This window comes from Chelmon rostratus, chromosome 10 (genome assembly GCF_017976325.1).
Source record: "Chelmon rostratus isolate fCheRos1 chromosome 10, fCheRos1.pri, whole genome shotgun sequence".
In the NCBI taxonomy this organism is placed as follows: Eukaryota; Metazoa; Chordata; class Actinopteri; order Chaetodontiformes; family Chaetodontidae; genus Chelmon; species Chelmon rostratus.
In genome coordinates, this window is record NC_055667.1 from 25,394,507 (window position 1) to 25,510,000 (window position 115,494).

Sequence of the window (115,494 nt, forward strand, 5' to 3'; positions counted from 1 at the left end):
GATAAAGCAGGGCATGCTTTAGGGCGTGGCTACCTTGTGATTGACAAGACACATTGACCGCTTTTCCTCAGTTCTCAGTTACATCCAGTCAGGACGAAGACGTACTGACGCGTATCCTCCCCTGCTCCACCCTCTTGTCTAGTTACGGTCACTTCTGGCTCCAACTTGGTCTGCGGACACACCCACCACATCATACACCCTCCAAAGGTTTAGGCACCAAAACTACCTGGTTCAGGCTTGGAGAAGACCTCAGGGGGTTGTGTTGCGTGGTCTGCAAGACTGTAGATGGGGTTAGGGGTCAGGGTCAGGCTTGGGGTTAAAAATGAAGATGGCGTTGATGGTGTTTCCATTGATTTTTATTAGAGGGTGAGCGCCACCAGCTGGTTGAAGTTGTCGCTAATCCTGTGAAATATATCATCTACCTGATGGACTGGCACCAAATTTCCTCCAAACATTCATGATCCCACATCTGACTCAACTTTCCTGTAGCGCCATCATGAGGTTGATATGTGTAGTTTATTGGATGGATTAACATTATTTTTTTTTTGTTCAGGTAAGTTTGCGTTGTAAGATACAGAGTTGGCTTGTTTTGTTCTTTTTTGTTTTTGGTTGTTTTCCTGTTTTGTTTGCTTCTTGAAGGAAATGTTAGAAGAGGCTGTTAAATCTAGTCTGTGGTCTAGGCCTCTACCTTCAGCATCCTCTAAACTTTCTACCCCTACCCGAACAAGGGTCTGTATCCAATCCCGACATTCATCTTTGACTCTACCTCTTTACTTTCTACCCCCCTACCCGAACCAGGATTTGTATTCCCACCCCGCTTTTATTGGTGCAGTTGGTGAGAGGCAGGGGGAGATGATGGTAGTGCGGCAATTGGCAGTTACATGTGGCATCTAGGCCTGTGGTAGCATTGTAGCAGCTGACATTAGCTAAAGCGGTGGTAGTATGACAGTATCTTAGCAGTTAGCATTGGCATCTAGCAGTTAACATTAACAGTATAAGTGAATCTAGCTGTATTGTCTTCTTCTTTTCCTCTTAGCAGGTAGCATTTAGCATTAGCATTAGCATTAGCATTAGCTAGATGGTAGCATTGGAACGGTATTGTCTTCTTCTGTTCTTCTTAGCGGTTAGCATTAACATTAGCATTAGCTAAATGGTAGCATCGGTACTGGCCACTACCTGGACCATCTTCTAACCAGGCCTGGGTCAATTGAACGTGGCAGTGCTGTTTGGATTGTGTAGGAGCAGTGTGAACTGGCACTGGCGGGGTGACTCTGGGAGTTCACCGCCTAGCCTCCTGGAGGTGTAGTGGGACTAAGTAGGCGAAAACACCGTTGAAGGGAGGTTTCCACCTGATGACCCCCAGAGACGTGTTAGGAATCACTGCTCTTTGGCAGGTATAGAGGCAGATTAGGGCTCCAAGGTTCTTCACTGAGAATGAATCCTCTGTTTGAGCACAAGTATCTTGTGTTTAAATTAACTTTTACACACCACCAAAGCGAGTGACCTGCTCTCGTTAGACCACCTCCTATAAATAAAGTTTGAGTGAATGAATTCATTACTGTAGCATTGTTCGAGGGAGGTTTGTGTGTTGCAAGAGCTTGTGTGGCATTACTGTAATCACATGTGTGACTGCAATGTTCTTAATGTTTCTGTTATATTATCACTGCAAATCATAACGTGTCAGTGGTGATCAGTTGTAAATTCCTAGTGACCTTTTTGTAAGCAATTGATTTTTCCTATTACATCACATTCCGACTGTATTTTCCATGGATTTACATTTCTATAACCTTTCTTTATGATATCTGCATCACTTCCTCCTATAAGTCATCAAAGGAATCTAAAACCTATTCTGTCCAAACGATAAGAGCTTAATTGACTAATGGTTTGGTCCATAAAATGTCACAAAATAGTGATCTTATATTTTAATCTTATATATTTTGTCTGACCAATGGTAAAAAAAATCCCAAAATATTCAGTTTACAAAGAAATGAAACAGAGAAAAGCAGCTGCAAAAGATTCAATTATCAAAACAGTTTCCAATTAATCTGTTCTGTGAGTCGACTAATTGCTGTAGCTCTACTCTGATCAAATTACTCCTATTAGGATCGTCTTGCCACTGATTTTATTTTACCTGAGGGGGACTTTCAGTCAGTTTAAACAAGTTCATTTAAGAAAGAACTATTGGAAATAAAGGATGAGCTGTTATGTTCTCCTAAAAACACAATCACCTCACTGCATTTAGACCAGAAAAGACTCGAAAAGACTCGACGAGGCCCCGCCTGCCTCCAGCTCCAGGTGAGGGAAAGAAGAGACCGAGTGAGACCGAGTAGTAAGAGATCATCTGATCCCCATTTTTAATCCAATAGTTTACTTATTATCAAATCTGAATCAGCACACAGCAGCAACAATCTGTATTTGAGCTGAAATAGCTGTAACACACTGCCATTTGTCACAATGACAAAAAGTTGGTGCAATGAAATCAGATGTTTTTAAAGTGTTTATTTTGGCAAGCACCATTCGAAATAGAGCAAATTTGTCATGTGCTTATGTCATGTGATGAAGAATAAAATTATATACCCATGCAAAATTCCCTGTGAAATGTACATACGTATCTTTATTGCAGAAAGGTTAAGTGTCACTGAAATCTTATTGTTTTCTTTTTTCTTTCTTTCTTTCTTTCTTTCTTTTTTTTTTTTACTTGTAATGACTTATTGTTCAGTTGCCACCCCCGTGTTCCCCTCGTGTTGGTTTGCTTCAGTTTTCGGTCTAGTTACCAGCATCAGGTTAGCTTGTAGAAATTTTTAAGATAATTATACATAGCTGTCTGGAAATGCTTGGCATGTATGGAGTTACATGATTTTCCTCTAAAATCATACATCCGTACAAAATCAAAGTGAGTAAAAAAAAAAAGAAAAAGAAAAAAGAAGAATCCCAAAAAAAGAAGAGATATCAAATCAAACCGAGAGGATCAAATCAAAGAAAAATGTCTCTGTGCATCCTGATATTGAACTGGAAAAAACGTCTCATCATCTTGGATTAGGTTATAAAGCCTGTTTACACTTTTTTCCCCCTCTGGCGTTTCACGTTTGTTGTCTTTTAACGCTTTTTCGTCCTTTTTTTTTCATCAGTTCTTTAATTATTGAAAAGGAGCATCTGGCTTCCTTTTGTTGTAGGAAACAAGAGGAGAAATCCTCCGGTGTGCGCTGTCTGTCGGGCATCTCTCGGCTCTGCTCGCCTGCATGAGTCTTATTCAATACTAGGTCCACAAGTCCGTCCTCTCATTTACATCCGGACACAAAGACGAGGTCTATCCCATGGCGCGAGCCTAGGCCGACTCATACGGTGGTGACCCTCATCACCACCTCCCGGTTGGCGGCGGCGCTGATCCGAGGGTCGTTGGGCCGCAGTTGGCTCAGGATGTGCAAGATGGTGTATCCGCAGTGGTGGTTCAGAATAGTTCTTAACCTCCTGCTCTGTCGCCCGCCGCTGCTGCTGGCCAGACCGTGAGGGTTACCACGGGAGCCGCGGGCCCCCGTCTTGCTGCTCGAACTCACCGGGTCGCCCAAGTCCTTTGATTTCTCATAGTTCAGTACTTTCCACTGCTGATTGACAGCCTGCCATCGTTTGAAGATCCGGTACACTGATGATCCCTCATGGATGATGAGGCCTGGGCAGAGAGAGGAGGAAGAGGCAGGGTGAAGGACGGTGCATGAAAGCCAATGAATTCCCACTGCTTTACATCAAACATAATGCTAAAAGGCATCATAGGTAGGAACTCTCCATCCCGCCTGTGGATGAGAATAGACAGTTGGCAGTAACCAGGGAGCAGATATGTGACGCCATCTGTTCTCAGCGCTGTCTTACACAGCAAACTCACAATCACACAAGAACAGTCGACCAGGTTGCTCCTCGAAAACAGAGTCTCTTATTCTCTGCGACACCATCAACATTTGCTTTGCCTTTAGTGTGTTTGTCATCTCCTACCTATGCACCATCTGCTTCTTTAGTTCCTGTTTAATTTTGTATGACCTTAACAACCACCAGAATGTGAACTGAATACATGTTTTTTACTTTGTCCTTGCATAATACAACCTATGTTTATTAATATATCTCCATGTTGTTGCAGAGCACATCCTGCTTTTCTTGTTGCATAATGCTTTTCTTTGCTCTCTGCCACCTAAACCTTATATCACATGTTCTCATGTGATACTCTCATGCAATTCATGTAAAACCGCTGCTGCTTGCACATGAGTCCACCTTTACCTATGCAGACGATGTCCATGAAGCCGTACATGCCGTAGCAGATTTGGAAGAGCAGGTCCTGACGTTGCCACTTGGCCGAGGGGCTGAGGGAGGACCAGATGAGCCAGGAGATGCTGGCAATGAGGAAAAGGGAACCCAGAATAATGGCGGCTATCTGCACCTTCTCTATCACTGTCAGAGAGATGGCCTGCCACTGGAAGGCAGAAAAACATGTAAATACTCACATCCTTTACTTAAGTACTAATACAACAACGCAAACATACTCGGTCCAAGTCAAAGTCCTGCATTCAAACCCAGGTCACACTTCTGTGCATTTTTTTTTTTTATCTTTATCACATTTTAAACAGTCCTCAATCCACATGCAGGGTTTCCTTTTTTAGCTTTTAACTCAATTATAAATCTGATTTATCATTCTGTTCATTTACCAAACTATAAAACTGTCAGTAATGCAAAATACAAAGAAAAATGACACCGCTGCCTTTAAAAATGCACAAATGTTCGGTGTTAATCAATATGAAATATTATTATACAACAGTTCAAGGTTGCAAAGGATATTCTTTCACTATTAATGCTCACAAATAGAGCAGAAACATCTCAGAAATAAAAGCAAAATACAGTCTGTTTGCATGTAAAGTGATTTTGTTTTTGTGCCTTTTCATTGAAAGTCTTTTGTAGCTTATAAGTCATTAAAAATGACTGAAAATATAAATGATCAGAGGTAGTTTGGTGGAGCTAGTCGAGCTTTATAACAGCTAAACTACTCCAAAGTAAAGTAGCATAAAATGGAAACACTTAACTGGAAGTACCTCAAAATTGTACACAAGCAGAGTACTCGAACAAGTGTACTTAGTTACTTTCCACCACATACCCCGCCACAGAGAAATCTACTCATGAGTACATGACGAACACACACATGAACGGCTATGGCAGACAAACACACACTTCTACGTGGCATCCTCTCTGCAGGATGTGAGCCATCGGTCGCCTCTGAAACGCCGGGCAGAAGGACAGTGACGCAGAGGGAAAATGTGTCAGCACAATATGGCAAACGGTCCTCACACCACAGTGAGGGCCCGAGATCTGTTCTCGCAGAGAGCCGGACTGATGCATGTTGGATATGTCGTTATGAAACGTGTCTGTCAGCGTGCAATAAGATCCCCCAGCCTGATTCACTCATGAATTTTAAAAGCTTACACCTCACAGAGCATGACAGCGTTTGTGTTCACCTGCACGTCAAGAAGGGGTTTAAAGATCCACATGCTGTCTACATCTTGTTTACGTAATTCATCCAAAGCCCTGAATCTCCCGTCAAAAACAGTGTTTGTAAGGAAACTGATCGGGAGGCTGAGCCAGACCGAGCTGAACTGAGCCATGCTGTGCTGGCTGAATGTGCAGCTTGAGTCAGACTCATGTGAACGGGCACAGAATCAGTGTTGCTTTCAGTTCAAATCCAGAGCCAGAGGGGATGTGAGGCCTGGTTGTGTTGAAAACCTGTGACTCCTGCTGAGACCAGTTGGTGTGTTTGTGCTGCAGAGTCCCTCCAGGTTACCTGCAGAGGGTTCTTGGTGCTGATGGCCAGGACCTGGTACTTGAAGTAGCAGAGCTCGCAGCTCCAGGAGCCTCTCTCGCTGATCCAGCGGATGAGGCAGGGCTGATGGGTGCAGCGCACGGAGCCGTCACAGCGGCAGGGGCTCAACAGCTCCCCCTGCAGGACAGACGAGGACAACACAGCAAGATGAGCAAAATGTTTTCTGATCTCATTTCCGTGAGTGAAATACATGGATGCTGTTTGCTTAACAACCTGCAGGTAAGAAAAGAGTGTACGCAGATAGATGAGAAGATGATTAGTGAGTTTCAGAGCTGCCTCTCTGCAGATTTAGTAGCTGCTGGACAGAGCCAGACTAGCTGTTTCCAGTTCTTCTGCTAAGCTAAAGTGATAGATGTGACAGCTGTGTCAATCCTCTCATCCAACTCTCCACCAGGACGCAAAAAACTGTGTTTCCCAAAATGATGAACTATTCCTTTAACCATTAATAATAGAGGCAAAGCATAAATAATTTAAAATGATCCACCCTGATTTCAAATCTTAATAGAACATTATTTTTCACCATCTGCATCACAAACACACAATTCAAGTGAAATTTAAGGCAAACGAGTTGAGTTGACGAGATGAGTCACGTTTGCCAAATATTCCAGCCAGTCTCTATGTTTTAACAAAGAGATGCTAATCACAGCGCTAAATTTACACACATGTGAGTTTGGTTTTACATGCAAGCTGATAGATAAACAAAGCTTTAAGTGTCTGGTTACAGTTAGGTTCACAGTGGAAGAACGGAAGCGCAGTGGCTTTAAATCGCCTGAAAATGAAGGAAGGTTTGGTCCTGAACCTGCATTATGGTCTAACCTTATATAACACATTTAATTTTACTGCAGTTCTGCAAGAGGTCACATCACTCACAAGTAAAATCGACATTATTGCGTTTCTCAAAATGACCATATCGCTCCGGTTAGCTACTGGTTTTGTTTTGTTATGTGAAAATAAAGCTGATACAGAAACCTGGTTGTTGTTTTCTGCTTATAGCAAAATGCTCCTTTATGACCGCTGCTGCATGAAAGCCAAACATTTTGATCTCACAAGGAATAGCTGAAATAGGCTCCCCTGCTACAGTCACAGCACTCTCCTTTCAGCTGAAATAAAAACTCCCTCCTCCTTTCCTGACCGCTCCATCCCATCCTGATCGTTTTCACAGTCTTTTGGATCAAATCCACTGTCTCTGCAGCATCACGCCACCATCTGAAGCCTGATGCATGTTCACCACATCTGGGATGACCACAGTTGGGCTGTCGTCAACATCTAACATCCATTTGGTATGAAGTCTTAAAATTTGATGCCATGTTTTGTATCAGATTTCTGCAAAGTTCTGTTTTCACTTAAAGAGAATCAAAGAAACCCTTCGTGTTGGATAGGAGTCGGTGTGAATCTCTGGTGAATGGATGACTGTTGGTGAAGGAGCATGTTAACCATCTGCGGCAGCAGCAGGGAGCGGTGGGGCTTCAAGGGCAGGCAGGTGAAGGAGAGACGAGCTGACGGCGATTCACACAGCGAACTCGCCAACCTCTTAACAAACTCTCTGAAAACCCGACGACGACATCAGACGGGTCGCTGTCGGGTTGGCGTGAGAGTTCACTTCAGCGGTGTTTAATTCAAAAGCTGTGATCTTAAAATCACCACTCAATATAAAGCTGGAGCCAGGAGACAGTTAGCTTAGCTTAGCATAATGACTGAAAGCGGAGGGAAACAGTTAGCCTGGCTCTGTCCAAAGGTAACAAAACACATCTAAAAGCCCCTCTAAAGCTCACAAATGAACATCCTGTTTCTCTGATAAAACTCCAGGAGGCAGCCGCAGCCGACCAAGAAATAGTCCGACACATAACACCGTGTAAAACCACATATTGTTGTTTTTGCTGTCACTTTTTGTATGAACCAATCAAACAAGATATCATGTGTGAATTAGTGAGATTTAGAGGTGCCGGTATCTGTGGACAGAGCCAGGCTAGCTGTTACCCTCTGGTTAGCCTTTACGCTAAACCAAGCTAAGCTAACAATCTCCTGCCTGTAGCTAATAACTATAGAGAGCAGGACCAGGCTCAACTAATTTATTATTAAGTTCATATTTCTTTGCAGTGACTTCCAAAATCAGTTTAATGGGAAAAAAACAGATTCAAATCAGACTAATTTTCTCAGTTTTTGTGTCCAAATTTCTAAATTATTTAACATACGAGCTCATCGAAGCCTCTCATTTACAAACGGTGACTCAGAAATGAATCAGAATCAGTTTATAGTAACTTGTCAGAGAACTACTTGTTCAATCAATACAGGTTTTATGCACCAGAGAGCTGCGCTGACACAAACCATGCTTCATATTTTTTCCTGTCCGTCTGCGCTCTGTCGCTCCCCCATCTGGCTCGCTTGACCTTCCCACTTACAATAAAAGGCTTCGAGTGTCCCACCGCATAAAAGATTGGGTTTGGCAGATGAGCCACATGCCACTCATAAACTTTAAAATAACTTGCCGGCTGACATTATAAAGATAACACAGAGAAGGTCAGAAGTATATGAGAAACTAAATAAAAACCAAATGAACGCAAACATTTCTAAAATGTCACGCTGTCGTGGTATAGTGTGTGTGTGTGTGTGTGTGTGTGTGTGTGTGTGTGTGTGTGTGTGTGTGTGTGTGTTATGAGGAAACATTTCCAGGCTTTTGTGTGAATGTTAAAGTCATGATCAACCAGAACAAGATGAAAAAAATACCTTTAAAAAGCTGTGATAATGATTTTAAACCATCTCCTCGAAAAGCAGCTGTTTAAGCCGAGAACGTGATGCGTTTGATGGCCGATAATTTAGTCTCAGTTTGTGTCTCATCTGAATCTAAAAATTAAGAGGAGCTTTTTCTGGAGACCATATGCTAGAATCACACGGCAGCCAAAGGGATTTTCAAGGCATTTGCGTCCAATCATCACTACTAAGTAACAATTTTGATTCCTGAATTAATCTTAACATAAAGTTTGAGGTTCAAACTTTTGTTGGACTTTTGTTTGATGTACGCAGATATTGGTCATCCTTCTCAAGATCACCGGACGAACATGCACGAGTTTATTTGTGGGAAACCAAACTGAAGGTATGAAAGATGTTCACGATTAAGATGAAAACGTTCTATCTTCAAAACAGCGATCAGGACATCGGCCCTGTTTTGAGCTCGATGCAGTAATAAAATGTTCTGCCAAAATGAGGTCAACGTTCTCAATGCAGAGAGAACCACAGAGTTAGAACGCGAGTTGATCATTGATTAAATTTTTTTTTTTTTTAAAGACGCTTAAATTTTACAGTAATACGGCCCTGATTCCAAAACAGTTCAGACGCTGCTTTAACATAAAGAAAAACTGAATGAGATAATTTGCTAGTCCTTTTTGACATAAACTCAGTTGACTTCAACCAAGTTGGGACAGGAGCAACTAAAGACTGGGAAAGATGTGGAACGCTCCAAAAACACCTGTTTGGATCATTCCACAGGTAAACAGGTTGATTGGTGACAGGTGATAGTATCATGATTGGGTATGAATCATCGTGGAAACTACATGGGCGCTCAGTTGCAGATGATGTTTTACACGATGTCCCAACTTGTGAGGTTGTACTTTTACATTGAAGATCTTGAGGGGAAAAAATAAAAAGCTGAAATGTATCTAACTGAGTCAATTCTAAGTGAATCCAACTGCAATTAACTGAATAAAGATGGAAGAGAAAAACATTTTTTTTTATGCGTGTGCAGTGCAGCTTTCCCATCTGGAGGTTCTCCCATTAGATTGTCAACCCCTGCACCTGAAGGCAACACAATACAAAACGGAATGAGACATAAAAGGTCACATCTGGACAAGCAGGATGTGCTGAAATAAAACTAGAACATGTGGAGTTATACTGTTGACAGTAAAGCATCATCACACTGTAAATTAACCTAAATTTTAAAAGATACTGCCAGAGGCGTTCTATACTGTTATTATTGTCAACAAATCCTATGAAAAGACAGCATGGCTCCTACTGATGACATCTTTAAAAACGGCTCCAAGTGTATCGTTTCATTTTATAAAAAAGGCTAAATAATTTCCTAACACAGCTGGTCACTGTATTTGTCAGCAAACGTTACTCAAACAGGAGTAAACTGCATTTACTGGGGACTATTTTCAGCTGTGGATTAATACACATTAGGTGCGTGGTGAGTATTTCCAGCAGCAGGATGGAGTATATTGGAGTGAATCAATAGAAACTACAGTGTCCAAGTTTGCTGCATTAAAGGAAGATGTCAGCCAGAGCGACGGGGTGGCCCTTTAAAATGTTTTGGAGAAAAACAACAAACCGAGATATGACAAGATGTGTTGAAGCGACAAAGCCCCCTAGTGGCCGCAGTAGTTATGACGGGAAGCAGGAAGTCAGGCGGCGTTTGTAGAAAGCAACAAAGCCCACAGAAGGAGTAGCCCCAACTCGTTTCCTGTTTCCTGCTGTTGGTCTCTTTTAACCGTGACAACAAAGGACGCTAACGCTAACCAAGTCATCTCTGTGCCTGAGCCTCACCAAACCTCCACCGCCCTGTTGTTACATCATAAAACTGATTCATTTGTCAGCAGTGAGTCATGACTGTTTTTGAAGGCGCAGACAAATGGCTGAAAGTGGCATCTGATCATAAAACGCTCTCATGCGTCGTTTTGGAGGGCACGAACGAATATTTTCTCGTTTAATGTGGCCGACTCGTGCTTTTGCTTGTTTTTGAGCAGCTCCTTGGCGACCAGACCAGATACTCACAGCGCTCGTCAGTCGGGTCAGTTCATGGTTGGTTTTGGTCTTTTCAGGAGATTTGTTGACAGTAAGAAAAGCACACTTATCCTTTAACAAGGCACCTTTCCAACAAACAGACAGGCTGCTCACACACACAGCGTTCCTGCTTGGGTGATCTGGCGTGGGTTTGTCCCCCACGGCCACTTCACGGAGCACCGAGGTGCTAATTCGGTGTGTCACTTCTATGACTAAGAAAACGGTGTTCCTCCTCAGCTGTAACCTTTAGACAAAAAACTCCGGTGTGGAAGAGCCCCCTGAGCTCCAGACTGTGTGTCACTGTGGAAACACGCTGCTGGGCACCACAAGTGAAAAGGGCAGGCAGGGGTGATCACCACCACCTCCTCCACCACCACCAACACCACCAACACCCCTCCTCCACCACCACCAACACCACCAACACCCCTCCTCACTCCAACATGCATGCATTTCCATGCAAAGCTAGCACGGCCGGCCCCTCCAGCAGGCTCTGGCCCGACTTCTGTGAATCCAGACAGTGCTAAGTGGAATCAGTGGCCCAGCTACTGTACCGTGGCACACACTGACGCCTTTGACAGACAGTTAATAAGGATTCAACTCAATGCAGCCCGCGGAGCAAGGTGATTATGTCTGTAGGTAATTTGCCCGTTGACAGCGACATGATCCCGGCCCCTGTTGTGACCTGCTTGAATAATGAAATAACAATAAAATGGCAAACGTGTGCTTCCCCCAACCCTGCACCCAAGGAGGCGTAATGCACGCTACCTTTGCACAGGCTAGCAAATTGAGTGCTGCGGAGGCAAAAAGAAGCTAATGCCGGCGTGTGGGGCTGATGGAGTAGTGTGGTCTCTGGGTTTTCCCTCAGTGCTTTGTTTGCTTGCTCTTTGTCTGTAGCTAAAAGAGGCAGCTCAGAGCCATGTTGCACGATGAGTCACCTTGCCGGAGAGCCCCAAAGCTCCTCAAAACGTCGACCTTTCATTAACGGGAGACGTTTGAGTGGGCAATACGGCAACAAGGGGTCGATCCCGGCCTGTGACTTCAAATGACTCTGCATCCCAAACAAGCCCGAGCTCATTTATACTCAGTCCTGTGGCTCTCCAGTTTACTATGTCTCACAATAGAAACTCCAAGGCAGATGTCATAAATTAGCACATGGGCTGTAATGACACTATACGCCTATCTTAGGGAAGTGACTAAATGGTAATATCCATCTGTGCTCCTGCAGGATTTACAGTGTTTCTAATTATCTCAGACTTCAGGACTACCTGCTGAGCCAGGCGGCACAGGTTTCTGCACATCTGGTGAGATCAACATTTGGCCACAGACCAAAGAGAAGAGGCACTACTTATTGTTTCGTTTGGGCTCCGCAGAAATTAAGCCACGGACGGGGGAGAATAAAAATAGAGGTTAAAAACGGATGACAAATTCATTAAACTTGTCATTTCTCGTCACAGTCGACACCATTGTCTGTGCCGGGAACGGTGACCGTCACCGGATCAATAGCTGATCATCCTGTTCCGGGGGACAGTTGATTTACATTTACAAAATGATTGTGACTCATGCATATTCAGTCCCTCTCACTCCATTTGTCATCCTGCAGACCTAATTGGCTAACTTTCTTTGTTGCTATGCTGGCCGGATTTCAGATGTGTGGGAACTGCTGCCTCCCCACCACTGATTAGCTTAGCCATGAAAACAGTGTGATTAGAAAACCAGATCACTGAGCAATCATCCTTTTTAGAAAACAAAGGGACAATATTTGCCTCTAAATGGAGGCTGTGGAACTGAAGGTGTCCCATCCTGTGAAACTTGCGATTTTGGTTACACAAATAAATAAAAACAAAACTGATTTGACTATTTTGGCCCGATTACACGCCGGCCTTCGTTGTAGATAGTTGTTTTTTTTTTGTTGTTGTTGAAAGAAGGCAGCTGAGGGGAAGGTGGGTGGAGAGAGAGAGAGAGAGAGATGTAGGACAGGATGGTTGTAGTGCTCCACTGAATCAGGGACCCTTTGTGATTTGCTGGAGCCTACTATCAAAATGAAAATGTGTGATTGCTTAAAAAACATGACCGCTTCCTAAAAATCCAGCTGACCTGGAACAATTCATGCATGTTGAAAAGGCTCCATGCAGCACATTTAAAACACAGAAACCTGAAACAAACAGCCTGTCTGTCTGCCTGTCTGTCTGCCTGTCTGTCTGCCATCCACACAGGACGTGGCATCAGCAGCTGCATGTCTACCTGCTCCGGGCCTTGGAAACAGATCCGGCACTGGGGGGTCCGCAGGCTGCTGGCGGTACTGGCCAGAGACACGGCGTCCAGGCCCACTTGCAGCTTGGGCTCCTTGTCCTCAAACGCCAGGCTGCGGGGCCGCGGGTCGCTGCCGTAGTACTCCTCCTCGTCATCCCGGGCATGGCAGTCGACGAAGGGCGGCCAGCCGCAGCCGCCCATCCCCAGACCCCGCATGGTGGTGGACCGTCTATCTGTGTCTGAGCCGGACTGTCTCGAATCGGATCGCATAAACACCAGGACCTTCAGTTCATTAAAAAACATGCGGATCCGATACTTGAACATGTTTGGCTACATACAGAATCCGCCAGACTGGAATAAATAAATGAAGTGTTTTTGTCTTTTCTCCCCTCCTCCTCCTATTATTATTATTATTATTATTATTATTATTATTATTATTATTATTATTATTATTATTACTCATACATCCGATATGTTCATTTTTCTTGTGGTATGCTCGAGCAGCCTATTAATTGGGCATCCAGAGAGATGAAGGCTCTCGCCCCACTGATGGCATGTGTGTCTAAGCCAATGCGGATGAAAGATTTTCCCTTTCAGCTGGCCGACACACTCCTTCAATATTCATCACTCAAACAACTCAGCAAGCGCCGTCTCGATGCATCTTCCACCGCACCCCGAGATAAACATCACAGCGGAGCTCCACGGTCCGTTTTCCTCAAAGACTCCTCTTTTATTTTTCTTTTCTTTTCAGATGCACTGGGCTTGCAGCAAAAAATAAAAAATGAAAAAAAAATAATAGCCTACATGTTTTGCTACCCGAAGCAGAAGACTGCGAGAGAGAGGAGGAGAGGAAGAGCGAGCAGCACGGAGCAGAGGAAGAGGAGCTGGGCTGTAAAACGCAACGACATGCCATCCACACAGACACAGTCACATCTGGGACACCCGTCAAGAATCATAATCCAGAAAAGAAAAACGGGTTCTGGAGGTGAAATGGAAGTTTGATTCGGATGAGATTAGATTATGTCTTTTTTTATTATTATTGTCCCTCACTGTAGCATCCCAAGCGTCAGATCATGGTCCATTTTTTTCTCCTCCCTTCCCTCTGTTCCTATTTCATCTCCTTTTCGCGAAGCCTCCGCTCGATCCGCGATGAACCCGAGCCCCTCGCCCCGACAATCCGCGTCGAGATCTCCAGCACGGTCCCCGCCGTTTGCATTCTCAGGAGCCGAGCTGGAAGCGCGGCCGACGGCCCCGCGTCTCCCGCCTGCGCTCGGTGTCCATCAGCATTTCGTTGCGAGCCAAAACACGGTGCGCTGAAATGTGAAAGGGAGGCGGACTAAGAGGGGCGCCCTGCGGTGTCTCCGAGCAGGGGAAGACGCACGTAGGTGTCTTCGCTTCCGAGAGCAATCGCGCGGCGGTTATGGCATTGATTATTGGATCAGATAGATGGTGGTGATGATACTGCTGGCGCTGATTTTCCTCCTCGAAATGGTCGGCTTGGAGATTGAACCAACGCAGCAGCTACTTCCGGAATAGAGAAGAAGAAGAAGAAGAAGAAAAAACCCTGACTGTCATCTTGTGAAAAAGGGTCTGTTTTTCTCTGGTCGTCCCTCCGTCCGGTGGTGGACGGCTGATGAGGCTCTCCCCGGGCTGCCAGCGGCTGGGCAGGGACGGAGCTCCGGCTGCTTTGTTATTGACCAGCCGCCGCTGTCCAGGGTGCTGATCCCCCCGCTGCTGACGTGTGCGCGGCGGCCACGTGCAGCGGGAGCCCGCGAAGTACGAACTGTACCTCTGTGTGTGTGTGTGTGTGTGTGTGTGTTTGTATGTGTGCGCGTGTGTTACTCAGATTGTGGGGACAAAAATCTGTTGACACAGTCACATTGTGGGGACTCGCCTTCCTTAAGGGAGGGGACAACATGAAAATGCAGACCCCCATAATGTAAACCATTAAATCCCAGGGTGAAGACTTGGGTTAGGGTTAGATTTAGAGTTAGGGTCAGGATTAGGGTTAAGGACTAAAAAGTGTACAAAATCCCCTGGGGGGGGGGTACAGTCAGCACTGGCACAGGCGAATTATTTACAACTGATATGCTGGAGTTAAACAATGATTTCAAGCCGAAAAAGGCACAAATGAGAAGGGTGTTATCCTCCAAGCACAGAAAAGGGGGGAAGGGAAAGGGGATAAATGGGGGGGGCGTTAGGTAAATAAATTCATTAAAAATGAATCTAACAAATCTACATCCAAAAGAAACAAAAGAAGTCAACATACTTCCCCGTCCTCCAAAAAACTATATCCAAAAAGAACCAGTCAGCTCAGGGAGGGGTCAGAAAAGGCAGCGAGGAACATCCAAATACAATTTTCATTAGGGTTAGGGTTAGGGAAATGTCGTAGACGTCTGAAATGCGACAAGAGACCCAAACTAGTCAGTGTTTTTTAGTCACAAGCCAGAAAGGTTGGAAGCTGGTTGAATCTGTAGCATATGATAGAGTGCAAAAAAAGTAAAACATGTCCCTTTAAACTGGAGAAGAGCTGGAAAGGAACAATAAAATGGAAATCCTCAAGTAAAGTACAAGGACTTCAAAAAGGTACTAAAGTGGATGTACTTAGTTACTTTCCACACTGGCTCCACGAGGGCACATTTTCCTGCCCCACCTGGGATATCTGGGATGCTTTTTACCACCTTTTCAACCTCTGATAACATCACTGCATTTGCAGAACCTACGTCAGGTTATGGGTTCAAGTCCCTCCAGAGCTACACCACAATTTATTCATTCCTGGTATTTATTCATTTAACGGTCTGTTTCTATTTTTTGTAAATGTCATTTTCCAGAATGAAGGTCTACATGCTCCTCGGCCTCCAGGTTCACGCCGCTGGTGGAGGGAGAGCCTTTGATGCAGGACCTTTAATTTTTAAAACTTACACTGTAGTGTAGTAATAATATATTGGTACTGGTATCAGCAGAGACCCTGAGGTGAGGTATCTCTGGGGGGTGGATCGGGGAACCCCTCGTCTTCCAGCCGTTACTCAAGCCGCCATGCTGAGACCAGTGAGGTTTTTTCCTGCAGCAGTGCAGCCGAGGTCTGTCTGCACGACGCACAGCACTAACACAGAAACTTCAGCACACGCTCCACAAGCATCGCCGGCGGGTTTCGAAGCAGCAAATGAAGCCGTAAACTGCAGAGGAGGAAGCCGGCTCGATGCCGTTTATCAGGGTGCCGAGACAAGATAATTAGGGAACCATCAGAGGCAGAGGTCCAGAGGTCACTTTAATCTGCAGTTTACAGAGAAGAAGCTGCCGTGTTACCTCTCTCTCTCTCTCTCTCTCTCTCTTTCTCACACTCTGCATTCTCCTCCATAGCAACACTTCCCACAAAATCCCCTGTCACATTGATCTTGATTGATTTTTCACACTCTGCTTGTTACAGATATGGATTTATTTTAAGCATAACACTTGATTTGAGATGCAGTGCCACACATTGGCTATCATGCATCATTCCCTTATAGATATATATATATACATATATGTGTATGCTATACTGCACTGTGTCTGGGCAGTGCTCAGTTGTCTGTAATGATCAAACGGGGGGGCCGTGAGCAGAGCCTGATTGCTTGTGTACAGACTTCTGGCCATCGTAGCAGCGGGGCAATAAGCTCATCCTGCTCACATTGTTCTAGTGCAAAGTGGTGACAAGACTCACACACATGATTTGACCAACATGCATTAGCATAAACTAATAATCCGCTCTGCTAGTGTAGGTAATGTATGATTACACGACGGTACGTTGTGTGGGAGGGTTATTTTATGATGAATGTGTGTGGGGGGCAGGGTTGGTGGTAAATGCTAATGAGGTGATCATTTTAAAAAGTCTGAAATGTGACAAAAGACTGAACATCCTGCTTTTTCCAGGATTTATAAGACTAAAGTGTCACGTCCGCTCACCAGGAAGTCACATTCATGTTTAATGTTGTGTAAACCTGAATTCCTCTCCTCGTCCTCATCCTCCGCCTTCCTCTTCTCTTTTCTTCCTCCATTTATTCTCCATTTTCCTCATCGTCCTCCACGGCACTGGTCGATGACGGAGGTGATGATGCTTATCTTCACCTCTACCTCACATGTTCTGAATGTGTTCTTTTAAACGGGGTGTCATTAAATCATAGAAAAAATACTGATAAAATACTTCTGTCACACATTAGAATTGAATTGTTTAAGTTGTGTCAGAGTGACAGAATCTGGACATTTCATACAGTTATCCTTTACATTTAACTATTTCAATGGTTCATCCATAACTTCATGGTTAAAGCTAAACTTTTAGCTGCTATGAACACTATTTTAGCATTTAGCCATCACTTTAAACAACTTTTAACTCTATTTTCACAGTGTAGTCATTGCTTTTAGGGAGCTATCTCAAACTGCTGACACATTGAATCCACTTTATATTATCCATCTCTTTTAACTAACTGTTTCTACATGACTTACCTCCACTCAGACTGCTTTTCTTCTCGTTCCTGCGGTTGAATGTTGGAGCTTCGCTGTGCAGACTGACGTATGTGCAGCCACTGAGCAGGATTTGTGACATCACCAATCGTTTGGAAGCCGATCCTGGTTCAATATTGAACCGACAGTGAGGTGTGACGTGGAGACCACAAACACTGTGAAAGGACTTTTCAGTAAAGCAGGAGGCGTCCCCATGAGTAGAAGTTAAACTCTTTCAATGGCACATAGCTGCACAATCACAGATGAGGCAGAAGTAGATGCAATTCTAATGATTTTAACAAGATAGAAGTTTTTTTTGTGTGTGGAAAAACCACCTCAGTACCATATTATTAGTTAAAATAAACTTTTTAAGCTTGTCTGGAAAGTGTTTCTGTTACCTTTAGACAATAATATCAAGTGTTTCTCCGTCACTTTAAGATAATTACTTAAACTCACTTTTAACTGTAACCATGTACTCATTGCTTTTAGTTAACAAGTTTACTTGCTAACAAATATTAGCTTAAATAGACTCTCAATGACAGCTTGTGGCGTTACAACCCAGCTGCCTGAGTTTGATGGAGGGGGGGGGCAGCACATACTGTGCTCTCAGCTGATCGTAGCTGGTATCTTATTCTAAATAAAGATCAACATCAGCCTAATTTCTCTGCCGTTTGTGTATTTATTTTCTTCTTTAAATTAAATCCCACATAAACAGCCTACGGCGTAAATGGGGTTTTTCATTATAAAGTAGTAGGAATATTTATAGAGAGAGCAAAACTTCATTTAAATTCCCTGAGTAATTATTACTCCATCTGACGTGATAGGAGCACAAGGCTTTATCTTCCTCTTCCTCACCACGGTAACAGAGCCTGACGATACAGCTCCTCATCCTCGGCCGCATGTCGCAGGTGACAGGAGAGGCGATCAAAAACAGTTTCAATGTACAGATGAGGAACAAAACAAGTGAAATCATGCTCGGATGGACTCCCCACATCACCTGCACTGCCCTCTCATCTGAGGACCAACATGCCTCCCTGCTCTGTTTCATTATTGATAGGCCGTATTGACCTGTTTGTCTCCCCCCACTGATGAGAATGATTTGCCTTCCTGTTTGTCCTCACAGAGCTGTGAGAAGAATCCAGATCCAGATCCAGACCCATTAAAACCTCCTCAGCGACCCTGTTCAGTCCTGTTCCCCGTGTCGGAGGAGGCTCCCACCGTCGGTGCAGGAAGCAGCTGGATGGACCCACGTTTCCTGTTTCCATATGAGAACTACTGGCCAGCACAAATGGAAGAAACAAAAGCACATTTAGGCAGAGCATTTAGCAAATATTCAAGTATAGCTACTTTTACTACATTTACATCTCAAAACTTGACCCTCTCAGTAAAGCAACAGTTCACCTCAAAATCAACCTCTTACCCGTACTGCTATTAATCCATCTCGATTGTTTTTGTTCGTTTTTGTTTTTGTCATCTCGTTATCGGCTGCAGAAATATCTGTTTTCTCTGAGCTCCCCCTTTAATAATCTCAGCACCCCACAGATTTGTCTTGGGGCCCTTTTTAGGGGTCCAGAATAAACTTGAAAGATTATGGAAAAATGCAATAATTATCTACATTCACTGACATCAATATTCTTAAATATACTCTTGAAGTTAATTTTGTGGAATTTGATTTTTCACATTTAGATTTTTAGGCCGAAGGATGAATTTTAGACATTTGGAACCAAATTACATTTTCACAAATGCAGCTTTAAGATGCACAAAATAATTCAGTTCCACTACATAAAATAACAGGAGGTCAACCCTTTAATGAAAGACATTCCTCTGAATCTCACTGACTGTACCTCCCAGTATCAATTTATGCTTTGTTTTGTTTATTTTCACCTTCATTTTGACTTTTTTTGTCTACCTGGGTTACTTTAGGTGTTTTTCTTTTTCTTTTCCATGTTCCGTTCTTAAAATACAGGACAATTTGTGTCAATATATCTGTAATGTATGTAACATATAACTGATGGAGTATTTTTACAGCATAGTATAGGCACTTCTACTTGAGTGAATTTCTTTGCTCACTGGAAATGGGACTATTATGAGAAACAATTTCTTGGTCCCTACTGATCTGGATGCGGCATTATCCTGCCCCATGCTGAAAAGCTATATATAATTAGTTCTGCCTATAGGACGAGCCCTTGTAAAGTCCATTCATCACAGCGCTGTGATATAATGGACCAAATGTTTTAAGATCCTGCCTTCGTGCACTTGCAGAGTCCATGCTATATCTGTAAGAGGACAGATGGCCATCGCTGTTGGTGCGATTCTCCACAGCTTCTCCAAGCTAATACACCCGACATATGGACGTGCATCAGGGTGGGGACTGGCATTGGGCCCTCAGGAGAGCACGCTGACAGGATAGGGGATGCGATATGTGGTGCAGCTTTCAAAAGTGCTGGTCGCCAGCCACCGGAAACACTCAAGACCCAAAACCCTTACCAGGCACATTTCACTTACATAAATGTTCCCGCGTCTCAGGAAAGTGAACCTGCAGGTGCTCCCTGGCAGGGTGCACCAACACCAGAGATTAGGTCACGCCTTCCATGAAGCGGGGGTGCTGGTGCTGGCGACAGGCTGCCATGGGCCATTAGGACGAGGGCAGAGGAGCAGTTTATCCTCATTTAGGACAACCTTGGTTGAAAGGTATCAGGATAATTTCCTCGTGTGCTGTCTCTATATCCCCTATCAAAGTGTACTTGAGCTCTCCTTCTGCTCTCCTCTCGCTGCCCACCCCAACACACCCCCACCCCTACATTACTGGACCCTTCCCAGCTGAAGGGATTAGTGGCCTTCTGAAGGAATATCACAGGGAATCAAAACCTACTGCTCGAGGAAATTAATTTTACAGCTGCCATGTTGATGCCATCCACCTTCAACTTGCAGTCAATCTGTTTGATAATAGTCGCTGCAAAAAGCCACCGCTGTTCGTAAATTCCTTGCTTGTCTTGAGGTATTTATCCATATCAGAGCAGGCTGAAAGAACAGTCAATGGTGGAAAAGGGAATGGCAGCTGCACAGACTCTCTACTGCCATCATGTGGTAGAAGGTGTCACATCTTTTGCGTCCTCACACCTCAACTCCGGCCTCCTCCAGGAGATGATTTCACAAGGCAGTTTACAGCCAAGCTTCAACTTGACCCATGAAGAAACTCAATGATAACATCACCGCACCAGTCAGGGTGCATTTTTAAAAACACACACAGACACATACACTGAAGCGAACACTAAAGGGCAACAGTTTCCAATTCGAGGTTTTATTATTTGGAAAATTAAGTCTCAAAATTCAAGATACATTTGAAGAACAAGTGCACACAGATTCAAAGTGATGTGTAATATATGGCATAATAATGCTTAAGATCTGTCAAAATGTTTGTTTACACCAGCGAGAACTCCAAATCAGCAGCAGGAAATCCGCATCAGCCACGTCGACAGGTTCAAGTAAGACATGTAATTACAGTTTGTGTTAGTCCTTTAAGTTAAAAAGCAATTCAAAAGAGAAAACACATCTGAAAGAGAGAATTAATGAGGAGTGTTCTACCAACAGGAAATCCAACATCGAGCTCGGCATTAAAACTACAACATAACAATCGCCTAATGTGCACCATCATACTTAACTTAAATAGATCCTGAAAATATTAAACAACTTTTTACAAAGCATTTAACACTGATGAACGCAGAGCAGATGGCAACACAGAACAACAAAATAATTACACAAAGGAATTATTCTTGCAAAATATTTTTTAAAAAGAAGAAAAAGATTTGCAACCAAGAGCACATTTTCACAACTAATACCATAAGAACAAAATTGGGTTTGCAATAAGCAGTTTTGGTCGAATTTACCCAATTATTTCAAATCAAACAGCTCTTCTTAATTTTTTACATTTGTGATTTCTTCCAGTTACAGAGGAGGTAATGATACGTACCAACAACATCACTGTGAGACACAAAGGAATATAGCAAATACAGGAAGGGTGGATTATTAAGGCCTTCACAGACCTCAAATATGCAGGCAAACCTCCCGATTTGAGGGGCAACTACATGGAAAACCCATCGAGAAAGATTTCTAAAAGATTATGTACAACATCAAGGCTGCAGTCCGTTGGCATCCTAACATCTCTGACTGTTTAAAGTTAATTGGCTCAGTTACAGTTCATAAATATTTGAACCCGATTGACTAGCAACTACGTTAATCTAAAATCTATCCTTTCTTACTAATCCTGTTCAATCCCGGCATTTGTGGCGTTCGCGCATCTGGAAAAAAAAAAACATTTACATACAATTCAAAAACTACTTTACAAAACGTGTCCAGATGTGCGTTCTTTTCTCCTCAGACGAGAACAAACTCATCACACTGGACACGTGCAGGTATACAGCTCTACACATCACCGATAGCACTGACCAGAGGAATATACTTGTTGTTAAGTGGTGGCACTACATTAGAGACAAGAGGAAAACTTCAAGGTGCATACAGGTTATTTGCTGAACACTGCACAGTCATTTTGTTGGTGTGAAGAATGAAATGAAAGAGGCTGTTTGTCTGTGCAGGCGGAGGACACATGCAGAGATGTCTCATCGCGTGTTACGTGGTTGGAGACTAGCAGGCCACAATCAGGAAATCTGGAACTCAAATCGAGGCTGGGTCGCGATACCAACACTTGTTGGTATTACAAGTTATCCTTTCATACATAAGTATCCAGGTCGTCCCGCTTGTGCTCTGGCAAACTTTCCGAACAGGTGACAGGTGGTTGTCGTTTCTCAGTCTCAGGTGAGGGTGTGTGTTTTGTTTCTCAGTGTTTGTCAGGTGCTACGTGTGCTCGTCCATTCTGTGCTGTTGTGGGTGGTGTGGCTCTGTATTATATGCCCGAGTGTCTGCCTCTAGATGTGCATGATTCTATGTGTACCAGTGTGTGTCTGAAACTGCGTCTACAGCGCTGCCCTGCGTAGGCGGGACAGACTATAGGAAAGCACTTGGGTTTGCTCGCGGATCCTTCTGGTTCCTGTAGCGCACAGCAAGCCACACTCCCAGGATCTGTTAAAGACATTAAAAAGAAGAGATGAAGCCTGGTCACACCTGAAAATGCTAAATTCAGCCGCATGTCATGACGAGATATGTGGCGCTGGAAGCTTAGCGACATAGTGACGACTCACAGGGCTAACTGCTAAACTACTGTAGCTGGTGAGCTAACTGCTAACACGCCACCCAGTCATGAACATGCTAACACTAGTCAGTCACAAGAGCTTCTTCCCATTTTCTCAGCACTGTGCTGTTTATGCCCCTGAGGCAATTTGCTCTCATTTTGTACATCATTTCATTCGGAGTCACTAAACTCTGTCGCTAACGGGACAATCAGTTCACAGTTTCAACCATCGACTCCCACCTCATAACTGTCATAAACATCCATTGTGTCTGTATTCTGACAGAATGCATTGTGCCACGCAGTTAATAAGCTACAATAGCTTCCTCCATTTTTGACTCTGTGTTCCCTCAGAGGTCAAAGCTGTCACGACAGTTTGCTATTGGTTAACGGTGCAAATGTGAATGTCAAAGTTCACCAAAGTTGAACTTGACCATAAAGTTTGCATGGATTTACTTCATCACCGAGAGCAAACCCGCTGACTGAAGCAATGCCGTTAGAATGAATTGATCTCGCCACGATTTTTGCCAATTTAAATGCTGGTGCGATCAGACCTGCAGGAGAAACAATCAAACTCACAACCTTGTGATTGCTGAATGATTTCATCTACAAAAATGGTTAAACGAGCAGATGGTTGGCAGGTGTAGGTTTGGACCTGGACACTCACCTCTGTGAAGCTGAAGAAGAGTCCGACGCCCCCGAGAATCTTCAGAGCCTCACTTGCATGATTCAGCATCATATCCCCGCAGGTGAAACAGGAACCGTTCTTTTTGCACAACTGGAGAGGAAGACGCATAAAAAGAAGAAAAGGCCTTTAGTCTTCAGCAGGATGAGTCAACGGTTTGTGAACTAATCCAGTATTAGCTACCAGAATCTATTCTGAGCACTAAAGGCCTACTTTTAACTTATTCTGTTTAAGGGAAACGCTTATACCACATTTTCTCAGAGGGAGATGTTGTGTAACAGGAAACACGCTGGGAAATATTTATCTATGGTGCAAGAGAAGATTTTATTGACAGCTATTTACAGACCATATATAATCTGAATGAAACAGAAACAAAACAGCTTCATTCTGCAGCAGCTCGAGTCTGCACCTCTGCTGCTGATCTGCCACTAAGAAACACAGCGTTTTTCCTGATGGGCGCAACGATGAATAATTTGATCTGTAAGACTTACGGCGTTGCAGTTTTGCAAGTCCAGCTCAAACTGTGGCCGACTGTCAGTGCCGTTGAGCAGCCCACAGCAGTTCAGCTGACTCTCCAGGTCTGTCTTGGTCTTGTTTTCCAACATCCCCCAAGCAGAGTTCAGAAAGGTCTCCTGGAAAAGCAAATAAGAGAAATAAAATTAAGCAAATGTTACACAAACAAACACAATTTATTCATGCAGAAAAAAATTGTTTTGGCGTTAAAGATAAGACAAACTTTATTAGTCCCCAGCTGGGGAAATCTGGGTGTTACAGACAGCAGCAATAGAAATAGCAATAGTAAAGGCAATAGAAATACATAATGCAAAATAAGAAGTTGACTATATATATGTACATTTTATACAAAAGACTACAAACAGATATATTGGCAATGGAAAATCTAGAAAAATAGTGAAATGAGCCCAGATGAAGTGTAAGAGACATATAAAAAGTGCCCACCTGCTGCATGCGGTTCATTGCCAAGCAGGAACAGGAAACTCCAAATTGGAAGAGGAAAACGATAAAAAGAATGACCATGTACTGGAAGCAAGAGGTCAAAGAAACAGCACTGCAAAACTGGAACACACAACAGCACCACAAGCACATTTTAAATTCCTTTAGCTACCGTATCACACTTCGCTGCAACTGATGCGATTATCATCTGTGAACTTGTGCATCAATGCCGACGAGGGGAAAGGATACAAAGAAAAGCATGACTTGGTGGTGGTGCATTGCTCCGATGAGACCCACGATGGCGATGAGCAGCAGGAAGACGCCCACCGCGATGACCCCTCCGATGATGTGGATGCTCGACACCAAGCCGAACCCCTTCCCCCATGCTGCTACTCCAATCAGCAGCAGCCCGACCAGCTGAGGGGAGCGGAGGGAAGGAAGTTAACCAGAGTCAGCTGAGGCAGCGTGCGTCTGATGGAAGTGAGCTATCACATGGTCGCAGCATTGAGTTCTGATTACCACAGACACCAGCTCTCCTATAAATGTCAGTTAGGTCTTTGGGAGCTGTGATGATTCAAATGAAAGTGTTTGTTAGTTCAATGCTAATAATTCTCTGTGGGTCATAACACCGATGGCCTCTAGACAACGTTTCCTGTTGTGATCATCTGAAATAAATTAAAAACACTGAGCTCATTGTTGTTTCTTCAGCTGATTACTTTTAACAGAATGTAAACATTACCTGCGAATATGAATTACAAAATTATTCATACTAATAATTTCAGAAACAGACTGAGCAGGTAACTACATCTGTGTTGCCAACATTAGTCTCACCTGTAACATCAATGGCTTGAAATAATTGGCTGTTTCTACAAAGCAAACACAGCATCACACTGATGACAGTTTCAGTGACTCAGCTGTCAACATGATTGGTGTTCATGTTCCAAAGGTTTCTGACTGGGTGGGACTGGGTCAGCCTTACTGTTCCACTGTGTCACAACAGCAGGCAAACTATGCAAATACAGGTTTACTCCCATGTATTTCACAATGTATATACCTTATAAAGAATGAAGACAGTAGATGAAAGTGAGCCAAAAAAGGACAAACACAATCAAGATGTTTAAGATTAAATAACCTAAAGTGTAAGTACATTATGGTCCCTTAAAAAATAGAAGGAATGATGCAAATATGACACAGAGACATTTGCTATTCACTTTAGCTGTTAACTCAGCTCACTACTTAACTGCAATGCAGCAATGCCGTATGACAACAACTACATTTATGGCATTTCAAGATACTGAACTACTATACAACTACTGCAACTAACATTTATATGCATTACTGATTAATCTGAGAGTTATTTTCTCAATTAATCAAGAAATTGTTTAGTCTATAATATTCAGAAAAAATGGAAAATGCTCACTGTAATTTCACACAACCCCAGATGACGTCTTCAAGTTGATTTTTACTGTCTGACCAACAGTCCAAAACTCATTTTCAACCCATTTTATTACAATAAAAGACAAAGTTGTGCAACAAATCATCAGATTGGAGAAGCTGGAATTATCAGGCAGGCATTTTTGATGTAAAAACGACTTAAACAATTAATAAATGATCAAAACAGTTGATAATTTTGTATCAATCAGCTTTGAACTTATCTTTTCAGCTCTACACAATATAAACAGCCGTGACAGATGCGAAGACATGACAGATCAGTCAGGCATTTATGTAATGTTCCCTGCTGACGCGCATAATACTAAAAACATGGCAGAGGAGGGGCAAAACTAACTGGTAACAACAGAGGAAACACACAATAAAACTAAACTGTGCAGTGACAGACTAGAAACATAGAAACACCTGTACAATATAATGCAATGCAACAGCCCCGCGTTGAACAGTCTTACTCAGTCTAACTACTTGTTTTTATGTTGACTCAGGTCCTTTTCGAGGCTGTACTTAGTGCTGAACATGTTGGAGGGTGACTGGAGGAGCAAAGTTACGATAAGATAGTACTTAGTTAAGATAGTACAATCCAATACAGCACCACAAAGCACAGCCTTAACATTCACCATGAAGTCTTCTCCCCCAGGCAGTGTTCACAATGTTTAACTTTAGAAAGCTAACATTTACTACAGGACTGTTGCACTGGATTTCATTTGCACAGAGTGTACAGGAGATTTCTGATCTCACTCTAACCAGCTGTTCACGGTGAGTTTATTCTAGCTAAGCAGAAGCCAAAGCGTTGACTATCACAACTCACATGACTGACACACAGAAACACCAAACACATGAGCTGATTACATTTTGTTGTGACAAGTGACTGATAAGAGAGTGGAGGATGTGGGAGAAACTATTTAATCATGTCCATTTCACATTTTAGGTCAGCTGGCCTCCAGCTAACGGAGGCTTCCTTAAACATCATGGCGATAGCTAGCTTAACGGGCTGCGAGGTTAAGTTAGCTAGAAAGCTAAGCATACTACTTTCTACATTTCTGCCTAGTTAGCTAACGTACGCTACAAATGTCGAACTTTTTAATATGTAATAAACATAATCAAGTCCATACCAATAATCTTCTGCCAAGTGAAAACAGAAGCATGTGAAGCAAAAGGCGAAATCATTAGTCATTAGTAATATGCGCTGTAGCTGAATTGGTAGCTAACCTTACGCCAGTTCATTCAGAAGCTAGTTAGCCTAAGCGAATGTAGCTAGCTAAAACTTAGCATGATGATCCATTTTGTACACTCACCATGTAAACCACGTTCAGGGAACAAAGCGCATTTTTGGAACAGGTGAAACCGCCACAGACCATATTCGAAAGAGCTCTATCGGTTGAGTCAGGCTGAAGAATAAGACTTTGAAAAACCGTGTTGTCTGGCTCTTCGGAGCGCTCCTGTCTGGACACAAATGTTTTTGGTCAGCGGAGAGGGCGTATCCGCTGACGTCAGCGCCGCATGTGACGTTAGGATGTCGCCGCACGTCATCATCCTCGGTTAAAACAAATCAGCCACAATATATGTCTATCACAAAAGCCTGCTTGTGGGCATGTAAAAGTCAAATGAGCTCAGAGAAACTTTCCCGATGCTCTTAATATTTTACAGAGAAAATGTAACACTCAACTCAAACTGAAGATTTAATTCATGTTATTTGGCATTTATACTCCCTCTCACTCTATGTGTGTGTGTGTGTGTACATGTAGGTATGTATACACAATACAATTTCTCTTTGAATAAAATGTACGTCAATAATCTTTGTTTTTATTTGCAAAAATTAGACATACAGTCCAATAAATCTACAAAACAGAAACGTTGCCATCTTTATGTAAACTCCTGCAAAATAAACACGGTCTTAAATAGCTGAATCTATAATTCAGTATAAGTTTAATATCAGATTTATTATGTCTTTCTGCTATTTTCTTTTTCTTCTTATCTGTTACTACCTTGAGCATTCATACAACCATATCCTATGTATGGAACGATAAATCTGTTGTGAGTTGCATTTTCTAAGTAAAAATGTTTTCCAAAAACATACAAAGAACAAATAGTAAAGATAATGGTAACATATGAACAATGAAAATCATATAAAAGACTAGAACAGAGGATTCACAGTCTGTGTAATTTGGTGAGTATCACAGCAGGCAGCGTGTGCTCTCTGTGGTGATGACAGCACACTTGTTACACAAGGATTACACAATAGGCTTGGTGATACATCAGAGAGACGTGTGTGATACAGCACAACAAAGACAAACAGAGAAACGTCCCAGGGTTTTTTTTTTTGGTGTTAGTAGTCATTTATTCACTCATAAATTTCACCTAATTACCATCGCTACTGAGAAAACAACAATACACTCAATTTATTTCAATTACATACAACATAATTCTTTTTCATACAAAGCCACTAAGTATTCATTGATATTAACAAACACTCTACCAAAGCTCAAGTTTAGAAAGTCAAGACTAATCTGTAACATCCTCCTCTTGTGGAGCATGAAGCACAAAAAATTCACACATGCCAGTGGTGGAAAGTCACTAAGTACATTTACTCAAGTGCTGTACTGATGTAGTACTCCACTAATTTTGAGGGACTTGTACTTACGTTGAGTATTTTCTTTTTCTGCTACTCCACTTTAATTCAGAGACAAATATTGCACTTTTTACTTTGCTACATTTATTTAACTTTAGTCACTAGGTACTTGGTGGAGGTGCAGTGGTGGTGGTCGTGTTGGGGGTACCCCCCCAGTATAATATAATGAACGATAAGACTTTATATATATACACACACACACACACACACACACACACACACACATACTCACCGGCCACTTTATTAGGAGCACCTGTCCAACTGCTCATTAACACAAATTTCTAATCAGCCAGTCACATGGCAGCAACTCAGTGCATTTAGGCATGAAGAGCTGGTGGTGGTGGTGTAATGGTGTGGGGGATATTTTCTTGGCACACATTGGGCCCCTTAGTACCAACTGAGCATTGTTTCAATGCCACAGCCTACCTGAGTATTGTTGCTGACCATGTCCATCCCTTTATGACCACAGTGTATCCATCTTCTGATGGCTACTTCCAGCAGGATAACGCACCATGTCATAAAGCTCGAATCATCTTAGATTGGTTGCTTGAACATGACAATGAGTTCACTGTACTCAAATGGCCTCCACAGTCACCACATATCAATCTGATGGAGCACCTTTGGGATGTGGTGGAACGGGAGATTCGCATCATGGATGTGCAGCCAACAAATTTGCAGCAACTGCGTGATGATATCATGTCAATATGGACCAAATAAATAACTGTAAAACACAATGCCATAAAAAATATACTGCCAAAAATTTGAGAAGAATTTCATTGTACATTGTGGGTAGGGATAAATTAAGTACAGTGTTTATATTAAGTATTTAAAAATCTTTACCTTTTGATTTACAATAATTATAATCCAAAAACATTTTTCAGTTTCTGGCACATTAAATATATTTTGATGCTACTTTTGTACTTTTACAGAAATACCTTTTTTTTTGCAGAACTTCCACTTGTCTGGTCTATTTCCACACTGTGGTAATGCAATATTTACTTAGGCCTAAGTTAAAGATTTCTTCCACTTCTGCACAGGGCTCTCTGAAAGCCACTGTTTTGATCTGTTGCATCAATGATCTGTAATCTGTTCCTCAATTGTGACATATTACATTAGTAGTTCTCATGAGGGGTCCCGGCCCCCAGGTTGTAAACCTCTGCATTATAAGTTAGGACATTAGATTTGATTATTTGCCACATTGCCACTGCAGAGAAACGTGTCAGTATAACAAAATGCAGATTAGCATTTAAACGCTAAAGTTTAGAACACTGGCAAACTGCATATAACCAAATATATGCTATATATAATGAACAATAAACTGGCTTAATCTAACTATGATGTCATGTAGCATGTACATAAAAATAAGCCACTGCGTAGGCTACATGTTGCTAGCTAGCTGTTGTTAGCGGATGCTTGCTAAGGTGAGGTAGCTGAGGAAGATAATTTAGCTTGTGTGGTGGTGAAGGCTTTGTGCTACCAGTTACACCAGTGCTAGCAAAATGCTAGTTGGCGTAACATGTCGGTAGCTAGTTGTCAGCTAGCATGCTGTTAGCTGATATGTTAGCCAGTGATGTTGTGCTTTGTAGCTCTGCTGTTGGTGCATGATGCTAGCCAGCTGCGATGCTATAGACAGAAGTGAATATAATGTATGAGCCTCTTGATCTATAAAAAGTTTGCTAATAAGTGATTATAGTAACATAACAGTAACATAATAGTAACATGTGAAAAACACACATTAACTGTGATTACATGGTTATAAATTAGAATGTTTTAATATCATTGTTTCTTTGCTAGTGGCAGTTGAGCGTGTTATGTAAGGTAGCCGCCTCAGACGCCTTTTCAGTGGTGCAGCCATCACAGCAGTGAGAGCTGCTGTTTAGTGAAGAATAGTATGGTTTGAAATACGGAAGTGAATTTTTCAGTTCAGTTCAAACCTGCAGAGGAAACTGAGACGCACGCTGTCGTGAGGTGACTTCTGTGGTCTAGAGAGAGAGAGAGAGAGAGAGAGAGAGGCACCCTCTGCAGCCGCCGAGTTTCTTTTACTGTCGCTTCTGTGTCTTAAGTTGGTGTTCATCCTGTGGAACAAACGGCCTGGAGTTCAAATGGGCTGAAGCGAGCGCCTTGCTTCGGTTTACAACAGATCCATGTGTCAGGATGAACAGCAACAGTAAATCAGTGAACTCCACCGCAATAAAAGCAGAGGTCAAGAGGTATGAATCTCTCCAGAGTTCAATCAACAGACTTTCCAAGCAATTTGAAAGAGTCGGGGATCAACAGCTGCGCTCAGGCCTTAAAGTTTACCTCCACAGCATTCAAGGTAAGCTCATCCTCCTCGACGATCTTTGTGATGGACTTCTGCTTGTTGTAGGAACGAAAGCGGCATATACCTGTATGCTGAACTTCTCATTGACAGACTATTAGAATCTGCGGCATGGTCTGACCTTCAAGGTGCTCGCCTTAATGCATTTCTTGATATGATAGACAGGGACAAATTGGAAATGCAGACTTTGCAGTGAGTTTCATTATTCTTTTTGTCAGCGTTAGTCACAGGGTGTGGGGGAACACGTTCGCGTAGGTGATTGATATCTTCCTCTGTGCTTCCTGTGTCAGTCAGGGCGTCTTTTCTGGGGAAGAGTTCTTCTGTCGATGTTCATTTTCATTCTCATTTCACTCTGAGGGCAGAAATTCCCCTCCTGGGGTCTGGCATGTAGTGGCATTTATTTATCAGTCAGCCTCTGGACACGGGCAACCAATGGCAACATCCCTCAGCAGCCATCGCCATGGCAGCAGGATGAAACCTGCTGTGCGGCCTACTTCCTGTCTGACAATCTGCAACTGTCCTCAAAGCCACTTCCTTTCAGACAAACAGGGCCTTTACATGAGAAGCAGATGAGTTTTACATCATTTCCTCATATCTGTACTTCCCATCGTTTCTAGTTAATGTGACACAATGTGTCACGGTCAAACTCACTTTGTTTTTTGTTCTTATCTGCGACCTTTCTGTGTAGACGCAGCATGTGAGGTTCACAGGTGGAAGAAGTATTCGGATCCTTTACTGAAGTTAAAGTAGCAATTACACAATGTAAAAATATTCTGGTATAAGGGAATGTACTGCATTCAAATTCTACTTGTACACATGTATTACTAGCAAAATTTACCTCAAGCATCAAAAGTGAAAGTATTGGCCCCTTTCAGAGTATTAAAGTATGGAGCCTCCAAGGTTCTGAAAGCTAATAACTTTTTATGTTGTGCACATAAGGAAATAGTATTGTTCACCAGTGATGGAAAGTAAAAAAGAGCATTTACTGAAGTACTGTACTGAAGTACAATTTTGAATTTTGAATTTTACTTGCAGTTTGACTATTTGCTTTTTGTTCTGTCTTATACTTGTGCTCCATTACATATTGTACTTTTGCTTCGCTGCATTTATCTGACAGTTGGAGTTACTGGTTACTTTTCAGATTAAGATTTTTGTCATTATTATTATATCTTATATAACCAGGTTAATCTCATTGACATCACAAACTCTTTTTTTCAAGCATTACAGTGCTTCAAACAGCATACATCCAAACATCAAAAGCACACAAAACAAAACATACATTATCAACTCATACCTGAGAGGACAGACCGGAGGAAGATGTAAAGGACTGAGTAAAGAGCTGGACTCCAAATGCAGGACAGAGATTCAGGTGGATATGGTTAAGAAGGATTTATTGTAACAAAAAGCAAATTGTTCACTGGGGACATGATGTGTGTAGGTCCAGGAAATGGTGGACAGGTGGAGGACTGGAACTGGGCAAACTTGGCAGGCAGACAAATGAGGGGGATGAGTCTGAGACACAAGGGAAGACAATGCACAAGGGTCAGGTTTAGAAGGAAATGCCCAGTCCAGACACACACAAACAGGGATAACCACAAGGAGAGGACTCACAGTACACAAAGGGGAACAAAATCAGAGAGACACAAGGAAGGGGAGGCAGAGGCATCGTAACAGAAGATGGTCAAGCTAAGGAAGCAAACCCTTCACCACATTTTTAAATATCCTAACTGGGAGCAGCCTATCTAGCAGTGGATCTGTCTGCACATGATTCCAGGCTGCAGGGGCCTGTTTGCCCATCTCGGTGTCGACAGTCAGAGAGAAAGAGGGTATCATTAAAAGGCAGACAAGAGTAGTTTTAATTGAGCAATACGAGCTTTATACAATAAGAAGGGAGCAGTCCGAGGATGGATTTATAAATAAATATGTAGCAGTGAGTCAGTTGACACAAGGCCAATGAAGGCCACTGAACTCTGTTGGAGTTTCAGTTCTATTATGAAGTTTTAGAGGTTTAAAAGTTCGACAATTATTATCCAAATACCTTGATGCTTGTCCTGTGACACTAATTAAATCAGTCCGTCCTACAAACAACAAATGTAGTTTTTGTAACATTCAACACAAGTTTAAGACCAGACAGCCGTGATTTTATAATGGAAAAGGTAGACTGCAAAAACAAAGTGATTGAGCAAACTGGCACCACATCAGTAAATGATTGTGTCATCAGCATAAAATGAAACTGGGCATTAGGAACCCAGGCTGCTAACATGGATTGTAAACAAAAGCGGACCCAAAACTGAACCTTGCAGGACCCCTGATGCAACATGTAGTATGCTGGAGGAAGTGGCATCAAATCTGACACATTGTGCCCTTTCAAAGAGGTCAGCTTCAAAGCAGCCAACAGCCTGATCAGACACCAAAAACCGAGCAGGTGTTGTGTATTGATAAGATGGTCAGCTGTATCGAAGGCTTTTCAGAGATCAATAAAAAGAGCAGCGAATGTTTTATGTGATCCAGTGACTCAATGATATCATTAACAACCTTTAGGGGTGCTGTGATGGTGCTATGTTGCAGATACTCAAGGAAAAGTGAAAGAAAAAGTACCTGGTTGATAAATTTTTCAAACTACAAGTTACTTTCCGTTTTGAAATATTTATCTGAACAGACCAGTGCAAAATAATGAAAAAACAGCACCTGTGGATAAAATGTTGAAACGTATGAAAGCACTGTCACTGGAAGCTGCCTCTTATTCTGGGTGGTGCTCCCTCATCATTTGCATCGTGGTCAGAAGACAGGTGGTGCGTCTTTTACTTCCAGGCAGCTGCAGCTCCTGAAGCTCTCAGCCTTAAAACTCAATCTCCACCTTTAGAGCAAATTAGTTATATTGAAGGTATAAATGACAAGTGTAGAGAAGTAAAAAGCAGATTACTGGTTCAAAAAATATACCTGAGTAAAGAGAAGAAGTACAGTTAAAAAACATACTTTTTTACTCATGTGTGTTACTACCCACTCCTGCTATGTTGTTTCTTGAAGTCAGACTGCTGCACTGAAAGAATATTATTAGCACTCAGGAACTCTTTCAGTTGATCATTAACAATCCTTCAGGGACCTTTGACAAGACAGTTAAACTGGAAAGAGGCCTGTAGTCCCCCACTTTAAACAGAGCACATGAGCAGATTTCCACATTTTTGGGATGACATTTTGAGTGAGAGTGAGGTTAAAGATGTTTATTTTATTAAAGGGTTTATCAATAAAATCAGTGGCAAGTTTTAAAAAAATATGTTCCCAGTTCATCTGGACCTGCAGGTTTTTTGGTGTCCAGTGGAAGACGAGTTCTGTAAACTTCATCAACAGAGAAAGAGAATTACGAACTAAATATAAAACACGACAAACTCTTCAAGGTCAAACATGTGGTTCTCGTCCATTTCAGTTTATGACCTCGTACAAAAAAGGGGCGTGGCTCACCGGTCACTCGTCATGTCCTGCTTAAGTATGAAAATATGAATTCAGGACTTGTACTTGTGTGGTATTGCTTCTTTTACTTCAGTAAAGATCTCAATGCTTCATCCACCAGCACAGCACAACTCAAACCTGAGCAGGTCTAATCACACAACACCTGCGTAGGTGTGTGAGGCCTTTCATCTATAACAATGCTTCCTATTTAGTAAGTTCATTGTATGTTTTCAGTGCACAGGAAGAACGATAGTTAAATAAATGTGGTAAAAAGTACAAGATTTCACTGTCAAATGTGGTACAATAGAAGTATAAAGCAGCATAAGTTGCAGTTACTCGTGTAAAGCTCGGTACTTAAGTACAATGTGCTCAGAGTTCAGACTGGGTGGAACAACCTCATGAAATATAGCTCACATTTTAGCCTGTTGCTGTGACTCTTTGTCTGTGAACTGAAGGTCAGTCAGCTCCCCGGTGGATTCTGGTGAGCTTTGAGCTCTTTTCAGGATGATGGCAGATCTTGAAACACTCTGAAAGGCATCCCCCGATGTGTAAACACATTCAGTTGAAGGTTTTTTTTTGTATAATTAGGCTGCTGGAGTGTCGACACTGTAGTGAGGATCAAAGGCAGCGATTCCCCTGTGGGGCCCGGATCTGTGATTGTAGAGTTCACTGGAGCTAAAAAGAGAGCCCACCTCTCTCACTTAATAAGCGAGTGGGATGTGGTCGACTGATGCCGTGTGCCAGGGAAAGGATGGGAGACGAAAAAAAGAAAGAGATGGAGAGGGAGAAAAAGGGTGAGGTGGAGCTAAATGAAGACATTTAAATGTGAATGTGACTGGTATAGTGTTCACTGCAGCATGGCACCAGGGGGGGAGATTGAAAAAGGGAAAGACATAGAGGACAGCTCGCAGTGAAGGAGAAGTGAAAAATCACCCAGCATGACCACTGCCCTTGGCCAGTGTCCATCTGACAGCGCCCGCCCATGGGTGTCAGTGTGTGTGTGTGTGTGTGTGTGTGTGTGTGGTGGGAGCAGCTTCGTCTGCATGCATGTGAGTCTCTGCACACAGAGACAGGGAGGCAGTGTGTTTTCTGAAAAGTGTCTGCCTGAAGACAACCTGATTTTCTGCATTTTACGTGGGTGTCAATTTCCAAATAATCAGATTCACCGCGCAGCACTTCAAACTGCAGCGACCTGACGTGCACCTCAGCTCACACGGGCACGTCACGTCTTGTTAAAAAAGGATTTTACGACGTCGCTCCCCGAACGTGCGTTTGGATTTTTTAAAAAGCAGCTCGTCTCTTCCTGTCTGAGTCTTTTTTTTAAATTCATGACTCTTCCTCTGCGTTGGAGGCTGCGGTCGCCGATGCTCTCAGGTCGTGCGTTTTCCCCTTGAGCCAAAGGCGGCTGTCAGAGGTCTTTTGTATTCAGCGGGAGTAGTTATTGCCCTCTCCCTGACTGTGGAGGGGAGGGGGAGCGGGCCGAGCAGGTGGACAGTCAGATCGTGTGTTATGAGATGATGGTGGGAGGCTGAGAGTGATGCGCTGTGGGGAAAGGCCTCTGATTTCACATCAAGGATTTTTTTTTTTTAATCAGAGAGTAATTAACATGAAATTACACATGGCAATAATTCAAGCGATGGATGTGTAATCGTGTTTGCTGCAGTGTTTTTTGTTGTTGCACGCAGCGTAATTGGAACAGTACTTTTTTGGCTATATCATAAAAGATTCATCAATTCGTTGGTCACCAGAAAATAATTCTGCAACTATTGATTCATCTTTTAAGCATATTTTTATGACTAAAATGTCAAACATTTTATGGTTCGAGCTTCTTAAATGTTAGAATTTGCTCCTTTTCTTTGTCTTTGGGCTTTAGACTGTTGGTAAGACATTCAAGGAATGATGTAAAATGATTAATTGATTAATTAAGATAATAATCTGCAAATTAATCAATTATGAAAATGATATTATTTTGTTAGTAACACTGGATTTTACACAATTTCTGGTGCAAACAGGTTTTCATCATAGATGCATCTTAATGAAGTACTTTTTTCACGTATTTCATCATATGGATGATGAAATATGCTTTATATGTTTTTTTTGTTTTATTCACATAAAAATAACAGTATATGTGTTTCTTTTTTTCTTTTTCGCATTCTGTGGTCCAGCTATTGATGTCCAATATGCTCTCATCCTCTCACACTATTGCTTGGTTCATGCTGTGAGCCCAGAGCTTACCCACTTCTGCTAATGAACACATGCCATAGTAGGCAATAGACTACAGATCAATACGCTCACAGGAAATCTCTTTCACTCACATGTGCGCCCCACACACACACACACACACACACACACAGACTGAAACACTCACACAGACAAACACCATTTTGATACAGAGGTCCTGGGAGCGAGTGCGATACAGAATGTACCAAAGAGGGGGGAGGAGGAGGAGGAAGGACATAGAGGAGATGATTGTGCCACCAGAGCCAGGAAGATTGTAACACCTTAGCAACAAACAAGCCAAGCCTCCTACTGAGGAGGAGCCACACAGAGCCACACACACACACGAACAGACAGCTGAAGACAGATGGATGATCCTGATGAAACTATTCTGGCAGCTGTATAAATGAGACAGGGGCAGACACCCAGCCCATGTGTGCCCCCCCCAAACATGCATCCATCTTTTTTTGTGGCTCGTTCCTGACTAACCCTTCCCGCTCGTCTCTCCCTTCTTCCTCTGCCGCTGATCTCTTCTCCCGCGGTCTCCCCTCATTTAGCAGGTCCAGCTCCTGCGCTGCTGCCTCACCACCACCCGTTACCCGCTGCCTCCCCCCTCCTCCTCTCCGGCACGCAGGGAGAACGATGGAGGGGAGGGGATGGGAGGGATGAGCAATAAAGAGCAGGGACCCTGCACAATCTGAGAGAAGCGGCAGGGGAAGCAGTGAGAGAGAAAATAAAGGAGGGAAAGAGGAAGAGGAGCAGGATCCTTCTGCATTGCATGGATCGCCTGTTGGAACTAGGAGGGGCATGTGGAGGGAGGGACGTTGGAGATTCCTATCAGTGTGTTTGTGAGAGGAGCGGAGAGAAACGCAGAGTGTGACAGAGCAGAGCTGTGCACGTATGAGGTGTGTGTGTGTGTGCGTGTGTGTGCATGCGTGTGTGTGATCGGACTCGCTGAACCTGTGCGACGGCGTCTCTATCGGACGGCTCCAGAGGCAGCCGGGGAGCTGTTTGAGCCGTGACTCGCCTCAGCGCCTCCTCTGTGCCGTTGCTGTGTTGCCATGCTCAACGCCTGATGCGCTCAGAGGACACAGGCTGCCCGGGAGACAGCGAGAGGGGCGTGATGGCCGGACGCGCCCTGGCTCGGTCATGCATCTCCAGATATCCGCCCAGGCTTCTGTCGGCTTCTCCTCCTGATCCCCTTCAGCCCTCATCAATGTCCTTCCTGTGCATCTCCGTGAGGCTGCCTGCCTTCCTGCTGCCGCGTTCTCTGAATGGACGCCGCTGTCAACACACATGTGTGGCTCGCAGTGAGAGCCCATGATCTGGACTGGACTGCATACAGCTCTGGGTGTACTGTGCCATGCTCCTTTAGGGTGACACTGATGCATTTTTAAAGACTTTACCTTTTCAGGTTACAGCTGCTGTTGATCACATCCTTGATGACGTATGATGCGGGGCAGTTGTTATTCTGAATTCAATGAAGATTTTGGCTCTGAGTGAAGAGGATGGACTGAGCAACATATAAGATGAGGTGCTGCACGTAAAAATAAGGTCGAGTCAATAATTACCATCAGGAATGAAGCGTCAGACACCATAATGAAGATTTATTTGCCTCAGTAGCTGCAAACATATGCAGTGGATAGATTTTAATTGGGTGTTTTCTAGGAACAAAAGGGCTGATTGGACTGCACTGGCAGTGTGCTGAAGGTTGTCGGGAAGAGCGGATTTCTTTTCTGTATCCCAGAGCAATGAAAATTGCATTCAGAGAAGAAATCCGTGACTGAAATTAAAATCCGAAACAAAGAAATAGGGATTTGGGGGATGGATGAAACCAACAGCCCCTCTGCTGTTGTATCTTCTGAGGAGAAACTTAATCTCCCTCCATGTAAGTTTTTTGTCACCGTCGTGCTGTCGGATTCTTCCACATCCCAACACGCTGGCAAACTGTCAGTTGTTCATGTTGCTCTGTCTGGTTTCATTCATCTACTGTGTGTCTACTGAAGCCTGACCACATGAGCGGAGGCGGCGCCCTGCAGCAACGCACCACCTACCTCATCTCCCTCACCCTGGTCAAGGTAGAGGCTGTGGAGGAGAATGGAAGGGAGGCCAAAAACAGCACCCAGGGGATGGAGGTGGAGGCCAGGCCGGCAGGAAGGGCAGGAGAAGAGGCTGGGCCGAGGGCGGAGGCTGAAGGTGAAGCTCCTGCTCGGACTGAGAATGGAGCTGGGGTGGATTTAGGACAACCACAAAGGGCTGATGATGCTGTTTTGAAAGGGGGCGAGTTAACTAATGAACTCAAAGGGGGGGAGAGAAAACCCATCAGCCCTCTGAAAGATAAAGCTCCCTCCACCGTTGATGTCCCGAGCACAGGGAGTGAAAAACCGCCATGCAACCTCTCAATCCCCTTACCTGCTGAGAGAGCGGCAATCCAGAAGACAAAGTCCGCTGAGATCGAGAAAACTCTTTCCACCCCGGAGGCAAAGCAATGCACGTCACCATCGCTGACCCCAACACCACCAACAGAGGTGCTGGAGCCCAGCCGCACCCCGACCAGGACCAGCCTTCCCATCCGCCCGGTGGGCCAGCGTCCTGTGAGTCTGCTGAAGTCTCACAGCAGCGTGGCCACCCGAGGTCGCGACTCCAGGGAGGGTAGAGAGCGCAGCCCTACCTCGGCACAGAGCCTGGACCGCAAGGACTGCCGCATGCCGACGCGCTCGCCAGGCCCCTGCAGGGCCTCGTGGGCTGAGGCGAGCAGACCCGATGGGTGGAGGGACCTGCGGGATGAAGCTCAAGCTGGAATACCTCTCGAGATTGGAGGTGGCATGGCCGCAGTGATGAGAGACATCCCCAGGAAGGAGAGACTAAAGACCGGTTCGGCCTCCCTGCCTGCGCCTGCAACCCAGGCCTCCAAACCGGCACGGAAAGGTAAAAGCCGCACGCTGGATAACAGTGACCTGAACAGCCTCTCTGAGGACCTGGGCCTGGCCAGGGAAGCTCAGCAGGCCCAGCAGGGCCAACGAGGCTCCGCTAAAGACAGGAAGATGCTCAAGTTCATCAGCGGCATTTTCACAAAGAGCAGTTCGGGGGCAGCAGGGTCATCCTCCACAGCGCCTCCTGTCTATATACAGAGAGACTCCAGTGAGGAGGAAGGTAGGAGGTCACGATTGCACACACCCCATCCCTGGTGTCGACTACATCCATGACAACAAACCGGTATCACAGATACTCCTGTCTTCAGTTCACTGCCAAACAGTAATCAGAGTGTGACCCTTTCGTCTGTGCACAGGCATCCATTTAAACTGAGTGTGGGTGGGGTTGGGTGGGGTTGATCTTTTCAGAGAACCCCACACAGAGTACATTTACAGGCTGTAATACTGTCACGTGCCCAGAGACATTTTCCCAAAGCCATGTGCAACTACAAATTGATGACAGATGACGTTCTTTGATCTGAGAAGTGACAATAGAACCATCTTAGACAGTCTTAATCTAATTCCCCTCAGAGCGCGGGCAGATTTCACACCGCTGGAGGGGTAATCTCTGCACTCGCACACACACCCCACACACACACTTAAGCAGCGTTCCCAGCATGGGTTTAAATCTCATAATGAAGCCGAGGGGGAGAGGAGCCGGTGGCGCGATCGCAGATGCACCCCTCCGCTTGATTTTTGCCTCGGCTTTATTTCCACGGAGCTGCAGCGATTGGAAAGAGGGAAAGACATGAGGCGTTATGTGTGGGTCCACAGCCAATCGTGAACATTTCTAATCCGGTCTTTGATATTCCACCCACTCCATGTTCTGCCACTACATGGGGATTTTTTTTCCCTTCCCTCTCACTCTTTGTCTCTGTCAGCCATTCAGTTCAAATACCATCATGTCAAAAGCAACCGTGTGGCATTTTTAGATTCAGGGTCATTGGCGTCGCCGCCGTGTGTCGACGGCCGCAGCGTTCAACAGTGCATCTCTTTCACAAACATGTTTGCCCAAAGAAAGAGCGAGTGTCAGCCAGCGGGAGCGAGCATGTGTGTGTGTGTGTGTTTTATGTATTCATTCGCTCGTTGTGTATTCACACTTTTACACACACGCACACTGTGGATTCACTCAAGTAGTGAGACTAGCCCTGCCGACTACACATTCGCACACGTACGTACACACGCATACACATAATCGGGGCAGGAGGAAGTGTTGCCATGGCAACCGGCAGGACTGCTGCTTCTGCTGCTGCTACAGAGGCAGAGTCTGATGAAACAGAGGGGTGGAGGAGGTGTGTGTGTGTGTGTGTGTGTGTGTGTGTGTGTGTGTGTGTGTGTGTGTGTGTGTGTGTGACCATGTGTTGACACAGGCTGAGAGGATTCTGTCAAAAATCCCACAACAGAATTAAGTTAGAAAATTGGCAGTTGTGGATGTGAGCTACACGCTACGTTCCGGGGTTGTAGTGGATCACACATGATTGGTTTGGATCGGGGAGTGTGGATAATTGGCTTTCTGTAGAAATCTGTGTGTCGAAGCAGCAGAAGGATCACACTGTCTGATCACTTTTGGCAGCATGAGCAGGCCATAAAGAGAGCTTTGAGTCAGGAAGACAGACAAAGATACACAAAGACTGTGTGTGTGTCTCTGTTTGTGTTGTAGGAGTTGCCCTTTTTCCCAGAGAGCTGCCTGCAGCAGCAGCAGCAGCTCGTAAACCCGTTTTTTTTCTCTCATCTGAAGCACATCATCACCGGCTGCATCTGTGCATCTGTTGGCCTGGACGCTCCGTAGATTTAGAACCAGGCTCGAGTTTAATCATCATCTGTCTTTGAAGGACACATCACACATTCACACCCAGGAAGGCCGGCACTATATCTGTCAGCCAAGTCTGCCAGAACCTCCTGGTCTCCTCTGTTTTATTCCTTTCGCCCTTGTGTGTTTTCTAATGTGTGTTTCCGTTTTTTGTGCAATGTTAGGGGCTTGGTCCAAATGCTATTGACTGTGGTGACCCTCTGACTTCTCTAGCACCGTCATCAGGTCAACATTTTCACTAATCCAGCTAAATATCTCAACACCTACTGGATCGACTGGCATAAAATGTGCAGACATTCAAGGTTCCCAGATGATGAATCCTAACTTTGATGATCTCTTGACTTTTCATCCACAGTAATTGGAAAAATTGTGTTTAGTGTGAACTGAAAAACGTTAGCATGCTAACACACAAAACTAGTGGTGAACATGGTCAACATTATGCCTGCTCCACATGGTCGCCGTGGGCATGTTAGCTTGGCAACATTAGCATTTAGCTTGAAGCAGCAATGTGCAGCCTGATAGAGCTGCTAGCATGGCTGAATCCTGATTTATCAGGTGCACCTGGCTGCAGGTCTAATACACCAGTCCTGCAACAAATCCTGTGTTTCTTAGCCAATCCTCATTGATATAAATGGGGTGCACAAAATAATGGAAACACCTGTTACTATAAAGCAGGTGTTCCCAAACTTATTTAGCTCGAGACCCAAAAGAGAAATCGCCCCAAAGTCTCCCCAAATTTACAAAAATGCATCTACATTTAATAATAACTGATAAACACATACAGCAAACCATGAATTGAAAATGTAGAGGCTCCAACAATCACCAGAATTTCCAACATTTGCATAAAAACAGACACATGCTTAACTAATACACACAAAACACACACACACACACACACACGTTACTGACTCTTCCACCATCGACACATTGTTAAACAAATGCACTTTGCTGCCTCATCCACATCAGGGACAAACCGGGGGTCATAATGTCAGCGTGCCAGTTGCGGCTAAGCTAGCAACACACTAGTCACCAATGAACAGACACACATACAAAAATTTCAAACGCTGCACAAACAAACGCATGACTGACTTGCATTTCCACTGTCAAAACACTGTCTCTTGAAAGTCTCTTCTTTGCACGGGATAAATTCTTTTGACTTGCCCCGGTGCTTCATCTGGAGACGTCTGTCCAATTTGTTCATTTTTAAGCTCTCGTTACTGACACGCAGGCACACAGTATCTAAACTGAACAAGCCAGAAAAACAGCAAAAAAAAGAGAGACGTAACTCCAGTTCTACGGCTGCATGCAGAGTCTTCTTCTATTATAATGAGGAAAATGATTTCACATATCATATCACAGCATTATTATGCATTTTACTCCGCCAATTGGCAACCCAGTAAACCCATTTTGGGTCATGACCCTAATTTGGGAAAGCCTGGTATAAAGCAACATATACAGCTCAGCTGCACCACAGTCTGCAGCCTCCACAATGTTCACACAGTTGAATCAACACCGCCCTAAAGCTGTTGAAAACAGAACATTATAACCAGCATGAAGGTAGAGTTTCTTGCAGGATTGATGTGTTAGACTGTGTTGGCTTCAGCTTGCGGTACCTAATCAACTGGCTCCTGAGTGGCTGTTTTTTCTGTCTCTGAATCAGTTTTAGATCCTCCTCGGGCTCTCTCTCTGCTCTCGTCCCTCTGAAGCTGCAGATGGGTGTTTGGGTGTGAGCGTCACATCACATTGAGGGCATGCCACCTCTTTTGCCCAGTAGGGACGCAGGCACAGCTGTGTGCAACCCAGCCCCTCTGTACTGCATGTGCATGTGTGTGTCCATGCGTATGTTCATGTGGTTTCCACAGCACACACACACAAAGAACACTCACAATTTTGCGGCGAGTACGTCGCAACAAAAAGCCAGTTGGCAGAAAAACAACTGCGAATATTCTGAAAAACCATTTATTGTTAATCATTCCGTCACGTCGTCTGGTTTCACCTTCTGCAATGTGCTGATTTGCATTTTTCCTCTCCTTTATATCACTGTAAACTGCTGTAAACGTTATATATTTGGATATACTTGGACTGTTGGTCAGACAGCACTGAAACTGTGAAGAGCATTTTGTGCACTGTTTTCTGACAGTCAAAAGGTTAATCAATTCATCAAAATAGTTAGTAAACACTTATTTGCCCAGTTCATTTCAGTTCAGAGGGGAGATGCTGTTAAAATCCACACAAGAGTCTCTGAATGTTTGATTGGCAGCTGAACTGAAAGTAAAGGCCACAGTAACTCACCACACAGCTGTCCGTCACCCACAGCACACGGGGAGCAAAGTGGATAACGAGCGGCGTGGCTGCACCTTGTCGGGTCTCCTGTTGTGACTTAAAGGTTATATTCATTAAGACGACTTGCCGGGCCACACGTGTGCTTATGGCGACCGGTCACGCAGCAGCTGTGTGATTTATGGCTCTCCCATAGGCCGTTATGATGGCTGCCCTTTTTACCTACATGATCAAAATGATGAATCTCTCTCCGCTTCCCTGCCTGGCTGACTGTTTGTCTCTGTCTGTCTCTCTCTAGTAAATATTGCCAACAGCCAGGAGTGGACCCTGAGCAGATCCATCCCAGAGCTGAGACTGGTGAGACCAAAGTGTACCACCCACATCCAGCAGCAGAAACATAGGACTTTACTCCATTTATTCATCATTATGGATCAGAGATGTTGCTATAAGAGAACTTTATAAAGAGTGTAAACTAAGACGCCCACCAGTTCTCTCATTTTATGTCAGGATTACCCAAAATCTCATTCACATTGCTTGAATTTAAGGTCAAATTATTTCTTGAAGCTCAAATTCTACATTTAGGGTGTGAAATTAAGACTACATGCAGTGATGTAAAGTCACTGAATACATTTAATCTGTCATAGTTTTGAGTTACTTGTGCTTTACTTGAGTATTATAATTTTCTGCCACTTTATACCAGCATATACCAGGAAACATTATAGTTTTTATGGCTAATTTGCAGATTAAGTTTTCAAACACAGCATAAATATGATCAACTTGTTAAATATGATTAATTGCTATAAACTACCCAGTAGTTTACATAGTTATTACAGTTTGCTCCATATTGACCAAATACAGAATAAAAATGTTGTTGTACAATCATTAGCATCTTGTGATAATACATACAAAAAGTGGCCATTTTATTAGGTACACCTGTACAGTGTGTTCCACCATGAAGTCTGTTTTTATCATGCCTATAATATCAGTTTGTGTTGTCGCTGTTATAGAAGTGTTAAATGTTAGGGACAATAAATTAGAAACACCTCTGGATAAATAGTTGCTCAGTGCAACACCATTTAACTATGACCGCAATAATAAACATACAAATTAAACAAAAACTGAGCATTATGAGGTTCATAAAGACAGAAGTTCTGGCAGAGCTGCTCTGTTGTTGTGCCTAATAAAGTGGTCACTGAGTGTATAATAATGTATTTGGTAAAAAAAGGCCAGTCTCCATTATGCCTTGTCTTACTTTTCCGTATTTAAGAACATTTTGCTGATTCATTTTTGTTTATATGATATTTTGAATGCAGGACTTTCACCTGTAAGGAAGCACTTTTATAATGTGCTAATGCTAGTTTGCTAAAGTACTTCCTCCACCACTGTAAATGTACATGGATGAAAAAAAAGCAGTGGAGCAGAAGCAGATGAGGACAGAAATTCTAGCTCTGCTGACAGATTACATGGCTGAAAGCAACAAAAACAACCTCAATGGAGGAACTAAAAGCTTGTGTTTGATTCAGTCTGAGAGTTACATTTGATGCATTACACCGTGATCGTGTGTTCATTCTCACCCTGAATGAACCTCATGGTATTATTTTATTTTCTTCCTTCTCTCAGGGCATCCTGGGAAGTCTAAAAAGTGGCAAGTCAGCGCTGGTGAACAAATACATCACGGGCAGCTATGTTGCACTTGAGAAGCCGGATGGTAAGAAACGTGAAGTGCATCTTTTTATAGAGTTTCTTTTCACTAGTTGAGTTTATTGCTGGTCAGAAATAGTTTTTGGTTTATAAATAACAACCCATTTAAAACATATTTTTGGCTTCTTGCTGCTGGGTCTCATTTTTGATTATTTTGCCGCTGCAGAGATTTATGAGCATCCCCCATCTGTCACGCTGCCACCAGCTGCTGAATAACATGTCTGTCATTGTCCTTGTCAGGTGGCAGGTATAAAAAGGAAGTGCTTGTGGACGGACAGAGTCATTTATTACTGATCCGAGAGGAAGCTGGACCACCTGATGCACAGGTGCCTCTTTGTGTGTGTGTGTGTGACAGTAGTTAGTATGCAAAACTGAAATACCTGCAGACTTCCTCATCCATCATCCGTCATCCACCATCCTCTTCCCCCTGCAGTTCAGCAGCTGGGTCGACGCAGTGATCCTGGTCTTCAGTCTGGAGAACGAGGCCAGCTTCCAGGAGCTCTACCAGCTCTACAGCCAGCTGAGCGCACACCGCACAGACATCCCAGTCATCGTGGTCGGCACCCAAGGTCAGCACGTGGATCACAGCCGTGTAGGGTTACATATTCTGGGACACAGAAAGAGTCAGTGTTAATGTACAGTTAGTATAAGCCTGTCTTTTGGCTGCATTCTCCTCCCTTTCCATGACCTGCACGTTATCCTTTTAAATATCTGTCACCACAGGAAACAACATTGGTATGAATGCAAGCAAGCTAGCAGCCTTTTTACATGTGTTTGCAAGGGCTGCACCCTGAAGTAAGCGCTGCTCAAGACGATTGTGATTGGTTTAAAGAACTACAAACGAGAGAGCGCTGTTTACTGCTGTACTGCGTCAGCGCTGTGGAGAAACGTCTCACAATGCAAGCCTGAACACAGCACACTGTGAAACATCTTAGGCTGGTTCAGTTTAAAAAGCTCCGCCGCTGCCTCAAAGGTGTGAGTGAACTGGGAAAAAAAATCAACCGAGTTGAGAAAACAAGTGGAATTAACTGAAAATCTAAAGTTCAATCGACAACTTTTCAGTCACACACAGAACTTTTGTTCAGAAGAAACTCATATCTAATAATATCCAGGAAATTGAAGTGTAACATTAACTCTACTTCTTCTCGAGCTAATATGATAGGAAAGAAAAGTGGCTCTGGGAAATCTGGTTAATTCGGTGTTGTCTGGAATGTGAGACCCACTCTGCAGCACGCTGCGGTGTGAACGTCAGCTGTCTTTCAGCATCGTAGCAGACTAAACGTCTTACTGATGCTAAAACTATGGATCTGAAGGATGGCAGGGTCGTGCACCGCTGGTAGTTTTACCTGAAAGACGAACTAACCAACTTAAAATGACTAAGACGCACAGCCGTCATGATGGGATCAAAAGAGTGAAGTAATGACTGAGGAGCATCTTCAGACCAGGACATTGCCTCAGCCATTTTGGACCTTGTATGCTGTCCATGAAGCAGCACAATTGGTCATTTTTCAAGCAAAATCCCCAAACAGCTGCTGTTCTTCATCATGCACTGTATGATAGTAAACTGACTCTATTTGGATTTTTGATTTTTTGATTTTGTAGAATAAAGAATTGATCGATTAATCAAGAAAATGAGTGTCAGATTAATCAATAAAGAAACAAATCAGCCTGGAATAAACGTCCCAGAATCAAACTACAAGCCTTTATTATATAAACTCTTTGCTTTCTTTTTTTTTTTTTTGTTTCTTTCCAGATAAAATCAGTAGCACCAACCCCCGTGTGATCGAGGATCAGAGGGCCAGACAGCTGTGCATTGATGTGCGTCACTCGCTGTTTTATGAGACCTGCGCCACCTACGGGTTCAACGTGGACCGAGTTTTTTCAGAGGGTGAGCCGACCGGAATGCTATTTGTGTTTTATCAGGATGAGTGCGCTGATTCACCTTGAGGAAATACTTCTATGCAGCCGCCGATTGTTGCTGGTAGTTGGTTGAGTGACACGGTTTGATGGCCGCTGTGTGTTTTCCAGCCGCTCAGAAGATTGTAGCTCAGAAGAAGCAGGCGGCGCTGCAGGCCTGCAAGTCACTCCCGAACTCTCCCAGCCACTCCGGAGGCTCCACACCTGGATCAGCATCGTTCCCCAGCCAGGTACCTAACATCCAAACAGCTGTCATCAAATGATGAACGTTTGGCCATTACAGACACCTTTATATATCAAAAACATCTTCAGGTAACAAGTGCAGTAATGTTATATACTTGATTTTGCTATACAGTGGTGGAAAAGAACTTTTACTAAAGTGCTCTACTTAGGTACAATTTTCTACTTTACTTGAGTATTTCCATTTTATGCTACTTTACATTTCCACTGCGACATTAGATACTTTGCAGATTTAGATTATTAACACAACTAATACAAATCAACTAATCAATAAGAGCGAGTCATCACAAATTTATAAAGTCATTAAAAATAGTACTCTGACTTTTGGCAATTTAAGTATAAATAGATGCAGTACTTTCACTTGCAACAGATTATTTTACCACAGTAGAACTGAGCTAGTTTTATTTATGAAAAAGATTAAATCTTAGATCTGAATACTATTATTACACCATATATTTGATTTACTTTCAAAAAACAAAACATTTCTTCTGACTAAGATCGAATAATTTATTATTATTTCTTTATCCTGAATAAACTCTATTCGGCCATTGAGCAGTTGATTGGACAGCTGAGCGACACATAACAGCACTGCTGTGCACTGATTCACACATAGAAATATTTCTAAGACCCTGACGGAGGGAGGAAGGAAATGTTCTGTATTTTTAAGATCAAGTCTGTTTTGAAATCCATCAGTTTCAGACATGCACGAGTGCTGAATACGAATGCGTTTGGGTTTGAACCTTCTCTAGTAGTTGTTATCGTTCCTCTGTTTGGGTAAACACAATCTTTCTCCAGTCTAGACTGATATTATATAAGAGCTGATAAAAATAGGACACAGATGAAAGTGTTCTGCTGTTGCCATGCGGGTGTTTTCTTCAAAATTAAAGTACTTTTCGACTTTGGCTGAGCATTTTTCTATTTTTCTGCTCACCTCAGAGCGTCAGGAGCATTTTTTAGCGTTCCTGTCGCTCTCCTGTTGCCAGAATAGTCCACTTGATTCAGCATATTTCAGAATTCATGACTAAAAGAGACAAAATTACCTCTTGAAACATACATTTCTGAAAATACGACTCAGGTGCGACTTTTAAGAACATGGAGCTCTCCTCTGGGCAGGTTTGATGGTTAAGCTTTCATCTGATGAAGAGTTGCATACATTATAAAGTTCAAATCATCTATCAAACTGAAATGTAATTTTCAACACCATCTCTGAGACCGTTCATCACTTCCTCTACATCCATCCCAGCTCCATGAGCACCTCACTCCCCGAGTTCACGAAGATCGACGACTGAAAAATTCATGCTGTCGATCATCACCCACTTTTTACAAATCTGTTCCAGCAGTTTTTCATCTTTCAGCCCATTCTCACTCTGTCCATCTCTTCCCTCATGCCTCCATCTCCATCCATCTCCCCCACCGCCTGACCTCCTGACCCCGCTGCCCTCCCCCGCCCCGCTCCTCCTCTCAGGCCAGTAATGGCCCGAGTAGCGGCTACGCCTACTCCCTCCCCTCCACCCCTGTGGTCAGTCACAGGGAGCTGCGGGTCGCACAGGGAGAGGGGGGAGGCAGCGTCAGCTCCCGTTCGCTGAAGAGCATCCCCAGACGGCCCTCCCTCTTCAAGGTCAGTTGTCGCCAACTGCCGGTGTCTCACACCTTTTAGTTTCCTGTCATCCCTCGCTATCATTTCCCTCCACTCAGCTCCACCTCTGACTCTCTCGGCTTAAATCTTCTGCTCCCTTTGAACACGTTTGTCCGATTTGTTCCAGAACCGCGACCCAGATAAGAAGGCTGCTGATGGTAAAGGAGACCTGAGCGGAGCGCGGGGTGCTCCTATCAAACAGGTTCGGTTAACATTATAAACAGTATCAGACTAACAAACCAAATTTTCAATGCTGTGAGTATTTTACGTGCTTCAGTTTGCTTTGCAGCACAGTAATTTGTTGCAGCTCCCTCTTCAGCAACAAGGTGGGAGCAAAAATGCACTCGTCTATTTATTTCATCTTACATAAGCAGCACAAAAAACATTTGTTTCATCCTTTTCAGCCTTTCTCAAGGGTGATCTATTAATATTGTGCTTTCAGCTATTGCTGTCGGACGCTCTTCACACTTTGAGGAGATCGTCTCTGTTGTGCCGACTCTAAATTTAGGCGGATCCGTTTGTTGCGAGTGTGGTGACCTTGGTTGTTTTTGACAGAGCATCCTGTGGAAGAGGAGTGGGAGCTCTCTCAACAAGGAGTGGAAGAAGAAATACGTCACCCTGTCCAACAATGGCACGCTGTCTTACCACTCCAGCTCCAGCGTAAGAGAACACCACAGGACTGATCAATAGAGCAGTAAAACACAGGGATGATTCAGTTCACTGTGGAGAGACTAACTGCAGCTTCACTTGTTTTCAGCACAGGCCACATTTTTCTTAATCAGCCCTGTAATTGCTTTGATTCTATATTTGTACAGTCGGTGGCAAAAGACAAAAAGGAAATTCAAAACAGCTTCAAAGCATTTTTGCTAAACAATAGTTATGTGTGTCAATTTTAAGTGAACAAAATCCCATCAAAGAGATTTTAAATAAATCGATGCAAGACAGAATAATAGGACGACCCCATAACACAATTATTAAATACGATCTGGAAACATCTCATTTTGGTTAGAACATTAAGACCCAAGCATGGTGAGACACCAACATACAAAACACAGTTCAATACAAATAAAATGATAATGTGTTTGCAGCATGATGTAAAATTACGGTATTCTGGAAATTATAAGGTTTAGTATAATTACATTGAGTAATATAAGATACCAATAATAAGTAAAACATTTCTAAATTGGCTGAATTATAAAAGCCAGGATGGTATTAAATGAAGAACCAAAATGGCCGACTTTCACTGCAGAGCTGAGCCAAATGATCTGGCTCACTGAAAAGAGTCTGAAATCCCATCACCACGAAAAACTACTGTCGTCCTATTTGATTTGTTACTAAATATCAGACCTCTCCACATAGTAAAGTGGTTAGTAAGTTATCCATATTAAAGTTTAGATTGTGGTTTCTTTTATTTACCTCCTCTAAAACCAAAGTTACAAGAACAAACATAAGCTACAACTGTTAGCGAGTCCAACTATCAAGCAAACATTAATCCCGTGTTACTTCCAAGACCAGGAGTATTTTATTATTATTATTATACGTTGTACTGCGTTATTTCACGCCTACTAAATCCACTGGAGCATTTTCTCACTGTGTGGAAGCTGGTCCTGGATGATGCTGGATCAGCGTAAGCTAACGTTAGCAGCTCTGTCCTGCTCTGTTAGATTCAGGGAAGTTAGCGCTGCAGCGACACAAGACAAACATCTTATCTGAGATATCGATACGCTGCCAAACACACTGTTCAGTGCTCTTTTTAAAGCCATTTCTCTTCTAAACTCATACGTGAAAATATTAACCATAAAGCATCAATCTTACCTCGTCTTGCTTGTAAAAGTATGTAAGCTGAGTAGGTGAATAAAGGTTATGAGCGTTTTTTACCTACTCGTGAAGCTAACATTAGCTTAATTAGCTAGCTAGGCTCAGCGTAGAGTCAATATGGGCTAACGGTAATGCTAATATGTAGCCTAATTATAGCTCATTGTTCTTCATGTTGGAAGAAAGTATACTTTACATACTGCTCTGTAAAAATACTACATTCAACATTTAATTTGAATAAAAGTACAAAAGAATTCATATGAAAATGTGTTGGAAAAAGCACTTTTAAATTCTTTATATGCTGTTGTATAATTTAATGTATGGCACAGCCTCAAATTTTATAAATCTGTCATGTTTTTGTTAATAAAAGCTTAATCTATAACATCAGCTTTCCCACTGAAATGCAGTAGATGTAGTATAAAGTTGCATGTAATTGAAATACTGCTTGAGTTAAATATGCAAGTGCTTAAGGGCAGCACTCGAGTAGACATACTGCATGTGTCAGTAACACACCAGTGTCAACTTTGCTAACATTAGCTAACATTAGCTAGCATGAGCTACGGGTTACATCATGTTTTTAGCAGCTTTCTTATAAATGACTTGAACTACTAATTTGTAAGAGGAGGAATTATTGTAACATGTGTGACACGTTGTTTGTTTCAGGACTACACACAGAATACCCACGGAAAGGAAATCGATCTCCTGCGCGTGACGGTTAAAGTTCCCGGGAAACGTCCTCCAAGAGCCGTGGCTCCGGCGGGCCCCTCACCTGTCCCCCCCACCTCCGTACCTGGAGTTAACGGGCTGAGCAAGGAGCCGACAGCCGCTGATAACACCAGCACAGGTACAGGAAAAGATCCAACAGTGTGTTAGCGCGGCTCAAAATGCTTCCTGACTTGGCTCTCAGCCTCAAGCCCATTTGTTCCTACTGAAGAAATAAATCTTTAAAAACAGGTCACTTATCAGGTTATGTACAATTCAGAGGTACTTTTATTTTACTTGAGTATTTCCAGTTTGTGCTACGTCTTCTAGCATTTTACTTTTCGCTCCATTGCATTCATTTAACAACTGTAATTACTACTTCTTTTCACACTAAGATAATAATATGATTATCTTTTAAAATATGATGCATGCAAGTATATGAAGCAGTTAATATTAGCTCCACTTTGACCAGCTACAACATTAAAGTAGAATTACATGTTAAGGCAATAATAATATTGATCTAATTATATAATATATATATTATAACAGGAAATATTCCGCATAATGAGAGCGAAGTACAATTTGTTGCTAATACTGCACTGTACTTTATAAATACTTCTGTGCTTTTGCTGAAATGAAAATTTTAATGCCAGACTTTCCTTAAAAATGCAGTATTTCTATAGCGTGGTATTGCTATTTTCACTTAAGAAAATTATCAGTATATTGGTTCCACAACTGAGCATGATATGTTCATGTTGCTTTGCTTTTTTGAAATAAGAAACAGATAATTTCACTCCTGCATGTCTGTATATAAACCGTCACGTCCTCTCTCGCTGTCAGTTCCTCAGCTGTGTCCCGGCACCCTCTCTGTGGTCGATGACCGCTCTGGTGGTTTGTCGCCTCAAGGAGGAGAGCGAGGACTTCAGCGCTGCCCCTCCTCATTGTCCACCAAAGCACAAAGTGTTGGTACGTACGCGGGAATTAAAAACCTCTCAGTCACAGAAACACTTCGGATATTGTCGCCCCACTAAAGCGGCACACAGCTGCTGTCATGCATGTGCTGTATGATTCATTATTTTGCTCTAATTCTGTTGCAACAAATGTCAGATGCCCTCGAAGGGGCGGCCAGTCCTTTCTCTGGGAAAGACCCCGGCCAGTCATCTCCCATGAGCGACAGGAAGAAGAACAGGCGGAAGAAGAGTATGAATCAGAAAGGAGATGCAGCCGTCGGGCAGGCTGAAGGTAAATGAATGCAACGATTTGAGTAGTAGTGTAATAAAAATACTTCTTTTTATGTCAAAGATACGAATATACAAATGCACAAATACTGTAATGAGTGATATGAAGCATTAACGGGAAATCAGCACAGAGTTTTCAGAACAAATAACTAGAAAGTTAATGCATGAATAAAACATCAAAGAATGCTTTCAGCATTAGCGTCGCGCAGATTCTTCTTGCATATTCACATTATTTACACATTCCTACGCAGCTTTCCTTGTTCTTATGCCTCTGTCGTCTGCTCCCGTCTCCTCTATGAGGATGTAGATTAGTGAGGGTGTTTGACTGTCTCAGAATGTCTCTTTAAAGCCTTTTCTTAACACTTGTACTTGTCTCTCTCTGTTTCTCTTTTTCCTCTTCCTGTGCTTATCTCTCGCACTGCAGCCAAACGCAAAATGTGGAAATTAAAGAGCTTTGGTAGCTTGAGAAACATTAATAAGACAGGTAACAAGTGAGGGTGATGGAGCTGAATTTGATCTGATTTACATTCGTTATCTTGCCTCTGTCTGCGTCCTCTGCCATGTGCCTGACAGTTGTTCATTTGACTTGTTTTCATTGTAATAACCCCAAGATGTTTCTGTTCTCACCTTCCATCAAACCCCTCGTCTGTGTCGTTTTGCATTTGTTTTTTGTGCTTCCTTCACTGACTATAGATTCATAATGTCCCATTACGTTAATGCATGGTACGATAGTTATAGATACACGCAGATGTTATCTGAGTTTGTTCTGCTTCCGTTTTGCTTGCAGAGGAAGAGAACGCAGACTTTATCATCGTGTCGTTCACCGGGCAGACGTGGCACTTTGAGGCTCAGAGCCTGGAGGACAGGGACTCGTGGGTGTCAGCTATAGAGAGCCAGATCCTGGCCAGCCTGCAGTCCTGCGAGAGCGGCAGAAACAAGGTACACACACTTTAAAGGCCCTAAAAACCTCTTTTGCCATCAACTTCTTGCTACGGGCGACGGGATTCTTCAAGAGCACACATCTTCTGCCAAAGTTAGACCAGAGACAGACATCAAAATCTGATTACAGATGTGTGGTTGTTGCCAACACTGTCAGTCATATCTGATAAAACTTCACACACAGTCCTGATGAGCCACCCTGTGATGACTGGATACGGTACAAATCTTTCAAGATGAGTCCAACTTTGGTGAACTTTGCCCTGCGAATTTGAGCTGTCGACCAATAGCAAGTGTTCCTCACTTTGAGTGAGGAACACTTGCAAGTGTTAATGAGGAGGCTGCCGCAGCTTATTAGCTGTGTAGCTCCATGCATCCAGTTATATTTAACCCTGTCCGAGTACAAGACGCTCCACAAAAGACGAAGACGAAGCTAGCTAGCATGTTAGCAGTTAGCTCTCCAGCCACAGATATTTCATGGAGATGAGTGGATGCATTTCACTGTGCCACCTTCTGGTGTGACCAAGACTCCAGAGTCTTCATAAATAATGACCAAAGAGGTTTTTTCCTGAACTCTGACTCTGATTGTTGCCTATTTAGTCATGAATATCTATCTACATATTATCCAGCTCTAAATTCTCTCAGATATCTGCAGAAGAAGCTTTTCCACATGTCGCAGTGTCACACGTGTTGATGGATGTGATATGATGTAACTATGTGCCTTAAGCACCCACAGAGGCCAAAGTGGATTTTGAATGCCATTCGCTCTTGTAATATAAGCGACAAATAAACTGTGTTTGTTTGTGTGTGTTTTCTTCAGGCTCGGAGGAGCAGCCAGAGTGAAGCTGTAGCGCTGCAGGCCATCCGCAACGCCAAGGGCAACAGTCTGTGTGTGGACTGCGAAGCACCAAGTGAGTTCTTAAATGTCGCCATCTTTCCCTGCAGCTGCTGATTCCCTCTGGAGAATAATTCTGCTTTCATGCACCGTCCACAGCCGGCGGCGTGCACATACTTTACACCCTGTTTATTTTGACTGCGTTAGTTCGTTAAAGGCACACCTCCTGTAACCGGTCTGCCTTCCCCTGCCCTGCAGATCCCACCTGGGCCAGTCTCAACCTGGGTGCGCTGATCTGCATCGAGTGCTCAGGGATCCATCGAAACCTGGGGACTCACCTGTCTCGCGTTCGCTCGCTGGACCTGGACGACTGGCCCGGCGAGCTCACGCAAGTCCTGGCCGCCATCGGGAACCACATGGCCAACAGCATCTGGGAGAGCTGCACCCACGGCAGAACCAAACCCACACCTAATGCAACCCGGTGGGTACAGCCACATTTATTCATACTGTAGGAGCACAGCTCTTTAGATCAGACAGAAACTGGTTCCAGGTCAGACCTGCGCAGTATTAAAATCAACTTGGTCAGCAGGTAATAACACACTATAACATTTTTAACAGTTTATTCTTCTTCATCTATAATTGATGGTAACAGTTAATGAATTATTAATAGTTTGTAATCACTTGATAACTGGGATCATATATTAATATTATATGATTACACACATAAATAAACCCTTGCATTAATTAAATGTTCATATACACATGTACAAATCATTCACAGGCGGGTTTAAAACTGTTTGTAGATGTGTTCAGAACTCATGAGAACGTGTTGAGCAACAAGGTTTCATCACATCTATAACACTTCAATAAACACGTCTTTATGTCTGCTTACAGCTTCATTATACACCATTTATTCATCACATACAAGTTCTTAATGTTGGGTTAAAATAAAGTGTTCCTCTTCGTGCATTTAAGTGCTTGTGTGAAACTTTTCTGCCTAAAGAAACATCCTAATATGTCAGATGTCATCCAATCACGTGTGCTCGTGTTGGTGACCGGATCTCCTGCGTGTGTCTGCTTTACAAGTGAGGAGAGGGAGTCGTGGATCCGTGCGAAGTACGAACAGCGGGCGTTTGTGGCGGCTCTGCAGCCAGTCTCGGGGTCCCAGCTTCCAGAGGACAGTATGCCGGTGTGGCTGCTGTCCGCGGTGACTGAGCGAGATCTGCCCAGACTGCTGCTCCTCCTGGCCCACAGCACCAAGGACCAGATCAACGCCCAACTGGCCGGGGCGACTTCACCGCCTCGCACCGCCCTGCACGCTGCTTGCCAGCTGGGAGACGTAGTCATGACCCAGCTGCTCATCTGGGTGGGTTTGATTTGTGCTGTCCTTCTTTAACTCGACACTGTATAGAGCATACAAGAAAATAGACTGTACAAGGCAAAGGACACGGAAACTGGTGGAACGTAACTAAGTATATTTAAGTACTGTACATAACTACAAATTCAAGGTACTTGTACTGTACTTGGGTATTTCCATTCAATGCAACTTTACACTTCTGCTCCACTCGCAAATTTTTACTCCACTAAATTTCTCTGACAGCTTTAGTTACTAGTTTTTCAGATTAGAATTTTTCATACCCTTCCTGTCCAATGAAAACCTTGTATCTCAAATTTGGTGATTTTCAAAAGGATTAAATATTTCTTTATGGGTTGAGAAAATGCTCCTGCTTCTTCAGCTGAATAGCATCATGCAACAGTAAATATGGAGAATGACAACACGACTCTGTGTTGCTGTTTCCTCTTTTTTTAATGAATCATCGGTCTGATTCATCTTCAGATGTGGTGGAAACACCGACAGGAGAAGAGACTTCTCCTTCTTGGTTTAGTTCTTACTTGAGTTGCTGTGGTTTTCATAGTTCCTCCAACTTTTCAGTCAAAGACACCAACCAGAACTCCAGTACTTTATAGATTTAGCTCCATCTGAGCTTAATACAAACTCAAGTAATATAGATTTTGATGCAGGGCCCCTCTACAGATGCAGAGCTCGCCTTAGTTCATATTGTCCTTTAGCTTTGCAAATTTCATAACCAGTTTGCTATTAGTCAAATTTCCAAAAGCGTCTGACATGCAGTGAAGCTGCGACTCCTGACGCCTCAGAGTTACCTGCTCTGTGCTGGTTAGTATCCTCCAGTCTTGCAGAGAAAGATGCTTTTCTACTTGCCGCCTTTGTTTATCTAGTTTTGTTTCATAAGAAACGCGCTTAGTTCTGATGGATTTCAGCTGCAGATGTTTTAATAGCTGAGAGCTTCATTTCACTGCACACACGGCTCTGCCTTTAATGGACATTTCATCTATAAATAAGCTAAATGTCGTCTCTCTCTGCCCACAGTACGGAATTGATGTGAAAGCGAAAGATGGCCAAGGCCAGACAGCCATGAGGATCGCCAGAAGAACAGCGAGCAAAGGCTGCATCGATATTTTGCTCCAACACGGCTGTCCAAACGAGACGTCCCCCCCCACCGCCACACCCGTCCTCTCCCGCCGGTCCAGCACCGCCAGCCTGGGCCGAACCAGCTCCAGGAAGCGGGTGTCGTAGCGCGAACCGAGGGCGCTACCACACAGGAGCTGGTGACGACTGGAGGACGCTTCTAGATGAGAAACCTTTTAAAATGTGGAAACAAGCAGAGCTGGCTGGTGACAGGACGATATCATAGTGCAGAGGATTTCAAACATTGTTTCTGAAGACTGAACAACATATCAAACAACTTAAAAGCAATATTCATTTGATTTGTTGATGACAGATATATTGCTGAAATACTGTGTTGTTGTTGACCTCATTTTAAAATGACTCCAGTAGAACTTTGTAGCTGTCTTCTGTCAATTTTAGAGCAGACGCTCAAACTGCTTCTGTTTCACTTCCTCCAGAAGAAGTGCAATAATCCAGCTACGATGATGAAGAGCAACAAGTTTTAGAGCGAACTGTGTCGGATGACTGCTTGGTCGCTGTCGTGAGAGAATCAATACATCGAGAGGGTGCTGCTTTTATTCAGAGTTGTTGTGACTGGACCAAAACAGCAATTATTTCCTTTGGCTTTACAAATAAAACCTACAGTATGTCATGTTGTTAGTTCTGTGTGCCTGTCGCAGCAGTATAAAGGTCAGTTTGGCCAATATAAACTGTTTTTCAGTGACGAGTCAGCTGAGATAATTCTGCTTAGATTAGAAAAATGAATGGTTTGGAATATGAAATTTGTCAGTGTTACTCTAACAGGTCAAAGATATGGCGTTTTAATATACTGTAAATGTAACTATACTACATGCTTAATGTTAAACTGTAACAAAGACACAACTGAAAAATCAAAGACTCAATTTTGTAAATGATTTCTACTGGTAGTTTTGAAAATCTGTTTGGTTTTTTCATTGTCTCTTATAATTTCTTACATGTCGTAAAAGCATAAGCCAGTAAAGAAATGCTTTTATGTATGTAAACATGTGGCTATTTGTTTCATTCGGGATGGCCGGACGACCGCATAAAGACGATGACGTTATTGACATTCATGTTGCTGTTGTGTAGATCTATCCCATGAGTTTACAGTGAAGTATGAAGAGTTGCAGGTGTCGCAGTTAATTCTGACACTTTTCGTGGGTCGTGTGAATCCCTCATGAGCTAAAAGAAATGGTTACCGGAATAAAATAAACTTTTTTTAATTAGCATTATCACAGTCACGTGTTGTGCTTTATTTTGTCCATGTGTCAATACGCATAATGTTGTCTTATAGCGTGTTTTTAGCGAGGCTAGCAGCGTGTTCACGGGAAGGCCGTGCTGGTCGAGCCACCATTTTGGTCCAGACTGAAATACCTCGTGACGGTTTCCTTCCTGTTCCAAAAAGTTGATTTGTCAAATAATTATTGGTTTATCATCAAGTCAGCTGCCCATCAGCTGTGCTAAGTGCTACTTAGCATGCTAAGACATTTAACTGAGATGGTCAACATGGTAAAGGTTATAATAAATACATAATTTAATCTGTATGTTTAAACAACTTTCATGTAATGTATTGATTGTACTGGAATGAATTGTTTGATTAACTATAGCTCTGAAATATTGGATTCTTGCTCATAAATTCAGATATGTGAATATAAAATTTGGTTAAAATAATTAATTAATTAGATAAAACTGAGAGCAAGAGTTCCTGTAATGGTCTTTAAAGTCATACAATAGTTTGTCAGAAAGTGATGTGAATTGAGGTGATCAGCAATAAACAGTTTGATTCTAAAATTAGCGTAATTAGGAAAGTTAAAGGAAACTTTATTAATTATATTTCCTGTCTGATTTTTTGTTATCACACTACATAAAGTTGTGAGAGTGTGTTTCAGACATCATAGAAAAATCCCTACATCTGTTTTTAAAAAACATGTTAAGTTTTGTTAGGTTAATCTGCAAAAGCTAACAGACAGTTTAAAACATAGTATTTAAGTCTAAATTTAAGTTTAAATAAATAAAAAGAAGAACTTGATCATCATTGAAGTGGGTTTCATTCTCCATCTTATTTTACAGTAGTGTTCTATCCGTTTTATGATATGATTTCTTTATTGTAAAGCACTTTTTTCAATTTTTGTATGAAAGTTGCTTTACAAATAAAATTTATTGTTATTATTATTATCATTATCCTATTATCTCTAGGATCATTTTAACTCTTGTTTCTGTTGAGGATGGATGGCACTATTTTGTTTTTATTATTCTTAATTTATGTGTGTTACTGACAGGATGGGAAAATGCTTCTGTTCAGAAACAATAAAATTCTGTTTTAAAAAATCCTTGCTGTTTCACAGGCTGTCGGCTGAGCCTCTTCGTTGCAGTGACTCTTCGAGCCTGGAGGGGGCGCCTGCAGCGAACTTTTGTTGACATACGTCACTAAAATGCGACGGACGATCAAACGGCTTTTAATTACAGCGTTTATAATCTGCGGACGACCACCGGAGTCCCTTTGAAAACATTATAGAAGAATGTTCGTCACCGTCAGACGGATTACAATGGGTGAGTGTTGAAAATGAAGCGAACGACACGAATACTTGAACAAGAAGGTGGTTTTAATAACGAATAAATCTATAAAATCTGTCTGATTTCGCTGTTAGTGGCCAGAGTTGCCGTAACGTGTGTGGACTGTCTGGGAAAGCTGGCTAAGCTTCGTTAGCTTCCTGTCGGAGTGATGCGCTAAACATTTAAACTCACAGTAGAAAACAGGCAGCAACAACAGCAGAAACCTGATGTGAGTCTGCGGATCTCTGGAAAAGTGGATTTGTCGCGGTCTGTGCTGGTGGGATGGAGGTGACATTGCTCAGAGCTTCATTTATTTCATCACTGTCTGGAATTATAGTAAATGTACAGGTTCAGTTCTTTCAACTGATGTTTTTCCCAAAGTGTTTTGCATTAAACTTCTAAATACACTTAAATGACAAAGTGCCAACTGTCTGTATTTTCTGAACATTTCAACCTCACTGTCAATTAATCAGTTGTTAATTATTCCAAGTAATCGACCAGTGATTAAGGGCAGAAGCCAAAGTGACAAACGTCTGACACGTTAGTGTTGTTGCTATGCTAATAAGGTGATTCAAGGTAGAATTTGGTGATCTTGTCATTTTATTCCTGTTAGTCTTTGCTGATGGATTAGGCAGGTGAGTGTGTAACAACAAGGCAGTTCATCAAAGATAAAAAGGCATGAATGCAAGGTATAAATGAAACACAAAGCAATACATGTAGATCTGATTTAAAGAGTCAAATACAATAGAAGATTAACTGAACGCTCCTGCACGTTTAGTTTACACTCTGGTGACGGCGAGCAGACCTGACCCCGACGATCTGAGAGGGCTGGACGCTTGATAGCAGAGCAGCAGATCACAAATACATTTCGGCCCTAAACATCAGTCCTTTGACCGACAGGAAGCCGGTGCAGAGAGCTGGTCTGTAAAGATGGCGACTGAAGCTGAGCGCTGACTTCAGGTCATTCTTCTCTGGCTCCAGAAAAAAGAATCAGTTTTGTCTTTGTTTAACTGGAGGACATTTTGACTCATCCAGGCATTGATTTGTTTACTGCACCCACTCAGTGACTGTATGGGTCCGCAGGCTCTTTGTTATGTGCTTGTAATTTTATTTGATGTCATTGTAAACTGAATGTCGAGGTTTTGGATTGTTGGATTGTTGAAAACTTAACATGATAATTTTTGATCTGATATTTTATAGACAATAAAAAAACAGATGAATCAGTAATGAAAAGTGTTGTTGGTTGTTACCCTGGTGACAGTTAACAATACATTCAAGTCAAATGAAGGAACTAGATACTGTGACAGTATGTGGCTCACCTGTTTGCTCTGGCTGTCTCGTCTGTTCCTGCAGTTGGACTGTAGCGCACCAGGAGCTGCAGCAGCAGGGATGAGGATCCGGCTGCAGGGTCCCGGCCATGCTGCCAGCCTTCTCACTGAGCTCAACCGCTGCCGACAATCGCGTCGATACTGCGACGTGATCCTACAAGTCGGCAACCGCACGTTCGCAGCGCACCGTGCAGTGCTGGCCTGCGCCGGGACGTACTTCCGCAACCTGTTCGCTCGGGCTCCGGCCCCGTCCACCGCCGCCTTCTCTCTGGAGTTCATCTCCCCGGCCAACTTTGAGAAGGTGTTGACGTTCGTCTACACGGGGGAGATCTTCACCGATCTCATAGATGTCGGGGTACTCTATGAGCTGGCTGAGAGGCTGGGCGTTAGTGAGCTGGTGAGGGCCTGTCACGCTACCTTCCCTGACCTGCAGGCTTCTGTGTCCGCAAACTGTAAAGCCGGCAGCTCTGGAGACCTCACCCTGGACTCCAGCATGGTCGCCGCTGCTGCTTCCTCAGTGGCTGCTGTCAGTGCAGCTTCTGCATCGTCTGCGTGCTCCTCCGCCGCCTCCTGCTCGTCTCTGTCTTCGTCTGCTGCCCCGACCCCTGCTGCCGCTCCCTCGCCTCTCTTTCAAGCCAGGACAGCCAGGACCGGCGGCGAAGCTCACGCCGGGGCTCTGTCTCTGGACCTGAAGGCAGAGGACATCCAGTCTCACATCGGCTACGGGCAGATGGCGACAGATCATCAACCAGCAGGAGGACACAGTCTTTTAACCAGCAGCCATTCCAGTCAGTGTGATAGCGTGTTGCCTCCGGGGCCAGTGCTCCAGCTGAAGACCGAGCAGGGGCTGGATGAAGAGGAGGCAGAAGGCAGCTGTGAGGATGGTGGCAGAGACAGACGAAGCTCCCTGCCTCAGAGCAGCGACGCTGCACCGTCTGACTCCTGCTCCTTCCCGGACTCCTCGGCTCAGCTCGGAGCCGAGGCCTGCGACCCGACGTCGTCCTCGGGAGAGCCTCTAGGTAGCCTGCAGGTGGGGTCGGTGGAGGGCAACATGGTGGACGTCCAGAGGGACGGCAGGCTGATGTTTGGAGAGGTGGAGGAGGGAGAGAACGAGGAAGAGAGGGAGGCTCTGCAAGGGAATGGAGCAATAGAGGGAACAGAGGAGGAGCAGTGGAGGCAGCTGGCAGGAGAGATCATCGAGCTGAGCGACGATGAGAACTTCATGGAGGAGGGAGATGAAGATGACGATGAAGACGACCTTGTGTGTGTGGAGAATGGAGAAGGGGGGAACTCAAGCAGCCAGGTAATGTTTGTATATCCTGTAAATACGAGTATATTTTAGGTAGCTGTGAGTCCACACAGCAGGAATAATGTTCTTCACTCCTCCAGGTGACAGGTAACATGCTGTCATGTAAAGCCTGTGCAGCGCCTCTCCCAGCAGACCCGGCCGCCATCAGAAGACACGCCGAGACCCACCTGACGGAGCTCGGGCTCTGCAGAGTGTGCGGGGCCTCGTTCCCGGACCGCGCCGCCGGCGTCACCCACTCCCTCTCCCACGTCGGGGTGCAGCTCTTCACCTGCGAAATGTGCCACTCGCAGTTCTGCAGCCAGAACAAACTGCTGCGCCACCACCGCCAGACAGCCTCCAGTTACACGATACCACCGGGGGCGCTGACCAACAGCGGCCAGGGCCTGAGCGCCGAGCTGCAGTGTGCAGTGTGCACCAAAACCCTCAGCAAGGACTTCCAGGTTAGTGTGTGTGGGTGCAGGTATGCTAGTTTCTAGCTGCAAAGAAACTGCTGACTCTGTAGTAATACTATGATGCTATGATAATAATAATAAACTTTATTTATAAATCACTTATGGGACAATCAAAATACAACAATTCATCATACTGAAAATGAAATAAAATCAGTGTGATTAGAATAAAATACCCAATAAAAAAATAAGAGAGTAAAATAAAAAACATGTACAAATGTAATAAAAAAAAAAAAAAAATATATATATATATATATATATATATATATATATATATATATATATATATATTCTTCTGATGTCCTTTAGAACAAACAATGAATCACTACTAGTCTCAGTCTATGTTTTTTTCCTGTCTATGTATATTGAGTGCAGTGTTTAAACCGGAGTCAAACTCCTTGTATGTGCACATATACTTGGCCAATAAAGCCGATTCTGATTAATCAAAAAAGTCATGAGCAGATGAATCGATAATGAGAATAACTGTGACTGGCAGCCCTTGTGCAGTGTATGTATACGGTCGTTTAATTTGGCAGGAAGCTTCGATTTGATCCATTAACAGTCGTTTATTCTTGGAATCATATAAGAACCAGATGAAACTGAAACACTTTTCTCATTTGAACTCTAAGAGCGAATAAAATGGAAATCTGTGTGAAACGAAACACGCAGTGTGTTGAGGCGTCTGTTGTTTGTATAATTAACACCAGAAAACTGATTTCACAGAGCGACATCTGACAGTCGCAGAAAATCAGACTGTGGAGTTACTCTTTAACCAACTGTTACCCCCGCTGCTCTCATCAGATTCTCACATTTATTTTCTGTCTCTTCCCTCCCTCTCAGACTGTCAAAGACCACCTGCTGAGCCATGTGTGTCCCCAGAGCCTGAGCTGCGGTGTGTGTCACCTCCCCCAGCTCTCCCTGTGCTCCCTGCTGTGGCACGCCCTCGCCCACCTCGCCCTGCCCGTCTTCAGCTGCCCACACTGCGGCCGCTGCTTCGTGGAGCGCTCCCTGCTGGACAGACACATGACTGCGCACGCTGAGGAGGCGGCCGCTAAGGAGAGGGAGCTGAGGGCTCTCAGAGTCGGAGCAGATGGAGTCGGGGGAGGTGGTGTGGCAGGGGCGGAGGATTTGCATTGCTTCCTGTGCCCGCAGGACCACCTCAGCCTGCACACCAGCGAGTCCCTGGGGACCGGTGGAGGCGTTGGGAGTCAGGGCTGGCTGGGCAAACGTAAAGCTGACCAGTCTCTGGAGTGCCCTCCGTCTTCCTGCTCCTCCTCATCTTCGCGGGAGGTCGGCGGCCTCGTGAGAATGAGCAACATGGGATTGGGGCTGGGGATGAGCTTCAGCATACCAGATAGGTTTTTTCAAGGGTCCGTGCACAGCCTGTCCTCTGGGGTCCTGACCAACGGGAGTTCAGGCCAGGACGGGGGCGCCGGAGCGGCGGGCGTCCGCGGGAAATGGTACCGCTGTCGCTACTGCGGCAAACGTTTCGCCCACTCGGGGGAGTTCACCTATCACCTTCGCATCCACACCGGGGAGAAGCCCTACCAGTGCAAAGTCTGCCTGCGCTTCTTCAGAGGCCGCTCCACCATGATCTGCCACCTGAAGACGCACGCCGGCGCCCTCATGTACCGCTGCACCGTCTGCGGCCTTTACTTCTCCACGCTGAAGCTGGTGTCGTCACACATGGAGCTCCACAAGGACCACCTGCCCCCGGACTTCAACATCGAGCAGACCTTCATGTACAACGATCACTCTAAAGAGCCGCTGCCCGCCGTGGACACCTGATCGTCTGTCGGCCGGCGTCTCTCTCCCCGCCCCGTTCCCTCTCTGACACTTCCTCTGTGTCTGGTTGTCGTGGACCACATACTGCATATAATAGACTAGGGCTGCAACTAATGATTATTTTCATTATTGATTATTTTTCTATTGTTTTGACGAATTGATTATTTGTTTACGTCAAAAATTAAAAAAAATGCCTAAGTTGCCTGAGTCTAAGGTGACCTCTTCAGATTTTGTTCCACCAACAGTCCAAAACCTCAGTTAAAAATGATATTAAACAGAGAAAAGCAGCAAATCCTCACATTTGAGAAGCTGGAACAAGAGACTGTCGGCGTTGTTTGTTTGATCTGTGACTTAAACGACTAAATCGATGATCAGAATTATTGAAGATTTCTTTTCTGTCAATCAACTACTCAACTAATCGTGCCAGCTCTATAATAGACTTAGACTTTTAGAATGTAGTGGACATGTTACCTGTGAGATGCTGTTCGCTGAGTCGACCTGTGGAGGTTTGTCTCTGTGAGCTAAGATGAAAAGAAGCCACTTGGTGGCAGTGTGTATCCTGTTGTGTGTCAGTGACAGAAGGGACGTCCTCTGCTGGCGCTCTCCACTCTAAACAAGTCTGTATCTCCATAACTTCAATATCAGGATGGGCTTTTATGTCAGTGATTGATAATTACACTGTTATTAAAGTAGCACCTCATTGTAGCATAGAAATTATTTTCCTATATTTGCAGTCAATGTTTTGGCACACGTGGTTTTTTATGTGTCTTTTAAAGTTTCATTTTTCAGTCCACAAACATACGAGTGCATTTTATTGGCACATAAAGACGTGTTTCTGATGTTGAGGCGTCTTCATGAAGGATTTGCTGTTAAGTCACGTGTAAAAAAAAAAACAAACATGATATTTAAGTGCCCATCACATTTCAGTGTAATATTTGTGTCTTACCTCATATTTATGATGATAGTGCAACTATTTATTATTTTTATGCCTTTATACATTTCATTATCTGTTTCTAAAAGCTATCTATGAATGTTGGCCTTTTTTTAATATTGTTTTTGAAAAGAATAAATAATAAATGCCTCTAGGAAGACTGTTATTACCCCTGAATGACTTTTCTAATCTGTTTCCAATGACCTTTAAAAGCGTCCCGCACCACAAAACCCATCCCTCATCAGAATTTCAGTGATGAACTTGCAGAATTGTGTCGTATTGTGAACCTCCTGCTTCCAGGGGCTTGTGACCTTTGCCCTTTTAAAGCCCCGTCTCTTCCTGTTATTGTGCCATCTGTGGACTTACGCCCCCTTTTCCTTTTTCTGCCCTCTTATCGTCGAAACTGTTGAACGCGACACATTCCAGATGGAGGCAGAAATGTAAGTAACTGTAATGACGATCAACAGTAACTGCGAGGAGATAGCTGAAGTGCAAGAGCAGCAAAGTGTCTCAGTGAAATAAACACATGAAGCTTCCGAACATGCATCCCAAAGCCTTTTCATTGCTCTGCTCGGAGCACAAAATTCAGCTCCGCTTAAATGGAGACAAACGGTGTTTGATGGAGTTTTATTGCCACGTTACAGCACACGTAGACTACAGCAGCATCCAGAAACAGATAAATAAGCATTGAGTAAAGTGAACTGTTAGATTTGTGATGAAAGAAAGCATCTGTTCGGTTACATTTTCAGATTTGCGAGATGTTTCTGTGGTTATGAGGATTGCTCTTATCTGGCGCTGGACTGAGTTGTTTACACACATTCCTGGTTTGGCGCTGTGCCGTGAGATTTTAGAGGTTGCCATGAGTTCCTGTGGGAGCCGAGCAGCTTTGAGGAAAAAAAAAAAACATCAAACGTTTCCTGCCTTCCTCCGTTTCAAACTCTGATCAGATAAATGATTTAAAAAAAACAAACAACAGGAAGTGGATTATTAGAGGAAGGTGTTGGAGAGCCCATCTGCTCCGTAACAATCAGCACAATGAGTCTGTGAGATGGTACGTTGTACAATCTGTGCCTCTGGTGTTCTGAAGCACCGAGACTGGGTTCAGTTCTGTCCGGTCTTTCTTCTCGTCGTCTTGCTCCTGAAGCAAGCTCTTTTCTCGTCTCACTTTCTTTCTTATGAGCCCACATCAGACTGGCTGGTGCTGGCGTTGCTTAACTTGCGTTGCTTCCCCGGGTCTGCGCCGCCTCCGTTGGGAGCGTTCGGCAGGGTCCCTGCTCCTACCAGGTCCTCAGTCCGCTCTCTGGGTATGTAGTCCACCACAGCGTTGATCAGGTTGTTGCGGAAGCTCTTGCTGAGGAAGTTGTAGAGGATGGGGTTGGCGACGCAGTGGAAAAGAGACAAGCTCTGCACCACGCTGAATGAGAAGTAGAGGACTTCCACCATGTTGCAGCTGAAGATGAAGGGGTCAAGGTCATCTATGATCATCAGGAACAAGACCAGGTGGTAGGGCAGCCAGCACATGACGAACACCAGGGAGTACACGTGCACCAGCCACACGTCCCGCCGGCTCTGCACATCCGGGGCTGTTTTAACTGCACGAGCGATCAGCACGTTGCAGGTGACGATGATGGCAGCAGGGCCCAGGAACTGGAAGAGCAGGCAAAGGAATGCCACGGAGACGAACCATTCGGTGTAGTTGTACTCTGGCACCATGTAACAGCCTGGCTCCTCCCACTCTAGAAGATCCACGTGGACGTTCTCCATCAGAGCCAGGAACAAGGAGAGCGCCCACAGGCCTCCGCAGAGCACCCAGCGGCGCCGGCCCACCGCGGGGAAGAAGGCCGGAAACGAGGGTCTGGTCAGGGAGAGATAGCGCTCCAGGGTCATGAAGGCCAGGAAGAAGGAGCTGCTGTAGAAGTTGACCACATAGATGAGGTTGGTGACCTTGCAGAGGAAGCGTCCCCACAGCCAAACCTTGTCCATGGTCACCTCCATCATGAAGAAAGGCAGGATCACAATCACCATCAGGTCCGACAGGCTCACGTTGATGATGCAGAAGAGAACCCCGCTGGCCGAGTGGCATCGACGCCAGTTGACCCAGACGACCAGCGAGTTCTCCAGCAGGCCCACCATGAAGATGAAGAGGTAGATCAGGAAAAGGGCGATGCGCCGATAGTCCGTATCCAGCTCGATGGTGCACTCGTAGACAAACCACGGTGTGCCGTTAAAGTAGTCTAATGAGTGGTTGTGCCCGTGAGCGCTCATGGTCTGGAGTGAAAAGCAGAGGGAAATTGGTTCATATCTGGACAGAGTTCAGATTTACTTTGGGGTTAATCTGATTATGTTTTCAGACGTTACATAACAGAAACACAGGAGGAGGAGGAAGAGGAGGAGGGAGGCAGGCGTGCTGGGTTGAAATGTTACGATTTTGAGAGATGGATGTTTAAAACCACAACATCTCATTCGAAATCCATTTCTCAACCTTCAACATGCAGTTCATATTATAAAGGTCTCACTTTGAGGTGGGTTAGTGCATGCTTGGATTTATTCAGAGTTAACGTGAGACTAAAGTTAAACAGGACTCCACTGATTTAGCTTTACGCTGCTGTAACACTGTAGGACTCACAATTGACAGTTTAACATCATTTCTTTTATGGCACGTTTTCTTCGTCTTATTCAAACCATGCCTACATTACCCACAATGCAACGCAACAACTGACAGTTTGGTTGGACAATCAGGTGTCTTATACTAGCAGCGGCTAATGCAGCCTGAAGCCTCTGGCCTGCCTGATGACTGATTTTACAGGACATTTATGAGACGTCATGCAGCTTTAAATCATTTTTCACACACTCACTACTACTCCCTGTAAACAGACTTTAAAGTGTAAAAACGATGGAGTTCCCCGTTTGCATGCAAATTTTCAGTGGGAAGAGTTTGCAGCATTTCTAAAAACACTGAATCGGACTGCACCGCACCTTGCTGTGATGATGAGCGTCGTGGAGATGAAGAGGGCAGGTCCCTCCTGAGGCCTCGTTGTCTTCTGAAGAGCTTTCTGTGTGAAGCCTGCAGACTCCGGGCGACTCCTTCCAGCTCTGATGTTGAGGGCTATCTGAGCAATCAAGCAGCCGGGAGTTTTACCCTCCCATTTCTCATTAGCACACACACACACACACACACGCACGCACGCACGTCTAACAGGACATCCTCACTGCGTCGTGGGAAGTGGTGTAGAGCTCCTGACCACACAGCGAAAGGAAATGTGTGATAATTGTAGCTGGAAGACAGAAACGTGTTTCCAAGAATATCTGTTCAATCAGTCCCAATCAGAACGACACTTCACACAAAAACCCTTTTTCCATCCAGAACTGAACCCGCTTTGCTCTCTCACTCTGCCTCCGCTGCTCTTTGCTTGATCTTTGCTTTTCCACAGGCCTTTTTCAAACTTTTTCTTGTTTGCCTTTAGAAATTTAACAGAAAAACTGACTAAAGATCTGCAGCAACAGAGAAATGAAACCTCTGAAGAAACTAAAACTCAGCGTCCTTCAAATTAAACATCCAGCTTTCTCCCTAAAAGCTGGAATTTGTAGACAACATCAAAAGGCGTGGATCTTAAGGGGTTAATTTTCCAATCAGTTTTAGTTTGTGTCAACTCAGTGATGATGAGTTTCCCCGGTGAGTGTCCCGCATGATCCTCCAGCAGTGAAAACGGCACCATACGGCGGAGAACAATACCAGGAAGCTGTGGAGCTCGGTGAGCGTGGAGGAGGTGAGGAGCTTGGGCCACGTCCACGGAGGAAGGGGGCTCTTTAACCTGGACGTCCACACGCGTCCTCATTATCACCTCATTTCAACACATCATTTTAGACGGGAGCTGCAGTTTGGCTTCACTTCAGCCTGTGCAGGTGATGACAGAGCAGGTGTGGCTTCACTGAGTTTATTTACGGGTTCGTGTGCGCGACCCCTGCGTCTCCTCTGGTGACATGATGCTGCTGAGCAAGGCAGCCCAGATGCGTCCTCGCTTGAGGGACAGTTAAGGTCGTGACTGAGGTCGGCGTCATACGGAGACAACGCAGGAACGTTTGTGTTGGCTCTGATTCGCACTGATTAATGGGATCTGGCCCCTGGACGTGGTGTTCCTACCGCCTCTGCGGACCGTCAGCAGTTTGCAGCTTAATGACCCCTTCAACGGCGCCCTCCTTATGTCTTGCTGCTCATCCTGCCTGAATCCCATTGTCTCAGTCCACTCACTTTTCTGGTGCAACAAGTTGGGACCAGTCAGCAAATTCTGTCTCCTCTGATGAAACAGGAAGGAACCGGTCAGCGAAAACACATCTGAGTGAGGCAAACAGCAGTCCCTGACCCTCACCGTGCAGTTTAAGACTGGATTAAAACGTCTGTAATAACGAACACAGAGAGTTTACCTGATATTCTCACCTGCAAAGCAAATGACCTCTCTGCAGGTACAGCGAGGCTAACAGACTGCAGCTCTGCAGGGAGGCTGTGCCGTCAGCTACATGCTAACATTAGCATGCAAACACGGTCACAATTACACCACTGATGTGCTGATATGAGACAGGTGTAGTGATTACCATGTGCAGCGTTTTAGGTTCCTTACTTTATATACTTATCTGAGATATACTAACACAAATATACTTAAATATACTTGGCTTATAGTGATAAATATACAGAAAAGTCAAGTATCTTTGGTTGGCTTTGGGGTAAATAGTACATGGATGGAACTGAACCTGATCTTTTGTGTACGCATCAATGTGGCAAAAAAAAAAAAAACCTCACAATGCTGCAAACAAAAGCACCAAAGCTTGATGAGGAGCAGGTGGAGAAGCTCAGGCGAGGGGAGTGAATGAAATGCGAAGCAGCTGATTGGCTGGAGGAGACACCGGGCTCAGGGCAGGTGTGGAGAGAAACGCAGTCAGCAAAAAACATGCGAAAAGAACGTTAATTCAAAATGTTCTGTAGCTGGGATTTGTGGTTCCTCTGCCTCAGGATGGACATCAACAGGTTACAACAAGTACCTTGCTTGTATACTTCAAAGAGCAAAATAATATACAGATAGTAAACTGTAGGTATGATGTTATGTTCACTTAAAGTGTACTTGCAGTATAAAAAGTGTTAAACTAGTAGTTTGAGAGCATACTTTCAGAAACTAAAAAGTGGATCAGTTTGGTCTAAAGAAGTACTGGTGTAGTGCACTTACAAGATAACTTGAGTATATATATATATTTTTTTATTTTATTTGTCAGGGTTAACTCGTTAGCATGTTTGCTAATTAGCAGTGAGCGCAGCTGAGGCTGATGGGTCGTTGTGTGGGTGCTCCTTGTGTTTTCTCCTTTGGTGAACCGCGTCGGTCTGCCCCGCCGTCTCGCTGCCGCCACATGCTCTCCTGGTTTAGTTGCTCTGATTGGTCCTTCAGCAGGAAACATCTTCATGTTTATGCTCCTTTCAGCTCAGCCGGGCTCTCATCACTGAGGTGACTGATGGTGCTCGTCTCATGGATTTGTTTTGTCAATAACTTTAATCTTTAATTTAATAATTCGTTCCATTTTGAACAAGCAGCCTCTTGGTGGCTCGCCCACTCAGTTAATGAAGGACTTGTATTTGTCCGCCTGTCCTGGTTTGGGAGGTTCGGCTGATGATTGCCTTTGGGAGTGTGAGGACACTGGATTCACGGACTCTCGTTGAATTCGGAGGTGAATTCGAGGCCCGGTTGAATCGATGGTGCTTCAAAGACAGTTGAAGAGTTGTTCGGTTTATTGACGTTTGACAACTTGAACTGCCTGCCTGGCAGAATTTCCACCTTTATAAATGTCAGGTTCGCTCTTCATGAAGCTGCTTTGGCAGATTAGTGTTTGCAGAGATGCGAGCAGGTGACCGTGGTCGTCGGTCTTTTCCTCCTGCTCACTCAGGAAAATCTAATCAGGCCGGTTTGGAGTAGTCCTCTCTCAGGGCTGAACGTCAAACTTGGACTGAACCAGTTCTGCGAGCAACAAATCTGATGATTCAGCATTCATCTCTTCTATCTCTCTGGTCTGCAGTTAGCTTTTTGCGAGACCCGGCCTCTTCAGACTCGTGTGTGTCTTCTTCCTGTGCTACTGATACTGGTGACACTGCTGTTATGAGAGGGATGGATTTGCTTCCCCTCTTTGTTCCAACTCACAAAGAGAACCTGGTGTGGGGTTTGGTCTCTGGTGGACTGGCTCTTGGCCCTAAGTTTCCAGTCGAGGAGGTGGACACGCTCCTTGCTGATCATTTGGATGGTGATCACGTGTTCAACATCACAACATTCATCACATCCTGCATCATTTCTTTTGGACACTTTTAAAATGAGTTTCTGAGCGTGCTCTCTGTGCAGGAGCAGAACTCCAAACCACATCAATCTGCTGCAGCTCAGTTCTGGTCTTTGTCAGTGTTGTCACGACAGCTTCCTTTCTTCTTCTGGCGGAGGAAGCTGAGTGGGAACCGTCATCTGATGTTGGTTATTTGCAGGACCATCCCAAAACTTCTGACACATTTAAAGCCATGCCATCACATTTGGATAAGTTAAATTGGTTGAACTTGCTGTTCTTAAAGAAGCTCAGGCGTACGAGCTTGCAGATGAGTGAGAGAGGAGATTCTGGTGAAGACTGTCATCCTTTTTGATATATCTGCACTTAAGTGTGGACTGACTGATATATTCATATTTACATAATGAACACTGAAGGTTTAGCTGCCAACCAAACAACCAAAGTGATCAGAATTCATCCTGAAGGAAAGAATCATTGTACCAAATTTTGGTAATCCGTCCATCCAACTTTCAGATATTTCTGTGTGAACCGAGACGGTGGGCTGACTATTGTCCCTGCAGCCATGGCGCTCACGTGGCCGGCCGTCTCATCTGTCTGCGGTTTCTCTGCAGGTCAAATGTTTCTGCAAATGCACAGATTCTCTCACAGACATCTTCCGGATAATAATGAGTCAAACACTTTTCAGAAGTTCTCTGGAAAATATATTTTGGTCCAAAAGCTGATTTGCAAAAATACAACATGTGCAATCATTGAGTAGATGAGGCATCATACAGAGTGTTCTGTATCTACGCTGCCTTGTCAGTGTCTTGGAAAGCTGTATCATACCACTGTGTTAAGGCTAACTGCATTAGCTACTGGAGTGAAATGTAGTGTTATTGTCAATGTTTTACACAGTACCCTAAATCTTAAACATCATTACAATACACAGACAAGAGTTTCTAGTTCTATTGCGATATTTTTCTATATCTTATCCTATCACAATGATTCACATAGCGCACGTTTGCCATCTTAATGCACAAAACATTACATGTTGAAAAAGGAGAAAGTCCAGAATAATAATGGATGGGCTCATTTTTACTGTTTTGATGTTGAATTACGTCTCGTGAGGTCTTTCATTAAAAAGGCAGGACTGATCCTGAAAGTTGGACAGGTCCCTTCGTGAATGTGAGCCCAGCGCTGTGGGTGAGGGTCAGCCACCCCACATTCTCTTTACAGGCTGTGGAAACTGAGACACGCAGGGCTGCCAGAACAGTTTACAGGCTAAATAACACAACATGCTTTCTTTTTAAATACCACACATTCACCACTGCAATTGAAAAGGCTGTTCTGCACATTTTCTTTGTAATCCACTCGAGACTTTGGTGGAAAACGGGATTTGATCCATTCAAACTGGTTCGTTTAACTGCTCTGTCACAACAGAGTTGACTTAATTGTATGCAAAGTGCAAATCCTGCTAGGATAAAGCTTTGATCCCACACATTTGGCACTCTAAACATTCAAATAGCCTGCTTCAATAGATAAACAATATCTCAAGTGCAGAGTCTACTGGCATTATTTTTAAACACCCATCTCCAGTACAGATTATTCATTATTCTAAGATTTAAGGAAAAGTTTGACATTTTTGGAAACACGCTTACTTGCCGTCTTACCGAGAGTCTAATACAATGCTACCAGTAGCTGGTTAGCTTATCTTAGCATAAAGACTTGAAGCAGGGGCAGACAGCTGGCCTTACTCTGTCCAAATGTAACAAAATCCACCCACGAGAACCTCTGAAGCTCACTAATTAACATCTCATTTGTTTAATCCATGCAAAAAGCAAAATGCTAAATTGAAGCGTTGTGCACAAAACCTCTCAAACCACACACTGCTGTCTTCAGAGGTGCTGGCAGGTGGATTGTGTTACTTTTGGACAGAATGCATGCTAAACGTTCTGCTGGTACACCTATAGCTTTCTATTTTAAAGCTGTGGTAGGTATGATAGCGTCGGGACACTCTGGTCTGTATTTTCCTGTGCTCGTCCCCCTGCAGTGGCTCTATGGAGTTAGAGTTACAGCTGCTCGTCCCCCAGTTTGAGAACCATCCATGTTCACTAGCATGCGGTCTTCTTCGCTGCTCTTGTTGGTGTATTGCTGCGTATCTCAGCATGTTACCACCTGTTCATCGGTGGCACAGTGTGACACCATTGCGTGCAAGAGCTGAACAAAACGGAGACTTTAACAGACGCACACGCCTTTAACAGAGTGATGCCTCCCATCTGACTTTTGGAAAGAAAGCAAATAAGCGCCCCAAAATTTCAAACTCTTCCTCCTCAGTTCAGTTCATGTTTGGGGAGCCAGAAAAAAAAAGTGAAAAATATTATTTGATCTTGCACTGATGTGATCTAACACTCTGAACACTGATCAACAGCAGTTTGTTTCCATGTACTTTACTGAGTTATTCTGTTAACAGTGCTTAACATGTAGAAGAAATGCTCCTTAAATCTTAAAAATAAATAGATGCATCAGAAGTAGTACATTATATTGCTACAACGTAAATAGTCTCACCTCAGATCACTACGTTTAAATAATGATCTGTGTGCGCAAACTATTTTTGGTCAATGGTAAAATAGACTTCGAGCTCTCGGTTGGATGAACTAATGGCAGTGTTCAGAGCCGAGCGTTACGCAAAAATGTTGGCGATGAAGTCGCGAAATCGTTTGGCGTACTGTTCGGGGTGGACCGTGGAGATCTCAGCACCGGCCTGTGAGAGAGACAGAGGAGACGGAGACAAAGAGCAAAAACAGGACATCAGCATCATCTGCACACAACGTGCACTTCATGACATGACGTGAGAGCAAACATCGAACGTCTGCCCCCCCCCCCCGCAGTTACAACTCAGTGTTTTCAACCACCCGACCGCGGCCCTCCACCTCCTTCCTTCCTCGCCTGTGCAACTCACCCCGTGTTTGACAGTTTTTGCCGCATGAGCGGCTTTCTTCTTCGTGTCGTACTGAGTAAGTACGTCAATCAGGCCCATGAAGTAGACCTCCCTCTGAGGGGCTCCTGAGATGAAAGACAAAGGACAACCAGGGTTATGTTACCAAGCCTGCGTTGACAGGGTTGTATTTTCCAGATGATGAGAGAAGGGCTGAAGTTAAAACACATGGACATATGAAAAAGACTTCAGAGGAACATTTAAAACAAACGGCTCAATGACTAACTACCTCGAGTACTTTGCAGTTTATGATTAAATGACTCTCTATAAAACGACGAATGTCAGGAACATATGCAATTTACAGAGATATAAAACAGAGAAAAGTCACCTCAGGTTTCAGGAAACAGTTGTAAATCAAACAAAAATCAAATTAATTTTCTGACCATCAATGAATCGTTTCCGCTCGACAACACACAGCATTCTTCTACTTTTCAAAAATAGTATGTTTAAACTTTTAAGCCAGCGCTGACGAAGTGCTCAGAAAAAATGGAAAGGTGAAAATGTACAATGCCTTATACCAGGAGCTGTGTCGCTTAGCAACGGTTGTAATGTCACATGATCCGCGTAACAGCTCTTTCAAGTGTGTAGAGGCGTGATGGATCTCTGCAAAACTCTGCAGCTCGACCATGAACCAGAACCAAGAGGAGAGAGCGCACTAGTCCAGCTTCAGCTGCTCTGCACTGGCTTCCTTTTTAAGATTTTAAGATCCTCTTCCTTGTACACAAAGCTCTAAATGGACTTGGACCGAGCTACATCGTCAACTCCCTCGTTTATTATCTGCCCTTGAGAACGCTGTGATCACCTGCTGCTGGTCTACTGGAGGTTTCCAGCAACAGTCGAAAGAAAATTGGGGATGCAGCCTTTGTCCATGACGGCCCAAAGCTCTGGAACAAACCGCTGCAGATATCAGGAAGTGGCTCGCTCAATATTTTCAAAAGAAAGCTAAAAAACTGATCTCTCCACTTTAACGAGCTCCGACTTCCTGATACAGGCCAGAAACGTCTGTGCTCTGCCTCTTGTATTTTACTTCATTTTATGCTTTCAGTGTAATCTAGTTTTACCTATATTTCATTATTCTGCAGTTTTGTCTTTAAGTGGGTTCTACTTTCCATTAATATGTTTTATCTGTATTTTTGTCCATTCTGTCTTTTCTATGTAAAACACTCACTTGGTGCCTGTCATTTCTCTCTCGTAAAGCACTTTGAGCTGCAACTTTTGTATGAAAGGTGCTGTACAAATACAGTTATGACAACTGGGACCCCATATGATGAGGAGGATCACGTGGTGTCAATGGAATTCACTCTCTGGGGATTTAGAATATCTTCCTCCTCTTGCCAAACATCACAGTTTAGTGTCTTGATGGGCGTTATGTTGACCTCACCTGCACAGCTCCCGACGGCGTACACGTCCACGTAGGGGTCGAACTCCCCGGGCCCCAGAGGTTTGCAGGCGGACATGTAGCCAGCGATTCCCTCTGGAGAGGTGCCATAAGAGCCCGCCGTAGCGCCCGGTGCCAGGCCGTTCTCCGCCTCCGGTTCTTCTTCGTTGGAGACCTCCTCGCCCTCCTCCTCCTCCCGTTCGGCCCGACCCACGTCGTGGATGCCGAGCAGCAGGCTGTAGTCCATGATCTTCAGCCGCACCAGAAACTAGGAAAAAGGGAGCGAGCCATTAGTTAACAAGCTTTTTCCAACAGGTTTACTGATTTAAACTGCGTGAACAACAGATGATTAACTGATGACAGAAAATTAATTGGCAACAATTTTTGAGAATGAAGTAATAGTTTTAGTCATTTCTTAAGCAAAACTAACCAGCTGCTCCCAGCTTCTATAATGACTACTGCAGTAGTAAACTGAATATCTGAGTTTTTTTTATTTTTCAAAATCATTTATTAACTTTTGACAGACCAAATCGCAGATTAATCAACATGTGCAGTCTAAAACTATGACATGAGAACATGCTCTGGTTTACGTTCGGGCTGCAACGAGCCTTTATTTTATCGTGCTTCTTGACTGAAATGTCATCAGACAGTAAAAAAATGCTCCCTGAGCCCATAGTGATGTCTTCAAATATTCAGTTCACGATCACAGAAGACAAAGAAAACCACAAATGAGCGACTCCTGACGAGCAACTCTTGGCGTTCTGCATGTTTGTGTTCTGTGAGGACGTCTGTAAGGCACGTAAAAGACAAATTTGCGTTGCCTTGTGACGGACAAAACTTTCTGATTCTGGAATATTCACATTTTATTGGTATTTATCTTAAAGAATTATCAAAGTAGTTCCCAGTTAAACTATTGATCTTTTAATCATTTTATGCTGTAATGTCTAAATTTACCTCCTTCACTCCTAAATGTATTCCACATCCATCCTCCTGCTGCCAAAATGGCATCACAGGAGTGGCGCCTCACTGAGGTGATGCTGCCACTGTGTGGCAGAGCTGCACAACGACAACGTGTAATCTACCTCCACGTCTCTGTTGACTTTCTCCATGAACTTCTCCTTCTGCTCCTCGGTCACATAAACCTTCTGCATGTTGTTCCTGAAGTCCATGTCCTTGAAGGTCGGAAGCTCTTTTCCCTTTAAGAACAAAATCCATCTTTAGCAGGACACGTGGGATACGGAGCAGAGAGCTCGCACATAATGACGTGAAATGGGCAGAAGGCAAGATGTTTCTTTTACCCGTTCTTTGTCACTTGCTTCACGAGCCACCAGAGATCCCTGCAAGAACAAACCGTTATAAATACACTGACTGACTCAGGACAGCCAACACGACTGTGCCGTCTCCCTGTTGGACTGAATTATATGTTTTAATACATTATATACTACTACTTATTTCTAGATTAATAGAGACAAACACTAAGTATCATCACTTACTCATATCATTATATGCATACATACATACATATATGTATTTGACCTAGGGGTGCACGATAGTTAACGGGCCGATAGTTATGACGTCATTCCGATAACTCCGATATCATGACGAACAGCCCCGATAACATTTGTGTTTTTGTCAGCACAGCGGTACCTCGCTCCCACTATGAGACCCGAATGGCCTGCAGTGAATGCTGAATTCAAGTGACATTGGCATGATCAGAAAAACTCTTTGTCACTGGGAAAAATCAAGAATACCTCCTCATGCAAGAAAACAACTCGTTAACTCGGTCATAATTTTGGTAGTTGCTGACTTCAATTAACATTCGCAGCATTTTTTCACATGTTACACATAAGGAATAGAAACATGAACTTAAATAGGCAGAAAGAACGACTGGCAAACGAGGGAACGGGGGAATGTACGTTACACCTTGAATGCAGCATGCGGCACAGCGAGCTTATGAAAACAGAGTTCAGACTTCTTCAAAGTTTCCGAAGAAGATTGTTCGCTGGTTATTCGTAACAAATGTTCCAAGCGAGTTCCACGAGGAGGGAGAAATTGCACAAGCTTTAATACTTCAAACCTGGTCAGTCACCTGAAACATAACAACCGCTTTGACGGTTTGGAAAGCATATGAGGACGGCCGGCCTGCTAAAGACGCTAACGTTAGCAAGGCAGACGTAAAGAAGCCACCAGGACTGACACACATCGGCGAGGCTTTCGAAAAATCCAAGAAATTTGCCAAAGATGACCCACGGGCTCAGGTTATTGAAGATCTAATCATGGACATGACGGTGCTTGACTCACTATGGACTGCCCTTTTTTCAGTTTGTTTACATAGATAAGTCTAAGTAAGGGATCATGTATCTTTCTTCAGGATGACATAGAAGCCCGACGAGTTATCGGTTATCGGTATCGGTTTTAAAAAACAGTTATCGTGCATCCCTAATTTGACCTTTTGGATTTAAAATGTCATCATTTAATTTTGTCACATTTAATGTTATGAATCCTTGAGTTATAAGATAGATAAGAATAGAAAAAGACTTAGGGTCAAAAACATGTTTTGTGAGGTCACAGTGACCTTTGACAATTAAAATCTCATCAGTTCATCCTTGAGTGAAAGTTTGGGCCAAATTTGAAGAAATTCCCTCGAGGCGTTCTTGAGATATCGCTCACAAGAGTGAAACGGGTCGACAACCTGAAAACATACCGCCTCCGGCCGCAGCTGTCATCATAATAAAATCAGACAATTAAAATATATAAAATAACACCCAACAATAAAGATAAGAAGAACAATACTAATAAAACAGATAAGAGATGTTGGAAATATACCACACTCGCTTTACTGCTACTAGTAACACCACCTAATCACATGCACCTTGTAATTTTGAGTTAATTTGCTTTTGTATAGTTTATTTCTATTATTTCATATAAATGTATTTTTTTTACTTTCTCCATTATTTGTTCTTATTTCTGTCCTTGTGCTGCTGCAACGTCTGAATTTCTCCTCTTGAGATCTCCTCTTATCTCATCTTAAACAGGATATTAAGCCACTTCAGGTCTGCAGAAGGTGTGAATTAGCAGGTCGTCATTTCCTGTGCATCTCGGGGCTGTGTTCGAGAAAACTCATTTCTGCAGGACTTCCACATCACAGCGATGACAAGTAGGATGTGTGATTAAAGGTCGGACTGTTTGCCGTGCAGTTCCTCCTCACCTTCAGGTCGTACTTCCTGTGTACCACCAGTCTGTGGCTGAACATGTTCCTCATGACGATCAGATAGGTCTCCTCGTTGTCCACGCTCACCCGGTACATACCCAGGAACTGTGGCAGCAGGGTGCTGCCGTGACACTTCACTATGTGCTGCAGAGAGGAAACAGCACTGAATTTGCATGGCAGGTGCAGAAAGAGGAATTTTGTTAAACGTACAAATAGTAAAAATACAGTACGAGTATAAAACAGTCCTAAAGGCATGGAGGCTAATATTGGCCCATTTCAAAGGTCACTTTGAATGTAAAGCAATTACTGAATCAATCCAGGTTGGGCTGTTAGCCGTGCTCAGCACTCGCAGCAGTCAGTTAAAATAGACTGACCTCGTTCAGTGTCCCCTGAAACACGCTGAGCGGGATGTTAAAAGAAATCACTCTGCATGTCTTAACAATGTTTTTGTTCTGTGCATCATTATTTTAATCATTAACCCTCCTGGTGCAGAGAGCCGGGTTCTGTCCCCAGCTCGAGTGCTTCGGGAACAGCCAGGATCATGTTTGTCGCTGCACCAGGGGCACCTGAGTGTGTCTGACAGGTGAAAAGCTGTGGTGGGCGACGACATGGGTACCAGAGGAGACACAGTCCACACCAGGTCTCCACAGGCAACAGTGATCAGTACATTTAGTCAACATGGGGATCTGCACTTCACCAAACGAGGGCTACAACTAACCAATTATTTTCTCAATTAATCAATTTATCATCAATAAATAATAAATGTTAGTTTTGTCTGAATCAGATATTCAGTTCACCGTCACACAAAACAGAGAAAAGCAGCAAATCCTACGAATGAGAAGCTGGAAGCTTGAATGATTAATCCATTATCAAACTAACTGATGATTAGTCTTCTGTAGATCCATTAAATTGATTAATCAACTAATCATTGCAGCTCTACACCAAACTGAATGACAACAGTATAAACCAACATAACAAATGGCGTCTTCAGTCCTGCACAGACACAGTCTGCCTATGACTAAATCTAAACTGCACCATATTTATTTGTGAATGTTTTGACTGAGGAAGTTATTCCTTTAGGAGCTTTAGCAAAGGGCAACGCTGCAGTATAGTGCAAGAACTTCCATCTGTTTATCTATAAATGATTTTTCAATTTACCTGCAGGAGGATGCATTTCATCTGTAATACTGGTATAAAATGACATACTGTGATACATGTACTCTGCTTTGAAAGCTTAATACATAGATGAGCACTAAACAACTAAACAGCTCAATGTTATGAATGTCTTCATTTGACATAAGATGACGAGTTTCCATCCAGCATTGATAAAGTGACGATTGTGGTTAAAAAATGACTGATTTAGCCTTTAGAGGCTGTCGTACAATTCTGAAGCACAAAAACAACAGAAACTGTTTGAAAAGCTGGTCTCAAGACCTCAAGACAAAATCCCTACAGCTGCCAAAAAACACAAAACCTCCTCGTGAGCGTTCTGAGAATTCATCCAAATAACACCAAAAAGCCAAAAGCACAACAACGATAAAGCCTTTTACAGCAAAGTCAGCCCAACTGCTTTAGTACAGCATCCCAATACTCAGAGATGATTAAGCAGAAAAACAAAGGTATACGGAGTGCTTCTGTATTTCGTTTGGTTGATACAAAGCAGCTGTTCAGCATACCAAACACGCACCCCTGAAACTACATGATACAATGAACTGCAACCTGCAAACTGCCACGATGAAAGTAGCAAACTGTGCAATGCCAACGCAGGAGCTCCGGTAACAATGAGTTCATTCAGCGCAAAGTGAACTAAAAAACACGCTGAAACAGAGCTGCCATTTTCCTCGTCTCCCTCCCAGTTCTATGTAGGCGGCGTAACCACAGGCTGCACATTCCAATAAGAGCTCAAAGCAGCCAAAAGTTTACTCAGTGGTGTGTTTAGCCTGATGTGAGACCCAGTTCTGAAGTATCCACGCGACTCAGGCCCGGCAGCAAATGTGAAATAAAAGCTAATAGAAAGAAACAAACTAGAGGTGAAAGTATGTCACCTCGCTCGTATCTCTCCTACAAATGCTATCTACTATTTACATGAGCGTAGATGTGCTGATATGAGCATTTGAATATCTTTAATAAACCAGCGATCGTATAACAGAGCGTTTGTTCTCTCCCCGGCGCTCAGTCGTGCTGCTGCTGATGAGTTTCCCCGCAGGGGGGGGTCAGCAGTCAGGTCCTGTTTGAGACAGGCACCTTACAGACACACTGAGGGTCTTGCTCAAGGACACGTCGGCAGGACAGATGTTTGCCGTCCTCAAGTTGAATATGTACACGTCTTCCTACTCGCTGCACCACTTTGCTGCTCCCGGCAAGACATTTAATCTAAAAATAGTCATATTTGGGTCAACTTCCCTCACCCCAGGAAGTGCTCATTTTAGGAACTCTGTGACAAAAGCTCTCAGGAGTTTTAGCTACAAAAGGTCCAAACAAAGGTTAAAGAGAAAATATTGTAAGTAGGACACAGCGCCAGAGATGTGAAGCCTTATACACAGTTCAGTAAAGCAGACAGGAGGCGAATGATCCTGGCTCTGTGTGTGATGGAGGGCAGAGATTCAGACATGCTCGTGGGGAGGTTCAGACACCATTTACACATGCGATCTGTATCCAGAGAAGGAGAAACGCATGTTAACGCAAGGTGATCGGATCTGTCTGACCACATCTGCAGGTAGCTGCTTTGTGTTCAGGTGCATGTAAACACAATCCGTACAACATGCTGGCATCTGTAGTCAACCGAGGTATTTGTTTTCAGCCAAGGTTAGAGAGCAAGAATCTGAAAGAGACTCTGATTACTGATTACACGACTATTCTGTGCCACGAAAGTGCCAAACATGCATTATTCACCAGAACCGGTGAAAAAAGGAAAACAATATGCAGGGGAAATTAATGATACACAGTAAAAAATAACTGCGTGCATTATGTTGCACTCATCTGTGCAGCTGATCTGCTGTGAACAAGGTAGATAATTCATCTAGTCACAGAGTAGCCTGCACGCCCGTAGTGCAACGCACAGGACAAACTAAGATAAGAAAAACTGAATTCAAATTAAAATCCAAGTCATGTGTAAATGCTGAAGGACACGTCTGGTGATATTCTATATTTGCGTTCTTCCTTCTAACGTGGGCTGTCTAAAGCCTGATGTATCTTATTCTTCTGTGCCATTGAGCTCCAATCAAAAATTAAAAATTTAAATTATGCAGTTTATTTAGACTCAATCCCAGATAAACTGTCCTGCTGCCCCAAATACTTACTAAAGGACCAAATGCAGTTTAATCTGCAGTTGAAAATAGTCCCCAACTAGAAGGACCAGGTGAGAATGGGTGAAATTCAGAACAGGGGAGCTGATGTTGGCTGCGGTCCGTTACATTCAGTGTCATCAGTGAAACAGATGAAAGTTAAAATCAATCATTTTGATTCATGAAGTCAGGTGTCTGTCATCAGGTTCGTGTATCTGTCACATCTGTCTGTGCAGCTGCCTGCAGCACGTTTGCACACTGCTGAAAAATAAATTCATGCAGGTGACGGACTTATAAATTTCAAAAGGCTTCCCTGCAGTCCCTGCTGTAGGCAATGGAGAGCCAGAGCAGTGCCCTTCTGTGAAACACAATGTTTCACAATGATCCGTGTTTTATCCTTGACTAGGCCGTAACTAATCAAAACTTGGGTATTGTCTAATTTTCAGGACATACAGGACAGGATTCAGGATTCAGGACAAGGCTCATAATTCAGGACTGTCCTGAATTTTGGGGCATCAGGTAACTCCAACAGATGCTTTGTTTACTCCTAATGAGTCCTGTTAAGAAATGTAACCTTTTTTACCAATGAAACCAGGGCAGGGTGATGTGGCCAACAAATATAATCTTTACGACGACTCACATTTTTAATGGATTGTTTCCTCCCTGCACGAAGACATGATTGAAACATCACATCTTTTTAGGACTTCATGAGCAATACCTGAACCACCTTCATGGCTGTCATCTTTACACACATTAAATAAGATACAAGTTATCCCATATCCCAAAAACTCCAGCTATGGAATTAGTATTAAAAATCAGTTGCAGCAGAGATGGGGCAGTAAACTCTGCTCGCTAACCCCTCTGCTCCTGTGGTTTGTGTTTCTTGTCATCAGCCCAGCATCTGCTGGTTAGCGTTAGTTGCCCAGCAGGCAGGGACAGACTGAACACAGTAGAATCTGCAGACCTTTCCAGCGACTCCCATGACTCCCGTCACCTCTCGTGACCAGATAAAGCCTCGTCAACACACATAAACTAAGAGACAGAGTTAGCTAGCCACAGCAGTACTGTCAACTTTAGCAGGTGCACATATTGTGTAACTATTGTCATCACAGTTTACAGGACCGTACTGACTAAAGACTAAATGTAGCCAGCCATCATCTACCTTATATTTTGGTGCATGTTGTAATAACTCAATTTTTACAATGTAGACATTGTACAAAAACCAAAACTTAATAAAATTAATTCAATCCTTTAATCATTTTAAAGATTTACGTCCGCAGTAGGAACCAACGGGTTGAGACTGAGTCCCACAGACAGAGTACAGACAGACAAACACTTTTTAGTTGCGCTGTGATTTGCTGTAACCACCCAGATCTTACCTGGTGATACTCAGACAGGATGTTGTGCATATCTGCAACATCCTCGCTGGAGATCTGCTTGATGACCAGCGTACGGTCGTAGGAGTTGAGGAGAAGACCCTCACCCTGGTCATCTACACTCCTCATTGGGGGGCTGCGGGTCAACGAAACCTAGAGAAGAAGAAAACCAGAGTACATGGGTAAGTGTAGAGATCGTGGTCATCACCAGTAAAGGACATTAGCACTTCTGGAAACATCCCTTTGTGTTTAGAAACTGCCAGCCAACAAAGTGACATCAGATGCAGAATAGTCTCTGTACACTGATTGGTACAACAGCGCACATACCTGATAGTCCAGATCCTCAATACCAAACCGTTCCCTCAGATTTCGGAAGACCTGAGGACAGTATTCTTTGAACTTGAAATGTCCTGGAAGATTTTCTCTGCAACAGATGCAGCAGATGTTGAAACAGATGTTTCACGTACTCTTTGACAAATTCTTAAAGAACCAAACATCTGCTAAACTTCAGGACTGTGTCACCGGTTTATGTTCTTCTACAAGTTCGACACGACGAGAGCTAACTGCCGCTGATTTTATCTTTCAGGAACCAGCTTTTTGAAAGCATCTGAAAGGCTGGTAGATTTTTGTATGTCTTGTTTGTTTACATTTCAACCAATCCCGCTTGACTGTGCACTTATTTTAGCATCTTACTTGTTGAAGAGGTGGTTGTTGACTTTGATCTTGGTGTTGGCTTTAAAGTCATCAGGCAGCAGCATGACGGGAACAGGCACCTGGTTCAGATCGTTGATCTGAAAGAAGGAAAGTGATTGAGACAATAACAGAGCCCACTGAAGTATAAAATAGGAAATTTCATCTGCAACCTTGTATCTATCTATTAATAGTTTATCTCTGATTCCAGCTTCTCCAATGTTCATCATCCTCGTTAAATCTTATTTTCTCTGTTTTATATCATTATAAATTGAGTATCTTTGAGGTTTGTAGATGGAACAAATTAAACATCAATAATTTGTCGTATTGAACTCTGGTCTCAATGAAAAATGTCCATCACAACATCCTTGTTCCCACGGTGACGTTATCAAAACTTGTCTTGCTTTGACCCAACAGTCCAAAAACTTTGTATTTCATTTACTACGATCGACGACTGAAACTAACAATTACTTTCATAGTCGGTTATGTTGGTTATTTTCTCTACTGATCGATTGGTTGTTTGATCTCGAAAATGTCAGAAAAGGGTGAAAAATGTCAATCGGTGTTTCCCAAAGCCCAATATGTTGTCCTTAAATGTCTTGATTTGTCCACAACCCAAACATATTCAGTTTATCTTCAAAGAGGAGGTGAGTTAAACTCTGGAATTAAGGAATTCTTCAAAAATTACTCAAAATTATTAATTTAATAGTGATAACTAATCGATTAATCACCCTCTATTATCATCTATGACAAGAAAAAGCAGCAAATTCTCAAAATTCACTGCAGATCCTGTCTAAATTTACATACACCTGACACGTGTAACGTGAGAAGCCGTTACACTTGTTGTGCTGCATTCTTTCTACCATCAGATTCAATGAAATGATAACAAATTTCTGCAAAGTCTGCAAAGATTTACTCACATTGGCCCCTGACTGGACTTTCATGGCTTTTATCAAATACGGTACATTCACAGTAATGTAATAGCATTTTAATAGCTGTAATGTTCCGATCTGGTTGTATATCTAGACAGGTGTGTAGCAGAAACAGGTGGACAGATGTGTATAAGTCTGACTGCAGGTCAGCAGCGCTCCACCTGTGGATATTTGGTTGAAGCATCGGTTTGTTTCCGACAGATGTCCCTCTGGACTCGCTGAATCTGACGGGTCACAGACTTCGGTGCTGAGACCAGCTGGCAGTCTGACTCACTTGCTAACGCTCCTGCTAACTGAGCTAGCTAACATTACATGGCACTGACACAATACGGTTACTCACAGCGTTAACGTTAGCATTCAACGCTAGCTTCCACTGACTCACCGAGTGATTGACGCCCCACATGAAGACACTCAGGACGGGGTCGCTAGCTCGAAACACCTTCACCTTCTGCTGCACAAAGTGTTTCTTTTTCGTTTTAGTCTTGGGCGCCAGGATCACCATGGGACTGGAAGAGGCCCCCGAGTTCCCCAGAGCAGCCATGACCACAGACTGGCTCTCCGCGTCCCTGTAGAGAGAGCTGGTGCAGGCGGTGACACTTCTTCCTGATGGCTACAGTTACTAAGCTAAACTTGCTAACGTCTGTCTAACTGCTCCTCCCCGGGTCTCTCAGACCGACACGGCGACGAAAACCAAAGGTCACCCGTCGAGCTCCGGTTTTGTTATAACGTTACTGACGCTGTTTTCCTAAAGCGCAATTTAATGTTTGAGCAAGTGAGATGAATCATTACTTAACTTCATCCATGCGTGACAGCATATTTTCAAATAATTGCTGACAGTCCACCACCGCCCCCTCGAGCCCACCCATGTTATTATCAACCACGTGGTGAGTTTGTGATTGACAGGTGGCAAGGACCAAATAAAAACGACGTTTAGGCATCAGGTGACCCCCAGATGGGCGGGTACATCGCGTTGGAATGGTGCGTTCATGTTCAGGTCGACAAGCGGAATGATCAACTTTCATGTGACTTCTGCATTCGCTCACATACCATGAGGCATCCATGTCACATACATTTACGCTTCCTGTGGGGATAAATCAAACGTTATTCTTTGCATATTATCCAGCAGCGAGTTACGTCTTTAGACTCAATTTTGTTATCTAACCGATGTCTACTTTTATCGCAGAATGATATCGAAATTTCCGAAGTCAAACATTTACATTGAACATTTCTACAAACTGGATGTGCTGGAAAGTAAATATGTAGATTTAATCAAGTGCAATCTGTAAGGTATTTAATTTTCTAATACTTTATACTTCAACTTCACAACATTTCAGATGAAAATATTGTCTGACAGCTGTGGTTACTAATTTGTTTTCAGATTAAGATTAATTAAAAATGCCTTTTTGTCTTGTAACCCCTAATGAAAAGCAGTGAATTGTTTGGGCTCCTTATCCTGTTTCCACAAAAGGAGACATTTATCCCATAAAACTTTTTAGATGCTGTCATTCAAATAGCTGTTTTAGCCTTAAAGAGGTCAAATTATCCAATATTTCAAACTGATTACAAAACCTGGAAACAGATTTGTGTACCAGCACTTTTTTTCTTCTCCCCTCTTCCACTAATCCTCTCATGACCTCTCAGATTTGATTTTTCATACTTTAGACACAATTTTCTGTACTTTTACATAAGGAGGATTTTGAATGGATGACTTTTACTTGTGATGCTGTATCTTTACATTGTCGTATTTGTTTTCATGCCAAAACTGAAAATCTACAAGCAATTTACAAAAATCTAGTTTTAATAAATCTCCCATGAGCTCATATTTGGAATAGATGTTTGGCAGATACTTTATTCTGCATCTACCGATGCATTAATGAATAACAGGAGAGACAAATCGGCAGATGAACTGGATGCTTCTTTCAATAAACTGTATTCATGTAGGTCAGTGTCATGTAGAAGCCGTTTTGTTTTGTCTGTTTTTGTGCATTTAATGAAATCAAATAACTGCTGAATTTGAAGAAATGGAGTTGTGTAGCCAAACTTGGTCAAAATTACAACAGAATTCAGTAAAAACTTTTACAACACTTGTGAATGTGTCATGTTTTCTTTATGCATCTTCATCACTCTGCCCCTATTATGTTTCCTCTTACAATTTTAGTTTGATAAGTTTCTAAATTAATTCCCTGATTTTCATACAATGCCGTTCATTATTCAGCAGAAATGGAGTCTAGTAACAGCAGAGTCACGTATTCTTAAACACCACCTGTCGGCCAGCGTGAGACACCCACTATCCCTCCCTTGGGCCAATGTGAATACCACACCCTATTTTAAACCAGACCAGTGTCGAGCCTCGGTTCTTCCCAGGCAGTTCCCAAGTCAAGAATAAAGTACACCTTCAATTGATAAAAGATCTGTAAGTGGTGCACTGTAACACCTGATGTTGTAAAAATCATTTGGTAGGTAACTTGAAATTTACAGTGGTTTGTCATTTCAGCCTGGTGTGGAGTTCAAACATCTGTTGAACTCCACTGCCCCCAAGTGACTAAAGTGAGCTGAGCAGCAAGAGCATCTACAGTCAGAACATTTCAGATCTGAGTGAGAACCAAATTAATAACGAATCTAAGGCAGATATGCTATTTAAAGATGTTTATCAGTGGCTTGGAGTGCAATGTTAGCAGAGTAACTGTCCTTTGACAACAAGGTATTACTAAAACTAATGCCATCTGAAACTACACAAACCATTTGATACTTCCCAAGATAGCAGCTGCCCTCAGCATTAAACTACAGAAACAGAAGATTCTGCACTTCTATTTAAAATGCTCTCTAATAGTACTTCTGCCCGATGGAAAAAAACGTTCAAGTAAACAGTACTGCAGTCAATGAACAAACTTTATTTTTTAACATAACAACAACAACAGAGGCACAGATCAGAGATCAATACAGTGGAATGCATGCCTGCTCAATACTCCTCTCCTTCATCATCCTCTCCAACACCAGTTCCATCAGTACCAACCTCCTCATAATCCTTCTCCAGAGCTGCCATGTCCTCTCTGGCCTCCGAGAACTCTCCCTCCTCCATACCCTCACCCACATACCAGTGAACAAAGGTACGCTTTGCGTACATCAGATCAAACTTGTGGTCAAGCCGAGCCCAGGCGTCTGCAATAGCAGTGGTGGCTCGATGTCCAGGGCTCCACCACAGCGGTGGACACCTGTGGAGCTGGGTAGATGGAGAACTCCAGCTTGGACTTCTTGCCGTAGTCCACAGACGGACGCTCCATCAGCAGGGAGGTGAAACCAGAGCCGGTGCCACCTCCGAAGCTGTGGAAAACCAGGAAGCCCTGAGGGCCGGTGCACTGGTCAGCCTGAGGATAGAGAGGGAGACACAATGATCACACATCAGATACAGTTCTGTCTTTTTATTTCATATTCAGGACCAAAAGCTGCTCTGAATGTACCCACCAGTTTGCGCATCCTGTCCAGCACCAGGTCAATGATCTCTTTGCCGATGGTGTAGTGTCCACGAGTGTAGATGTTGGCAGCATCCTCCTTCCCAGTGATCAGCTGCTCAGGGTGGAACAGCTGGCGGTAGGTCCCAGTGCGCACCTCATCTAAGGGGAAGTACCGTAAATTATAGGAGGGTTTGACTGGCTGGGGGATTTTTAAAAAGATCTCCCCTCCACCCTCAAGATTTATCATAATTTATATTTCATGAGTTTACTGATGACAGTGGGCTCCAGATCCACAAAAGCAGCTCTGGGGACGTGCTTTCCAGCTCCCGTCTCATCGAAGAAGGTGTTGAAGGAATCATCTCCTCCTCCGATGGTCTTGTCACTGGGCATCTGTCCGTCCGGCTGGATCCCATGTTCCAGACAATAAAGCTCCCAGCAGGCATTGCCAATCTGGACACCAGCCTGACCCACGTGCACTGAGATACACTGAGGCTGTGGAAAGAGGTGGGAGAAAGTTTAGGAATTATAAAATACACACTTGGCTGGCTGAAAAGCTCTCTTTAAAAGTAACATCTGTAACGAACTTAATTTGACGCAGAAGGCTACTCATCACATGGTGAGACCTTTGCCCCGCCCTACCTCTCTGAGTGTACCAAAATTAGGCGGAAAGTCAGAGGTGACTGTGCCTTTGATGTAGCAGCTCCTAAACTTTGGAACGATCTGCCTCTCCATATCAGACAGGCCTCCTCTCTGTCTGTTTTTAAATCCCATCTGAAAACCCATCTTTTCTCCTTGGCTTTTGACACCTTGAGATGTTGAATGTATTTATTATTTTATTCTTTTTTTTATTGATTGTTTTATTGTTATTTATTTTATTGTTTTGCTGTATTTCGTTCTTTCATTTTGTTTTTATTTATTTTTTTCTGTACAGCACTTTGGCCCACCTTGGTTGTTTTTTAAAGTGCTTTACAAATAAAGTTGGATCGGATTGGATTCTCTACAGCTAATGTAACATCTACGAAGGAGGCTTTTTAAAAAAAAGGCTCTTTGTAAAATACCAGATCATCATGACTGAGGTCACCTGATGACATGTTGCACATTCAGCTATATATACTAAGAAAATCATGTGTTGAGAGCAAAAACTTCTGTGGTGAAACAAGAGGCGGTTCTGGCTAGACGAGCACCCTGAGCGAACCATCCTTGGCGCTCCTCGGAAAAAAAACCCAAAAACCTCCACAAACAAAGGTACTTACCCCTAAACAACACAACAATACATTATATTATTTGGATTACTTTATTAAATACATTAATAAATACAAAAAACGTAACTAGAACAAAGAAAAAACAGATGAATAAAACCCCTGAAGAAAGCAAAATAAGGCAACTCTCTGGGGCATAAAAATTTCCTGTAGTAAACTGTTTTTCACCCTGGGTTTTTCACCCTGTTTAGAACTGGTATTAACATTAACAACAGGTGTGATGTGCAATCTAAAATCTGACTTTTCGAGCCTTCACTAATGCAAATTCATCGATTAAATCATCATATGAAATCTGTTGTGCAACTGTATGATTGATGCTGATGATGGCAAGTGCAGAGAGACGCTCCTGTGACATAGTGGACCTGAGGTATGTTTTAATAAGCTTTAGCTTGGAAAAACTCCTCTCTGCTTCAGCTACTGTCACTGGAAGGGTCAAACCTATTCTGAGCGCAGTCCACAGATTAGGGTTGATTTCTGCGAGCTCTTTCTCATGGATGAAAGTCAGCAGCTCAAGCATGCTCACATGGACTTTGATTGGAGGTCAGGGAAGTTCTTCAGCTCCTGCACAAGCTCTCTGCCATCTACATCTGAGTGTCCCTTAAAATGCAGCGTAGTTTGCAGGGTGCATTTCTAACAAAGAGAAAATGGTATTGTCATTAGTATACATGTTATTCTCAGCATTTATAGTGTTTACAAAAGTAAAAAATAATATACAAAAATGCACACACACACACCTGAGGACTCCTGCAACGAACATGAGGCTGAGGAGGTAGATGGCTCCTTATCAGACTCCAGGACCATGTCTGTGGCTGCTGTGCAGGTGTCTGACTCCTCATTTTGGCCAGTGGGTGCTCCAGCCCCAAAATATCTCAGAATTGCCCCTGAATTTACAATTAAGATACAACATGCAAGTTAGATCACACTGACATCACACATGCATCAGTTACCCAATTAAAATGAGCATAATGCACATTTTATTAACATTTGTTAACATTCTATTAACTAAGCATAACACACTACAAATTATTTAAAAAGCTATATCACATGTAGCTTACAAAATGCCATGTCAATGTATGTTAGAGGTTATTTAACTTAGCATATACCGTATGGGAATAATAATGTCCACAGTCAGGACGGCTGTGTGAATTTGCATTTGTTGTGTTGCAAACACAAACTAGACTCGGTTGTCCATGGGTGAAATTAGTTGCATGACATGATGCCTCAGTTCTAATAGTTACTAGTTCAGGAAAACTAAATATCTGTAATCTTCTGTAGCTTAGCAACATATTAGCAAGAGGCTAAAAAAAAGCCAATAGCCTACCGTCCCTCACATCGCTCATAGAAATCTCTATACCTTCTCCTTTTTGTCTTTTTCGAAACTGGGCACCTGATGGCTTCTTTGGTCTTTTAGTTTGATCCATGATCTTCATTTAAGACACGACTCCACGACAGTTTGTGTTGTGTGCCCCCCTGCAGGGAGAGGGCGCCCTCTCCACTAACTTGACATGGAAATAAGCAGTAGTTAAAGATTTTCATACAAAAGCAGAGGGCCAACAAAATGTGAAAGATTCAGTTCAAAAGGCCCAGCGGGCTTTTGAGTGAATAGGTTTGAAAAGCCTGTGGTTGCAGTTTCATAAATGCCAGGCCGCTTCAAACAGGAATGTTTCAGGCTGAAAGCACATTGACCTCCGCCAACTGGGTCGATGCGCAGACACGAAAACCGGAAATTGGCAGATCAGACTGAACTTCAGTTCAGCTAGTCCCCTGTGGAGTTAACTTACACCAACATTACCAAAGTTACAGTTAAAACGACCCACTGAAGGTGAAGTTTGGTGAACAGTCAAACGTTTTATTTATTTATTTTAAACGAAGCTCAAATGTAGATCGTTAATGGTGCTTATTTAAATTAACGGTTTAACTGTGTAACAGTTAAACTGCGCTGCCGCTTGACGACACACTTCAGAGTTTTTAATTTACTTGAATCAACACGAAAAGTTAAGAAAAGGTATGTTTTCATACTCACCATGTTTCCTGAAGCTGTGAAGTCTGGGGTCGAATGTCTGGGTTTAAATTAAGAAGAGGAACAGGCTAACTTAGCTTTTACCGAACGGCCTATATGAGTCCTGCGTAACTGTAGTAACCGATGATTTTCGCTGGGCGGGGCGCTTTTCCGATTGGTTTCGGGGGTCACATGGGGGGAATCCTATTGGCTAAAAATTTTAGCTAATGACTGGAGACTAGCCATTTTTGCTAATTACGTTACATTAGCTACGATCTTCTAACTTGTGAGGGGAAAAATAGCAACTTTTGTCTGGCTAGCTGAAGACAGCTATGTGTATGCTAATAGTTACTCTACATACTGTTACGCCGCATCACCAAAGATTATGTTATGCAATAACAGGAGGCATAATATCTCATTAGGCCTCCTTAAACACTGTGTATTGATGTAGAAAAAACGTGATCTTTTATATTCATTCAAAAGATGGAAAAATGATTGGTCCAATCAGTTGCATACACTTTTTAAATCTTTCTGTATGAATAGAAAACAGGTAAACTATAGCTAGCCTGCAGTACTAAATATTTGTCTCTTTTCTCCTCGTAGTTTCTGTCAACCCACCCATCTCCATCTGAATCATTTAAATAAACCCAAAGGCACTTTTAAGAGCCATCTATCTATCTATCTATCTATCTATCTATCTATCTATCTATCTATCGTTCTCTCTCTCTCTCTATATATATATATATATATATATAACTGTAGTCTGCCTGTTTGTTTGTTTGTTTGGTCTGTATCTGTCTGTATCTGTCTTTTTGTGTGTCTGTCTGTCCATCTGTGTTCCTGTCATAATGCCAGGAGGGTCCACCAAGAAGACTTGTCCCTTTTGCATGGGAGTTTTGTTTTGTGCTCAGAAAGTGTGCTGTCACTGCAAGAAAGAGCAGCCTCTGAAGCAGCGCCTCAAAAAGAAGCTTCAGAGGTTTGATGAAAAGAATGGGTGATTGGCTCGAACAAGAACCACAATGTGGCATCCATCAAGGATGAAGTCATCATCATGGTTTGTACATATTTTTAAATGACATTAAACTGCTCAGATGATATTGGAAATACGTTCTGCAGTACACATGGAAAATTATGTGATCTTCAGTTATTTCTGAGTTCATAACAAAAATAACAACCTCAATTGTGTAAAGTTCAATGATAAATGGACTGCATTAATTCTACTACAGCTTGTAAAATGTATACACTGCCACATATAAATGCATTTGCAACATTCACCCATTCACTAATAGAATCCCAAAGGTTTCTCTCTGTTCTGAAAACATTTAGAAATGTATCATTGTTGAAACTCTAGTTTCTAGTTATCTAAATGAAAAACGAGTGTTACAAATGTGATACACCCTTATTGATATTTGTCCAAAGTTTTGTTTTTTTCTTACATTTCATGAACTGTTCCTGTTTGCACATACATTTTTACACAAAAGTAAACCTCACCATGAAGTTAGATCATCCTAAACGGTCTTAGCATGGATGCTGTCCTCAGTAATGTCATATTTTTTGTCAATAATTAGTGTGTTTAGTTTGTTTTGTAGTTGCGATTCCAATTTTTTTTTCAACTGATAATACAAACTTGTGTCATTGCAGCTTCCCTCTTGGGAAGAAGACAAAAAAGGAGCAGACCAAGTGTGAAATCACCCCACGCTGCAGACTGACTGATTTTTCCCAGAACTACCTACACAAAATAGGGTCATTTTATGAGTACCTTTGTGAAGGTGAGATGCATGCATTGTATGCTATTATATTAGCCTTAGATACATCCAGATAAAACACACTCAAATAATTTCAAATGATTTTTCATTGTACACTTTGTAAGACAACTGACTCAAAACTGTTATTCCTTTTATTGCCACTGTTTTCATCTGTATAGCTATATATGGTTTGAAAGTAATGGACTCCATGCACAGCTCCAGTACTACCTGAACTTCAGGCAGCTATTGGACAAACTGCTCAATCCAGGTGTGTCTGACCATTGTAACTGCTGAGGTCAGTCACACCTGGATTATTCAGTTTGTCCAACAATATAAGACAGGAAATCAAGGAGCTGCCTTAAATTCAGGAAGTAGTGGAGCTGTGCATAGAGCATGTTGCATAAATTTGGGGATAATGTCTATTTTGATAGTGAACTACTGACATAATGCACAGATTTGACCATTGATTGTCTACCTTCCTGAGATGCAGAACAAAATACTACCACTACCCAAGCAGAGCTAGAGATGCAAATGGACCATTAATAAAAAATAATACAAATAAAAAGAAATCCATTAATAATTGGTTGAATATTTCAAACAACATATTCTGCTGCCTTGGAGGCATGACGTTTAAAGTTCACCGCACACAGAATAAGAGATCATATTTCTCCTGTATTAGCTTCTCTGCACTGGCTCCTTGTAAAATCAAGAAAATCTAGAATGGAAATGAATGTCCTTCCTTACTTATACAGCCCTTAATAGTCAGGCACCATCATATCTCAAAGAGCTCATAGTACCCCATCAACCCACTAGAACACTGTGCTCCCAGAATGCAGGCTTACTAGTGGTTCCTACAGTCTCCAAAACTAGAGTGGGAGGCAGAGCTTTCTACTACCAGGCTGTAGGAATTTACATTATTTTCATGAGCATTCATCACAGATCTATTGTGTCTAAATTAGTGCACTTATATTATCAGTTATTGATGTTTCTGTCAGTCATGATGCCAGAAAAACATGTTTTTTGGTTCGATTCTTATGAAATATGCGGCTACGTGAAGGAAAGAGTCAGACAGGTTTGACAGGCAGAGTGACACATGTGGGGTTAGCTGTAGGAAGTTTAATTTACCCATGTATACAAGCAATTAACATAAATATTTGGAAATAACAATGTAAATTAATTTTGTCTATCAAATTTATAGGCAAAAAAACCTAATTATCTAACTAAATTTATGGTTCTTTTCCTTAACAGGGCAAAACAGAGGTCTTGGTGGAGTGGCAGCCTTGCTCAGTTTGGTATGTTTTCACTTTTATTTCTTCAGGGGACGGTTTCAGTGAGTTAAGTGCCTTTTTTTCAGGAATGCACTGACTACATTCACACACTAACACAAATTCACATCTGGAAGCTGCCCAGTAAAACCACAGTTTGATCTGCTGCTACTGAGCAGCTTCACTTGAGGTGTTGCTGCTTTTTCACTTTCCTTGCCCAGATTCACCCTGGTGATCCTGAGGGTTGAACTGATGTTCAGTCCAGTCACAAGCTTGGTTATCTAACCTTCAGGCCCCCCGCCTCCAATTTAAGTTCCTTTTTTATTGATTGATTTGATTTGATTGTTTATATGAAAGTGCTTCTCTCTTTTTCATCTCACTTTATTGATGCAGCCTCCCAACCACTTTGCCTTTTTGCACAATTGTGTATTATACCATATTATTTTGAACCATGTGTGTTCCAGAACACACAACATGCCTGTTGATGTCCTATGAAGTCATTTCATGGCTTTCTTCCTCATTTTTTCTTATTTGCGCTAATTACAATTTTGCCCTGTTACAATTACATTTCTGAGATGAGAATCGGTATAAAATAGTTGCAGTATATGCAGTTTGTTGTACAAGTGAAGGTTGGTTAATGTACAGAAAGTTTTGTTGATATTTACCATTTTTTCTTCTCTCTTTTCAGTGAAAAGAAGAAGGCCAAGGCCTGGCAGCCAAAAGACTCAATAATACATTTGTAAATATGTATATACTGTAGTTAAGTTTCCCCTCCAATCCTGAGGTTTCACAGACCACTGATGGTTAATGTAATGTAGTTTGATATACCAGATTAACAGATATGTGTATATAATGTTTTATTTTGTTCTCCTGTTTCATTCTAATTCTAATTATCTGTATACATGTTCTGTGTGTGAGGAGTATGGAAGGGGCGACATCTCTTTGATTGACAGACCTGTGTTGTAAAACGACAATTAAATTACCTTTATTCCCTGAATCCTTGATTCCTTTACCTTGTAATCAGAGAGTACAGATGACAGCAGAGGACAAGATGACTCCTGCCTCTTAATAAAAACATGACCATCTTACAAAACCACTGCAGCATCCTCTGAAAACAACACTGTGATGGAACTATGATGTGCTGTTTCAATAATAATTACAATCTTGTCTCAGGTATGTTATTAATACATATATAAAAAAAACACCTTTCAGGTAAAGCATAGCTCCAGAAACTGGGCTTTTTAGATTTTGATGCAACAGTAACTGTATTTTGAAATATGTTTTCATCAATTGACTTTATGTACAGCTCCACTACTTCCTGAACTTCAACCACCTCTTTTATTTACAGTCTGTCATAATTGGACAAACTGATTAATCCAGGTTTGCCTGACCACAGTAGTCACAACAGCAATGGTCAGACACACATGGATTAATCAGTTTGTCCAGTAATGACAGGCGGTTGAAGCTGGTTGAAGTCCAGGAAGTAGTGGAGCTTTGTTTAAAGTCCATATTCCTTGCTGTTTTTCCCCTCTACTGAGTCACTGAACGCGCACTTTCCAGTCAGTGAAAGAGAGGGGCAAGGAGGATGTTTTTCAACATATTTTGTTTCCTGATATAAATTCATATGTTAAGGAAAACTTTTTCTGATGAAAACCGAGCGGGTAGCTGTTTTCTAAATCCTTATTTCACAACGCGAACCCTAGACCGGAAGAATGACACAAGAACTACAATTGGCGTGGAGTTGCAGTACACAGTAGAGGGCTGCGTCATATGTTTTGTAGTTCTAAAGTGTTTTCAGTATTTCGTTAAATTGTGGTCAGAAATCTTGAAATCACATTACAGGTATTAGGGGGTGGGGAGCAGATCTGTTTGGTCAGATTAGATGTTTATCACTGGGAAAAGGGTGAAATCATGTTTTAACCGGGTTTTGACCTTACTCAGTGACGCCCCCTGTTGGTTTGCCTTCGGGTATGATAGTAGAGATCAAGAGCTTTCCAAAACTGTTTACACGACATCTCTAGCATATTTTTTTTTGCTTCCCTATATGCCTTCAAAAATGTCTCAGGTACAAGGTTCAAAGGTCACTCCTAAGGGGCAGGAACCAACCACAATGTTCATACTGACATATGTTACTCTGTAGGTCAAGGCCTTTACAACAATGTCTTAATTGTTGTCCAACGACAAAGTTTTATTTTCAAGTTTCAAGCAAAGCTGGATAAAAATCAGACAAACATATTTTAAAGGGTATTTAGTGGCCAAATGCGGTCATGATATTGATGTATACCTTATGCTCAGTCAGACTTTTCAACTTGGACCAATTAAGACCCAGTTTTCTCCCATTATCTGTAAATGTTTCTTTTGCATATTCCCCCATTGATTTAATATGGCTGCATATAGTCTGTGTATACCCCCTTCCCCAGACTGACATGATGGTCCTAGATTATCAAGCTTATAGCATATTGTATGGCCAGTACTTTTTTGTGTGCACTGTAAATTTTGCACACATATCTTAAAAAATGACCATGACATGACATTTTCTTAAAACAGTATAGGCCTGTGCCACATAACATGCTATGCATGAGGGGGGGAGATGCATATAGTCCATAAATTTAACATTTATTTAATATTTTAATTTTAACCCTTCCCCAATCCTCTGGAATGTTCCTTTGTGTCCTGGATTGCATTAAACTGTCCATCCACTGTCTCCCGCTTATCTGTGTTTAGTTCACAGGGATAGCAGGGACAATCTCAATAGGAGATTGTCACACCGCGGTGAGGTTTGTCTCGTCTTGGGTTTTTGTCTTGTTATTTCCTGTTTTATTTTGTTAACCTAACTCTCCTCTCGTTTCAGAGCACTTGCCCTTCCTCATGTGTAACCGGTGCGTCAGCCTGATTACCTGTCGTCTCCACCTGTTGCCTATTACCCTCCATGTGTTTAAATTGTCTGCGTCTCCCTTGTCTCTTGCCAGTGTGTTTTTTATCCTAAGATCGTTTCACCCGTGCCAACTATTGATCCACAGCCACAGCTCAAGTCGCCTTGTTAGCGATCGATCCTCCTCATAAGCGTTTTATGTTTGATAAAGTTTCATAGTCCAGTTGAGTTTTTGTGTTTCTTTGCTTATTCCTTGTTGTTCCATACTCCTCCTTAAGAGTGTTTTTGTTGTTCGTGTTTAATAGTCCTTGTTTTGCTTTCTAGATATTTCATTATCCTCCGTGTGAGAGTTTTTTGTTATTTACGACTTATCTAATTCTGTAATTCCCTCCTAGTAGGCACCTTATGTTCTAATCCTTTTCAAGTGATATTGGTCATAGTCCTCCGTCATTTTAGAGCGGAGTGGATTTTGGTTTCTTTAATAGTATATTCCTTGCGTTGATTAATTTTGATAGCATTGTTTTATTTCCTCCTTCAGGACCGGTTTTTGTTTAAGTTTTATAGCCTCTATTCCTCCGAGCGCTTTGTGTTATTCGAGTTTTGGTTCTGTTTCTCTTGACCACAGTCTGGTCCAATTAGTAATTTCATAGCTTTTGATTTCACGCTTGTCGAGGAGTTCCTTGGTGGTTTTGTGAACAAATAAAGCCTGTTGCTGTGTAACTCTGCACCTGAGTCCTCTTTCCAGTCTCGGCCTGACAGTGATATTGGAATAAAAGCCAAGGAATTTCTTTTCACTTTCCATAATGAAATTTCACATTAACAATGTGGACAGTAATGCAAACACTTTATTATTAGTTAGAAATATGTTGTCAGTTACATATTAAAATCAGCAAGTCTTTTCTTAAAAATAATACACAATTTTGCTGTTATCTCCCTTTTCCTGGAAAGAAGTGGGGTTTGAGTCTGACTGCAACTAGTCATGTCAGAAAACTGATGATTAAACTTAGTTTAGCCGAGTAAGTTTCATCAGTAATGTCAACGTAATATTTAAACAACATGTTGTGATCTAGTGAACCTATTATTTACAATTCGTGTTGTACCTCGCAGGTGAAGCCTTCACAAAGCCTCAGTGTCGCCCCAACACACCCCTGGATTACAGTACATGAAGATGAGACTGTATATTGATGAAACATATATACAGAATATAGATGACAGGATGACGTTTGGTCCTAAAGATGGCGCCGAGACCACTGTGTGACGTCATGCGAACCCATGGATACGGTGGCGTGTTGACCACATATGAAATAGAACACAAGTTACAGGTTGTCTGGAATGCACCATAAGTGCAGATTGGGTAATGAGCTGATGGAAACCAGGTGGCTTGATTGCAGCAGCAGGGCAGGTTTAGAGTGGGAGGCAGGCAGATCCAAGTCCATGTCCTTCACCACAGTCTGTCCTGCAGCATCGATCTGGGAGAAGAACATGGCAAGAGGTGAAGTCAAGAATGAACAAGCAATATAAATCATTAAGAAATACAGGAATGCTTTCTCTCTCAGATCCAGAGGAGTGACCTTTTCCAGGAACTGGAACAGGGGGTGTCACTCCTTCCACAGTTTTGATACTCACTAGTTGTTCATCTCCACACGTCGACAATGGACCCTCCCCAACAGGTGTCGACGTGGCCGTTTCACTTGCCGGTTGTGGGTTGCTGCTGTTAGCCGCTGTAGTGAAGTGCAGTGAAGAATATACTCACTTTGGGGAATTTTAAGAGCAGCTTTCTGCTTTCCTCCTTTTTTCAGCGCCGCTGGGGTAACTTCTTTTCATCTTCTCTTCGCGCCGTTTTCGTACCTTTCACCGCTGTCTTTCTGGATCCTGGGGCTCTAGGCAACTGCCTAGTTTAGCCTAATGGTAAGTCCGCCCCTGGTTAAGGATGAACTAATTTAGCTGTAACATAAACCTTTAGTATCATTTAATTATCCAGGAGAATCCAGTCTGTCTATGTTTGATAAAACTGAAGGAATCAGTGACAGAAAGCTTTCAAATGCGAGTCCACGGTTGTGTCTGAGGATCTTCTCTTTTTGGTCAACAAAGTGGATCAAAGTTAAACTGTGAGCTGAAAGTCGCCCAGAACAGCCCGGAGACTGCTCCGAAACAGCAAACACATCCTTGAATTAATCAGCTGAACAGGAGATGAAATTCATCGTGTGGAAGCGTAACGCGATTCTTTTCTCAAACCCCAGTTTTATTCAGACATTTGAAGACTTGTGCATCCGTCTTAGTTTGATATGACTAAACAGGCTCTATGACGTGACTAGCACAGCTTAGCATAAAGACTGAAAGCAGGGGGAAACTGCTAGCCTTGTTCCATCCAAAGACAGAAAACTGGCTCATGTTTCAGCCACATGGCGTCACATTTTTGTATTTTGAAATATTGAGTGCAACCCTCAACCTCAGCTGCCTGTCGCCGGCAAACATGAAGAAATAACGAAGGAGAAATGTGATATTTGTAACAAATTTATTCCATAAAATATACTTGTATATAGCTCTATGAAGCAGCGCTGCTTCCACACAGGACAGACGGCAGCATCTCCACTGGGGCTCACTGTGACGCTTCACCTTTCACGGTTTGTCTCAGTTCTGTTTGGTTTTCAGTGGAAACGCAGCCGAACACAAACTGAAACACAGGAGATTCTCATTCATCCAGGTCTTAGGAGAACAGCTCACAACATAAAAACACCTCACATATTAAAAAGTCAGAGATTCTGATGTGTGTTTCACCTGAACAGGTGAGTTTGGAGACCTGCTCATTCTCCATTCTCACAAACCTAAAACTACCTTTCAAACACTTTCAAAGCATTATGAACGTTTCTGAAGTGGCCGTGTAGACACTTTGAAAACCCTCCTACAATCAGTTACTGAAGATTTCACAAACATGCAGCATTGAAATGAAAGAAGACTCTGAAACAGGTCACAGACTTTAGACTCCGAGGATCTGGACCCTGAAAAACACATTTAACAGCTCAAAAACTTGTTTCCTGACTGTGTGCAAACTAGCAGGAGTATTGGGCTTCGTGAAGCTCTCACACAGACAGGTCTGATGTTAATTAACACACAAAGGATTGAGGAGATCTTCAGCAGAGATCCAGACCTGCTGCAAAAGTCATGAACTGATTCATTTTCTCAGGAAAAAACTAAACTAAAATGCCTGAATACGGATAAATATGGACTTAAAATGTCACTGAAATGAAAGCAAATAAAACGTAATGTTTCGTAAACAGAATGAAAACTTTGAAGGATCCTCTGCTCAGTGAAGCTTCAGGATGCGGAGAAGCAGGAAGGAGCTGCTGAAGATGCATAACTTCTGATGCTGTGTCGCTCTTTCCGCTGCTTCTGCAGCATCTGGTCAGTCGTCGTCACTGAGGGAGAATATCTGAGCTGAAATAATCGCGTCTGGAGGGCTGATGTGAACACTTTCCTGCAGCTTGAGCACCAACTTAATGTGATGCAGGCATCAGTCTTGATGACTTTATCTCTTCCCTTATTCGTCGCTCGTTTTACAGCAGCTCTGTGGTTCACATCTGACAGGAAGCAGAAAACCTTCCACACATCAAATCAAAAATGACTTTTTCCTGCTGATGTTCATCAAGTGCTCGCAGCTATTTTTATCCCTTATCCAGTCATCCACTGCAGGCCACCAGACCCACTGAGGCCACAGCGCTCCATAGTAACCAAATCCACACAAAAACACACATTTATCACAGAAAAGCAGCAGATTTTTCTGGAAATATGAAGCTACTGATTGTGAGCAGAAGAAGCCATGTGTGAGTCAGCTGACAGCGCTGTGCTTCCTGCTGATAAAAGCTTTATAAGCTTGACTATTATTATTACATACTGGCAACATACAAAGCTTCCATTTAAAATGTCCACTGCAGGTGGACAGTCACCTGATCGGCTGATGTTGGGTTTAAAAAGTGCAATAAAATAATTAAAATCTAAACTGAAATCTTAATCACACAGTAAGATATCTATTAAGTTATAATAATAATAAATTCTGACTTGACAGGAAAGTGCTCTGATTGATGACTCACAGTTGTGCATTATGGTCTCTTTACAGTCTTTAATTTACTCTGTGATCAACTCTGTGTTCTGACCTGTCTTAGAGCTCTAAGCCACTTTTTTGGGACTTGGTTCCTGCTGTATTTGTCTTGTGCACAGACACAAATGCACATTAACATGGGAGTGACCTGCTACACATCCTCCTTATAGTTTCACACTACTCACTGACCTTCAGGTGGCAGTAAAGCAACAAGCAATATAGCAATGTACCAGCGAAGGCAGAGAAGAAGGAGACTGCAAGATAGAGAGTGTGAGTGTAAACATCGCAAGACTTAAAATACTTTAAATAATCTGAAATGAAACAAAAAGAAAAGGCCACAAAGCAGCTTTAACAGAGGCTCTGAGGCAGTGTGTGCTGAGCACATTGTAAAGCTCCTGATTGATGAGTGATATTTGCCCACATAAATTTAATTAACTTGATTTGTCTAATCTGCTGTGAGGGTTGTGAAGGTTTGCAGTGGAGCTTTAGCTTTAGCTTTGCTGAATGTTTGTTATTTACAGCTCCAGTTTGTGGGATTTAGTGGCATCTAGTGGTGAGATTTCAGATTGCAACTCACTGAGCACCCCTCGCCTCACCCTCCTGTACAGCAGCAGGGGGGTGAAGCCAGAGCCAGTGTTCAGTTTGTCTGTTCTGCTCTGTGGAGGAGGAGCTGCTCCCTCTGTAGATACTAAGAGCTCATTCAAAAACACAATCCTTCTAATTTTCAGGTGATTCCACACTCATGAAAACATAATTCTGAACGTTATATTACGTTTTTGCCAATAGATCCAATAAATCCTCCACACTGCAGCTTAAAAGCTGCAGATTCTTCAGCCTGCTTCTCAACGACCTCCACCAGTATCAGAAAACCCAAGCAGCTCAAACTGACCAATCACAGTTCTCATGATCTCAACATGGCATCTCTGCAGCCGCCGCAGCCTCAATGTGTAAATGTGTATAAATCCAGCTTCTGCGTGGCTTTTTTAGACGCTGTCATTGGCTGACGTATGCTCCAGTATGAGTAAATCTTCAGTGAGCACTGAGATCCTCAGATCTTCCAGACATGTGACCACGCCTCCACTTTAAACTCACTCGTTTCTGATCTGTGCTTTCACTCTCATGTTTCCTCCTTCTTCCAGTCTTAAAATCATCTGTTTGTACTCCTCAGATTTCTAAAAGCAGTTCCTCCAGACCCTAAAAAAGTCCTCTGACTATTGTAAGTGCTGTGTGAGCACCTTTTCTTCACTTGGCTTCAGTATTATTTCTGAAATTGAAAAGCTGTTTGAAAAAACGTCCCTTTATGACTCTTGCAGTAGCAGAGGAGGTGATTACGGCTCCAGGATTATTCTGATCGTGCAGTCAGAAGGTCTCACAGCGATCAGGATCACTGACCTGCATTAAAGAAGCTGCAGTGTCACCACGAGTTCTGCCATTTTAACATGACACCTAGTTTCTTATTCATATTTTAAACTTTATTTTTGGAATATTATTTTTTTTTAAATAAGGTCTTTAGTCCCAAAACATATAATATGTTATGACTCTTCTTTAAATTAGGACTTCTGTCTAATTCTTGAAATATTCTAACTTGTTCTGGTCTTATTACACATATTTGCTTGTCTTATTAAACATATTTGCTTAAAATGTTGACTTTTTACTTCTCATAACAGCAAAAATGTTATCAGAAACAATACTTGCATGTTGAGAAATAACATTTTCTTTGTATAAATATTGAATTTTTCACTAAATATAATGACCTTTTAAAACCTTTTTCAACTCTTGAAATCTCAGATGTTTTTTCTGCGCAGTGAGCTGTAACTTACTGATTGTACTCTGCAGAGTGTGTGTGTGTGTGTGTGTGTGTTTTAGCCCTCCCCTTCACTCTCCTCCAGGTTGTGTTTGACCAGAAACTCTTTGATGGTTGGCTGATTGTCGAGCCCCGCCCACTGCTCCTCCAGGTGGTGCAGAAGCTCCTCCCACTGCCGCTTGTCTCTTCCTGTCTGCCACGACAGCCGAACCACCGCCCGTAACAACGGCAACAGGAGGGGGTGTGGCCTGTCGATTCGCCACTGTGATATGTCCTGCTTTTCACTCAGTGGGTGGGGCTTATCTTCGAGTGGGAGGGGCCTGTCCTCCGTGTTAGTCTGAGTGTCAGCAGGGGTCAGAACATGGAGGGCGTGGTCACAGTGATCCCGCGCCTCCTCCAGCTGATCCACTTCCTGGAAGCAGCTCGACAGCCCCACCAGGGTGTAGAACCAATGGCAGGAGGCTGGGTGTGGGGCCTGAGCCTGGTTGTCATAGTAACTTGCCCAGCCCAGTTTGTGCTGCAGTCTCTTGGCGTTGAGCAGCGGACCCAAGGCCTCCTGGTAACGTCCCACCCTCAACGAAACAAGACAAACTCAAAACACCAAAACTGGAGGCAAGTTGTATCCACAAATATATAAATCTGTCTTAACTAATTGTCAGAAATACTGACGAGACGAGAAAAGGACAGAAGGAAGAGAAATCAAAACAAACCTGCATAATTCCGTGAGTAATTCAAACCAACCAGATCGTTTACTTTAACCTTCTGTTTGGAGCATTTGTCTCCCCCTTCAGGAAAAAAGAGTAACTACACAAACACTGTCGACGTGCTCATGACGCCATCGGCTCCGTCATACTTCTGGTCGCTGTTGCCTACTCCATTGCTACGGTTACTCTGGTGATCTAATCATTGCTGGTTCATTTAAAAGGCATCAGCAGTGCAACAGTGAAACACAGAGAGTTTCACCTGATGATGATGATGATGATGGGCTTCATCAGCAATGTGTGAACTTGTTTAGAAAGAGATGAAGCCCAGCACTGCAGCTTTAAGTGAAAGTCAGTATACTACTGTGTGGAATACTCCGTTACAAGTCCTGCAGTCAAAAGTTTACTGAAGTAAAGTATGAGTATGAGTATTAGCATGAAAATGAATATTATTAACTGCCCGATACATTATTGATACTTATTTTTTTAATACTTTGTGAGAGGAACAGACTGAGAGCTGATTCGCTGGTACTGAGAGGCTGGCTGGTCTCAGCCTCAGAGTCTATGAGACCCTGACAACCCGTTCAGATTCCAGACCTGCAGCTCCACACAGTTCAGTTCACCTTCATTTTCATCTCATTCATGAGAATTGAAAACATCATGGCTGTTGGTGAAGACGGGACCCAAAGTTTATTATCGTACCTCTTTTGAATGTTTGTCAAAGCATCAGTCAGGGAGCAAACTTCAATACTTGTCCTGTATGAGTGTAGGAGTTACCTGATGAGCAGCTGTCCAGCCTGCAGGTCAGCCAGGTAGAAGAACTGTCGCACACACAGCGCCCCCCGCAGGGCAGACAGCGAACACAAGTGAGACAGATACTGTTCAAACGCTCGGCTCCGCTTGGCGATCGTCTCCGCCGTGAAGTTCCTGCGTAGCTTCTTCCCTGCAGAGATTAAAACAGGAAGTGGTCAGGGTTCAGTGTGCAGTAAACAGGAAACGGGCAGGGCAGCAAAATGACCTTTAGGTCAACCCCTCCACATCGATCCTGTGTCTGTCCAGCACTCCGTTCACCTTTCAGTGAGGACTTTCCAGGTGTGTTATCACTGACCCTGCCGGGCCGGGGAGTCAGACCTCCCTGTCACCAGTGTGCCTCTCTGAGTGTGAACAACATCATGTCAACACAGATAACATAATGAGGGCTTACGTGGGAAGCAGACACGCTCCATCTGGTCTCCGTGGTTACGGCGCAGCGTGGTGTGGAGCCTCTGGAAGTCGGAGTAACGGCGGGTGATGATGGCCGGAGTCTTATCGCTGCCGCCAGACTGGATCACGTGGATGGTGTAGAGCTGGAGACAGACGGACAGACAGACTTGTGTGGAACAGTGAGAGCAACTTAAAACCAGAGTCAAATTCCTTGCATGTGTTCACATACTTGTCAATAAAGCAACACTAAGCATTAAACGACACGTGGCCACTAACCACAGGAAGAACAAACATTAAAACTACTGAGCTAAAACTGAAAAGTGCATCATTATCAACAGTTTCAGTTCTAGTTGAGATGCTTTAGGCTGCAGCAGCAGCACCTACGTGACCTGCATGTGAATTACGGGCCTCTGCGACAGTGTGTCTGTGGGACGGTCAGTCTGCCCTCCCGCTGCCCCTTCCCCTGGCTGTTTGAACTCACCACGTATTTGGAGGAGCCGTCCTGCACCACGCTGGCGTCGGTCACCTCGAACAACAAGCTGTCCGTCAGTCGCCTCCCGGCGGGGGTGGGGCTTCCTCCGCCGAGTCCACGCAGGTTCCTCCAGCTCTCCTGAAGCTGCCGAGTCAGCAGGGAGGGGGGTGAGGGGGCTGCAGGAGACACGCCCACAGGGCTGGTGTCTGCACAGGACAGGTGAGAGAGGGTTCAGGTGACCACGAAGCACTTAGTGACATTATTCCATTCAAGTCTAATGAGACTTGAGACACGTTTTTTCCAAAATGTTTCATGGGAGTCATTCTTTACCATCACAGTACGGCGCTGTGATGTCACAGCAGAGAAAGAGCTTTTTCCATTTTCTGCAAATCACTACTGACACTGCTGAATATGTCGTGCTGTTTTTGTTTATATTGTCTAGGTGATTGTGAATGAAACTTGCCCACGAATGGAGCACAACAGATCATTTTAATTTCTGAGTTTCAACTCTGAACCTTCTCATAAACAGATGTCATTCAGTAACTTTGTGAAGTTACGACTGTTCAGACTCGTACAAGCAGAGTGTGAAATGTTCTTGTGTGAGGTCCATCGCATTGAATGAGCAGAACACCAGCTCACCTGTGCTGCTGAGCCCCTCCTCCATCGACTCTCCCAGGAAGTCGGAGTCACTGTCCAGCCCTGACCCCTCGCCCTCGGCTCCATCCTCTGCGCCTCCTCCTCCGGCGCTGTCGAAGCACAGCGTTCCCCCGAGTCGATCGGTCACACACTCGTCCTCCTCCTCCAGCTCCGCCTCCCAGCCGTCCTCTTTAAACTCCTCCTCGTCTTGTACACCTCCTGCTTCCTGCTCGGGTCCTGCCCCCTGACCATCTTTAAACAACGAGCGCTTCAAACGGTCCAGCAGCCGGGACGCCATGGCGCTGCCTGGCCTCCGCGGGCGGGATGGGCTGAAGAACCAACAAGGATGAGAGAAGAATTTCCTTTATTTTCTATAAAATCATCAGTTTAGGTCATTAAGAATCTAACGGGGGTACGTCTGAAAATAATGACTTCATCAATATGGCAGGCAGAAGTGTTTCCAGCTGCAGTCCATCAAAACATTCTCAGACTGTCTCTCATGGAAGACATTCAAAGTGTCCAACTTGTTTGCACTCACAAAAAGTGACAGAAATAGTGTAAAGAAAGCTGCCTACTCTCTCACCTGCACACACCTGACCAATCACTGCGAGAAGTGAGCGTCAGAGATTTTGTTTAGTAGACACAGCATCATGGTATACGGGTGTCTTTAGGTCTCTTTCTTAAAGGTGGTCTGAAAGTTTTAGGGGAATCTTTGGGTAGAAATCTTGAATAATTTGCACAGCTGTTGACACCATCTGAAAAGTTGGGAGGGGAAATGTGTCTTTCATGGAAACACTCACAACTCAGGCATCTGAAACAAGACAAAGGAGCCAACTAGACAAAAGGCTTGAACCTCTGGCTTAATCTTCAACAGCGTATTTTATAAGCTTCTCATTTTTTTTTTAATGTACAATGTTAAAATGAACTAATAACTACAGCTTTTGTGTAAAAAGTCCAATATTTGCCTCTGAAATGTCACTGAGTAGAAGTAAAAAGCAGCATAGCCTTTAGGAGAAGCCTTTGTCCAGATAAAGTGTTCTGCAGAGAGCAGTATCCTGGGCCTGATTTAAGCTTTGTGAAATCGATGTGTACAGAGAGATTTATTCCAGGGGACACTGGAGATGCACATCGCTGTGAGCAGCTAAAACAAAAGAAGTGGTGATCGGGGTGATCAGAGAAAAGTCAGGCCTGCAAATGTCTGAGTGTGGATGCACTCCCTTGTTTCCTCTCCACAGTGTCCACAGTAAACGTCAATGAGACGTTCACTTCCACAATTCAGGTCATTAAAAAAGTCGGTCACATTTCAGCTGTGCAGACACACTGATCCAACATCCGAAACAAACCCGGCGGAGAAGGCAGCAGGCTGAGTTGGCTCCAGTTACAGAGCTGGCAGCCTCCCTGAATGGAAATCATGTCACACATTAATAATGCAGGCGCCTGCTAAGTAAGCCTGCAGCCAGGAAAACAAAACACGCAGCGATGCTTCAACCTGCAGAGCTTCACTCGACCCTTCAGTCACAGACTCTGCATTTTCACGTGTCTCCTTTTAGGAAGACAAACACCTCGAAGTCATCAGTAGTTTGTCTTCCCTCCAACTCTGAGACACAAAAGTACGATGTACAGACAACTAAACAAATGTGAACCGCTGGAGGGTAAAGTGAGGCTCAGAAACTGTAGCATGTTATTATTAAAACTGGCTAAAACAAAGACTAAACTAGAATCAGAAAAACTGAAGTCATAGGAAAATGATGGAAACAGGCTCCTGATATGGTAAAGGGAAAATTAACATAATATATGGCACAAGTGGCCAAATAAATGGCTTTCTGCAGTGGAAGCCCCATTATCACTGCATACCATTATACATACATACATACATATCAAATTAATTCCCAGACAATTCAGAAAGTACAATCGAATGCGTCATATATTCGTCACATTACTATCAGACCTGTCATGCTGATATTAGTTTAATAAGCTGTTTGTACTTTATCTTAAACCGCTGAGCTGATGATAAGAGCCGCTGTCAAATATAAACTATTTTTCTGCTGACTCTACGGATGCTTCATTTTGTAAATAACTACACAGACACATCAAAATCAAAGCTTCCCTTAACCTCCATCCAAACCCACTTGGATGCTCATAAACAACAATAGGAGAAGAAATAGGAGATTACGAGGTGTACCTAAAGGTACCACACTGATTGGTTAACTTGCTGGAGTTAAACATTAGCTGGTTGAAGCCCAAATAATAAAAATAATTAACTTTAACAACACTGGTGTGCATCAGCTGTAGACAATTTAAATGAAGGGACCGTGGAGATGAATGTTAATACTGACAGCTCAGTAAACAGCAGTGTAAACTTAGCAAACTAACTAACAACTTCGCTCTGTGTTAACTTGGTGGTAGGTAATATTTAGTTAGCTAGCACCCCGAGGTTTAACTAAACAACTCACCCAGTTCCGTGAGCTAACTCTCACAGTTTAATCCATCTCAGCACCGCAAATTTATAGTTTAAATCTCAGGCTAGGAGTTTAAAGGCGGACAGCCCGTTTCCGTTCCTGTATCCACACACATCTGACTGAATGAAGGAGTTATGCTGCGAACGGCTACAACCGTTAGCTCACATCACTGCAAAGTTAGCAAACAAGCTAACAAGTTAGTTTCCAGTCAGTGTTTTTGCTGTTATTTGAGGTACGGACTCATTCGGCGCTCCGAGCTTTGATAACTCACCCTGGGCTGGAAGCTGACTGTCCCCCCGCTCCTGTTAATCCATGTCAGCGGGGAAACGTTTGACGCCCCGGTCAGGACCTCCGCCCTGGAAGAGGTTGTGGGGTACACACAGCTGACTGTATCCTGATTCCTGAAAGTATCCCCGGCTGCAGCCAGCGGGCGGAGGCGGGACTGGCTGGAGGTCCGGCGGTAACCATATAAGGACATGCTCCGGTCCAGACCGAACAGCAGGGGGCGGTGAGGATAAAATGTAAAAATACATAAACACAAGTGAAAATCATGCATTGAAATTTTACTTCAGCAAATAATAAACAACTACATTTTACTTAAGTATGTAAGCATTATTAGCAAAATGAAGGCTGCTGTTATAACAGTATACACATTATGTAGAAAAACAGCCTCTGTGAGCGTTTCATTATTATAGGCTACATCACATTATCTGATTATTATCAGTTGTGGAAGAACAATCCAAATGTTTTTATTTATAAATTAGCAATACCACAGTATAAAAATACTCTAAAAGTCCTGAATTCAAAAATTCACAACCTCATCATTATTATCATTAATGCTGCTGTTCATTAAAGCACTTTAATGTTGTCATTGGTCAAGATGGTGGTAATTCTTACTCATTCATATCTTGGTAGTTTAATGTGTAACAATAGATCACATTTTATAAAGTGATCATATGTTTTGTATGTAAATTCTTCATTTGAATAGTAAGTAGTCTGCAGCTGTTGAATATTTAATAAATGTAACGAGATAAAGATAGATAGATAGATAGATAGATAGATAGATAGATAGATAGATAGATAGATAGATATACTTTATTTATCCCAAGCTGGGAAATTGCAACAAAAACAATACTTCCCTCTGCAATGAATGGAGCAGAGCATGAAAAATGTGCAAGGACCTCAAAATTGTACATAAGAGTAGTCCTTGAAGTTGAGTGAATGTACTAGTTATTTTCCACCACTAATTATTATTACCGATGCATTAATGTGCAACCAGCATTTTACTGGTGTAGTTGTTGGGGGTGGAGCTGATTTTATATCCTGTCAGTTTAACCTATAAAAGTGTGTCATGTTTTATATGCTCATTTTGTTTGTTTGTAAAACTTTAACCTGTGAAGTTACTACTTACTAAAACTATCAAATCAATGCTGGTTTGAAGTATAAAGCAGCATAGAGTAAAGATATTTATACATAAAGTACATTAAATTTGTGCTTAAGTACAGAACTTGAGTAAATGTACTCAGCTCTAGGATGAATTGGGGTAAATGTGATCTAGAAAATGTTAATTTGATGAACTGGTGCAGCTGTAAAAACATGGAGTTATGTTCAGAATATTTCACTAAGTGTTGAAGTTATAACAAACATCATTTAAATAAAGTTTGGAGTAACAAATGAAAGCTGTTTAATGGAAACAGAATATTATGGATAACAAATATTTGTGCATATTTAATCCACACCTTAAACTCATTTTGTTTTGTGTAGTTTGACTACGATCATGAAATCTCGCGGTATCAGAGGGACGTGTTCAAACTGGAGTTTAATAGCTGGTGGCAAATGTTGAGAAACCAGGTGTCGTCCTGTTCTTCCACCTCGACCAGTACAACACAAAAGCAGCATTATGTGATGTTATATCAGTAAAAGAAGAAAACTCAATCCTGACTTCTCTCTGGCACTTGAATTACCTCCAGAGGGATTAACGTATTAATAAAGTCCCCGCCTTTTTCTTCTTCCGCACTGACTCACCTGACAGGCCTCTTTCCCACAGGCCGTGAATGCAGCAGTATTGCGGGGCGCGGTCAAACTGGCCGCCTGGCAGGAGTTGAAGTGACATCATCAGCAGCAGCAAGTGAAGAGCCTCCACCTTGAAGTGGCAGCAGCAGCGGAAGACACACGGCCGGCCCTCCGCTCACCTGAACAGGTAAGAACAGCAACAGTCTGTCTTGGGCTGGACCTGCTCTGTGTGTGTGTGTTGGTTTGAAGCCTGTGAGTGACTGTTTAAAGGTTGAAGAGATTGTTTAGAAGCCTGAGAGTGAAGAGTCAATGTGTGACCAACATTACGGCGTGTGTGTGTTAGTGTGTGTGTGTGTGCGCGCGCGCGCGTGTCTTCTCGTGTTGTCGACATGACGGTAAAAACACCGTCCAACAGTATCACAGCTATGTTCTCTTGTATTATTTTATTATTTTATTTTTCTCTAAATTCGCCTGATATATTTGGTATACTTACAGACTTTAGTTTCAAATAAAATTCTGTTCAGCTGCAGCGAAAGATTCATTTGATTATCAATGAATCTGCTGCTTGTTTTCTGGATTAACTGATCAACCTGTCTGTAGAATAGTGAGAAATCTGATCCAAAGTCCAAAATCAAGGTCACCAGACTGCTTCTTTTGTCCGACTCATAGACCTAAATATGAAGAGATTACATTTATTATCACACAGTAAAGAAAAACAGCAAATCCTCACAGTTAAATGGGAATGGTGTTTGGTGTTTTTGCTTAGCAGAGTTTAAGAAGCTGTTCCACCCCCCCCCCCCCCCCCCACCCCCCAAAAAAAAAAAAATCAACTCTTTAAATGTTTTAAATTCTCACAGAGCTTCAAAACTTTTCAAAAGTGCCTAATATTGTCAGTTTGGGTTTGGGGGAAAATGTGCAGACATAATGTAAAACACAGTGTTTGATTGAAATGAATCAGTGGATCATACAGAACGTTCACAACATCAGGCTCTCAGGGCTGATTTCAGGACCGGAGGCTCACTCATGATGTTTGAAGTCAACCGGTGTTAAACATGAACTTGTGACCTTGTTAACTGGTGACTGAATGTGTCGGTTTGGTTTCCTGTTCAAACAGGAAGTTGTGGTGGGTCAAACAGTAACAAAGTGAAGAGTGAACCAATTATGTGCCAGTTAGGGAGAGAAAGACGCTTTGATTGGACACAAGAATGATGGAGTGACCTACGTCCAAACAGAGGTGGTGTAACCCGCCAGTGAGCACAAATGTGTCTTTGCAGCACTAAAACCAGTTTTCCAATACTGTTGGTGTTGAGATGAGGCCCAGAAAGGAGCAGCAGCACCGTTTCACAGCGTTCCTCCATCGTTGTTGTGGTTCGTTCAGCTTGTCACACCCTGACACACTGACCCCACCAGAGGCTTAACTGCAATAACTGTGAGGAAACCGAGGTGAGCCGCTAAGATCCTCCTTGACCCAGTTCCCACAAAAACTTTCAAACGTGTTTCCACAGTCTGTGACCTGATGTCCTGAATACTGTTAACACAACCAGGAGTCTTCCTCCCTTCTCCTCGAGCATGTTATTATTACACCAGTACTGAATATTGATGAGCAACTACAGACCAATCTCCATTATTCCCTTTCTGCGTAAAGGTCTACGAACAGAGAGTCTGTATGATGTGATCCAGCTTCAGGACTGACCACAGCACTGGAGCAGGTCTCATAAAAGTAATCAATAATCTAAATATTAACAGAGCTTCAAACAAACCCTCCATTCTACTTTAACTACACCTCACAGCAGGCTTTGACACCATCGACCACCGCGTTTTGCTCGGTAGACTGGAACGTTCTGGTTATCGGTCCCACAGGGCTCAGTTCTAGGACCTCCACTGTTCCATCATACAGCAGCTCTGTGTGTCTTAACATTCATATGTGATGACATCACATATGATCACTGAAAGGCCTTTCTTCATGAAAGACTGTGACAGCTCGTTCAAAGTGCTGCAAACAAGAAGAATCCAACAGATGACTCCGACGCTCAGATCACTTCACTTATCTTTGTATGAAATATTCTCTTTCTGTGACATAAATATGTTTCCATGTTCTATTTTATTTTGTGGATGTTTGTTGTGTGTGAAGCACAGTGAGTTCACGCTGTATGAAATGTGCTGCAGACATTTGACTTGACAAACCCAACACTTCAAAGCCTTCATGCAGACACAGACGCAGAGCTAAAAGCAAGTGTTTTACCACATGTACAGTTCTATTACTTTGATGACAATGTCAGCAGAAACATAGGACCTGCAGGTACAGGTGGTGCAGGTGTAGGACCTATGTGTGCTGCTGGTGCAGGTGTAGGATCTATGTGTACAGGTGGTGCAGGTGTAGGATCTATGTGTGCTGGTGGTGCAGGTGTAGACTCATGACACACGTCCCGTCTCCTCTGACTGATGTCACTGATGATGATGATAATCAGGATCATCATCGTCCTCCTACTCAAAGAGGATTGAGTGATCAGACGTGTTTGTTGAATCACGTCTTGAGGCCTGTTGAAGAGGAGAAACCTTTACAGATCTTCATCTCTTCTGATTCGCTCAACTTGATTCTAGTGCGGCACTAAATGACCCGAGTCCTGTTCATTATTTATCCTGTAAATGAAGTTTCTTCAGTGAGTCTTTGACTAAAGATTCTGCTAGTTTCTTGGTTTTTCATAGTTTTGCTGTTGAGCGCACAGCGTTGAGTCTGGTCTAAATTACTTTAATTAGATGTTAAGAACACCTCGTGGCTGTCCGGATCCTGATTGGTCCTTTTCTCACAATATTGCTCCCATAGTTGGAGGGTCAGAGAGAGACGGGATGACTGGCAGGACCACAGGCCAGATCTCCCTTCAGAGCAGATCATTAGTGATGATTCAATCAGATGTGCTGTTGGTCAGTGAGAGGCTCCGCTGGGCTGCCCACATGTTGGGGTGTTTGAACCAGTAGCTCACTGGTCACCAGTTCTTTGATCGTAACAAAGGGGGACAGGATTTCTGACTGAGCTGCTGTGCTGGGTTGTGTCTTCTTGCTTCTGGGTTATTGTATCTTTATTCAGCACTCGATAAAACAAGGGATTACGATGACTGTGACTGTCTGTCATTTGAAGCGAGTGTGTAGAATCAGACTGCTGAGTGGAAGGTTTGCACAGAAGTCACTCTACTGGTCCCACCAGCTCCAGGCCAGGGAGGGGCCCAGAAGCCTGAAGCAGACACAACTGACTCACTGCCGGACCAACTTAAACGGCTGCCTGTCTGTGAGCTAACTGACCTGACTGCGTTAATGCGTTAATGTTAAAGAGGTCATCAGCAAGTCCCTGGTGTCTGTAGGAGGTCCGGATCCTGCAGCCAGTGAACACGGCTTCACGCTCGCGGTTTTTGGCGTAGTTCACTGCAGTCTGCGGGAGTGTCTGCTGTCATGTGACGTCAGCAGTCCTGCTGTGTTTGCTGGTTGTGTGCAGGTAGATTATAAGATAAAACACTTGTCACTGTGAGGACGAACACTCAGGACGGTGCAGGCAGAGTGTGAGCAGTTCAGGCGTCAGACGTAAAACAGCGACGGCGTTTCCACTCACGTCACTCAGAAGGATTTTACTGCTGAGGCACATTCTAACAGGAGTATGTGAGTTTTGTGTCAGCTATGTGTGTTACATGTGTGTGAGCGTGCAAGTTAGTGCATGTGAGTCCCTCCCTGGGTCAGTTTTCAAGATGGCAGCCGGATCACAAACGCAGAACCCATGAATAGGACACATCTTTCATCAGAACTGCCTCGTTTGACACTTTGTCTTCACATGCTCTGTGATTTTTTTAAGCTTTAACGCATAAATGACGTGTGCATTTGTTTTGGTCTGCGATGCCGGTGCTCTGGTGCAATATAGTGGCAGTAAATGTCATGTATAGAATCTTTAAAAACAGATATATTGTTAATAAAGGTTCAGTTATTTCCTAAACCAGCTCCAATGTGTGTGTTTGTTGGGGACTATTTTCAGCGGCGGATTAATACACATTTGTCACGATTGGTCAGAGTCCTCACGTTTATACGACTTGCAGCCTGGAGCACAGCAGTGCGACGTTATCATGTCAATAAGAGCGTTTGAGATTCCCGCCCTGAGTGTGCCAAATTTTATAATCTGACAATCTACAAATAACAAGTAAAAAAGATAAAATAAGGATATAAAAATGAAGATATTGC

The 115,494-nt window shown here is 43.2% G+C and overlaps 9 protein-coding genes across 14 annotated transcripts in view; 3 read left to right on the forward strand and 6 right to left on the reverse strand.

The window, feature by feature from the left end:
- Positions 1 to 3,335: 3,335 nt before the first annotated feature.
- On the reverse strand, positions 3,336 to 13,198 carry march9 (membrane-associated ring finger (C3HC4) 9). Its single transcript, XM_041945302.1, has 4 exons — positions 12,866 to 13,198; positions 5,813 to 5,968; positions 4,264 to 4,456; positions 3,336 to 3,667 (listed from the first exon to the last, which is right to left on the reverse strand). Exons 1-4 carry the CDS (start codon positions 13,196 to 13,198, stop codon positions 3,336 to 3,338), a joined length of 1,014 nt encoding a protein of 337 aa, XP_041801236.1.
- A 7,432-nt stretch (positions 13,199 to 20,630) lies between these two features.
- tspan31 (tetraspanin 31) lies at positions 20,631 to 27,089 on the reverse strand. Its single transcript, XM_041945306.1, has 6 exons — positions 26,913 to 27,089; positions 24,418 to 24,585; positions 24,175 to 24,255; positions 23,709 to 23,849; positions 23,200 to 23,310; positions 20,631 to 22,426 (listed from the first exon to the last, which is right to left on the reverse strand). Exons 1-6 carry the CDS (start codon positions 26,973 to 26,975, stop codon positions 22,352 to 22,354), a joined length of 639 nt encoding a protein of 212 aa, XP_041801240.1. The 5' UTR covers positions 26,976 to 27,089; the 3' UTR covers positions 20,631 to 22,351.
- Positions 27,090 to 30,194: 3,105 nt separating this feature from the next.
- Positions 30,195 to 58,034, forward strand: agap2 (ArfGAP with GTPase domain, ankyrin repeat and PH domain 2). Of its 2 annotated transcripts, XM_041945288.1 has the most exons (19): positions 38,246 to 39,383; positions 43,591 to 43,649; positions 44,913 to 45,000; positions 45,234 to 45,319; positions 45,427 to 45,562; positions 46,747 to 46,881; positions 47,022 to 47,140; positions 48,616 to 48,768; positions 48,914 to 48,988; positions 49,342 to 49,446; positions 51,265 to 51,445; positions 52,144 to 52,269; positions 52,411 to 52,545; positions 52,966 to 53,025; positions 53,329 to 53,480; positions 54,298 to 54,388; positions 54,571 to 54,793; positions 55,399 to 55,678; positions 56,702 to 58,034. In XM_041945288.1, exons 1-19 carry the CDS (start codon positions 38,246 to 38,248, stop codon positions 56,906 to 56,908), a joined length of 3,549 nt encoding a protein of 1,182 aa, XP_041801222.1. In that variant the 3' UTR covers positions 56,909 to 58,034. The 2 variants fall into 2 exon arrangements, with proteins under 2 accessions (XP_041801223.1, XP_041801222.1); XM_041945289.1 differs by lacking the exons at positions 38,246 to 39,383; positions 52,966 to 53,025 and adding an exon at positions 30,195 to 30,563.
- A 1,202-nt stretch (positions 58,035 to 59,236) lies between these two features.
- On the forward strand, positions 59,237 to 65,563 carry LOC121612413 (zinc finger and BTB domain-containing protein 39). Its single transcript, XM_041945290.1, has 4 exons — positions 59,237 to 59,347; positions 60,704 to 61,981; positions 62,068 to 62,427; positions 63,277 to 65,563. Exons 2-4 carry the CDS (start codon positions 60,740 to 60,742, stop codon positions 64,222 to 64,224), a joined length of 2,550 nt encoding a protein of 849 aa, XP_041801224.1. The 5' UTR covers positions 59,237 to 59,347; positions 60,704 to 60,739; the 3' UTR covers positions 64,225 to 65,563.
- A 215-nt stretch (positions 65,564 to 65,778) lies between these two features.
- Positions 65,779 to 68,253, reverse strand: gpr182 (G protein-coupled receptor 182). Its single transcript, XM_041945301.1, has 2 exons — positions 68,129 to 68,253; positions 65,779 to 67,420 (listed from the first exon to the last, which is right to left on the reverse strand). Exon 2 carries the CDS (start codon positions 67,415 to 67,417, stop codon positions 66,326 to 66,328), a length of 1,092 nt encoding a protein of 363 aa, XP_041801235.1. The 5' UTR covers positions 67,418 to 67,420; positions 68,129 to 68,253; the 3' UTR covers positions 65,779 to 66,325.
- A 3,886-nt stretch (positions 68,254 to 72,139) lies between these two features.
- Positions 72,140 to 86,163, reverse strand: pip4k2ca (phosphatidylinositol-5-phosphate 4-kinase, type II, gamma a). The gene is made up of 10 exons (XM_041945300.1): positions 85,683 to 86,163; positions 84,372 to 84,469; positions 84,006 to 84,102; positions 83,682 to 83,831; positions 79,016 to 79,162; positions 77,106 to 77,144; positions 76,890 to 77,003; positions 75,811 to 76,075; positions 74,394 to 74,497; positions 72,140 to 74,195 (listed from the first exon to the last, which is right to left on the reverse strand). Exons 1-10 carry the CDS (start codon positions 85,839 to 85,841, stop codon positions 74,115 to 74,117), a joined length of 1,254 nt encoding a protein of 417 aa, XP_041801234.1. The 5' UTR covers positions 85,842 to 86,163; the 3' UTR covers positions 72,140 to 74,114.
- A 1,993-nt stretch (positions 86,164 to 88,156) lies between these two features.
- Positions 88,157 to 93,281, reverse strand: LOC121612227 (tubulin alpha chain-like). Its single transcript, XM_041944964.1, is given in 5 exon segments — positions 88,157 to 88,241; positions 88,490 to 88,665; positions 88,763 to 88,911; positions 89,022 to 89,244; positions 93,255 to 93,281. Coding segments are annotated over 5 exon segments (660 nt in total).
- A 10,531-nt stretch (positions 93,282 to 103,812) lies between these two features.
- snx21 (sorting nexin family member 21) lies at positions 103,813 to 109,679 on the reverse strand. The gene is made up of 6 exons (XM_041946745.1): positions 109,535 to 109,679; positions 106,808 to 107,133; positions 106,178 to 106,374; positions 105,698 to 105,839; positions 105,271 to 105,436; positions 103,813 to 104,364 (listed from the first exon to the last, which is right to left on the reverse strand). Exons 2-6 carry the CDS (start codon positions 107,100 to 107,102, stop codon positions 103,851 to 103,853), a joined length of 1,314 nt encoding a protein of 437 aa, XP_041802679.1. The 5' UTR covers positions 107,103 to 107,133; positions 109,535 to 109,679; the 3' UTR covers positions 103,813 to 103,850.
- A 1,684-nt stretch (positions 109,680 to 111,363) lies between these two features.
- The window catches only part of LOC121613117 (deoxyribonuclease gamma-like), a 14,577-nt gene continuing 10,446 nt past the window's right edge, over positions 111,364 to 115,494 (forward strand). For 2 of the 5 annotated variants that reach the window (XM_041946398.1, XM_041946402.1), the window contains exon 1: positions 111,364 to 111,463. The gene's annotated coding sequence lies outside the window, so the exon portion shown is untranslated. The other 3 variants (XM_041946401.1, XM_041946399.1, XM_041946400.1) reach the window with 3 other exon arrangements.

What these genes read in the sequence shown, in the direction of transcription:
- pip4k2ca (XM_041945300.1), bottom strand. Translation starts at nt 85,841, where the DNA reads ATGGCTGCTCTGGGGAACTCGGGGGCCTCTTCCAGTCCCATGGTGATC. An exon ending in CGCCGTCGGGAGCTGTGCAG is followed by an intron (nt 74,498 to 75,810) that starts GTGAGGTCAACA and finishes CTTTCATCTCAG; the next exon opens with GAGCCCCTCAGAGGGAGGTC. An exon ending in CAAAAACTGTCAAACACGGG is followed by an intron (nt 74,196 to 74,393) that starts GTGAGTTGCACA and finishes TCTCTCTCACAG; the next exon opens with GCCGGTGCTGAGATCTCCAC.
- march9 (XM_041945302.1), bottom strand. Translation starts at nt 13,198, where the DNA reads ATGTTCAAGTATCGGATCCGCATGTTTTTTAATGAACTGAAGGTCCTG. An exon ending in GCACCAAGAACCCTCTGCAG is followed by an intron (nt 4,457 to 5,812) that starts GTAACCTGGAGG and finishes TCTGCCTTCCAG; the next exon opens with TGGCAGGCCATCTCTCTGAC. An exon ending in CATGGACATCGTCTGCATAG is followed by an intron (nt 3,668 to 4,263) that starts GTAAAGGTGGAC and finishes CTCTCTGCCCAG; the next exon opens with GCCTCATCATCCATGAGGGA.
- gpr182 (XM_041945301.1), bottom strand. Translation starts at nt 67,417, where the DNA reads ATGAGCGCTCACGGGCACAACCACTCATTAGACTACTTTAACGGCACA.
- agap2 (XM_041945288.1), top strand. Translation starts at nt 38,246, where the DNA reads ATGAGCGGAGGCGGCGCCCTGCAGCAACGCACCACCTACCTCATCTCC. An exon ending in CACCAAAGCACAAAGTGTTG is followed by an intron (nt 52,270 to 52,410) that starts GTACGTACGCGG and finishes AACAAATGTCAG; the next exon opens with ATGCCCTCGAAGGGGCGGCC. An exon ending in TGTGGACTGCGAAGCACCAA is followed by an intron (nt 54,389 to 54,570) that starts GTGAGTTCTTAA and finishes CCTGCCCTGCAG; the next exon opens with ATCCCACCTGGGCCAGTCTC.
- snx21 (XM_041946745.1), bottom strand. Translation starts at nt 107,102, where the DNA reads ATGGCGTCCCGGCTGCTGGACCGTTTGAAGCGCTCGTTGTTTAAAGAT. An exon ending in GGAGGGGCTCAGCAGCACAG is followed by an intron (nt 106,375 to 106,807) that starts GTGAGCTGGTGT and finishes TGTCCTGTGCAG; the next exon opens with ACACCAGCCCTGTGGGCGTG. An exon ending in GGAGCGTGTCTGCTTCCCAC is followed by an intron (nt 105,437 to 105,697) that starts GTAAGCCCTCAT and finishes TAATCTCTGCAG; the next exon opens with GGAAGAAGCTACGCAGGAAC.
- LOC121612413 (XM_041945290.1), top strand. Translation starts at nt 60,740, where the DNA reads ATGAGGATCCGGCTGCAGGGTCCCGGCCATGCTGCCAGCCTTCTCACT. An exon ending in GGGGGAACTCAAGCAGCCAG is followed by an intron (nt 61,982 to 62,067) that starts GTAATGTTTGTA and finishes TCACTCCTCCAG; the next exon opens with GTGACAGGTAACATGCTGTC. An exon ending in CCCTCAGCAAGGACTTCCAG is followed by an intron (nt 62,428 to 63,276) that starts GTTAGTGTGTGT and finishes CCTCCCTCTCAG; the next exon opens with ACTGTCAAAGACCACCTGCT.
- tspan31 (XM_041945306.1), bottom strand. Translation starts at nt 26,975, where the DNA reads ATGGTCTGTGGCGGTTTCACCTGTTCCAAAAATGCGCTTTGTTCCCTG. An exon ending in CCCTGAACGTGGTTTACATG is followed by an intron (nt 24,586 to 26,912) that starts GTGAGTGTACAA and finishes CGCTCCCCTCAG; the next exon opens with CTGGTCGGGCTGCTGCTGAT. An exon ending in ACTTGCAAAACTGCAACGCC is followed by an intron (nt 23,311 to 23,708) that starts GTAAGTCTTACA and finishes CTTCCTCTCCAG; the next exon opens with TTGTGCAAAAAGAACGGTTC.